We start from the raw sequence: 112,427 nt of genomic DNA, 5'->3' as shown, positions 1-112,427 counted from the left end.
ACATGTTGCGAGAGGTAGCTCTGTCGCGAAAGAGATAGTCATGTTACAAAGGAGATAGTTCTGATTTAAAGTTAATTCGACTCAATCGTCTTGGACGTATTAGGACAGTAGTTATATCCAGTTACGAGATACATTTCAGTTATATCTCTTATATTTCGACAACATCTTGCTATATATTTTCTTAGATTGATTTATTCATAATTTTGGACTTAGTGCCGTTTTCCTATAGTATTTCAGTTATTTAACCAAACCAGCGTTCCTGGATTCTGTACCAGCACTAACTTGTTCTCCGCCAGTAATTGCCAGCTAAAACATGAATCATTGTATGAGATGAAGTACGACTGATTTTAGACACAATGTCAAATTGTCATGTAGAACATACGCCTCGCCAGGGGATTAAACTCAGCACGGCCCACACACAGCTCCTTATTGAGTTAAGCGGGCGGGTTATATTTTCTTAGAATCTACATGTGCTACTGTTCCTCTTTAATGAAGAATTTAAACGAGAAATGAATAACGCGAAATTAGCTTGTTGAAAACTAGACAAGTTTACAGGATGCTGGTTAGTCCCTGCGCTTCTAAACCTGAGAAACTCTTTTTTTTCCCTGTCCCCCAGAGCCAAAACGGGTTTGCTGCAGAAATTGAACCAACACCATCGACCTATAACTTAAAGTTTCGTAGCAGTGGCTCTGAATTTTGTTTACATTGCGAATTATACTTGTAAAATCAAATTTAGACCATAATTACTTTTCGTGGAGGACATTGCATGTAAATATATGTATTTTTTTCTATTAACAGACGTTGCGATTTTATCATTTTACGTGAACGTTTAAATGCTCATGTAAATCTAAGATCTGTAGTTTTAAACATTAAGATTTTTCTTTAACGATCGACTAGATAAAATTTATTGCAGTTCTATTGTGTTAACAATATACGCATTCAAATAGCAACCCTTGAATTTACACTTACCATAGCCTTTTTTAAATCATGTAAAATCTAACTTTTAAATAATCATATTTAAACAATTAACAACCATGAATAAACGAAAAGCAACGTTATTTGATGTTTTTTTTTACTACTAACTTAGGAAAACTTAAGAATGCGTCCTTTCATTTCTTAAATAACATCATCAAACTTTATATATTAAATATTAAAAACTGCAATGTTGTCCACACAGTGCCAAATCAGCTTTCATTTTTGTTGTTTAAATATATCGTCATAGATGTCTTTTAACTTGCCCTTTATGTCACAGATCCCGCGAAGGGGTTATAAGAAAGAGAGTTATTTACCATAGACGTTCTTTTTGTCTTAATGGATTAGAACAGTTTATTAGTTTATTATCAGCAGACGAGTCTATAAACTGAACTCTCAAACGTCAAAATCAAACTATACAATACACATCATAATAAAAGTGCATTGCGGATCAAATCTGTGTTACAGGAGACAACATATTTAAAATCAACTCTTAGTCCATACCGGTGCCCGAAACGTTTTTAATAAGTGGTTAATTCACTCTCACAATGGACTATTTGGACCATTTATATTGCCCCGAACATGCTTAGAATGTGCTACTAACACATTAAGGTTTTTCATACAATGCAAACTTCCAGAAGGTGGAAAATAACAGACCTGCCTTATCCAAATACCATTACTTAGTGACCATACTAATTCATAGGGATGCAACCTCGTCAGTTTTGTATTTTGCAGATTGGTGATCATCCACAACGAGAGACAGAACATCTGTCTGCACCATATTCGATATCACTCCAATCAAGAAAGTTCTCTGCACAATTATATATTCAAATGTAAATATTACCCACTTGGCTACAATTGAAAATGAGAAAAGATAACATGTTTTTGCTGTCAGTTTAGCAATATCATTTTTGAGAGAACAAAGTTTAATTTTTCAACATCAGTAAGGTTTACAAAGTCTGGCTTTATCTCAGTTGCTTTCTCTAACAAGGAAAAGGGCTTCCTTAGTCGAGTGAATAAGATCCCTGACTTCAAATCACTTCCTCTCACCGATTTGGGTTCGAGTCCCACTCGGGGCGTTGAATTCTTCATATGAAGAAGCCATTCAGCTGACTTACAGAAGGTCGATGGTTCTACCCAGGTACCCGCCCATGATGAAATACTGTACGGAGGGGCACCTAGGGTCTTCCTCACCATCAAAGCTGGAAAGTCGCCATATTACATAAATTGTGTCGGTGCGACGTTAAACCCAACAAATCAAACAAAACAAAATTCTCTAACAAGAGTAATCGTATCTGTTTTATATACATTGCAAGATAATAAAACATGTTTTCCATATTCCACTGCATTTTTACATTTGGGACAAATTCGGTTGTTAACATCAGTATTTTCATATCTAAATTTGGCAAAAGCAGATTTATGTTTTCGTGGCAAAAATACTTTACAATAATATTATGTTTCTCAGTCCTGTTTTAATAATTTATAGATTCTCAATTTATTCTCACCATTTCCATTACGGCTACCACTTCTATCTAACAGCCCTTTCAGCTCATTTCATACAAACACATATATTTTTGTACAACTTTTTTCACAAAATGACTTAGATGACATTGTTACACAATGCCTTGCACACTCCACTAAATCAATCTTTTCCATATATTTGTTAGTCAAATTGCCAGTTCTTGCACCTAGTACCGCTCTTATTTACACAAGCTGATGATTCCTTTAACATTCATTCCAGTAAATTAATGTTACTGTTGACACTTAGATTTCCATTGTTTTACCTGTGTGGATGTCATATCAATTCGCCATTATAAAGCCGTTGTAAGTGTATACCTCCCTACTCCAAAGTAGAAAAGCGTTGCTCTGTTCTGCATAGAATTTATGCATGAGAAAGACTTGCTACCCCAAATTGCAACGCAATATTTTATTATAGGCCAAACCATTGAATCGTATAGCTCAACAAAGATATTATAAGGCATCGACCCCAACGCTTTCGATTTATCAATAAGCAGCCTAAGCGCCTGGCTCGCACTCTGAGCTACACACTTAGCTGTCTTGTTATACTCCAGAACCTCATCAAGTAAGACATTGACCCACAATATTAAGACTGTGCTCCCCAAATATACATATATTCTTTGAAACCACTTGATAGAAGTTGATGAAACTTTGCCTGGACATTTCTTTGAAGTGTTAAAAATATATACGTACTATAACGATATCCCATACTAAACAGCTGTTCCGATTTTAAGAATATTTTAAAGGAATGTTGTATGGATACTGCTTTGTCAAGGTTATTTAAACATATTGTGATTCATGGAAAAATGTATCCACCACAAGGTGCCAGAAACTACTTGAACGATTTTGAAATAATTGTTCACAAATGCTCCTTGTGTGACACTCTCCTAAAATGCTTCAATATATTGAGAAAACATGTTACTTTGGTGACCCTCTACCTTGTCTATTCATGTTAATCTGAATTGTTAAAATTCTTGCTGCAAGAGCTACAAATAGAAAAAATTCAAACGACATCATTTCTTAATTTTTATATTATTTCACAGAAATGTTTCCCCAAGAGCTGTTCTAATGTTTGTCCGATACGTCAGAAACATGGCAGTCAGGGGGTAAAATCACTTTTCCATTATTTATACTCGATGAAGTAGAAACGTTAGCGAAACATTATCGAGAAATTTTTTGAAGTGACTACACATAAATACATGTATCCCTTATGTAACTCTACCAAAATTGTTCAAATTATTGTGAATCATCAAAAAAGACATGTCCATAAGTACATACTGAACGTATTTGGAAGAAATGTTTCTTTGATGTACTTTTACTATCGTTACCTGTTACAGCTGTAAAAGTCAGGTGAGTGACTTAGTGTCATCATTCCTCTCTTGTTTTCATCTCTTTTTGTGAACATACTTGAGAAAGGACTTTTTTGTTGATAGATGCACCATATAACCATTCGAACGTACCTAACGTAGCATAGATATTACATCTTATCGACTACTTTCAGAGTTATAAAGTGTTTTGTTTTTCAATTTATTTCATATCTCCTCCATAATTACTTCGGGCAGATGAAATGTTTCAATTAGACATGACTAATTGTATTTATCTAAGGGCTAACTGAAAATCAATTACGACATTTAATTGACATATCCTGTAATACTTTAATCTATTATACAGATAATCTATAATCTCCAAGTTACAGGAACGTCTACTCTACCCCCACCGCCATTTAACGTATATTCCCCTAATGATGCAATAAAATACAAGTGAAAGGGTTCATCGACAGTGTATTAAATTTATACAGTCAATGCCGCGACGCACAAGGACAGACATAGCTCTTGGCTGCAATGGTGCTTAAACTCTTGAACAAGAAATTGGTAAATGAAAACCGTTATTGTTTGGTTAAAAGAGTAATATCAGATGCACGTAAACGAGTGAAAGAATTATGTATTGTCCATTTCATATGGTATTTTAATAAACCTAGCAAAATCATTGGTTATATTCCGGATACATATCGCATACTTGGAAAATACAGTCTAAGGCAACATTAACATATGATTTCATCGCGTTGCTAAATGAAAATCAATTGTTAAAAAAATTGTATTATTAGTTTAAGTTAATTTTGGTCCTTGATGAAATAAGAGCATCCACTATTTAATATATGGCGCTTTGGTCAACTTGATAGGGACTATTTCTTGTAGGAGTGTGGTCGAATGTTTACCACAACGTATATTGTATATTGTCCTAAATGTTAGTTGGAAACCGAATCAGTCATTTTATTTTGTCGAACAAGTGATCGTGTAAAACAAAATATGAAGCGCATTTTACACAAATTTCCTGAGTGGGATTAACTTCAACAGTCTATGATATATGCTTTACTTTGATCAGGCTATTGAAATGTTATCATGATTTATCTTGCTGACTATGATGGATAATATAAAGCGGATCAAATATTTCAAGATAATACTGAGATATGTAAATCATCTAGCAAAAATATTGAATTATCAGTTGTAAATATTGATAAATATTTACTCCACATTAGTACTATGTCAACTCCTACGGATTCTGTATTACTTTTGCCACTGCGACAGAGTTTTTTTTTGTACTGGAATAATTGCTAGGGCTATCCGGAACTTATCAGGCCGATCTCGATATAGATTGTCTTTGTAGGGTCATCTATTTAGGCAGAATGGTCAAACTGATGTAATATCAATATTTAAATAGTTTTAACATTGATATATCTAAATATAAAAATAAATCAATAAGGGAAAAAAATAAGCTTTTCTTATGCATCTTATTTACGCCCAAATGTAACAACATATTCAGAAGTTTTCGTTAAAGCCAGTCGATTTCTTATGTTTGCTTATCAAATTTTTTTTAGGACTCACGCAGTCTATTTCCACTGTCTGTTATGTAAAGTTTTTTTCCCCAGTTATATCTGAAAAGGACCATTTTCAATATTATCTGTCTGTCTGCCTGTCTGTCTGTCTGTCTGTCCGTATTTGATTTGTTTATTGTATGCGAACTGTAACATAGACGTCAAAAGACGTGAACGCACTTAAAAACAAAAGACGTCATAAACACGTCACAAAAAGACGTCATAACAACCAGTTAGACGTCTTTTGTTTGCTGACTATACAAGGTTTCAGTGACTCTATTCATGAGTGGTAATGAAATGTGCAACATTCCCCATGACAGGTCTTGCACAGGCCTAAGCGGATCTCTGTACGAGGCAACAAACTAACCGCCGCTACGCGACAATTAAAGACTGCTGATGTGATAGCAAATAAAATCTATAGGAAGGTCCTTTGGAAACACAGAAAGCAACCAGTCAATGTAATAGAGCATTTGCTTTCATTGATTCTGTTCATTAGGCGTAATGAATTGTGCAACACTCTCGCGACCTCTAGCATCGACACAAGTGGAACTACAGATGCATTATCTTCTCAGAAATGATAACAATACTTGAGTCGAAGTACGCTCCCTATGATTTTAGATTAAGACATGTAAATAATTTGTCAAACAAAAATAGTTTATAATACTTGGAATAAGCAAATATCAGTGCTAATGTCATTAACTTTTGTTTTTGTTTTCTTGATGCTGCTGATTCTTGTGGGTACTAACGTCAACATTGCAGATTGTAGTATTAGCATTTTTAACGTATCGAGCAGTTGTCCATATCACAAACCACTTTAACCAGTTTGCCCAGCTGGTATCTAAGGTAGACACGTGGTCCGAGAGCTCACGGACTTTTATTGCAACAATTGAGGCCAAAAGAAGTTTATACATTTTTGGAAACAATATTTCATATCCTCCATGAAAACCTGTTTCTTAAGTGTCAAAGCCGTGCCTATCTATATTTTGTTCACTTATGTTTGTGATAGGGGAGGTAAAACTCACTTGTTAAAATTTAGGGGGTAGGGTAAAGTTTACGTCTGTTCAATTAAAGTAGCTATATGATTGTCAGTAAATGTATATATGTCAACCAATGTCAACAAAAAGAAATTCATCAAAAAGGAATGAAGGGCAAACTTGATATTTAAGGTCAAAGGTCAAATTTATGTACAAATCACAAAAATTGGCATATCTGAAATTTATTTTTATTCTTAAAAAATAGTTTGTTATCATAAGTAACTCAGCTTTATATATGTAATGTGTATATATCAGTCAAAGTCAGAAATGCAAATATTATTGCAAAACGTCAAGGTCAACCTTGATAATTAAAGGTCAAAGTTCATTTTCATGCAAAAATATGAAAAATGTTACATTTACTTTTTCTAACGTTTTTAATATGTATTCACATTGTTAGTCACTAAAGTTAAATCGTTTTAATGTCTGTTTGTCAGGCAAAGTCAGCAGTGCAAAGGTAACCCAAAAACTGCCAAGGGTAAAGCTTATATCAAAGGTCAAAGGTCAAATTTGTGTGAAAAATTGCATGAATAATTTCCTGTTTGAAATATAACAGCTATTCCTGATCATTATTTGTAATTGCTCGTGATTTATATTAATGTATATATGTCCCACAATGTCAGTAATAAAGATATCGTCTGAAATCAGACAAGTTCAAATGTGATATTAAGGGTCAAAGGTCATTTTCAAGTAAAAGAATGAAAAAAAAAATAGCTCTTTAACTTTTCTTCTTGGTAACGATATTTTGTCGATATTAATCAATAATATCAATTCATTTTAATTTATAAAAAGTAGGCAATGTTTGGTATGCACATATTATTTCAAAACATTCAAGGTCAAGCATAATTTCAAAGGTCAAAGGTCAAAACAGTGAGTAAAATGTTGCAATAATATCACCTGTCTGTAATAATTTTTATTGTTTAAAAGTATTTGTTTTGTCATTTTAGTAACTAATCGTTGTTCATTTTACTGTATATATGTCAAACGATGTCGTGGAACAGAAAATAAGTCAAGGTCGAATCTGGTATTAAAGGTCAGGGGTTATTTTTGTGTAAAAGATCAAATTGTAGCATACTTACTCATTACTTTGTTCAAAAATGATAGCGCTTGTTAGAATTTTCCGTTAGCAATTTATTTTAATGTATACATGTCAAGCAAGGCCAGGAATGTAGGTCTTATCCAAATAAGGCAAAGCCAAACCTATTATCAAAGGTTAAAGGTCAAATTTGCGTGAAAATTAGCCATGAAAGCAGTATTTTTGCAATGATTTTTCATTATTGTTTGAGGGTATTTCAAAACTATTAACTAATTATTTTTCATTTTAAAGTATATTTAACAGATGATATCATTCTTGAAATAATAATGAAAAATTAGTCAAGGTCAAATCTGACATTAAAGGTCAAAGGAGAGGTTCTTAAAAACTCGCCATTCTAAAAAGACTGGCTGGATTAAGTTGGGGAGCAAATGCAAAGATCCTCTGCAAGTCTACACAGGCAACCTACGGCCCATAGCAGAGTACGCATCAACCTCATTGGTACCTGCTTCCAAAATCAGTAAAGATAAACTGGACAAGGTTAAATTTCAGGTCTGAGGATAATCCTGGGGCAATGAAAACAACTCCAATATAATAAATGGAAAAGACAGCCAACCCTGAGCCATAAGAGACGAGAGTACAAAGCTTTTGTGCATGCAGAGAAGGCAAAGAGACTACCATCCCACCCACCCCACTCAAAACTCAAGAGCAGAACCAAGAACAGACTGAAAAGACAGAGTCTTAACCACATCGTCAAAGAACTGCAAAAAGGGAAAGCAGCAGCACTGGATACAGAGGCAGAGCCGCTCGAGGCCAATGAATGGGTTCCCAGACAATGTTCTCCCAAGATCAAATTGGAGGTGCCAGGAGTAGGAGAAAAGGGAAAGCAACATTAGGCTTACCAACAATCACTTACGCTTGAAATGATCAATAACTGCTATCCAACACACTCTTGGATCCAAGCTTATACCGATGGATCAGTGGAAAAGGCAGTTCAGAAAGCTGGGAGTGGTGCCTACATCAAATATTCAGACAGCTCCTTCTTCATACTCTCTCATCCAGTCAGCAAGAGATGCTCCAACTACAGATCCAGATGCAAGCCCTCACATCGACGACACTCAAACTATTTGAGCGAGGAGAAAAGGGACAATATATTCCTCACAGACCCCAAGTCAGCTCTTCAGGCTGTCTCAGCAGGTCCATCAGACAACTTAATCAGACAGCTGTTGGAAAACATCAATCTCCTGCCTGAGAGCAACAATTTAGCATTTCGATGGATTCCTGCACATATGGGCATAGCTGGAAATGAAGCTGCGCACAAACTTGCAAAGACAGCAACCAGGCAAATAAAGCCCCAACCTCCAACTTCATACAGAGAAGTTCAGACTCTGTGGAAGAACAGCTTTGCGTCAGACTGGAAGAACATAAATGAAGGTTACCTGCCAAATCAGGACTGTCTACACAAGCTAAACAGCCAATTAACTGTCTTCCGTCTGCGCACTGGTGACTGTGGCCTGAGAAAACATATGAAGAAGCTGGGAGTTGCAGAGAAAGCTAAATGTCAGTGCGGATCAGAGGAACAAACACCGTTTCACATTCTACAGAGCTGTTCCTATCGGGAAGCACGCCAGAAAGTTTGACCAACAGACTTCCCATTTGAGACCAAGCCGTGGAGAGATGCCAGCGACCTGCAGTATACGGTGCAGTTCATTGCCGCATCTAATCATAAGATATAAAACGGCCATAAGAAGATGGAAGGCAGTAAGGAAGTAAATAAGTAAAGGCTAACTTTAAAATGAATTAACATCAAGTTATAACAAGTTACGTTTAAATAAAGAAATAAAATAAGAGTGCTATCTTTTGAATTTATTACCCGAAAATGAATTTAAAACTTTAATATCAGGGCTGATCTAGAGTCTTATGATATCTTCATTGTTGAGATTGACCCATATATATACATGTATGAAACTTCAAGGAATAACCATAAGATATTAATAATGAAAGAATACCTTAAAACAATGAAAATTATTGCAAAAATGGTTTTTTTTTTCGATCTTTCACTCAAATTTCAACTTTTACCTTTGATATAAGCTTTACCAATCACTGTTTTTGAAATTAGATCTGTATTGCTGACATTGATTTACAAATAAACATAAGACAAAATTATTTTAATGAACAAAATGACAAGATAATTTGTAACGAAGAAGAAATTAAAAATGCTGTATTTGAATTTTTATATGAAAATGACCTTTGAGGATGTGAGGTTTGACCTTGACTTATGACTTATTTTTCATTATTATTTCAACAGTAATACTGTCAGTTGTATATACTTTAAAATGAATATTGATCAGTTTTTACTAGTAGTGACAAAAAAAAAATCCTACACAATAAAGAAAAATCATTGCAAAATTCTAGTTATTTTGCGAATTCTTACAAACATTTGACCTTTGACCTTTGATAATAGGTTTGCATTTGACTTATAAGAAAAAGACCTACATTGCTGACCTTGCTTGACATGTATACATTAAAGTAAATTGCTAACAGTAAATTATAACAACAAGTTATTTTTGATCAAAGTAATGAGTAAGTATGGTAAATTTTGTGATTTTTTTATACAAAAGTGACCCCTGACCTCCAATACCAGGTTTGACCTTGACTTATTTTCTCTTCCATGACATCGTCTGACATATATACAGTAAAATGAACAACGATTAGTTACTAAAATGACAAAACAAATACTTTTAAACAATAAAACATATTACAAATAGGTGATATTACTGCAATATTTTACTCACTTTCTTGACCTTTGACCTTTGATATTATGGTTGACCTTGAATGTTTTGAAATTATATGTGCATACTAGACATCGCCTAACATTTATACATTAAAATGAACTGATATCGTTGGCTAATATCGACGAAATATTATCATCAAGAAGAAAAGTTAAAGAACCATTTTTCCATTCTTTTACATGAAAATGACCTTTGACCCTTAATATCACATTTGAACTTGTCTGATTTCAGACGATATCTTTATTACTGACATTGTGGGACATATATACATTAAAATAAATCACGAGCAATTACTACTAATAATTAGAAATAGCATTTATATTTCAAACAGGAAGCTATTCATGCAATTTTTGACACAAATTTGACCTTTGACCTTTGATATAAGCTTTACCCTTGGCAGTTTTGGGGTTACATCTGCACTGCTGACTTTGCCTGGCATACAGACATTAAAACAAATTAACGTCAGTGACTAATAATGTGAATAAAATCTTAAAAGTAGATCCATATTAACAGATTAAAAAAGTAAAGGTAACATTTTTCACATTTTTGCATGAAAATGAACTTTGACCTTCAATTATCAGGGTTGACTTTGGCGTTTTGCAAAAAGGTTTGCATTTCTGACTTTGGCTGATATATACACATTACATATATAAAGCTGAGTGACTTATGATAACAAACTAATTTTTAAGAATAAAAATTAATTTCAAATATGCCAATTTTTGTGATTTGTACATAAATTTGACCTTTGACCTTAAATATCAAGTTTGCCCTTCATTCCTTTTTGATGAATTTCTTTTTGCTGACATTGGTTGACATATATACATTTACTGACAATAAGATAGTTACAGTAATTAAACAGTAAAAAACTGGTAGTCGTAAACTTTACCCTAACCCCTAAATTTTAACAAGTGAGTTTTACCTCCCCTATTACAAACATAAGTGAACAAAATATAGATAGGCACGGCTTTGGCATTTAAGAAATGGGTTTTCATAGAAGATATGTAATATTGTTTACAAAAATGTATAAACTTCTTTTGGCCTCAATTGTTGCAAAAAAAGTCCATGAGCTCTCGGACCAATGGTGTGCACCAACCTTATCTGTTAGTTAATCACGTGATCATATCCAATCCTTTTAAAAGTGTGTTCCGGGGATACCTGCAGAGGCATGATAGAGTTTAAATTCATTTAGTATTGTTAAATTTAACATTAAATTAGGTGAATCTTGATATTTATTTTTTCGTAAATTGCTTGTTGTTGAATTTTTCTCCGGATCTTTGATAAAAATATTATGTATAATTTTCAGAGAATGTGTAAAGTGGTAGTGTTTCTTGTCATCGGATTAGTCAGCCAATTTTCTGAGGCGTCAGGTAATAACCAACATGCTATTGTAGCATATCTATTAATTATTGTGTTATTGTGCACATTTGCAACTAAAATCTGCTTTTACTGAATTCGCTGTTTTAAATGCTTAAGGATGTAGGATCGTTCTTTTAAGATTTTTTTCATACTCTGCGAGCTTGAAGAACATTAGTTTATAAGACAAATAAGAGAAGAAAAAGCACAGTGTCACAGACCTCGTTTTAATTTTATAGCGCATTTTCTTCACCCACTGTCTTAGTATTTCTGAAACTTTGTAAAACTGAAAAAAAAATGTTGGTACTTTATAAAACATATGATATCCCACTAAATGTTATAGGGATTTCAGGTCGTACCGATTACTATGAAAACAAGATGATATCAGTATTTCATAAGCATAAATGCCACTAACAAATCTCTTTCATCTTTACATGCTGACATAATTATCCCACCCATTTTATTTTCAATGGAATAAATGTACTTAAAGCTACAAAAAATCTGACGTTAAGGTTTTAAAAATATTTTGCAGCTTTAATGACACCCAAAAATGCTTCAAAATGAAAAGAAAAAAGTTAGGGTCACCGTGCATCTAAGAGATTTATTTAGAAAAAAAAAATGTAAAAAAAACTGGTGAATTTTCATATTTTTAGTTCTTTTGTTTAAATCATATTTTCTGGAAAATATAAAGTGCTATGTTGAAAACTTTTATTTCAGGTGTAGTTTATCACTATCAGTCAGAAAAATATCAGAACCAAATCTGATCTATTAATTTAGGCAAATGCCAGCCACTATAAAGGGTGAACTTTTTTATTTCGCAACAAGTAGAATCTGTTTTAAAATAAGTAAAATGGTACATTATTAGCCATATTTTGATTATTTAGCACTAATTTTTGGAAAACCAATTTGTTAGAAAGAAATATTCGAAGAAACATTCTTCAAAATGGCGGATATCCTAAAAAAACACGCTCGTACATCCTCAGTATCAATTACTTAGACCGTTTAAAACATCATATACTCCTTTTTTGTGTAATAGCTGCTTATTTCGTAAGTTAATTGTTAAAAAAATGCTGACAGTATTTATTATCTACAGAACAAAACATGTTCATTCAATATGATTACAATACATTCTTTTAACGGCAATGGCGGACTTAAAGTGGTTATTAGCACAACTTAACCTATATTTGCGTGACGACATAGACAGTATAGGCTTTGGAGTGCTAATAAACATGAAAGAACGCCAATGCAGTTTAATGAACTATTTTTTATATTCATAAACACAATAACAATTGATCGGTTATTTAAATCTTGTAGGTGCAGATGTACATATCTGGCTCGAGGATATCTGTGTAGGCAGTAACGAGACTCTGCTACACGGGGACCGGATATTCCCATTTGCACATACAAATAGTGATATAATTGTTTTCTTGCAAACCATATTCAACAAATAATAGTCAAAATAAAATCAAACAAATGCCTTTCGTATTATATAACACTTTTGAAATGAATGATAAGGAGAAAAGAGGAACTATCAAGATATTTTATCTTTATCTGGTAAAATTAATTATATCATATGTCACATATCTCTGACGATTAACTAAACGGTTTTTGTGCCCGCCTGGGTTACGTTCTGACCTGTGCAATTTTGTCACTACTTATTGTAAGGTATATAGTAATTATTTTCATATCCGCGATGAAGTAAAATATTTCCCACATCTATACTACATTTATATACATTTTGCAAGTCATATTTACAATCAATTACGAAAGACCTGATTTTTTTTTCAGCATCGGTCTCACAGACTGCTTGTACTAATAATGGAACTAAATGTAGTTCTATAGAACACTCTACTTGTGTCTCGGTTAAATGCAGATGTAATGCAGGCTTCAAAGAAACCGGAAATACTTGCATTAAAGGTTTGTATCTGAGAGACCAAACAGCAATTGATTTCTTTACGCAACCTGGAATTCGCATCTCCGTACGCGATTGTAAGACTGAGTTCAAGTAAATGGTATCGTAAATTTTACAGAGAATTGTCTTTCTATTACATTTCATGTTTCCACTGTACGTGCTTACGTGCTTGCGTGCGTGCGTGTGTACGTGTGTGTGTGCGTGTGCGCCCAACTTTATAGTTCTATTCTCTGTTTTCATGATATTTTTTAGTTCATGAAAACTAACAGTTAAGGGGTGTCAATTTTATGCCACTATAAATTTATTTCTTTCATTCATAGTACTTGGAGGAGGATGTAAAGCAAATGGCAATTGTACAACAACGCTAAACAACTCTGTGTGTGCAAACTCAAAATGTGCATGTGCTGCTGGTTACAAGGAGTCAAAAGATGTATGCGCAAAAAGTAAGTGTCATCCTTAGATTTATGTAAAAGGAAGATGTTTGATTTTTAACCGCTTTTACGTAATATTAACAATTATACTACACAATGTAGTTCGTTATATGCCACAAGTGTCATCTTTCACACTAGAGTGATAACAGATTTTATTGCGACTACAAATGTAAAATGACGTCACATATCTCTGGCGGTCCAATATTCGGTTATTTGCCTGGGTTAAATGTCGTGTGCAATTTTTGTTAGGCTACTATTTATTGTTTGTTATATAGTAACTACTTTTATTTTATATTGTAGAAAATGGATATTCTAATTAAGGAAGTAAAATGTTTCTTTTATAACCATGCTTTTTCTCATTGTACACTAATATTTAATTTGTTTCTTTCATTCATAGTTCTTGGAGGAGCATGCAGTGCAAATGACAATTGTACAGCCAAGGTAAATAACTCTGTGTGTGCAAACTCAAAAACATGTGCATGTGCTACTGGTTACATGGAGTCAGATAATGTCTGCGCAAGAAGTAAGTGTGGTCATAGGATTTATATAAAGGCATATGAGTTTTGTGAAACATAATTTAAGAACTCCCAAAATAAGAAGTAAAATGAATTAATGTGATTTCTAGTTATGATTAATTCACCGATAAAACGATCATTTTGTTAAATGATGTCAAATATTACTAGAAGTTATATAGTTATCACTGAATCTCAATACTGTGAGCCTCCAATGTTAAAAACACTTTAGGTTTCAGAAGATTTTGAAATATCTTGATTTTCATAAACTCAAAATATTACTTAAAAAACTGTAAATTTCAAATAATAATGTATGAAACTATTAGTGGACTAAATATTTCAAAGCGGTCTTTTCTATGAAAACTACATGTTTGGCTAGATGCTTTTTTAATCAATACGTTTTTTTACCACTCGTGGAGAACGTAAGAATGATGTTGTCTTACTTGTGCTGTCTGTAAGTGCCGCTGGGCGACTGTAAAGAAGTCTCCATATACTTGGACACATTGTTGTTATATTTTCTTGTTCTTTGGAATCAAGTACGTTCAATTTATATGTGTAAAAAATTCCGCTAAAGCCGGTGCTAGGATGCAAAAGAAGTGTAGCGCATTTCATTACCTCTCATAAACAGACTCCATCAAACCGAGTCTGCTATTATTTTGCTTGGTTTCAATTATGTGCTTCCAAGCGTTTTTCCTGTAGAGTATATTATATTTCATTTAAGGATGTAGGAGCGAATTTTTTCTAATGTTAAGAATTTTTTCATACTCTGTGAGCTTGAAGAACATTAGTTTCTAAGACAAACAAGAGAAGAAAAAACACAGGTCATCGAACTCGTTTTATTTTTATAGGGCATTTTCTTCACCCATTGTTTAAGCATTTCTGAAATTTTGTAAAATTGAGAAAATGGTGGTACTTTATAAAACATACAATATCCCATTTAATATTAGAGGGATTTCATGTCTTACTGGTTAATATGAATACAAGCTGATGTCAGTATTATATAAGCATTAATGTCACACACAAATCTCTTTCATTTTTACATGTTGACATAATTACCCCACCCACTTTATTTTCAATGGAAAAATGTATTTAGATCTACAAAAAAAATCTGACGGTAAGATTTTCAAAATATTTTGCAGCTTTAATGACACTCAAAGATGCTTTAAAACGGAAAGAAAAAAGGTTGGGGTCACCGTGCATCTAAGAGATTTATTAAGAAAAAACTGTTAAAAACTGGTGAATTTTGATATTTTTTGTTCTTTTTGTTTTAATCTATATTTTCTAGCTAAAATAAAGTGTTATCTTGGAAACGTTTATTTCAATTATAGCTGATCGTTATATGTATCAGTCAGAAAAATTTCAAAACCAAAAGTGGTCTACTTTCATAGATATTTGAAATTACCTACCCCTACCCCATTGTAAATCTTACGTCAATTGTAGGCAAATGCCAACCAAAAATAAAGGTGAAATTTTTTTTTTTTTACAAAAAGTAGAATATATTTGATTAAATGGTACATTATTAGTCATATTTTGATTATTTAGCGTTAATTTTGGCAAAACTTTTGTTAGAAAGCAATATTCGAAGAAACATTTTTCAAAATGGCAGATATCCTGAAAAAGGCGCTCGTACATCCTTAATAGGTTTTACATTTGTTGATGTCTTTGGTATAATTTTGATACAACTGGTCAGACTTACTTGTTCAGTGACGTTAATATTTGAAGCTATGTCTTTATGGTAGAACAGGTTTGCAGAGCAAATTCTGCTTAATGGACATAATGCTTACTAGGCTCAAATTGTCCTATGATGGCTTTTAAATGGCAACGTAAGGACTAAGTATACACAGTTTATTGAACTTTATTATATTATTATCGGAAATGAATTAAACAGTTGTAACAAGTCCTTGTCGAAAACATTAAAAAAATTAAAGCTCTCTTAATGTATTTCGACATCGCATACATTTAAAGGACAATTGTTTCGTTTTTACCATAGCTGTCTCAGGCACACCGTGTACAGCAACTGGAAAAGAATGCAAGTCGATCATCCATTCTGCCTGTGATGTAACAAACAAAAAATGCAAATGTGATGCCGGCTTCAAAGAAATAGTAAACAAATGCAGAGCCGGTTAGTTTCATATAATTTATACATTCCGTCAAACTTAATGACACGAATGTTTGCTCTGAGACTTACTTTAAATTCTGAGAAATTAGTTATTAATCTGACATATGTTACCACTTATTTGTTAGATGAAGACTGTTCAAACCATTATACATGGGCTTTTAATCCTGCATAACAGGGCCATAAAATTACGAGGAAAAAAGAAAATGTACAGAGTTGAAAAATAGTTTTTTCATAACTACTGCTTTGATAAAAGATATTTGTGAATTAAAAAGTGCACATACTTTTATTAATGACTATGATTGCGCTTAATGATATTACATATGAACAGCACATTTTTAGAAGACAATTATTCCTATCGGTTTAAGCAAACACATTTACACGTTATCACCATTTTTTTCTATTTTCTAAATGTCACGTTTTTAGACGAAAGTAGTGAAATGTTAAAGAAATTTATTGATTATTAGATATGCTGGTAACGTGATTCATATTGTATATATGAAATAAACTTTGTTTTATCCAATTTTACAGAATCGAATGCCTCCTCAGTATCTCCTACAATAACTACCGTGTTGGCAGCTGCGTTGCTTCTATGGTTTCGTTTTTAAACATTCTTTAGGCAGGTAAGATGAAGACGATGTAGCATAAAACAATTTTCAAATTGAGGCTTTTATTACCTAATTTCTAGTGTTTTCTTGGAGGAAGTTTTAATTTGTAAATGGTTATAACATTTTGTTGTGAGAAGTATATATAATAGATACAGAGGCTTCGTATTTTCTTTTATATCTTTCACTGAGCCTTCGGCACAGCATCTGTACAATAATAAGAGCTTAGGTTAACGTAGAAGTGGTGACATTGGAGAGGTAAAACTATATGTCATAATTATTATACCGCTCTTGGTAAGATGTACTTACGTTGAGTGTCTGCGGTTCTTGTATACAGAAAATGTATATATACTGACGTTGTTCATATTATCGTTATTTTTTTATATATATTTATTGAACTTGAGGACTTCGGTTTACTACTGCTTATATTTCTTTTATTTGTAAGCAATTATATACATAGTGAACACCGTATGCAATTATTTTTTTCAGACATTGTGATGACGACAAGGAAACCAATGTGTAACTAAAGACATCTTTCGCATACATTCTGATGATTTGTACTGGCACTAATTGTACAGACATTTTGTTTTTATTATTAGTGTATGGTTTAGGCGTGTTATAAAATAATGAAAATATGTACAAATTCTATGGTGAATGATTTATATACGCACTACTTTCAAACTGACACTTTATTCAGTCTATCCACAAAAAATTGTTATGAAGAAACAGCTTGCTTCTAATTTCAAGTTCACATCAATTCCTTTACAATTATCATTTATATGACTTCTTATATAGATTGTCGGTCAATAGTCTGTGCTATTGACTGGTCTGTAGTTCAATACTTAATTCTGCTGGACTAAGTATTATATTAAAGAAAAAAAAAGAACTTTTACATCTGAGGTTATGAAACAAAACACTTCGAATCTCGAGTAATGGTTGTAACTATTGACTGACAAGCCATTTATTAACTGTATAATTTATAACACTTAACTTTGGCGGAACCAAGGTAGATGTATGGCACAGTTTTGAGTTTCTGTAAATTTAAAATTAAAAGTATTCAAAGAATCTTGCAAAAATGAACTTTCGAAGGCTATGTGTGATTAAAAAATAAATTGTAGTAACGTACAAGCAGTGTGTTGTCTGAAGTAGTGTTTGGTGTGTCAAAAAAGTAAGATTTTTTTTTGTGTTTCAATGTTTCAGAGAGGAAGACATTCAGTTTACTCTTTATTTTATTTTGCTAACCTCAAAACAACGCAGTTAATTTTCTGAAGCAGTGTTTTACGTGACAATTTACTAGCACTACATTCTAAAAATATGTCTTTGAATAGTTTCAGTTAATATAAAGAAATGCTTGCATAAACCATTACAAAGTTTGTATCTGCGTTTTTCTTTTTTCCCAATTTCTTTTCTAAACTATGACGGTTTTTATCCCCTACGAAATGCAGAAGGACAAAGCTTCTTATCAGCAACTACTTTTTAAAAGGTTAATCACATTGGGTTTATATTTGGAGCGAATGTTTGTATGTGCTTATAGCTGCTATCTTGTGTGTTTTGTAAAACTCTATTTAGTATTGCCAGAGTTATTTCTCCTCATTAGGTTAAAGTGATGAATTTTGCTGATATAATTTATTTATGTTATATGTAAATGTTTGTCTTAACCTATATATTATTATCAGTTTTATTGCCTTTAAGTTAATTGGAAATTTTGTCCACTCGATGCATTATCTTTGTATTGCAATTGAGCAGAGGCGTAGCTTCCTGTACGCAAAATACACAGATGCGTACACATGGTCCTCAAAAATTGGAAAAAGAAAAGTCTTAAAATGCAGTTCAAATAGGGATGTTGATACGATTTTCACATTATTTGTCGTTTTTTTGATACTGTGTTTGGTTGACCGTCTCCATACCGGCGAGCATTAAATGTGACTTTGAGTTAGTCGTTCATCGAATCTTATTGGCATAGACTCTGAGTAAATGCAAAGGTGTTAACTGGACAAGCCCGAAATGGCCGTATCTGTAGGAATATTTCCCTGTCTTCTACAACTTTGTACAACTACACTCTTCCTAACGTCAATTCAAAACTTGAAACTTCACCGCTCATAGCAGATGGTTTGCTAACGTTTAACAAAATGTAAGAATCTGTTAGTATTGTAAGGTATTGTATGGTAAAATCTATTTTCTTTTAGACAATAATGCCATTAACAATGAGTTTTGATTTGTTCTTCTAAAATTAAGCGGACTTGTGAAATAGGAGTGGTTGTCCCATGAAATAATAATTGACATAACTGAATTTTAAGTACATGGGTTATTCTTGCCTAACTTGCTCGGAATTTCTCTAACATGTGCATTTTCCTCTAGCAAATTTGCTGAATGCTGTAATGCCATTGCCACTGTAGATGTTATCAAAGTATTTCATTCATGAGTATTAAAGTAAAAATTCAAAATCATTAAAAAAGCACTCCGGGTAATATATGTATATTTATCTACATTCTAAGTTTATGGAAATGTTTTGTAATATAGCAATATTTATATAATCTGCATTAGAGATCTAAAAGAAAAAAGAATTACGCGTATTTGATTGTTCAAAATTTCTCAATTTTATTGAGGGGAATTCTTCTAGTTTACTCCACAGACGTTCAAGAAAACAAAAAGGTAATCCCGGGGGAGCTTGCCTATTGACCCCTCAAGATGAATTGCGTACACATATTCTCAAAGTCCTAGCTACGGGGCCCTGTTGGAAATCATATTGAGTCGATATTTGGTTTGAAAGGCTTCCTGGCAAATGCTGTGAAAATCAGCTTCCGCCGGAGAACACTTCAGAGCAAATGTTTTCTTACACGTACCAATAACATGACAGTTATTGTCCCTTAGTGAGATAAACAACAATACTTTTTAGATTAGATCAATTTACGTGGTGTCTCTTTACAGGCGATTATAAGTCATTAATTGAATTTGTTTGTGACATACACCTGAAATCTGACCCTTTCAGATATATCGTATACATATTTGCTTAGTTTATATCTAATCAATGGATTATATCTGTTTCTAAACATTTCTTAAACTCTTTGTACAGTAGGAAGTACATTTATTTTGTTTGTGTTACTATTTTCATGATATCAAAATTGTACCAACTGATTTATTTATCAATGAGCACCATTTATATTCACCATGCAATCATGTTTCTTTATAATTTAATAAAACTGAAGCTAGCTTGCATATACAGGTGAAATAGAGACTCAGCTGTGATTTAACTTTGTATAATTTATTGTTGTATTTCGAGTGCATTGTCTATTGAAATAGTTAGAAAAAGATGCGATGATAATGAAGTTAATATTTCATCGAATGCTTCATGAGCATTGACTGATGTAACGAAGTCCTTATTTAGTAATACTGTAACAATATCATTACTTATACTGACAAATCTAGATAAGATCTATTAAGGAAACTCTCGCAAACAAATTGCATTTTGCTACATTCTATACATGCGTTTACCACTTCAGTTTAAAGTATGACGTTAAATGTTATTGTTTTATCTGATATTTGAAACAAATATTTTACAAAATCAATGCACACAAATATGTTCAAAAAAATAAACAGTTGGTAAGACATTTCTTTGTGTTTTCTGTTTCTAAAAGTATTATTCAGGTATTATTTCATTTGATAAAGCCACGGTTGCCCTCTGTCCGCGAAATCCGTATCCTGCATTAACTTGAAAAGTATAAATAAGGTATATTAATGACACCTAGTATTGTGAAGAAAAACCATAAGAATATCTTACATGCCCTTCTAAGCTGAAGGAATGCCAAACATTGAATTTGTTTCCTTGAAAGACATAGTCCAGCAAGGCAACTTTGATATGGCTCAATTAAATATATAAAAATGAATTAAACCTGCCGTTTCATTTAACGATGCCATTGAAACAAAGTGAGTGACATTTTGATCAAATGTTGAATTGTTCATAACTTTATTTTCAATTATAATTTTATTGAATCATACCAAAGAATTACCTATTGTAACTGCTAAACAATATTTGTACGGTACGGTCGTAAGTTTCAAGTGAAATTAAATCAATATAGTAGACTACAATTACATTGCTTATGAGGGTTTATCAAAATACCCAAACCCTTAAATATCAGTTTGAACATTACTACTTTTAACTGCATGTGAACAATTCTGATTGTGCTTTAGGTGTATGGGAATTTCTGTTCGTTTTTAATTGTAAATGTAAGTGTTATTTAAAACTCTGCAATTTTAAATATGTCGAGACTGACTGAAGTCCAAATTATTTATTCTAAGATTATTTTACATGCCCGCTTTTACAATCTAATCATTTTCTCGATATTTTTTTATCGACCAATATTTTACAGACATTCCGCCCCATATTGTAGAGCAATAATCTAAATACGGTTACTCATGAAGACAATCTTTAATTCTGCATAATAACAAACATGGAAAGATAACTCTAAAGTGATCACTCTGTAAATAAAAGGACTTTGTTCTGGTATTACATTTTTTTCATATAAAACTGTTATTTCAACGTTTTCTAGAAAGCGCCGTCTTTATTGCGCAGTAATCGATTTAACTTTGGTTTATTTCGGCCCGTCTCGACCGGTCGGTATTACGATCGGATTTTTCTTTAAAAAAAACAACGAAAAAGCCCGAAGCTTTCGAATCCCATGGAAATGGTTTTACCTTGTTTTCTCTACGAGTAATTGCAAATGCATTGGCAAGCTAGGAACCTGTGCAATATATAAACCCAAAGAGACTCCTTTTAAACGAAAGTTGTTTAGTAAATGTACTTTGCAGATAATTCAGTCTCAGTTATGTTGAACATTAACATAATTAAAGGGCACTGACTGGTTTTATACAACCTTGAATAGTATAAATTCGCATGCTATTTATGTACACGAACAACGCAGAACTAAGGTTATCTGCATATAAAATACTTTTGTCACTTTGCATACTACAAAATGTTGTGTTATAAGCATAAATATATGTGGACAATACTACAAAACTGTTCGTGTAAGAGTTAGAGTAAGACATAAAGAAGTCATGGACATGTTTTTCAATAATGGAGTGAGCAAAATAGATATTGGACTATAGTTATTTACATGATCTTAAACACCTGCTTTATGTAAAACTTGCGTTGGCTCTATCGGAGCACCGTACTTCTTCAAAAGTGCCCGACTTTTCCAAAATGTAGCTTTCGTTTATCGTTATAAACTTTTATTATAAAGTAAGCATGTCTAAAAAATCCTTTCTTGATAAGTAATAACACAACAAGATAAAATACCATTTAGTTATTTCAGCACGGAAGAGTCACCATATGCTTAAATGTTGTCACGACTTGTACAACAGCAGTCGGCAGTTTGAATTCATTAATATAATAATTGCTTCCTTCTTGCAGGATAAAGAAACGACCTTTTTCTTGTCTACCACGCGGATAAAGACCAAAATAAAGATTCAGAAGATAATTTTCAAAATATTTATATAGGGAGAACTAAACCAGCCCTAAAACTGCATATATTTGAGATGGCTTTAACAATTTAGGTAGAATGACTTTCAGGGAACAGGAACATACCAATGCAATTATTTCAAATTCAGACCAGTAGTTTTAGAGGAAATAGCGTTTTAAGAGTTGACAAATAATAATAATAATAATAATAATAAACAGAATAAAATAATAATGATAATAATAATAATAGATCCCTATAAGCCAAAGATTTTCTGCAATATAAAGTACTAGATTTTGGTTCTTAATTAAGTAGCTTTTGCTCCATGATCTGTTTTCAGTATAAGTAAAAAGTTTTTACATATAATCAGGGAGTAGGTTGTTGATGGATAATTGGACTAAAATGGATCTTTTGTTATTGATTCATCCAGTGTATTTGTAAAATTAAGCCGTGAGTTGGCATATCGAAATCTTTATCTAGAATGTCTTGAGCTGATTGTTTTTGAACTTTTACATGTTATTAAGAAGTTCAGTTTCCACAAACAGTAAAGCATTAATTTTTGTCCGCTTGAGGAAGACTGTATGCTTTGAAAAACATTTTGCTTTTATGTAAATTTAAAAGCTGTTTTATTCTCATAAGTAAGTAAAGCAAGCATTTATTAAGAATCATTTGTACTTGAGTTTTCAAGTTAAGTGTATGGTCAAACATGAATGCCTTAGAGCTTTCCTGTCCTTAAATCTGTATATTTTTATCATGGAGATAAATCATTAAGTTTTCAGAATTGACGATACTTTTATATGTATTATATGTAGGAGAGAAGAACATAAAATGTATTTTTTGGGCATTGTCAGAATAAGTTTTATATCTGATATATTGGTAACGTAACACATAAGCACAGATAGTGCTTGACTCAATTTTCATGGTGCCATTGCTATAAGTATTGTTGAATTGCTGTTAACAATATGATTTGGGTCATTTGTGGCTGATTTGGGTTCATTATGTTGATAGCTGGATCCCAGCATCACACATTATGTCATATACAATAGTTAAAGGGAACCAGATATTTGTTAGAGCAAGTACCCGCTGTGAAATACTATGTACAGATTTGGACCAATCAGAAACAAGTTCTATAAATAGCACCAATCAAAGCTCACCTCTGCTAGGGTATAAATAGGTTGATGAATGACAGAGAGATCATTCTGTATCCAGCAATAGAAGAAGACACATCGAGGATTCAACTAATAACTTATCCCAGTACCTTGATAAGGAAGTTATTGCAACTACCCTGTCAGGGCGGATTATTAAAAAGAAGACGTTTGAGGTTCATTGACTAAAGAAAAGTTGCAGAATTTCAACAAGGTTTCGAGCTGAAGGGCCATGTCATAGGAGTTTTACCTTAACGGTAGTTGAAGCAAATAGGCTGAGCATCGGAAAGCTGAGATAGAGGCCCAGAGTTTGGTAATCTGCTGAGATAGTAGAAGACTTCCAGCTTATAGACGGTTCAGCGTTATTGGCGCACTACAGCCAAGGCATCGGGGATATACCTACTTAGCCGCTGAATACTACATATAATAGCATATAGGCGCTGAGCATCAATGAGTCAGGACAATCATATTGCGTTGCAACTTCAATTGAGGACAGAGGCCGAGCATCTGTGCGATAGGACTCGTATGTTGTTGATTCAAAGACATTGTCTGACGGGAAATTCAACAAAAAGACCAGTCAAGTATAGAATCTCCGGCCTATAGGAGTTTGAGCTAATTATTATTAATTGAAAATTGTTAATTTGAAGTATTTAGTGATTTGCCTGATCCCTGAAATTATATAGCTCATAATGTACGAATCATTGGTATACGAATCATTTACACAAGGTAGCCGGAGGAAAATTTATGTATGAGATATTTGGTCTCACCAGCTATACGTTTTAACAAAGGACATTCTATATCATTTGTCAGCTAGTCTAAGACATAGTCACCTAAGCGATTGGACCCATTTCATTGTTCAAGATACTAAAGGCGTAGGAACTTCCCTTGGTCATATAACTCGTATAATTGAATTTCTGTCACTCCAGTTTTACCTTGATTCACGATTAAATTGTAAATTGTGACAGATGCAATCCACTTTTCTACCAGAATAGTGATAGTGGTGTCAACAGCATGTCTGATGTAAAATTTGTAAAAAGTGTAAAAAAGATCATTGATATAAATGATACATTTCAAAAACGGAACAGAGGTTTCAAATGAGATGTGAAGAAGTTTCAGAATCTAATGAGATTAAGCTGTAGTTCAAAGTATTTTTTAGTCTTGCCTAACTATTGCCCAAACCAAGGAAACGATTTGATTATGAATCGTGATATAATTTACGTAAAAGTACATTTCACATTCTAAATCTGGCTAAGAAAAAAAAACAACCAAGCTCCAAGTGCTGGTGCACTAACATTATAATCAAGAAAACCCATAAAAACATTACACAGTCCTTGATATTAAATGTATATTACACTGGCCTTGAATTACATACGAGGGTTGTCCCAATAAATATGCTCGGAATAAATCATTCTTATTGACATCAGATTATTGCAATTATATGTATACACATGTTTGTCGATTTCCAATAATTTATAAATGATTTTTAATCAAAAAGTGATTTGCAAAAAAAAAGAAAATAAAAAGAGTTTTTATTTATGTCCGACACATGAGAGCTGCGCGACACGTAAGGTACAACATCGTATACTGTCAGCATGTAAGCTTAATGTTCATATATACGTTGCCAAATTCAAGTATTTGACATTATTAGTTGTTTTTAAACACATTTAGTTCCATGCATACAAGTATGTAAAAATAGCGACGCTCGAAGATGTTGCGGCGCACTGGAAAGTCGCCCCATTTTCTGTTGAATACGGAATTACTCCTCGATAGAACTGTTGTAATGTGTTGAAAGGTGTCAGAATGAATACATATTATGCCCGCCGTTCAAAAAGTGTGAACGGACGGATGGGACACGACGGGCGGTTTGTGTTCAAATTGCACATCCGGGCAATTTGTGCTCACACGAGTTAAGAAAACCTTCTTTAAAAGCAAGCAAAATTAGCAAATAAAATCACTGACTGATTTCATATACACTAACACGATTTTTCTGACATTTGTTGAAGCATTCATTATTCAGAACTCAGTTTTATATATTTGTTACAATGTAGACAATTTGCTTAAAGAAATTACAATTTTGTTTGCTTTCTCATTGATTGTTTCCGAACAAACATGCAATATAGCAAAACATATTTGTGATTATTTTGAGTGTCTTTAAAGTAGCAATTATTATCTGTCACTACACCCGACTGAAAAAATCGATCTGCAGCAACAAAACATAACAATGACAGATTTCCTTTATTTCTAATAACGCATCCAACATACCCAACTATTATTACAAAACAAGAAAAATGTTATCTTTACACTTGCCATTGACATATGCCATTTACACTTGAGTCGATATAGTGGACTATAATGCATAACTGTTAATTATAGCTATCATTTGACCTTGAAAACCATATTGCATTTCAGACAATTAAATATGCACACGCATGAAACACACTTGTCGATATTTTAGCTAGTGTCCTCGAGGAATACAGAAGTTTTGGTTAAAGCAAAAGTAAGTCATTTCTTTTAAACTTGTAGTTAAAAATAAATGCATGTAAAATCTATAAAGTTAAACACATGATACTGTAATGATACTGTACAATAGCGACATTACAGGCATAGTATTTTTGTGTGTATTAACTTCTGCAGTCAGAGGGATGTTTGTGACCAACACCGAACGTGAAATGTCTCTATTCCTAAACAGAATAATGAACTTTGGTGAACGGTGTCTAAATTTAAAAAAAATAGATTAGTTTTAACTATTTTGCAATTACAAGGAACAAAACTTAAAAATTATTATGTCAAAACATTATATCTAGAAGACATGTTAAGAGTTATATAATATGACGATTCCAAGAATAATGTATAGAAATCCAAAATAAGAAATATCAGAGATTGAGAATGTCGGAAATACATACTCTAAAGAAGGGCAGGACTCGGCTAATAAGTATAGCTAGTTACGTATGATGATCTTCGATCAGTATAATATTTATTTAATACACGTTTATATGCTATTTCAAAATGAGATACATTCATTTTCGAAAGCTAACTGCATTTATCACTTTACCGTGTTATATTCAGTTTTACTCGCCTGTTAAAGCGAGAGGGGTTTAATCATCCAATTATTAGCAAAATGGAATAAACAACTAATATTTATGCAACGATCCACAACGTTATTGAGACCGAACCTACACGATTTATGTAAGAACAGCAAACAAAAAGTGAATTGGGAAAGGTCTCTCCTTTAAGATGATTTTTTAACTGGACCAAACATGAACCCCTTACGAATAATTATTCTTGCAACAACATGGCAAACTCGCTACAGATATTGTGAGAGAAAAAGACACTTGCTTTAAAATTTGAAATGTTTCTTAAAAACATGGCAACACATTTTTGCCATTTTACACCGGGAAACACACTTTTACGTCTAAACCGCTTATACATACCCTTCAAGTCCTACACTTTGACATGGTTAATAAATTATAAAAAAGGTAGATGTATTTTCTTTACGCATATACCGTTTTGTTAATGCTATGGTATAAAGGTATAGGTATACAATTTGCGGTTATCATTATCATGCAAATAATTTTAGCATCCACTGCACAGTTTATGCATTTAAGTAGTATATACTAAATATACAATTAAGTTTGTCCCATCTTTGAAAATACATATATTGCATGTGCAATTTTTTTATGCAAGAATAGCGAAATTCACATTTATTTTGAGCATTGACTTCTGTCGGAAATAAACTAGGTTGATGAGATGATAGATAATGTCAATATTACAAACAACGTATTTGCTTTTACGTGAAGTATCTTTATTTTTCACTATATGAGCCGTGCCATGACAAAACCAACATAGTGGGTCTGCGACCAGCATGGATCCAGACCAGCCTGCGCATCCGCGCAGTCTGGTCAGGCTCCATGCTGTTCGCTTTTAAAGCCTATTGGAATTGGAGAAACTGTTAGCGAACAGCATGGATCCTGACCAGACTGCGCGGATGCGCAGGCTGGTCTGGATCCATGCTGGTCGCAAAGCCACTATGTTGGTTTTCCCATGGCACGGCTCATATATTCTATCTATTCTTATGACTGTAAGTCGGTCTAAAAGAAAGCAGTTACGGCACAAAAGAAATGTACTTGTCTAAGATACAAATATCCACTGCAAACAAAGTGTTATTTTTTAAGTACCAATATGCCAGTAAAGGCATTATAAAAACATGATTTATAAGTACATTAAATACAAAAAATGTATATAGAACAAATGTAGATAGCCTTTAAAACGAAGAATGTAATGTTTTAAAGCAAAACATATATACAAGCATGAACAAATTTTTGGTTAACATAAAAGTAAGGCATTTTAAAGTTGTAGCTTTATTTTGTTTCAAGATTAAAAATGTAACTCTTTAAGTCTAGCTATCTTATATTTTCAATGATGCAAATTCATTATATTTCGGAATGATACTTAGCATCTAGAGATGATACGATGGAAACTGGGAGACAGTTGTTTCTTTGAGAAGACCAGTAACATTTTCACTTGAAACGAATAGAACATAATTTAACGTATTTGAATAGCTTTTCAACTTTTGTAAGATCCACAAATAATACACCTGTGTATATAGGTCTAAAGTCCCTGCTTTGCATCAGTATTGACCGAAGCGCGAAAATGACAAACACTAAATATGCAAGCACACGGGCAATCAAGAACTCGGCAGTTTGCAAACAGTATTTCATTTTAGCTTTCTTTTGCTCATTTTGAAGTTCATTCTGCTTGAAACAATGTTTTATAATGTCTTAGATATCGATGCAAACGTTTTTAAATTTACGCATTTTCAAAGATCAGAATAAAATAAATTGCATTTTAGTGCGTATCCTTGATGGCGTTGATATCGATCGCATTTTTTATACCTTATCAAGATATTAATGTTAATCTATGAGAGTCCTTAAAGAGATATGTCACACTTAAACTGACCTTTTAACTTTATTATCTAAAAGATACAACGTGGACCGATACTTTGATTTTCACTTAAGATTAAAATGAAATTGACATGAATACATTATGGTCATTTATAAAATCTGCGTGATCCAAGTAATGTAAGATCAACTGTTTTCAGAGCGGCCATTAATGACTCTGTTAATGAACAGTTCCCCGTTTGTCCATGATAATCCTATCAATGTTTTTTTTTCAATGCGATGGAAAAGTAATTTATCTATGTTGCCTGCAATACAGGATAACACAGCCATGCATCTACCAGTCCTCAAATGTTTCTCATATTTCTAGATGTTTGTCACACACACACACACGCACGCACGCACTCACGCACGCACGCATCCACGCATATACAGCAAAGAATATTTTCTTTCCATCAGTAGCTTTATCAATATATTTCACCTTGTGACATTCTGCTGGTTTGTTGATAAATTTCACTACAGAAAATGTCACAATAAAAAGAGAAAAATGCATAGCTTGCAGGAAATGAAAAGTAACTATTCACCTAAGCCTATAAAAAGGTTTTAGCGGGGTTGACTACATATTTTCTAAATATTTATCCAGGACCATTTTAGTCGGCTCAAATAGAGCCAACACTTTTTCAGAAAATGATTCTTCATTGTGAACTTTTATGCATATAACTACACATATACCTAAAATACGTTGGCCTGCTTGAAGTTTGTATTTTTAGATCCATTGCCTAGATTTTGTTATTGTTGCTGTGGGTCCAGAAAGGTTATCACTTCCCCCCTTAGGGCGCTCATATTTAATAACCGATACCAATGCGCTGCACAATACATGCACAGTATAGTTTAAATATTTGCTGTTACTTTATTACTAATGTCAAGCATTTCCATATGTACCAAGTCCTAAAACCATGACCATTTATTTTGCAAATTGGATGCAAGATCTTGCAATTAATATAAATACACCATTTCTTCTGTTATATAGATTTAATGACTAAGGTTTATTTTATCACATGTTTGTAAATTAATGTTGAGGTAGTAGCACGGAATACATTACGTTACCTGAATTTTCGGAGAAAGCCATGTTTTCCTAAAATGATACCATTAATCAAATGTCAATCTTTAATAGGAATCTTTTGTTTAATTCCACAGGCGTCTTTAATGATTTTCAAAAGGAAATAGAAACTTGTAGTGAATATGATATTAAAAAAATATCAGCGCGGTCACATGATCTGACAGTCACATTCGCTTGGTCACGTGTCAAAAAGGTTGAAAATGTTTTTGATAGTCAAAATATCTCTTTCTCGGGTAATGGGATTTTATCATTGTAAACAAAAGAGAGGTTTCATTCTGGATTAAAATTTGAATGCCAATATGATTCTAAAAAAGCACATAGTAAGTTTCACGACATCCCCACCCTTTTATGCTGACCGAAAGATGGGCCAATGCAGTGCGATAGAAAACGACATGATAATTCTATGTGTCCTGTATATCAATACTTGCTTACATATGATCGGTAACTTTACTGCGTATACAAAATGTATGAGTTTTATCTAATCCGGGACAAAACAGGAAGTATCTAGCTTAACCTGATAAGAGAAAGGGTTTAAAAAGATATAATAAGGAAGTAATATGTTTATTATTTTGCATTATACACTGGACATTCTGTATACATGCAATGTGATCATTTTTACATGATTTGAACTTGTACTTTCATCGGATCAAATAGATTTTTATACCATCGACATGTTGCAAATGTAATGACGTCATATGCAGTGTTCATCTTACCGAGCAAACAGCAACCTTTTTTGTATGTTGCTTCTTATTTCAGTGTATAGCTTCGTGGTTTTTCGTTGAAGGTTAAATAGTTATAAAAGGATGCTTCTTTTTAGAAGCGTTGATTCAAACCAAACGAGTAAGCCTTGTTTTCATATATTGCAAACGCGACGTCCATGTCACGACTATTGCAACACCCCGGTCATAAATGCAATATGTAAATATGTATCACTTGTTAACGAATTTTGACAATATGTTCAGGTCTTGTGTAATTTTTTTATTGCTGGTATACAGCTGTACATGATGGATAGGTTTTATAGCCTAAAATAAGACCTTCATAGAAACTTTCTTACCTCCCTTGTAAAAGAAAATTTAATATGAAATTATTCCAATGTCTGAAAATTTAAGCAATTTGATTTGTTTAGCCGAGACGTTCACATATTGATGAAACCTTTGTTTATCATTTTAACTAGCAGCATAATCCGAAAAAAAACCAGGCGAAAACTTTCTTATTTCTAAGCGAATCACATGTGTGAGCACAAATTTTGTATACATGTATTTTGTATGTTAGTCAATATCCAGTCCGATGGCCATGGTATCGATTCAAAATTTGATAAAAAAGTTATTTTCAAAATTTTTAATGCGGAGAGAAAAAACATTAAAAAATGAAAAATCGATGCGGAAACTTAGAATTATAAGGATTCTGGTGTTCATGCATGCGCAAGTCATTCGGGGCTTTCTTCAATGTATGTGTTATCCGAAAGGTTTTACACATGTTTGAACACCAAAAGAAAATTTAATCCTATAATTGTTTAGAAACACAAAATGTATTTGTCGACTATACAACATATGTTGTAGAAGAAATTAGGTTTAGGTTGTCCTCGAACTATATAGTTTTATTTCTGATAATGATAGCAGCAGTAATAGTAAAAGTAATATTTATAAAGATTGTTTCATTTGAAATTAAGCAGCGATGTATTAAATTGCTTAGAAGTTTTAATAATTTTTTTTTGTACACAAAGGTGACATTCTACCCTCGGGTTGACAATATCAATATCACACACGCTGCCATATGTTATTTATATAATATGATATTAAATACATAGTATTTAACACTAAACTAAATTGAGTGGCCTTGTTAGTTGCTGCATTTATATATACAGTACATTTACATGTAAGATAACAGCAAAAATGTATTTCATTAGGATTGAAACAAAAAATAAAAAAAATAAAAATAAAAACGAACTCACTCCTGCTTGAGACACAAAACTAAGCCATCATATTACAAACAGTTCATGTTATTTTGAAATATGTCCCGATTGTACAATTAGTAAAAGATAAAACAGTTTTTAACCTTTAGCTTTTACACTTTTATTTCAGCTGCAATTATGTCTGACAATATTTATGACAAGGAAACACGAAATTGGGTAAAGGGAATACTTGCTCTAAACGAAACAAGGACGGCATTATGTGGGTGTATAGATGATAAACTCGAACAATTCATAAGCGAGGTTCCAAACCAGCAGAAGAACCACTTGGAACAATTTTTCCTATGTTTAGAGAAGCACAATATTCAACAACTGAAACAGCTTAAGCTGCCAAACCAATCGAGAATAAAGAAGAAAAAGAAGAATTTCAGTTGTGAACACGAACTCTGTAGCATTCTGATGAAGCGTTTCATCAAAATACATGACGATAATCAGATATTATGTGATTCTTATCAGTGGATAACTGTTCCCTCACAGACTGGTTCGACTACTATAGAAAGGCCAATCAGAGATAAATCGAAAAAAGAAGAAACAAAAGAAAGAATATGGAAAATAACATCTTTGTATATGGTTATCGACAAGGGTGACAATATACAACAATATCAAGGTTTGGACGATCTTGATATATCGAAAGTTGTTAAAATCATGAAGAGCTGCACAATATTTGTTCCTGACAGATCGTTGAAGCTGTATGATGCAGTAAGTATGTAGTAACTGATCATCTCTCTATAATAATTTTCGACCCAGTTTCATACGGATATCATATTATGAAATGTTTATTTTTTCACAATTGTTTCTAACTATGATTTAATGCAAGTATAGGAAGAGATATCACAAATCGGCCCCCAATGATGTAAAACGTATAATTTAGTCTATGTAAATTATACAAAAATAATTTTCACAGTGTATTAAAAACCAGACAGGCATACAATCTCTTTTATTGTTTTGCTTGTCTAAATTAATGAAACCATAAACATTTTGCATAATTATTAACAGTTGAGTGATTTTATTTGCATTTGCATTGAAAATATGACTGACTTGTAAATATATCAAGAGTCTGACCAAGTTGATGAAAAATAAAAATAAATATAGCGGGTAGAAAACACCAAACTTTGGATTTTGTAAGCTAGATATAACACCGAAAAGGTAACCTCAACCCTTGCGTTTGAATATTTTTACCTACTCCACCCGTCTTGAATAAAAACGAACACAATTGTCTTTTGTGTTTCTTGCAAAACACTTCCATCAGATACACCAGCTTATTTCCGGTATTTCACCTCTGTTACATCTTTCTAGTATTTTCCCTAACAGGCATATCAAAGTTTGGTGAATTTGGAAAAAGAATCTATTATAGGTTACAATCATATACTTTGTACTTGAGACAAGTAAACCATAACGAGCACATATTCAATATTCTACCAATCAGAATTGAAACAATAACATATTCAACTCGCCATGAGAACATTGTACCGAAACTGTTTACTCTTGAAATGTTTGGAAAACAGATATTTTTTATAGATACAAAGTTATGTAATAAGGGCCAATGACTATTTAAAGGATGCATTCATACACTGATATATTCAGCGCTTTTTAACACGAACGTAGCAATAAACATTTGGCATTTATTTTTCGCATTTATTAATTGGCAATTACCGTTTGGTTGTCAATATTAGACATTTAGCATTTGGCAAATAGCAATTTACATTAACTATTTGTCATATATCATTTGGCAATTAGCATGGCGCCCCGGCCTCCCATAGCTATACATGTCTAGAGGAGGCTTATCCTTTATTTTAGCCGCTTCGGACTATATCATGGATAGACTGTCAGGTACCTGTGATACATGTTCAGAGGCTATTTGTTCAGCATGGTTGTATTTATTTCTTCTGTGTTTATTTAAAATAATTGCGATGGATATAATCGGTCTGTAGTGAGTATATTATCTTATCATGTCACCCTGCATTTACACGACAGGTGCTGACATACCATCTGTCTGCCTCTTACGCTACTTTAAATGTTAATCTATTTATATTACCGTTACACACACTCGTCATATCAGTAAAATGCCATCTCATCATCTGAATTGATGTTTGAACAAAGGTAAATGACAGTTTACACTTTTTCATGTTTACATTGATTTTAGAATTCATAGATACACGAGACTACAACTCCCAAGTTCGATCAGTCAGTTTCATCCACCGACAGCTAGCAAAGCTGGCCGAAGAGAATCGCAGGATTCTAGACAGGCCTATTTTGTAACTATAATTAGCATTTCTTCCCTTACAGTATACATTTCGCAGTATCAACGTCTTTAAATGTGATGAAAACAATCGACTAAGATTGCGATAAATTCGCATATGATTTATAAGACCTAAATTTACCGATTAAGTACCTCCCGTTTATCAAATGTTCAACAGCAATTGAATAAATCCTTCAACAATCAAAGTGTACTACTGATACTCCTTCAGCGTCATGTAATAGTTTGACATCACACAACTAGCTTAAATGTAGAATAGACATATACGTCTATATGAATATTTAGACTAGGCTTAAAATTTAGAATATAAACATTCTATATCAATATTCATTTAGATAACGACATTATATCTTTGGTGTTTCTTTATTATTTTGTAGGACTAAATCGCGACGTGTAAACTTATTTTAAAACCGAACGACGCAGAGTAGTACGCCGCATGTCAGTAGTTCAGTAATATGGGACACTTTGACCTCATTTTGACCCCTTACCCTTAACCTAAACTGACCAATGTTGACCCAGTACCCTTGATACTGTGCAAACCTTCGGTTTGACCAATTCAAAAAACCTTCGGTTTGATGGACGTGAGTCCCTGGGAAAGAAAACCTTTAGTTTGAACCAAATGAAAAACCATAAGTTTTAACAAAGTGAAGAAATTATAAATTCAAAAATAAATGTATAGTTTTAGTTCAAAATATTTAATTAAAAACCCGGAAGGAAACTTAACACTTAAGACTTGTCATCGATTTGTGACGCGCGATGTACATTAGTAAACAACCACAGTTAAACGTATAGCAGACGAATAATCCTATTGATTTTCGCTTCCGCATCTAGAACATTCGCGACGTGTTCAAACTATTATAAAAAGGAAAATCAGTTAGTAGTACAGTTAAACTTGCGTTTACATTCGCCTGTGCCTCAAGTGTTTTATACAAGGAAATAACATTATTACGGCTAACTTATTTGACGGAAAGAAGTTTGTTTGTTTGTTTGTTTTGGGTTTAACGCCATTTTTCAACAGTATTTCAGTTATGTAACCGCGGGCAGTTAACCTAACCAGTTTTTATGGATTCTGTACCAGTACAAACCTGTTCTCCGCAAGTAACTGCCAACTTCCCCACATGAATCAGAGGTGGAGGACTAATGATGTCAGACACAATGTCGTTTATCAAATAGTCACGGAGAACATACGCCCCGCCCGAGGATCGAACTCACGATCCCGCGATTCGTAGACCAACGCTCTTACCTACTGAGCTAAGCGGGCGGGCTGTACGGAAAGAAGTAGAATTAAAATGGATAACATTACAGCAACAGAACTTTTGGGAGATTTGATAAATTTGACCACCCATCTTGAGAATAATCACAAACAAGATGAAATGTGTGTAAAACGGGCTGAATTATTTTATACAAAATATTACATCAAACTAACGGATGCAACTCGACATCGACGTAAACAACATACAAGAAGTGATTTGAAGAAAGAATTAACAGAAGAAATTACACAATCATTTGGACAAGGAGAAGTTATAAAAATTTTGATGTGGACATTTCAAATATTGATAAAGGTGTTGAAAGTATTAAAAATTTAGATATGCAGAAATAACGAAATATTGTGTTATGTATATATAAACTTGGATTCAACTTGCCCAAAGCATTGTGCTATAGGACTTTATCTTCATAACAAAGGTATACCTTACACAGATTCATATTGTCGACACCTTGTTCTAGTTTATGATTTGATTGTAAAACATCAAAATTTACTAAACTGTAGTATAAATATTGGAACTTTAATAAAAAAAAAGGAAACTGATTGAGGAAATATGTAAAGAATTAAATTGGTAACTGTTTTAAGTACACCACTTTCGTGTACAATGTTCACGTGTATTTTTAGCATTAGTGGAATTTCTATGTATAACGTCACTTCCGTGTACAATGTTCACGTTTATTTCTAGCATTAGTGGAATTTATATGTATTACGTCACTTCCGTGTACAATTTTCACGTTTATTTTTAGATCACCTTTTGTATTGAGATGTGAAATAGGAAATAATTATTTGTTCATTTGCTCTTTGATTGTTAACTTTTAGTATTTTATACAATAAATCATAAATGATTATACCATCTTGTAACATTTTTATGAAAAATAAACAATGGTAACCACATAATACACTTGTTTTGTCTTGATATTGTATGTTGTTATACTTTACTCCAGGTATATATTTGATTACTTCTTTTGGTGGTGGTAAACCGAACGGGTCAATGTATATTTTATTTACATAACAAACCCAATGTGTTCCGGGTCCGATAGAATTATCTAAATTGATTATTCCGCATTCGACCTTTGGTCCTTTTGTTTTTGGTAGATTATTTCTACTAAATACACCCCTAATGTTTTTAATTTTCAATTGTTTTACCTATTGTTCAATTTCAAAGTTAGAAATTAGTTTGTTTATAATTTTTTTTACAATTTTACAATGGGAATTCGTCTGTAATGTCTTCTTTGAGAATCAATCTGTATACACTTTCCACTAAGAAGGGAGGTAATGAAAGGTATCCCGAGACTAGCAAGAACAGTACCAATAAAACCGCCATCTTGCTTTTGTTTTTGAGTTAGTTTTATTACACTAGTTTCCCGTAATTGTTTTCTTTGATTAAGTGTAAGATATGGTGATATCGTATTTCTTTTATCATTAGCTACCGAAATCATACCATTTCCAAGTATTTTACTAACACCAGTACAGGCAAGACCGGACAGGGCTCCGATGCCTAACGGTCCTAATATGTTTAGAACCATTTTTGCAGCTACCGGAATTACTGTTCGACCTTATAGACCAGCCAAGGCTCCTAAAAATCCGCCATTTTGACCTTGACTGACCATTTGTTTTTTTGAAATTGTAATTTCTAATCCCTTCTTATTCCTAATAGACTTTTCAATTTGATTAATCTGTGTTTTCGTTAAAAGTAAAGGAAAGTTTCCACGCAATTGTTTATATTTCAATCTAAAAGTATATGGGATTTTATTATTATAGGCTCTTGCTAAAAAGTTTTTCTGTCCATCTGTTAAATTTACTTTATACTCAATATAATTTGATGCCATTATATATTTTATATATGTTTTATTTAAACAATAACAATTTCATTTTTTATAGTATTTATTTCAACTGTTTCTTCATACAATACAATTGCGTAAACACGGATATTAGCTGCTGGCGGAATATTTAATTAAGTTGTTGCTAAGGATATTCTGCAATTCCTTCCTTTTTAAATTCTAAGTTAAAATGAACAAATCCAAACAAACTTTGACAATTTCATAAATTTAAAAGACTTCCAGTAGTTTTATTAATTTGTTTATAAGAATAATTAAGAACATCATCATAAATTCTTGCTATACTTGTATATTCCGTTTCGGGATAAAAAAATAAAACACCATTACCAACTTCAAGACGGCAAGATTCCAACGTGCAATTATTATTTGCTGCATTAACTTTAAATGTATCCAACAAATGTGTATTATGTTCTTGTTAATTACATTTATCAGGTCGTTGTAAATAAACAAACACATGTTCGGGTTTTGTTACACCAGCTGTTATTCTAAAAGTTATATTACTCTGTAAAATGTAAGATATCTTCTGTTCTATTCTGCTCTGACCTGTGTCTTTGATAGGTCAGTTAATGTTTTATGATATTGTATTTTTGTTTCATGTTTTGATCTGCCTACCTTCCAATTTAAAATGCTTGGTATCTTATTACCGTAATGTAATTTTAATTTCTTCTATAATAGTTCAATTCCCATTTTTTTATTGAACATTATATGAATGTTTTCATGTAAAGCACTTTTGAACGTATTTTTATATGAAAAGAGTGCTATATAAATGTGGTATATAATAATAATAATAATAATAATAATAATACTCTGTTGTGTTTCTGTTGACTGTGTTATCATTTCTCTGAGATATTTTCATCTTGCTTTGTATATCTTTCAGAAATTAAATTATGTTCAAATTCATTAAAAATTAAACGTTGAACCCACAAAATTAATTTAGTTACAATTACCCTACCTGCATTGGCAACATTAGCTCTGTAAATTAATTCGTCATCATTTGTTAATTGAAGCGTTATTTGAATTTGACTTGGGGGTAACATGTTTTGTTCCAAACCCTGAAAAAATTAATAATTATTTAATGGAATGTTAGCATTTACATTATTACCAACCTGGATTAATTCCTTTCTAACAGCAAAACCTTTATTATATCCGGCTTGGTCATCCCTGCTTTCAGCGCTAGTGGTATGATCTAAATAAATAAATTCATTTGTTCCAGTTGATTCTGCATAATCCTTAGATAGCTCAACTATTTTTTTTACATTTATTACCTTATATAAATTATTACAATCATAGACAATTTTTCCTTTTTATTTAACTATTAGCTGATCAATTATTGAAGCTGCATTATTAATAAAAGCAATTTGATCTCCGTCAGCATAATAATTACCATTAGCAAGTTTATTATTTTTTTTACTTTTTATAAATTAATCTGTTAATACGTTTACGCTGAGCTGAAGCTGCCGCAGACATCAGGGGACCAATGTCAACTCCAGATCCTAACAATAATTTATTTATTCTTATATCAATATCCTCTTCATTATTCGAATTTGTTTTTTGTAATTCCTTAGCAATTAAATTACCAAGAGGGGTTGCTTGCACAACAGGCGTTACAGGTTTTTTTATAACTTTTATTTTTTTCTGTAATTTTATTAGCAGTTAAATTCCCGACTTCCGTTCCAATCTTTTTTGTTCCACTTTCAATCGCAGTTTTTCCTGCAGTTTCCAGAGCTTTTTTCCCAGCACAACCAATTGAAGATGTAACAGAAAATGAAAACAATTTTGTTAAAGTGTCAAAGATACCTGAACCTTGTATAATTTCTTCTCCGGTCTGAGCATCAACATAAATAAATATTCCTTTATTTTTGTCATAAACGTTTTTGCACATTATATATTTATATTTCTTTTAAAATTAATGTGAAACTTGTTTCAACTCCATTAAAATTGATTACTCTACCAAATACATCTGTAATATATATTCTTATTGAATCTGTAACGTTTTTTATTAATTTCAGAATATCCGTCTCTTTTTGGCTCTTTTGTAAATGGATAAGCTCTTGTTAAATCTGCAGTACTTAAAGCATAGATAATATCACTAAAATTACCACCAACCAGCGAATTATCAATAAGATCAAAATAAATGTAAATTGTATCCACAGAGTTAGTCATATTTGGTGTCGTAGTTCCCTATTCGGCATTTCTCAAAGCTTTTTTCTCAAATCCAAATAATGTATGAAAACTTGACATTCTTAAATCCAACATAAAATTATCATGAATTGAAATTAGGATTTTAAACTACTTTAATCAAATTCCAAACTTATTTGGGCAATGTCAGATTTATCAAATTCAAAATCACCATTGCTTATTAGTGTTTACCTGATATAATTATTGATGTCCGTATAACTGTAAGAACCATTTGTAAATATGATATCTTTCCATTCTTTACCATTATTATAACAAATTCTTTAATTGTCATATTCATCACTAATATTATGCCAAGAGTAAGTCATAATGTTAATACTATCCAAAAACCAACAATATATGTTTTATTTTTTATCTAAAATTAATGAACGACTGAATCTGACTGTAAAATCACTTGGAGTATTTTTATTATCATTTTTAACTGCTTCAGAACTTAACACTATTCCATTTATATTTAAGAAAAATATTTTTTTATATAACATTTCATGTTGTTTTGGTAACAATTTATTCATTTTTTATAATTCATCAATTATGCTAATACCTTCATTTGTAGAAAGTATTGAATGTTTTTTTATTATTGTTATATCTTTTATTAATTAGATCAATTAAATCTACCTTAACGTTAATAACTTCTTTTCCAGTTTTTTTTATCCTTAGCAATCAATTTGTTTTGACCATAAAGTTTATTAAGAGCAATCAATAAATTACCATATTGTCCATTTGGTGAAACTTTATACGGATTATGATGTTTTATTACGTGTCCATATGTAGGAGCCATATCAAGAATACCCATCAACCGACCTTTGTACTTTATCAGTTCGACTTGTTCATGTTTTAATTATTTTGCTTCTTTTTGTTCATTTGGATCTTTCGATTTTGATTTGCTAGTTATTGGACCGTTTAGCTTTTTAACAACTTCATTAACGTCATCTATTGTACTCTGGACTGTGTTTTTATCTATTTTAGCAGGATTAGATTCATCTGCAGTAAAAAAGCCAAATATTTCGGAAGGTTTGTAATATTCACATTCTTTTAAAACAGTATTATTCAAATTAACATCTAAATTGACTCTACATTCTTTTGACCTTGCCCCCAATTCTCCTTCATAATCTTCCAGTGTTTTTTTCTCAATTTCTTCAGTAGGTTCTTTGCTTATTTCTGTAATTTTCCCTTCCTAGTATTTTCTAAATTCCCTAAACAGTTATTTGGTTTCTTCAGGAGACAATGTAATTGGTTGTTGTTCTTGGAATAGCTGTGGTAAGCCTTGATATGTTTGTATGTCTTTTATTTCATCACCGAGTGACTCTATTTGTTGTTTTATTGCAGGTAAAGCTTTTAACTGACTTGATAATTTTTCTTTTTGACTTTCTATTCCTTCTGTAATTGGTTTATAAATTTCACTATACATTTCTCGGCCAGTAGCTTTTCTTATTTTTTTCTCTAATTATTTCATTTTTAAAATCTCTTATCTTTTGCCCGACTTAGTGTTTTCTTATTCTTATTTCATCAAGTTTTGATTGCATTTATATAATAATGTAAGATAATGTAAGATAATGTAATATAATTATATAATGGAAATTCCTAATTATGATACAAAAAGTGATATATCTAATAACTTTAAGCAAATGAAGCAATATCCTTTTATGCCAGATTCATGTTTTAGAATGTTAATATGTGGATCTTCCGGATAAAGAAAAACAAACACATTAATGCATATGCTTCGAAAACCTCTTATATATTATGATAAATTATACCTGTATGCTAAAAACCTAGAACAATCTTAATATCAGGATTAAATTAACCACTAAAATGAAAGTGCGAAAAGAATTAAAGTAGAACCAAATGAAATACTCGAATACTCTAATAATGAAATTGAACCTTGTGAGAATCTTGAATCGGAAAAACAAAAAGTAGTATTATTTGATGATTTTATATGTGAAGAAAAAAATCTTCAAAATGAAGTAACAAAATATTTTATTCATGGACACCACAAAACTGTTCTGTTATTTATTTAAGTCAGTCTTACCATAAAACACCAAAAGATATTCGAATTAACTGTTCACATTATATTTTGTTTGAAAGCCTAGGTAAAAAGGAAAATGATATGACTTTTAATGAACAAAATATAAATCGTGATTCTTTTAATAATGCAACAAAACAAAAATATGATTTCTTATATGCTGACAATCCAAGGAAGTTTTTAAGAAAAAATCTTTACGGGAATGATATAGATGGGTGTTTTAATGATGTCAAACAAATAAGTGAACCCAACAGTATAAGTAAAGTTAAATTTGATATTGATGTAAGTGATTATGCTACTAAAAACAATTCAAAAAGCTTAAAAGGACATGGACTCGTCTCTTCATAAAAATAAGGAACTTGATAACACAATGAACAGACCATTAGATATGGGAGGTAATGGAATAATCAACCTAGGAAATCCAGATAAACCCGGTGATGCAGTTTTAAGACGGTTTGTGTTTAAAAAAAATTCAAAGTGTAATAGAAGAGTATAATCTTGAAGACATTAAAAGTATAAAACAGACACTAGAAGAAGAAGTAAAGAATATTGAAGAATTAGAAAAAGATTTTAAAAACAATAAAAAAGCAATAGTTGAGGTATAAGGTAAAATTGAAGAAGAAAAAAAGCTAAGGTTGATTCTATTAAAGAACTTGAAGAGAAATCTAATTTGACAGATAGTAAGATAAAAGATGTATTCAGAACCAATTTTGAAATGTTATACAATCAAATAGAAATGGAAATTCCACAGGTCGCTCAACACAACAAAAACGAAAATGTTGCAGGCTCGGTTTGATTGAACCTGTTCATAAACGGTAGTTAAAATGCATGCTACCGTCCACGCCCTCTAGCCTCGGGTTGAGCAGAACTCAATATCAACACATGCTGAAAGTACAAAAAACAATTTAGAGACATCCGCAGATGTGTTCATACGGCGGTGCACATGGAACCTTCAATGTTACACAGGCGTGTAATTCCATGAAAATCGGCGTATGGTCCCCAGTTAAAATAATGGGGGTGCCCTAAACGAGAAAACAATGAGCAGAACTAAACAAACTGGGGATCTGAGGTTATGAAGCCTGCATATCACAGGAACTGCCAAAAGACAAAATTAAAATGCAGGCACCATATCCAAGGGGTGATTAAACAATACCTAAAGCTATGAAAGTGGGAGTATTGGAACCACCCAGGCCGAAATGTTCATGCTGAGAAACTAAACACGACAGTAACACGACATAAAAGCCGTGCTGAACGATCTGAGAAGATCGAAATATAACAGCCCTGATTAAATGTTCGGGGAGACTTTTTACGGCCGCCACACGGCACAAAGTTCAGGAATTAAAAGATAGTATGATTAAACATGAAGAAGTAAAAGAGAAGAATATTGAAGCCGAAAAAAAGTTACAAAATATGTATCAGTTAGAAATCAGAACAGAAATAAACACAATTAATTCTGACTTTACAAAAAAGTATCAAGATTTGTTAGACAAATTTTCAAATAAATTTGCAGAATATATATCTGAACTTGAAAAGGCAGCTTCACAAACAGGTGATGATCAAGCATTAAATAACCTCAGAAAAGAGTTTAATTCTAACTTAAATTCAAACTCAGAAAATTTGAAGAAACAACTTCAGGACTTGATTAGTATTGTCGACACACGTCACAATGTAAAGTACGCGGACTTTATCAAACTTAAATATTTATTACAAAGAGATATAGCGCAGTTTAATGCTAAAATTGAAAAAAAAAAAAAAAAAAAAAAAGAAAAAAAATGAACTGGACTCTGTAGTTGAAAAATCAGTTAAACAAGGAGAATCAATTACCTCTAATGCTGAAGCAATTACCACTAATGCCGAAGAAATTACAGAAGTAAAATATGCTTTTTTTAAAACAAGAAACACGATTAGCTAGAACAAAAAATACTGTTGACAATTTGTTTGCTTCTGATGTTGCTACAACAAAACGAGTTAATGATTTAGCTGAAGTAATTCTTAAACTTAATGAAAATTATAAAGCAGTAGAAGAAGAAATAGAAAAAGTAAAACGTGAAGTGTTTATTTTTAATATTATAATAGCAGACAACTATTTGTAAAGAATTATTTTGGAGGAAGATTTGATTTTGAAGATAAACAGCTATCACAAAAAGTGACAAATACCAAAGATTTTTATGCATTTTTTGGAATACGAGCTAATAAGATAGCAGATTATAAAAGTTTTATTCAAGCAGAAGAGGGAATCCAACAAGATGGAGATTACATAATTGAAATGAATATTATCTTTGAATACTCTGGTGAAAGTTTTAATTTTCTTTTTAACTGGAATAGTGATCGCGCAAACGGACTTAAGTTAACACCGAGTTAAATCAACACTGGTTTTAAGAATAATTGAAATTAATTTAAGAAAAGAACAATATTTTACAATTGCCAATTAAACACACCGATTGGTATACTATAGAACCAGGAATTATGTTAGATTCATTGGTAATCTAGTACTTGATTTATTTCATGTTTTTTTGTATATACGACATCGATAATATAAATGAAAAGTAAGTAATAGAATACCGTCAAATAAAAAGAAACTCCTTGATTTTAACATCGCAACAGAACAACTGCTTCAGTATTATTTTAATGGAAATTTGTAATGCAGTCCTTTATGTCCAAATGGATAATGTAACAATAAACAAAATTATCATCTATAGATGCATTAAAAATACAACAAAGGAGTATCCAATTAAAAACAAAAAATAAATCACAAGTTACAATTAAAATAACAGAAAAAAAGATCAATTTCGATTAATTATGCTGATCAATTTAAAATGAATGATATAATTTATATAGATGGTTTAAATGTTAAGAATATTCAATTAACAATTTATGGTTCTGTGACCGAAGGCTAATGTATTTTTATCAAGAATATATCTTTTATTGTCATAACATGATAAAGATATTTTATTAATAACATAACTGGAAATATTGTGCTTTTCAGAACGAATAACTTTAAAGGTGTGGTTACTTTGGGTTGAATTAAAGAATATTCAATTAAGAATTTATGGTTCTGAGACCGTAGGCTAATGTATTTTACCATTATGAAGAATATATCTTTTATTGTCATAACATGATAAAGATATTTTATTAATAACATAACTGGAAAGATTATTTTTTTTAGAACGAATAACTTTAAAGGTGTGGTTACTATGGGTTGAATTATTCAAAGTATCTTTGTAATTTTTATGTACTATTTCTTTCTTAACAACATATTTTTTTTATTCCTTTATATTTTTTAATGTTAACTTCAGTTTTTAATAAATATGAATACATTTTACTTCCTAATCCAACAAATTCAATAATGGGAAAACCTGCAGCCTCATTTTTGAATTTTCCATTACTTTTTTGTTGAAATTAAAATAAAACTCTGAATCTGTACTGTAATCACTATTATCAAACTTTTCTGAATCTTTATAAAAATTCTTAAATGCATCTTCGGTTTTTATTTCATAACATAATGTATCAGTGTCAGTGAATAATAATTTACAAATCCCTTTATACTTTTCCTTAATATATTCATAACGAAAATCATACATCAAATATTTAGATAAATCTAGAATACACATTCCAACATAGCTAGGTCTGTTTAATAATAAACTTTCTTTTATTTTATGAATACCAAACAAATTCTTATTAAACATTGTTGAACTAACAAAAGAAGGTTTTGCTATATACTTCAATAAAAGATTTTCATCATATGTGTTAATATAATATTGATTCTTTAGCGTAGATTTTCCATAGTCTTACCGAATACACTGTTGTTCATGAGTTTAAAAAAGTTTTTTTTCAAAAGAATTCTTTGCTTTAGATCTTTTTTGAGTATTAAAATCAATATATCCTTTTAACCAAGAACTTTCGTCAAAAGTTAATAGTCTGTGTTTTTTGTTACTTTTTATCCTAATTGTTTATATAGTTCAAGATTTTTTATAATGAACAACATAATTTTGTTTTTTTCATTAAAGTTGGAATTAATTTTTTTACATTACTTTTTTCTATTTCAAATTCCTTTCTTAATATTTTTACTGTATTTTGAAAGCCATTGATCTTGAATGAGTATTTTTCAGGAGGGATAATCATTGTGAAGAACATGCAGTTTTTTTTGGATATTCCAAATCACACTCAGTTATAAAGTTAGTTTTATCTTTTGCAATTAACTTATTATATTGTTTTTGGGTGACCCATTTAAAATTTCCAGAGGGTTAAGGTTGAGACATTGCCCATTCGTAAAGATTATTGGCGTCGAGGTACATAATGTATTTACTGTCTAATTTTGAATTATAGTTTTTCATATATTTATTGTTTGCTTTGCTATAACGATTAGCTATGTAACTAATTCCTCCTCTAGGTCCTTTTTCAATAAAAAGATGCATATCAATGTCAGATATTAAATTCAGAGCTACTCCAGTCGTTTTTAACATTAATGATAAGGGTCAAGTTTATAATATTCTAAACACAGTTTCCTGAAATTTTCAAAAACATCAGCTAAAAGTAATACGTCAGTTTTTAAATATACATCATGGTTTTCTCCCATTGTTTTAATTTTAAATTTATTCCAAACATTTTTAGCATGCTCATATTCATTGTCACTGATTTCACTAGAATTTAAAATTGAATAAAATTCTTCTTTAGGAGGTTTTTTTTTTCTTTGAATAAATACCTTTTGTTTTTAATAATTGAGTTTTACCGCTGTCAAATTCTTGAGAAGTGTACATAAATTCTGGAATATTTTTTACTAAGTTATCTGATGATTGAGACATTAATTGAAAACTATTTATAAAATTCAAGTCACTTACCATAATTGCCATATATATTTCCATATTGTTAGGAATATCATTTATTTTCTTTTTAAATTTTCCTATTTGTTACATAAAAAATGACCACCATAACCGCTTAAATTATGAAAAATAACAGGAATTTTGTGTGTTAGTCTAAAATTAATATTACATTCTGAATGAGAATTCCTTTAAATTTTCCTGTTATATGACAATGGCATCTAAGAGGATTTTCATTTTTGTTATATTCTTTTCCACAAATATGACAAGAGGTTTGTTTTTTAAATAAAGCTTCATCTTTTTTAGACATTTTTAAATCTTTGTTAAAGTTTTTATTAAATATTTTCTTACAATATTCTTCTTCCTCAAACATTTTCTCAAGAAACTTATAAACTGCATCAGGACCTCTGTAAACATGTGTTGGTTTAGTATATTGAGGCCCGCCAGGCAAGAGCTTTAGTTCATCGTCATAACAACAAAAAACTTTATAACCGTAACCACAATCTATATGTTTTTGACATGCTTCAGTAAATGAAGATTCAGGTGATGGTAAAGCAGTTGATATTTTTCTAGTTATTGGTTCAAAGTCAGCATAAATTACAAAAGGTATCTTTAATTGTTTGTGATATTTTTAAAATATATTTTATCTCCATTTCCCCCCTTTTTTTGGCATTTTTACAGCTTGAACACCATTGATAGCTTAGCAATTTGGAATATGTTCATTTAATATTCTATCTTCAGGAAAACATTGTAAACATGATTAATTTTACAAAAATGCTTTTTATTTTTACATTTTGTTTTGCCAAACATTAATCTATTAAAGTCTTTTATCCAAACATAATGATGGATCAAGGTCCCTGGTGACTTACAGTCGCCATTTATCTTATCTTTACTGATTAACAACATGTCACATTGTTCATCATATTGATATTTTGAAATGTATAATGGATAAACATTATCATCTTCATAACCAAATATATTAAATGAAATATTATTCTGGGTTTCTAGTTTAGGTATTTGATTTAGTGTACACGAAATTTTATTCCTTTATAATTAAGTTTTTCTATATGCTTTTTGTAATTTGAAACTCTTTCGGAATGTTTTGTTACAGGAAATTTGTAAGCTAAATGACACCATCTAAAACATTCATTATCATTATCATTCTTTATATTTATTAATCCTTTCTTTGGATTCTGTAATGGTTCGGGTAATTTTAAATGTTTTGAAGCAGCCAGCGGTATATATTTATATCTATTTATATAATGAACATCAACTGACTCTATTCTCCAGCCGCTTCCTTCTGAAATCCAATTACCAATTCTATTTATTATTTCATCAAAGGCTTGGCGTAAAGTGTCTTTTATCTCGTCTGTATTAAAATTAATTAAAATCTTTAATTGAAAATAACCTGGTTTATATTTGTATCTGTATCTGGTTTACTCATTTTTGCGAAAGTTATTTTTAAAACAACATTTATTTTTATACCTTTTAAAGTCTCAAGTTCAGATTCAAGAATATCAATGGAATCTTCTATAGTTAAATATAATTGATTTTTTTTTGATCATTTCTATATTCAATTTCAATTTCAAATTTCTTAAAATATCGCTTTGAAGACCTTTCATTTTCTCTAACAGCCATCTATATGTTATATTTAGAAAATAAATCTTTAAGCAAAAATTTAGAAAAAAAATTTTAAGAAGAAATAAAATATTTAAATTGATACTTTCTCCCATTTGTTTTCGAATTTTCACTTTTTACTCAGTTCTTCCCCTCACAGCACATTTTTATTAACCTAGAATTAATATCATGGCCTTGAGATGCTGTGTAAATACTTTTATATGTTTTTTTTTCATTAGTGCCACAATCGGTTGCAATAACTCTTTTAGAATTGTTTCGATGATTATTTGGTCTGGGGCAATCACATAATCTTTTAAAACTAGAGGTGTAAGTACCCGAGGGTACATTACTTTCCTCTTCTGACGAAGTACTGACATTAAACAACCACAATCCCATTCAAATAAGTCTATATTCTTTTCAAAAAGATAAGGATCTATAACATTTTGTAATTTGTCAATAACATGTCTTTTATATTTATCGCTAACTATTTGATCAAGTTTTGATTTAATAACGTTTCTTCTTTTTAGTACCTTTTTATATGAATTTCTATCTTCATTTATTATTTCTCCTAAAGTGCTAGATAGTTTCGGCATAATCATTTTATCTACCTTTCTATTAACCATTTATATAATATACTTACAGAAAAAATCTTTAAAAAAACGCACTTAAAAAAATTCAGCAATCTAATTTTAATACAACCCTTCTTCTTTTTCATTTCTGTATCCGTTCAGTTTGAATTCCTTCATATGCATTTCAAGACGCATTGAATAGTTGTTTTCTTTCTGCATTTCTAACAGTATTGTAAAATATCCTGAATTAATTTTTTCTCAGCTTCTTTATTTACTTTTTCAATTCGTGCTTTTGTTATTAGTTGCTCTATTTTGTGATGATGTAATTTTAAAATAGCTTTTTGTCTTCACCTTTTAGTCTATTAATAAATATAGTAATTACTGATGGAACTGCGCCAGCAAATGCTACAAATATAGGAATAGCAGGAACAAGTGCTAATGCAGCCGAGCAACCAAAGATACCTGCTGTAATTTGTAATCCTGTATTTACTCTTCCGCAAAACATTTTCTGTAAGCAGCAGCAAGTTTAGTCAAGTGGATAAATAATTGATCTTTTGTTTTTATTCCATATTAAATTAGATTTTTATTACTCATTTATATAATTTATTATTTAGATTTAAATTTCTTCTAATTCATTAAATGGAGCCCAACTATTAAATTTTTCACTATAACGTTTCCACTTTACTAAAGCTTTTTTTTTGTTATAGTCTCGTCTTCTAACTTTTTCTATTCTAAAAACCTCTTGTTTAGTAGGTAAAAGTTCTTGCTCATAAAAAGAACCCTGAATTATTTCATTATTCAAATCTTTAATATAGTATGTTCTGGGATTTGTGTTATTTATTCCATAAATTATAAATATTTCCTCTGTCCAGTTTGGTGTATATCCTTTTTCAAAATGTCGTTTGCCTAAGCGAACTCGATCAACAATTTTAAATTTTGGTTTACTCTTTGGTATCTTTAAGTTACCATATAAATTAAAGTAAACAGTACATTTATTTAAGTTTTTACTCGCTTCAGTCGGTGTCATTTTTATACTAGAATGTTTTGTTTTGTTATATTTATCAACCATATCCTGTAATTTGTCTAAATAAGTGTAAGTATTATTTGCTGTAAAATATTTCCACATTATTTTTTTTTAACTTCTATTAAATCTTTCGATTACTACAGCTTTTCCTTCATTAAATCTGTGATACATGTTAATCTTATTTTTATTAAAAAATGATTCAAACATTTTATTATAAAATTCTTTTCCTTCATCTACCCATAAATTTTTAGGTGTTCTACCTTTAGACCGAGCATGAAGAGGAGCTAAAGCTCCGTCTGAAGCTGTCGCAGGCGTCAGGGGACCAAGGTCCACTCCAGAAACTATTTTATCAAATGCTTCAGTAACAGATTCTCCGGTTTTATTTTTTAATGGAATAACCCAAGCATATTTGATAAACACGTCAATAACGGTGATAAAGTACTTCATACCTTTATTATATTTTGAGAAAGCTTGCATATCAACTAAATCAGCAGACCAAGTATCATCAATATCACTAACTATCACTCTTCGTTTAAGAAACTTTCGTTTAATTGGTTTATGTAATTCTTCTGCTAATTCATCACTCCATGTTATTTCGGGGGACTTTTTGAGTATATACTCTACCCCCTTTTCCCGTTTTTGAAGACTTTTTTCCTAGTCCAAGTTTGTATTTCGTTTTAATTGCTGGTTTTACAACTACATGTTTTGCAATTTTCTCTCCAAATGTTTTTGATTGAGTGTTATTTAAGTTAGAAAGCATTTGCTTGTCACATATACCCTTTTTTACACCACTGCCGTAGCAAAAGTCATGGTCCATACATACTGCGTCCAGTCCATGAACAGGAGGTCCATTATCCAAAGGATTTCCTGGTCCACAACAGTTATATCCTGGAAGTGTTAAACCTTTCATAGGTAGTAAAGGTAACATTGCTTTATGAATATCAGTTGCTCCTCCGGCGAGCTTCGCTGCTCCCCCAGTACGTTTCACAAACTGTGTTTTTATATTACCGCAGGATGCACATTGGGCTCTTAACATAAGTCTACCGTTTTTAGTTGTAACATATATAGGATTTATACTATCAGTAAATTTCCTTTCTTTGACACAATATGTTTTTGACTCATTTATATTATATGTATTTAAAACGTTTTGTTTTTTCATCGAGTAAACCAAAGGTTTTCTTTCCCAGGGACTCACGTCCATCAAACCGAATCTTTTTTGAATTGGTCAAACCGAAGTTTTTCACAGTATCAAGGGTACTTGGTCATAATTGGTCAGTTTAAGTTAAGGGTAAGGGGTCAAAATGAGGTCAAAGTGTCCCAGAACCCTTATATTGCTATACTACTCGTGTCAGTTTTAGGAGCTTGATAAATGATACTTTTTATAGAATGGCAGATTACAACATTTCGAAAGTCTCGTACCTTTTTGGCTTTAACATTTTTTTTGTTTAAATTTTGACCCAGAAGAGCATATAAAAACCGTTCATTACCAGCGCCCACTTCGTTCTGTTTGTGAACTCCCCCAAACCGACAGTAAACAACAAAACAAACAAACAAAGTTATTCGAGAAAACTGAACAAACTACTTTTTTATTAACTGTAAATATGAATTGATATGACTTCAGATTATAAGTCTAAGAAATGATCTGATGCATTCGCCACATAACCACATGGAAGATGGTAACGTTAAGAAGGTGATAAAGTCTTCGAAACAGCTTTTAGACTGCCTACAAATCTCTGAAGCTCCATACTGCAAGGTTTCTATGCAGGAACTACGAAAAGTAAGATAGTTATAATGTGCAGGTATATTAAATAGATTTTAAGGACGTACGAGCGTTTTTTTTTTCAGGATATCCGCCATTTTGAAAAATGTTTCTTCGAATATTGCTTTCTAACAAAAGTTTTGCCAAAACTTAATGCTAAATAATTAAAATATGGCTAATAATGTACCATTTACCAATAATATATCCTACTTTTGCAGAAAAAAAATTCACGCTAATTTTTGGTTGGCATTTGCCTAAAATTGACGTAAGATTTACAATGGGGTATGGGTAGGTAATTTCAAATATCTATTAAAGTAGACCAGGTTTGGTTCTGAAATTTTTGCGACTGATACATATAATGATAAACTATAATTGAAATAAAAGTTTTCAAGATAACACTTTATATTATCTAGAAAATGTAAATTAAAACAAAAAGAACAAAAAATATCAAAATTCACCAGTTTTTAACAGTTGTTTCCTTAATAAATCTCTTAGATGCATGGCGACCCCAACTTTTCTCTTTCCATTTTGAAGCATTTTTGTGTGTTATTAAAACTGCAAAATATTTTGAAAATCTTAACGTCAGAATTTTTTTGTAGATCTAAATACGTTTTTTTTTCATTGAAAATAAAGTGGATGGGGTAATTATGTCAACATGTAAAACTGAAAGAGATTTGTTAGTGACATTTATACTTTTACAATACTGATATCACCTTGTATTCATATTAATCTGTAAGATCTGAAATCCCTATAACATTAAGTGGGATATTATTTGTTTTATAAAGTTTCACCATTTTTTCAGTTTTACAAAATTTCAGAAATGCTTAAACAGCGGGTGAAGAAAATGCCCTATAAAATTAAAACGAGCTCTTGTTTGTCTTGGAAACAAATGTTCTTCAGGCTCACAGAGTATGAAAAAAATCCTAACGTTGGAAAAAATTCGTTCCTACATCCTTAAAGCTAATACACTTCCAGGAAAGAAACTGTAAAGCTATAGACAGATGAAAAAAAAAAACAGAATGATTGCCAATAGACCGGTATCTGAGAAATGAACAAAACATTTGTGCTTGCTTGAGTCATCGTATGATTAAGCTGTGTGGGTAAGCTGATGGTTATACCAAGGTGTTTTACCTCGAAATTAAAATTTTAATTAACATTATCATTTCCGTAACCGTTACGCAAGTAGCCTGTCTATTCATAAGTTGTAACAATTCAATATTTTTTTATCATAATGGTAGACTATTTCTGCCAGTCACGTATCCACTTTTAATCTTTTAAACCTTCACGTATTCAGATACTAGTATATAATCTGGCAATATTATCCACATAACTATTTCTACGGGACAAACTTGCCTATTTGTGGCTGTGATAGCATGTTTAATTGTATATTATATGTATATTATGATGTACTATGTACAAGTCAAAATAAAACGTACGTTCTGTTCTGTTCCATATTCATAACATATTTTTATTTCCTTTAGTCAGATATGATATGAGGATAATAAGAATTAATTTCAGCCAACACTGTCACACATATTAGGTATGTGAGTTTGTCTTTGACTCCCCCCACTCCCTCCTCAAATCAATATAATTTTAGCTAATTGGCTGTCAGCAAAATACGGAATTCCGTTAGGGCCATCACCTTTGAATGTGTCCAACTAAAACGCGATACTCGATAGTACCAGGATGAAAACGCGAAATCACGAAACTACGATAACGAAAACGCGACAACACGATGATGATAACGCGATACTACGATAACAAAATACGCGATGATACGATAGTTCGATGATGATAATGCGATATACTATCGCGTTTTCACCATCGTACTGTCGCGTTTTCGTTATCGTAGTATCGTGATTTCGCGTTATCATCATCGTACTATCGCAATATCACCATCGTACTGTAGCATTATCACCATCGTACTGTCGCGTTATCATCATCGTACTATCGCAATATCGTCATCGTACTGTCCCGTTGTCACCATCGTACCGTCGCGTTATCATTATCGCACCATCGCCTTCCGGTGAGCATGTGCATGCTCAAAATTAAAAGATTAGAAGTTATGCTTTTAGAACTACAGCTCCCGCTCTCACGATAGGGCGATATGCAGATTCGAACGCGGGTCCTCGTGTGTGAAAATCATGATTTTTATTGATGATCTTCCAATAGCTACAGCTGCCAGTTAGCCAAAAGCAACATAATTAACTATTCATTTTGTATCGGCAACTTAAGAGACATTTACAGAGAAAGAATTTAAGGAGGCGAAGCGTGTGGGATGTTTAACAAGTTCTAAAGGCTGTGAAAATATAATTTGACTGCATTTCTCATTCATGTAAAATCATAAATAAAATTTCTGATTAAAGGGGTGTTATTTCTGTCACTTTTGGATGTAAACCGCATTACTTTTATTTTGACATGTGAAAATTGAAAATGAAATGCTATATATTTTTGCGAAATCACGATACTACGATAACGAAAACGCGATAATACGATATTACGATGGTGAAAACGCGACTGTACGATGTGAAAACGCGATAGTACATCGCAGTTATCATCATCGTCTTATCGCATTATGGCGTTTTCGTTATCGTAGTATCGCGTTATCGTCATCGTGTTGTTGCGTTTTCGTTATCGTAGTTTCGTGATTTCGCGTTTTCATCATCGTACTATCGAGTATCGCGTTTCAGATGAACACATTCAAAGGCGATGGCCTTAACGGAATTCCGTAGTAAAACATTTTTAGAAACATTTATGTACAGAAATAAGTAGATATAAGGTTGGCAGAAATGTGTTACCATAACTTTTATCAAAGCACTGGTCACGACTGATTTAGGAGAACTGGATTATGCAACTTTTTTTTTATTCACATGAAGTTATTGTCCTCCATTTAGAATACCCTTTGTCTCTTTTAACAATCTATACAATGTCTTCAAAAGCGTATAATTCATGGAAGGTTACCCAATGTATAAGCAAATATGTTTAGGAATGTTACATGCAACTGAACATATTGCCGGTCTCCACTTTATTCGAGCAGTTGCAAACCATGGTTCTTGGAACAAAGCATATTCATAATCCGAAAAACATTTTTTATATTCTTTTTCCCAAAATGTTTCACTAAAAGTTCATTTTAATAACAATTTGATTTGGTTTAAAACACATTTGGTACTATTCAATACTCGTAAAGTATGTTTTGAATACAATATTTCTTTTAGTTTTATCTCATAATGTTCAGGTAAATCTAGTTATATGTCAGTACTTGTACATATATAATATAGTCCTGCAGTGATTTTATGTTTTCAAAACGATAACTGTATCTTTTTCTTAACCCTTTCCACCAGAACGTTAAATATTTAGTAGTTTTAACATAGCTAGATCTTATTCTTGACAGCCTGATACAATAAATATGTGTTTATATACATATGCTGATTCAAACATATTTTCAGATAGTATGCTTTATATCTCATAAAAGTGACTACATACTCATGGAAGGTCGTTAGTTATACCCATGTGTACGCTATTGTCTGAAACAATGCTTGGAGGGGCGCCTGCACGCCTGGTAAACTATAGAGCTACCTCTTTAAGAGGTATACGGTAAACTGCTCTGTCGCAACTTCCGAGGTAGTGCACGTCGCGATAAAAGAACATCAACAAAGGTGAGTGTCTTCATATTATTTGCATTTTTGCAAGCAGTGTATCGAATACAAAAATCGGGGAATGGTAGGCGATGTAGATATGATTTAACTTTACAGAGAACTTTGAAGTTTGCTAATTCATTCTTAATATGTTGTCGTGGTGATGTTTACCAACAAGCTGATTTTGTAGTAAATTTGGCCATTTCGTCATGAAAGCACTTTCATTGTCAAATATTTACATTATAACTAATATTAAGAAGCAAACCGAGTAGGCGTGAGATAGCTGTAAAATATACAATGCATTTGGAAATAAAATATGTACCGAAAACGGTTCGGGAGTAAAATTATTCACTTTTTATTGAGAGAGACAGCTCTGTCGTGAAGGAGATAGTCGTGTCGCTAAGGAGATAGCTCTGTGTTGCATTAACAGTTTTGAGCTATGTTGAATGTATCCGGATGTCCACTTACGAGATACAATTCAATTATCTCATTTTTATATTTATACATCATTTGTATAATACACATTGCTTATATTTTCTTATAATTATTTTGCTTGTTTTGTATTTAGTGCCGTTTTAACAAGTACTTCTGGATTCAGCACCAGTAAGTCCTCATACAGACACATTGCAAAATAGTCAGGGGGTTCAAACTCAAAGCCCATGATCAATAGACCTTCACTTTCACTATTGATCTAAGCGAGCGGGCTATATTTCCTTAGAATCGGCATGTGCTATTTTTCTATAAAAAGATAAATTCAGTTAGAGAATAATTAGTGCGTGAAATTATCGTGTGAAAAGCAAGGGTTGCCTGTAACTTTAGTGGAAGTGACTCTGATACTTGTTTACACTACCTGTTACATTATATTACACTCAGACATGATTTTATAAGGCTTGTAAAATCATATCTTGCTTTTCGTTGAGGACACAACCAGTTTGTTTGTAAGGGTCAAAATCAGCTTGTTGGTAAACATCACCACGACCACATATTAAGAATGAATTAGCAAACTTAAAGTTCTCTGTAAAGTTAAATCATATCTACATCGCCTACCATTCCCCGATTTTTGATATTCGATACAATTTTTGTAAAAATGCAAAAAAATATGAAGACACTCGCATTTGTTGATGTTTTTTTTATCGCGACGTGCCCTACCTCGGAAGTTGCGACAGAGCAGTTTACCGTATACCTCTTAAAGAGGTAGCTCTATAGTTTACCAGACGTGACCTGGGGTCTATTCCTCTATCAAATGCTGGAAAAGTCGCATACGATCTAAATTGTGTCGGTGTGACTCTCAATCATAAATACGTCTTACATAATCACCAATTTACTGATTACAATCTATGTTTTTTTTTATTTTACTCTACCTTGAACAAAAGTGTAATGGTAACGTTATAAAATTGCCTTTACAGTCAACAAACTAATCTGCAAACTTGCAACATCTTAATCCTTAATCTATCAGTTGTATAAACTTCATAGAAATTCATGAAGCAGACCAAGGAAATGAAAACGATAAACTTATGGTTATTTTTTCACACTGAATTTCTTTTTAGCTTGAAGAAAATAAGATCTATGTTGGATACAGATCGATAGAGACCAAAGACATTTTGGTAAAAGTTGGCGCTGCAAAGGAAATTGCTGCTAAATTAGACGAAGCTATTGACGTTTTGAACAAGGATTGCAAAAGTAAAAGCAAAGAGTTACACGACCTTTTAGAAAAGATTTGCCAGACGGGGTACGTATCTCTCTTGTTTAATTTTATAAATTCTACATAACATTGCTTCTGATGTTCAAACAGTAATCATAATGACGTACTCAAATTCAACTTGTGTATTTTAAACTAAATAATTCACATATCTGAATCAATTAACATAATACAAAAAGTACATTAAGTTTTGTAACAATACATTGTCATTTTACAAATGATACTGTGATTTCAATTTAAAAAAAATCTGTGCAAGCTGTAGAAGTTATAATAGTTGAACGGAAATTGATATTGATTTTCAAGATTCATTCTGCAGTTAATTGTCTTTTGTATAATAATGGGTAGTTTTAATTAAAATATGCAAAAGCAGAGAGAATACTAAAGCTACAATCGATTTTAAAGAGACAGGTTTGTCGATTCTGGCCTTAACATTTCAGTGATTATGTGGGGGTCATACATCTAACTATAGAGTTTATCAGAGTATTACAAATTTATCTCTATGTTTTATTGTATGCTGTCTACGCAAAACAAATTAATTCGCAAATGAAACATTTTTTATTAAAGGAAATTTCAACATTTTTCACTGGAGAGAAAAAATGTCGATACTTTTGCACTGACGTTTTCTCTAGACAATTCTGTTAGTAAATTACTTGTATGCCAGACAGTATTTTCCTATGTCTTTGCCGGTGCTTAAAATATCGTCAAAATCCCTGAAATGACTCTTGTGTGTAATTTTTGAATAAATGCGTACATTCATACGCTAATGTATCAAAATATTGCTATAAAGAGAAAAAAAACGTTTTATTTTATTTCTTCTATAAGATGAGGAATACGCTATGAAAGAAAAAGAATCTATCAATAATTGAAGGTGCGGATAAATATATCTGGTTCTCCCTTAACTGTTTTCGGTAACTTGGAAAAGCCTCGTTACCGCCTTAACAGATACCCTGGAGGCAGATTTTTCCATTCGCATTATCAGCCAGCGAAAAAGTCTTATAGTGTTCAGAATAACGTTTATTTTTATGCCCCCCGAAGGGAGGCATATAGTTTTTGAACCGTCTGTCCGTCTGTCGGTCTGTCAGCAATTTTCGTGTCCGGTCCATATCTTTGTCATCGATGGATGGATTTTCAAATAACTTGGCATGAATGTGTACCACAGTAAGACGACGTGTCGCGCGCAAGACCCAGGCCCGTAGCTCAAAGGTCAAGGTCACACTTAGACATTAAAGGATAGTGCATTGATGGGCGTGTCCGGTCCATATCTTTGTCATCCATGAATGGATTTTCAAATAACTTGGCAAGAATGTATACCACAGTAAGACGATGTGTCGCGCGCAAGACCCAGGTCCGTAGCTCAAAGGTCAAGGTCACACTTAGACGTTAAAGGTCATATTTCATGATAGTGCATTGATGGGCGTGTCCGGTCCATATCTTTGTCATTCATGCATGGATTTTAAAATTATTGGGCATGAATGTGTACCACAGTAAGACGACGTGTCATGCGCAAGACCCAGGTCCGTAGGTCAAAGGTCCTAAACTCTAACATCGGCCATAACTATTCATTCAAAGTGTCATCGGGGGCATGTGTCATCCTATGGAGACAGCTCTTGTTTCAGCTAGTACGTATAAACATTCGACCTATGATAGTGTATAAACTAAATAACATAATAGTTTATTTAACAAATAATCAAGGCCTTCGAGTGGTTTATCGTCTAGTTTACCACGGTTCAGAGTTCAGATGCGTAGGAATTGAACCACGAGGGCGTTAGCCCGAGTGGTTAAATACTGAAGCATCTGAACGATGAACCGTGTTAAATTAGACGATAAATCATAAGAAGGCATTGATTGTTTTCATTCTGACATGCTCATTGACATATTTTAATAAATATTATGCTGGACTTCATTTACCCGAGGAGTAATGTATAGGACGTCATGCGGCAATTTGACGTCATAATTGACGTCATAATGCTCTCTTACCGGTCTGCGCGCGTCAACCGTTGTTTATCGCAGAATATACAGAGCTTGATTCCTTCTTTGTTTAACTGGAAATCAAGTCGAGTCATGTTAGAATATTTATTCTAATATGGCTAACAATGCTTTAATCATCACAACGATTTTATGTTGACGTCACGTCAACATGGTATTTAGCGCCATTTACGCATCAAGAAATAGCGCTTTTAAATTTTATGAAATATTTTATTTAATTCGCTTTGCTGAATAATTCGCAGTAATTTTCGCTCGAACTGAATTCTGCCGCAAGACCTATTACCGTTTCCGGTCCTGGTGTGTTTTAACAAATACCTACTATTGGCGCCATGCTTGAGCGAAGAAACAGTTCCATCATATTTGATATAAATTTTACAATAAAGAACATATTAGAATCGAAATAATTTATAGCAAAACAGTGCTTTATCACTATTTATACACTCGGGCGGTTATACGTCGTCCGAAATACGTCGTCGCCCTCGTGAAATTATTACGCCCGACGTATAACCGCCCATCGTGTATAAAAAGTGATAAAACACTGTTTTGCTATAAATTATTTCTTAATTATACCCTTTTTAGATCATGATGCAAGTGTGTAATGAATTAACAGATGACAGGCCCATTGGCCGGGTTTTCTACAGAATGATCATATATTGTAAAATGTATGTAGTGTGTGTGTTCGGGTTTAACGTCTTTTTCAACAATTTTTCAATCATATAAACGACGGTGTCTACGGGTAGCAGTGAGCACAATGCCCAACTTTATAGTGCTGCCTCACTGGAATATCACGCCGTAGACACGTGGCATGATACCCCACCCTGTCACATTATAATGACACCGGGCTGACCAGTCCTAGCACTATCCTCGTAATGCTGAGCGCCAAGCGAGGAAGCTACTATAACTATTTTTTACGTCTTTGGTATGACGCAGTCGGGGATCGAACCCACGACCTCCCGCACTCGAAGCGGACGCTCTACCACTAGGCTACCGAGGCGGTATGTAATATGTATGTATATCTATTGTATATATAACACATGTTACGTCAACAATTTACTTATGTAAGACGTTTAAATGATTTTGTATCTTCCAGATGCAGCCAATGTTATCACCAAGACAATACAAAATCATAGTTGAAGAATGCATGGAAAAACAAGTTAAAGCAATAGACTGTGATATAGCATCATGTAATGAAGGGAGCCGGACATACAGGGACTTAAAGCGAATACGTCAATCAATAGAGCAAAAGAGGAAGGTTGTAGTTCAAAAGATTTATTTTACGGTGCTGTAAGCAATAACTTACAAATGAAATAAGAAACGACTGAAGATTTCAACTAATAGAATTTAATTGTGAGGCATAATCTTACAACTAGTGATCTGCTCTGTTTGAACTGCGGTTTAAATAAATGGCAGCCCCTAGAATACGAATGCAGATAGAAACCAGTAATGCTAGCAACCATTAATGTTATCTGAATGATGGTCAGCAACCATTTAGCAACAAATATCATGTAACAACAATTACCTACCGGCTCCTTTGTTTGGAAGAGGTCTATAAATAATCTATAGACCGCTTAAGGAGGTAGGTTACCTTTATATTTGTATGTGCGCATGTCCAACCGGAAGCTAGCGTGACGATTTACGACGACGTTTACGACAAACTAAATGTGTTTGTATATTCATTCTTCTGAAAACAAATCATAGACCTGTCTTCGATCTGACGCTTTATGGTTTAATAATGCAGAAATAATGAATAAATTGCCGCAGAAACGCTTCAAAACAATGTTGCCTTAAAATGACGTCATTGACGTCATGACGTTACGTGTCAGTTACCGCGCAAAATTAATAGCTTTTATCTTGAAAGTAAGTAATTCTGTGCATTTTCTTTATTCAAACTATTTTCAAATAACCATTATTTGCTGAAATATTTTTTACGAGTCTTTTGCTCTGAATAATAATCAATATTTTGCTTCTTTTATGTAGTTATATTGAAACGTTATGCGGAATGTAAGAAAATGGATGATGGTAACCAATGTTATTTGGAATATAGTTGGGTGAAAGGTTACTTGTTACGGCCATTTTCAAATAAAAAATCTAGCAGTTTGATTTGTAATACCTATTTTACAGGTTCCGTTGATAATTTGTTACTTATATACTAAAACGAAGATCTAAAATTGTTCAAATTTCAGTAGAAAATTGTGGTTTCTTGAATTGAATTGATGTTTCCATGGAAACGAAGCCCGTGACCTATGTATCTAAATGTAAAATTCAAAAGCGTTGACACTAGTCTATTTAAGAAACACAGCTTCGGCTTTTTATTTTCATTTCAACAATATCCATGAAAATAAAAGTAGCATGCTGAACGATTTTTCCATGAAAAATGCCAGACGAGGGGTACTGCTGTAAGTATTCTAAGCTTAGAAATTTGTTTGAATAAATGCAGACAACACGAAAATATAACTTACGTTAGAAATAATATGTTTTAAAGCTACATCAACTAGAAAGATAATCTTATTCAATATTATTTTATAAGAAATTACGACAAAAAGCAAGATATAAACCATTTTAAACATCTCTGTTGCCATGGTTACTTTAAACTTTAAGAAAAATAGGGTACCATGTATAGTGCTTGGCATTTTGCTAATAATATTACCCAAATATTCCATGTTAGTCATTAACAGAACGGCACTGAAGCCGTCGAAAACCCACATTTTTATACATAGTTGTTTGAAACTGAGAGAAAATGCGTTACCATGGAAACACGAGCCCCGCGACATATACATTTTAAGCTTATATTAGAAAGCTAACGTGCATACTAGTGAAATTATAGATTATGCTGACCTCTACGGATATCAATGAAACTAAAATACTCTGAAAAGTGTTAAATATCCGTATTTTCCTTCTTCTTTCAATATGAAATACCTTCGGAGGGTCATGTTCTTCAAACCTGGATAAAAATTGAACTTGAAGGGACAGAGACAAAGAAACTGAGATTTTAACTGTTAAAACTTCATATTACACGAAATACAAAAGATGCTGCGGTTCAACTAATTTGAATTTACCCTTGTAACAAGGTAACCTACCTCCTTAAGAGGTCTGTTATAATTACCAGACCTGTCCTGCTTCTATTGTTTAAAAATAATACAATAGAAGCATGAGAAATTCCTATATCACATTTAAAAGACAAACCTAATATAAATGTGCGCGCGTGAGTGACTGGGTAAATAAGACTATCACCTGTTTCAAAAAAAAGTCTTTTAGATATAATATTCGATCAGTTTTACATAAAAATATATTGAAATTGTTCTAATTACTGATTTTGCAGTAAAATTTTACCATTTAAATTATTTTTTACAAAATATGCTGGGATTTATCTGAATGTTAAAACGGGACTATTCAGTATAATTTTCATGAGGTATCTTCGAATGCTTCATGAAACTGGACCATTTATTTTACAGAAATAATATTGACAAATGATAAAATCGCAAAACTTCAGTTGAGTAACGATTTTCCGTAAAATTTACATGGAACGTAAATTTCCATCATGTATTTTAGGAAGTATCGAACTTTATTAATCCGGATATATTTTATAACGTTACCGGGAAGTTTTTAAGTAGTTGAAATGGGTGGGATATTTAAGAACATATATTTCCATTTTTCACAATCCCAAATGTTTTTTTCAAGATATGATCCATGATGCAACATTAAGAAAAGCGCATTGACGAGTTTCAAAGGGTATTGAATATAGCAAAACACTCATTCAGTTTATACAATGAACAGAAAACTATACATAATGATCTTTGCAGATATAAAGCCCTCTATAAATGCCAAATATTTAAGCTATTGCATTGTCTTAGAGATTCCTGGGTTGATCAATTCAAAAGGGAGATATAACCAAAATTTCCTTGGAAAAGCTAATTTCAGTGACACATTTAATAACAGGGGCCTATTTTAAATGGGATTGTAACACAATTACATAAATATAGAATATTTGAGTGAAAGAGCCTTTCTTATGTGATAAAATGTGCCATCATAGTGAGCTTAAAATATGAACCCATGCTTTTCAAAAAGATATTGTTCTTTTCTAATGTTACTGCTAATCTCGATCAAGTTACAAACCCTATCCAGCTGAATTTACATGGCCAAGACGTGTGACTACTAGAATACAGAATGGGCACATCTCCCGATCGTGGTATATTACATCGATCGAATTATTTTACCCCGATCGGAGTAATCAGTAAGGGTAACTTCCCGTTCTCGAAGTCATCCACTGGGGTTTTCCATACTCCCTGAACAGGAAACGTGATATCAACTTTTGATAGAAACAATCCGAAAAATGATGATACTGCTTCCCGAAGGGGAAACAAATTAGTAAATACTATATTTAGTAACAAGTTTCCATAAATGGATTCCCCGAAAGGGGAAATTCCCCTACTGGTATACAATGTGCAACTACAACAGGATAAATAAAAGTTTAAGAATCTCTAAAAAAGTATTAATACCATTTATATTTTATGTAGCTAATATTTTTGATACATCATCATATAGGCAGTGGAACTAAAAATACAAATTTCAAGTAGGAAGTGCCTATTTTAAATATATATTTAGTTAACTATATCAAAGTAAAGTCTGAAAAAAATAACATAGTAGTATCATTTTCTGAAAAGGAGCTATTTGAGCTAAAACATATGATCCTGGGTAAAATATTTGGAAAAAAGGAGTCAACTCCGCTAATACTTTATTGTAGGGTTATGTGATTATTGACATAGTATCTCGAGAAAACCATGCATCTTTTACCTCTAGGTAAGAAAACAATTATGCGTAATTAATACAAGGATTAGCCGTCTGAAAAGAAATTTATGTAAAGGTTAAATCAGTTTAATGCCTTGGAGAAAGTGTGACATTTTTTGTGGTGAAATTTATCAACAAAAGACGATTATTTTGAAAAAGTCAAAACCCACGAAAAAACTGTTGCTGGAAAGAGAACAGTCTCTGCTTCCAATATATATCTGCGTCAAAGTATGGGAAAATATCTAGAAATACAAGAAATTCAAAGACATCGATTTCAGGACTGTTAGATGCATGACTGCGTTATTATGCATAGCATTTAACATAGACAGCTTACTTTTTCATTGCACTGATATCCATAGACCGGATTAGGATTGACAAATGGTGTTCACTCAATAATTTCACTCTATAAACTGATTGTTACCCTTGTGATAAAAGGGCTTAGCGTAAATCCCTAGATCATCATCAGCACAAACAGTGATATATTTCTCCTCTTACCCAAATCGGTGTATACTCATCCATTGGCTTAAGAGCGATCGCAGTGTTGGGGGCCAATAAGGGACCGGTCGGCTAAACCTATCCAAATTTTCTTTGAACATTTTTGACAGCCAAGACAGCCAAAAGAAATTGACAATACACTTCACATCAAATTCTTATCAGTACTAAACGCTGTCTCAGGTGGCTACTTCCCCATTTATCTACTGTTATTTCTGACAAAAATATCAGTTATTTGGGTCAAAAGTTGAGGGGGAGGGGCAAAGCGCAAGTTGGCCATCACTCTAAAAAATAGGGGATCCCCAGGATCCCGTTGTACATACGCCTATGTCATACGTGTATATAAGATACCCTGATTCAAATGATATACCTGAGGGAGTTGTGTCAATCCTGCTTCAATTATCCTACCTTAAAATAGCCCTGTCTCTTTCTGGCTTACATTAATGACCTACCAGATTCTATTAGAAGTAAGGCAAGACTGTTTGCAGATGATACCATAGTATACCTTACAGTCAAGTCCTCATCTGATGCCAAACACTACAAAAGATTTGTACGCCTTGAAAAGTGGAACAGGAATGGTCAAGGAATTCAATCCAGACAAGTGTGAGGTGCTGAAATTACTCGCAACGAAACCCAGTCATGTTCCTTACACCTGCATGACAAGGAACTGAAATCCGATACCGCTAAATACTAGGTGTTACACTTACTAAAGACCTTAAACTGGTCTGAACATATTAACTACTATTTCTCTAAAGCAAACAACTCTCCTTAATTCATCAAAAGAAATATAAAAGGTCAAGGAAAGCTATAACACCTATGGCCGTCCACAACTCGAGTATTGTCATCCATCTGCACCCCTGGCAAAAGTCCCTCATACAAAGTCGAAAAAGTGCAAAGATCAGCTGCACGTTTACTTTAACGACTATAACTATACAAGCAGTGTAACCCAGATATTAACACCCTAAATGGCAAACTTAGAACAACGGCGCATACAAATCTTCTCTCATCTATTTTACAAAATCGAACAAATCATGTATGCGTCGACCATAACCATCTAACTCCGACAGAACTGAAACTACCTAATTCCACAGTCCCGTACTCATACCACATGAAATTCCTTCTTCCCCGTAACAATCAACTATGATGCCTTCCATATGTACAGTCCAGCCCAGCCTCAACATTTGCTGAGCGGCTGGCCACTGATACATCTGCAGTAACTTCCTTCACTAGTTTTTTAACTTAGCACCTGTAGTAATTTTATTCTTTGCACCTAATGAGTTTTCTCATTTTAAACACGGGCCAGACAAGCGCCTTCCAGTCATAATCGTTAATGATTGTTGGAAGTATCATGTAGATGTAGATGTAGATGTAGATGTAGAATATACAAGACAGTTGCGCGATTTATATGTCACGTCATGGACACGTGCTGTCCGGATAGACAGCTTACTGGATTACGGATGTCAAGCATTTCATATAGTAATACATGTATAATGATAAATCTATAAAAATACATGTATACGTTAGCGTTATATGAGTAGCAAACAAAGTAAATTTACAGTTTCTTGAAAGGTTTCCGAAACCTGATAAAATACACAGCTGATACAATCCATGTCAAATCCATGGCATGAATGAACGTTTTCACTATTGACAAGACACACATTGCTGACTTCAGAAAGAGACTATAATTTTCTCAACAAAGTTCAAATGTGCACGGATTTTTCATGCAATACAAAATGTTATGTCCTAATTGCTGACAAGCATATTAACAGGTGAACAGTAAGTTGGGCATTTTGCTATATTAATAGTACCCGAAAATTTAAGCATATGGTGTTGTATATTCTTTTATTTATTTGTTTATTAATCATACATACATAACGTTTTACAAACCCGAAACCAAACTTTATTGTTTAAAACAAAGGAGCATGTAAGTAAGTCGGTTATCATTCTCGAAATAGGACTGCATGATATTTATAGACCAGTGAGGATATTTGAAAACCTCGCTCGCTTCGCTCGCTCGGTTCACAAATCCCTCACAGGTCTATAAACACAATGCGGGCCTATTCCTCGAACAATAAATATAACATATTTGCAACAAAAATATTTCGTATTTATTTTGGAAGCAAATAGAAATTCTGCAAAAACTACTTGCAACCAGCAATAATCGTTTAATTTTCAACAATTATACTGGTTTATTCAAAGATTAGATCTGTAGATTATTAAGTGGGTAAGTAGGTGAATGAACAATGGTAAGGACGGTAAAACTGCTTCCTAATTCTAAAACAACCAGCAATCGTATAGCAACGAAGCAATTCCACCGGAAATGCAACCAAACAAATTCATTATTAATTTAACAAGCAAATTCGATGAATTGGTATCCCCCGCCGAATGGGTATGTGGTGAGGAATGGCAAAGAAATATACCCGGCAAAAAGTTTAAGATGTTACTAAGAAGCAAATAATGTCATGACATTTGAACTTTAAAGAACAGATTCTTTAAAAGAGCACAATCAAGTAAGCAAGATGTTACTAAGAAGCAAATAATTGCATGACATTTGAACTTTAAAGAACAGATGTCTTTAAAAGAGCACAATCAAGTAAGCAATCTGGAACGTAGGTGGTGACCGGGAAGTGTTGATAACTATTCATGGAGGGTTTAAAAATTTAGAAAATAAGAATGATTTTTGTGGGGGTGGGGGTTGATGGTACAAAACTTCACATGTTGTTAAATATTGGTGGAAAATAAAAAATAAAAAAAAGAGTTGTGTGTGTGGGGGGAGTGGGGGTGTACGGTCGGGGTAGTGGGGTGACTGGATGAAGGAGCGAGATGGGGATAGGGTACAACTGTGCATGTTGATAAATATTCATGGAAAAAATGTGTGTGGTGGGGATTGGGGGAGGGGGAAAGGGTGACCAGGGAGATATGGGTAACCGGCTGTGGCACAACTCCACATGTTGATAACAAATGTTCATAGAAAAAAATGAAAGAAGTTTAATTAAATTCAACCAATTGACGAGTTTGTTATGTACAGATATGTGGATTTTTAAACAATTATAAAAAATATTATTTACAATTTTCATAAAAGTATGTTTGCCATGCAGGAATTGATAAGTGAAAGTGTAAATGACGAACAGGCGGCATTCCAGAGGTCAATGGAGGAAACAACAGAACAACCCAAGGAAGAAAGTGAGACTACAGACACGAAAGCAAGTACTTTATCTTTAGTCTCGAACAACCCTAATGAAAAAATTAAAACGCTTGTTAATTTTAAGTCTGAATTCGACAGGTGTGTAGTCAGTACAAAACAACAACAAACAGTCATAGCAAACGTTAACGAAGGCAAATAATCCATGGTATATGCAATACAAACAGAAACATGTATACAGGGTATAGCACTTTGTCACAACATTCCTTTCTCTAAAAGCAAGAATCGGTCAGTTTGTCAATGACAAACTTTGTTTTTGTAAAAGAACTCGAGGTATTTACATACATTTTTCACAACAAAATATAAACCAGGTTCAGGAGTAAAGTTAAATAAAGAAAATTGAACGACCGGAATTTTTTCAGACAGTCGGAAAGGCGGATGAACGGACAACGCAAAACCTAAATCACTCCGCCTTCTGCGGGGGATATAACAATATTTCTAGAAGCAAGTTTATTCGAGTCACCAAGATGTTAGCAATACTTTAAGGAGTTAAAAAGACATGACGGACATATAAGAGTTTTTGCCTCTGTAGTTTTGTCTTTTCGAGTGCATAACACTTGATTAGTTTTCTTTGATAAAAACTGATTAAGTTATTAAAACTTCGTTTCGCATATTTTTCAAAATATTATTTTATAAATGCAATTATTCAAAAAGTAAATAATTTATGTTTTTCATGAAAGTACGTTTGCCATGCAGGAATTATTAAGTGAAAGTGAAAATGACGAACGGGCGGCATTCCAGAGGTCAATGGAGGAAACAACAGAACAGCCCTAAGAAGAAAGTGAGAATACAGAAACGAAAGCAAGTAATTTATCTTTAGTCTTTAATTTCTCTATTAAAAGATTTAAAATACTTGTTAATTTTAAGTCTGAATCCGACAGTAATGTATTAATGTTGAAAAGTTATCTAGTATAATCCGAAATCGGTTAGAAAATAGAATCAAGAGATATTCCAGAAAGATTTATCAACATACTAGAAGGCTTTTGTTACGGTAAAAGACTTTAATATTAAACGGGGAGAAAGTGTTGAGGCGGCCGGGCAGCTCAGTCGCTATAACATCGGAACGGTATTCCAAGGCCCCGGATTCGAGTCTGGCTGCACATCTTTCTCAACCTGTGAAATTTGGCACGCAACTTGGGGCCGTGACGGCATTACACTGGCTAGTCTACAACGCCTGTTATTGCTTATATATCAAATACCCGCTGATATTGGAGGACGCATTTCAAAATTGGAGGACGAATTTCAAAATTGGTGGGGAAATATGTCACGATATAGGACTTGAATATTAAACGGGGAGAAAGTATCTAGGCAGCCGGGTAGCTCAGTCGGTAGAGCATCAGAACGGTAGTCTGGCTGCACATTTTTCTCAATGTTTATTATTCAAGTCCTATACCGTTACACTTTCAGAAGATAATAAAAATAATCCTCTAGTACATTAAAAAATCTGTAACGATTACTGAATGCATAAAGGGAAGTAATTCCATTAATATGCAAATTTGTAAACCTGTCAATTGTCATTGGAGTAAAATGACAGTATATAGGCGCAATAAATCACCTTTGGTGATGAGCTAGCTTTTCACCGACGGGATTTGTGTGTGGATGCCAGTACATGGCACTAAAACGTTACAAATCTATTTGTTTTGTCTTTTTTTCTGAGCTTAACAATTGATTGATTTTCTTTGATGAAAACCTATTATTTTACTTAAGTTCGTCCCGAATATTTTTCAACATAATATTTTGTAAATATAAATAGTGAACAATTTACGTTATTCACGACAGTATCTTTCCAATGCAGGAATTATTATATGAAAGTAAAACTGACGAACGGGCGGCATTTCAGGAGTCATTGGAGAAAACAGGACAACTCAAGAGAGAAAATAAGATTACAGAAACTGAAGTAAGTACTTTACCTTAAGTCTCGACTATCTCTGATTGAAAAAATCAAAATATAATGCTTTTACGACCGAATTATTATAAGGTAAAATTATAAAGACAGTAGTAAGTGGACCAAATCTTTGTTAAAACAACCAGCCACGGATACAGCATTGAAGATGGTGCAAAGTATTAAGTTTGAAAAGTTATATAGTATCTTAATTCGGCTACGAAAAAGAATCAAATAATATCCCAGAAAGATGTATTAGCTACTAGAAGGTTTTACAAAAATAAAAAAAAAAATCTGTTACATAAAATACCAGTGATACGCAATATCGCCAACAATCATTTTTAGGAAAATTAAAAAGTGAGATAACATCTTTAAAAATTCGGGCTATGTTATTCTCCACATAAATACTATCGTAGTTGAAACAAAATAGCATATCTGGAATAAAATGCCACACAACTTAAATAAATATGTTTGTATGAAAATTATACGTATCTTTCTTTCCAGTATATATTCTGTGCTAAATCATTTTCTATGATACTTTTGTGAACAATACTTTCTTTACTTATAAGGGGAGACTACAAAATCTAATATAGAAATCGACTGTATTCCTTGGGTTTATACTCGAGTAAGAGGTTTTAAATATGTGACTAACAACAGAAACTTTGAAAATACTGTCTTAACCTTTACTGGTTTGCTAGGGAATTTTTAATGTAAAATCATTATCTTAGAATCTTTATAACGAAATAACGGGGTCACCTAATTTTGAGTGCAAAGGAAAAATAATAGAAACGTGCTTCACTTTTCTATACCAAGTAAGACATTTACTAATTTTTATTATTTTCAAAAGTGTTAATGTTAACTCTCGTACACACTTATGTTAATATAATTCTTAGTAATTAGTACGACTTTTTGATACTCAAATTCAGTCGTCAAAAGCAGTTGGTCTATATTTGCAGTTGTCCGGAATGGTTAGTAGTTTCAAATGTATTAACTTAAAGTCACCATTCTGAAAATAAAACTATATTTTAATTAGATATATTTCAACCCCGACTAACCAAATGCATCAAACATAATTATAAACTTGAATACATGCACGGAGGGGCACCTGGGGTCTTCCTCCACCATCAAAACTGGTAAGCCGCCGTATGACCTATAACTTTGTCTGTGTGAGGTTAAACTAAACCAAATCAAAAACAAATAACAGAAAAAAAACCTTTGAAAACCACTTAAAATCTTTTTGCGAAAACAAATAATATTTATGTAATACCTGCCTAAGACACAAAATCAAGGTATTAAACATGTCAAAACATACTAGTATAATGTATGTTTTCCAAACTTGCCCAGTGACAACATGTAACAGTAATGAATAATGGAATGAAGGCTATTCGTTCTGGATATATGATTTTGTTCTTGTTGTAGTTTTGTTACTTTAAGGACGTAATAAGCTCTTCTTTTTTAACTTCAGTTGCAAATCGTTAAGAGTGGAGAAAATCATGAAAAAGATATCGCAAGGTGTTACTGTTGTCGCCGGATACGTTTTCCTTAAAATGACGCTGATTTGTGATTATGCGCGTTGTCTGATAATTATGTTATACGTTAAGAACAATTGATCACGATTCAAAACAAACATGCCATGAACAAAAAAACTATTTATTTAATAATAAATGATTGTAATTTTCCTTATAAAAATACACAAACAGACAAGGCATACACGAAACATAGCGTATATATTTAATATTCTTTCTTTGTTTTTGTGTGGATAATAAGAGACGTGATGAATCAGGTGCTTCAGGGGAAGAAAAAGGGACAGTTGAAACAATTGGTGAGTTTTTGTATTGATTTAATTAATTTTAAATTCTTTGATCTGCAATGATTCGATACTGATTAGCGGAGATAAAATCTCCATGCTCTTTTTCTTTAAGTCACATATGTTCTGTTACATGTTCTTGTATGTTGCGAGTAAAGCTGTGTGCACTTACGAATCTAAAATATTTGCTCCCATGAGAAGTCAGCTAACCTATAATAGAAACTGTAAAAAAGTCACTGTCATTTAAAAAACTATATCCTGACGCTAACAACTGATTGTAATAAGCTGAATTGTATTTGAATCCTGTTGTCCACATTTTATGGAAAAATATCATTCTTAGCACACTTATTTTCTGATAGGAAGATGGCAAACGGTGACAGTTATTTGAAACTAGTCGAGAGGTAGTGAATATTTCATGTGATTTTAACTGTTTTTAAGATTTTAAATATTAAAAATAAAACCTTTTTGAATGTACTAAAGTGTCACAAATTCTTGAATGACCCTCAGAACAGCCAATTGCAAAGTTAACTTACATATGGAGAAGAAATGTCAGAGTTTCCACTAAATATAACTAAAAGCTTGGACATATTATGAGCATTCGAGTATGAGTTTTTGTTTAAAAACTATCTTAAAAACGCCAAACCAAGAAACAAAAGATGCCCGTGTCGGGAATCGAACCCGGGTCGCATTGGCAATAAAATCTTTCCCACTGTCTGTACCAATACACAGTATTGTGTATTTATCGATTGTTAAATCTGGATATTTATAATTATGACAATTTACCTCGAGTAAAGCTTTACAAACTCTTTTCAGATTTTAACGTAAACATTCTCATGCGTTTCCATAACATATAGTCTGTTAGTAATTAAGTTTCAAAGCCTCCTGGAATATAGCATTGATTTCCTGATACCTAAATATTTCTCTTTTTTGTTGTCGAACGACCTGACGACTAAGTAGATAATAGGAATAAATATCGTTCAGTACTTCTGTATACCTGCGGCACAGTTACTTTTACAAACGTGTGAATTAGAAAGGCAATCTGTAATACATCAAAGCTTTTGCTATACTGTTTCTATATTCTGTGTGAATACAGACAAAAACTGCAGTTCTGGTAAATCATGTTATGGGAACATGTGTTTGTAACAAAGATGTTTTCTTTCTTTATGCAAATCGGCGAGAAACAAAAGCATTGCAGAGATAGCATTCATTTAGGGTTGTGTAAATCCTCCATCATACTGTAAGCTTCAGAGAGACAAATTATGATCTTTTCAGATGCTGTCATTAGCCTCAATAACATCAAGTACTCGTTGCTTTTCCTGAGTATTTTTGTAATTCATGGTGATATAATGCTGTTTATTTTTTATTTAGGTAATCTTAAGATCATTTCTTCCAATGATAGTGACTCCACTGAAGAAAACTTCGATGACGTAAAACTGCCGGGGAGTGATAACCAGGAAGATTTTGTAAGATAATATGCTTAAAGTACTTAAAAAGGACTTTTTTTAGATTTAAATAATTACTGCTATATATTTTACAAGAAGAGTTATGATTTATAGGAAAATACTTTACTTCTTGAAAAGCTAAGGATATGCAGACAGTCTTTTTAAAGAGGCTGAACTCAGTTTGATAATTACGTTTGGTCCAATAGGATCATGGAAATCATAGAATGTAACTATGTCAAAGATGAGAAATGTTGCGTATTTTCCTCAGTCAATGCAAGTAGGCAGTTATTTTGCTTTGCTGCTATTTGTATTTCTGAAGTATCTTCTGTAAAATATGATAAATAATTAATCTGTATTGGAATTAGCATACATAAAGCATTATTATGCCACCCTTCCCTTCGAAGAAGAGATATATATTTTTATCTCCTCCCGTCGGTAAACCATTTGGTTTCCGATCAACAACTTGAGAATGCTAAGCTACACAATGGTAAAACTTCAAAGGATGCTTATATGTGGCCAGTAGATGATTTAGAATTTACAAGTAGGTCAAAGGTCAGAGTTACCGTGACCTTACCACTTGAAACGGTTTCCGCCCAAAAACATAATAACGCTTTTGCTTACAGTCGCCATACGTCACAGGATGAATGTCTGTGGCAAGTAGAAATGATCCCTGTTTTTTCGTTATTTATTAACAATATAGATATTGTTTATCATTTTCCGGAATATCAGAAATGCCACACAACCCGAAAAAAATCTGAGCGAAAACCATGTATAAAGTTCTTTTACAAATTATATGCTAAATATATTTTTATGGAAAAAGGAAGATAACAGAATCTAATATAAAAATAGATAGCGTACATTCCTTGGGTTTACGTTCCAGTAACAAGTATTTAAATCAGAGTGACAGTAGTAATTTTGCAAACTGCTGTCTTAACTTGCACTGTGGTTTGATAAGGACTTATTAATGTATGTTCACGGGATTAGAATCTTAATAACGAAAGAAACGGCGTCACCTCATTTTGAGCGCATCAAAAAAGGCAAAAGAATAGAACAAATTATCACACTATGTGACTAGAGAGCAGAAGAATTGTAATAAACGTCTTGCATTTTTCTAAATTAAGTCCACTGTGCGACATTTACTGATTATCGTTTAGTCCAAAAATATTAATGTTGCCTTTCTGACACACTTATGTTAGTATAATTTATGGTAATAAGTAAGTCTATGTGATTCTCACAATCAGTCTTTAACAGGAGTCAGTCTGTTTTCAAACGTATTGCATTAAAGTCACCATTCTGAAAACAACAACAACAAAAAACAACAAAACAAGGCATTAAACAAGTCAGAAAATACTATAACACGCTTATTTTTTTAAACGTGCTCAATGAAAAGACAACAATAACAAGATATGGAATGAAGGCTCTTCGTACTGTATTTAGTCTTGCTTTGTAGTAGTTTTGTTACTTTAAGGACGTAGTAACTTTTCGTCTTATTTTAATGGTGAATTTCTTTTCAGGAGATACAATTAGGAGAGACGGAATTGCAAAAGCACAAACACCAAAGCAGCAAAACTGTAAATGAAAAAGCTATAACGTCTAGCAAATCTGCTGTGAAGGAAGTGAATGTACGGGTTTCTCTTTTCTCTTCTTTTAAATAATTTAAGTTCAGTTTCAAAGAGGCAAGAGCGTATCAAATACAAGGTGTTATGGGCCGTCGCCGGATAAGTATTTCTTAAAATGACGCTTATGTGTGTTTATGCTTTGTCCCATAATTAGGGATGAACGTTAAGAACAATTTATCACAGTTCAAAACAAACATGTACTACACAAAAATGTCTTTTCAATAATTGATAGCAGCCCGCCCGCTTAGCTCATTAGGGAGAGCGCAGATCTACGGATCGCGGGGTCGCGAGTTCGATTCCTGGGCGAGGCGTATGTTCTCCGTGACGATTTGATAAAAGACATTGTGTCTTTAATCATTTGTTTTCTACCGCTGATTTATGTGGAGAAGTTGGCAGTTACTTGCAGAGAACAGGTTTGTACTGGTACAGAATCCAGGAACACTGGTTAGGTTAACTGCCCGCCGTTACATAACGGAAATACTTTTGAAAAACGGCGTTAAACCCGAAACAAACAAACAAAATTACAATAGAGACTGTCTTAGTGACCCCCTGTTTTCAGCGACCATCTGTCTACAGTGACCGTTTTAATTTCCTCCCAAAGAAATTCGCATTAAAATTGGCTTGTTTGTAGCGCCTCCTTGTCTGATGTGTATAGTGGCCATGATTTTCTCCCCCAAAACGGTATTTTGGACCTTAATAATGATCTTTTACCGAAGGACAACCAGCAAGCATACATGGTCTTTTGTTGTATTTTGTGGCCGTTGCTGTGCAAACTGTCATCATTTCAGTTGCAAACAATATTGTCATTGTGCAAACTAACCTTTTAAAATTTGCATTTAATATCCTAATTACACAACTGTAGAAAATGGATGCATAGAAATTATTATGATCCAATCAAAGTATTTGTTAGTAACTTACAAATGTTTGGATTGATTGGATTCTATGCTACTTTCAACAGTATTTTAGTATCACAGTGGCCAGTACATCTTTCCTGGGTATGCATAGCCCAGCCTACCTTTTTGTCTATGGATCAGTGTACATATATGTGAAATTAGGGATAATAATGTGCTATTAGATTTTTCCACCAGAGCATGTCCGACATTACGACCTTTGACAGCTAGATTGTACATAGTGACTCCCTGTCTCTAGTGACCTTTTTGAAATTCTCCGAAGATTGGTCACTGTAGACAGTCTTTACTGTAATTAATATCGTGAAATTTTAAATATTCTTTCTTTGTTTTGTGTGGTTCAAAAAGAGACGTGACGAATCAGGAGCTTCAGAGGAAAAAAACAAGCACGTCGAAAAGATTGGTGAGTCTTTGTATTGTTTTAATAATTTAAAATTGACTGTCAGTTGATATTTGATCTGCCATGTTTCGATGTAAACACTTGATAAGCAGAGACAAAAGCTTCATGCGCTTTTGATTTTAGTAATATATGTTGATATTACATGTTCTTGTATGTTGTATGTACGAGGGTCATGTACGATTTATGACAATTGTGCAATATCTAAGAAAGTAATAAGTGACATAAAACTATGGCTTTTTTCCTTCTTGTGGGCAAGGCTCTGTACATTCACGGATCTAAAATATTTGCTCTTATGAGAGGACAGCCTGTAATAGAAACTGTAGAAAAGAAATGTCATTAAAATGCTATATCCTGACGCTCACAATTAGTTATTAACAAACTTAATTGTATAAGAATTCTGTTGTCCATATTTGTACGGAGAAAACATCTTGGTGGACGTATTTCCTGATTCGGAAATGGCAATCGGAATAGTTATTCAGATTAACTCCTTGTTTCAAAGGATGTGTGTAATCATAGCTTAATTAAGTTTCTTCCGTAAAACAACATTTGCAATAAAGTAAATTTACATACGACGTAGGCTCAATGGTACAAAGTAATACTGTATTAAATTGATTCTGTGACAAACTTAAATGTAAGAGGATCACAACTCACAGAGAACGTAATTACGCGCAAACGCGAGGATTGGCACATTTCATTATAATTGATAAAACAAACTTACAATTTTGGCAAAAATGTATAAAAAGAACATTATCCGTCGAAGTTTCGGATTTACAGTGCAAACACTCTGTTGAACATGAATGATGATGGTTAATGCCTTACTTTAAAGATATTGTGTCATTGGTTCGAAATGTTTAGGTTTTACTAAGCTGCATAAATGATGAACGCCGCATGTTTTATAAATTGGTGAAAAACAAAATAAATGCAAAACATATGTGTAAGAGGTAGCATTCCATAGCTGAATAGGGAGGTGTACACAATCCATTTTACTGTAGACGTTACAGAAATAAATTTTCATGTTAACTACTGCTGCCTTAAGCTTTAATAGCATTAAAATAGTTTCTTCACAACCGCCTCGGTAGCCTAGTGGTAGAGCGCCCGCTTCGAGTGCGGGAGGTCGTGGATTCGATTCCCGGTCGCGTCATTTCAAACACGTAAAAATGGTACTAGTAACTTCCTCGCTTGGCGCTCAGCATTAAAGACGCTCGCTACAGTTTCGTATTTTTTTTTCTCAATAATAGATTTTGATGAAATGTTTTGTATTAAAAGATCATGTTAAGATGTATTGAAAAATGAAATAAAAATACTAGGTCACCAGCTTTGTTTCAATTTAATTTTCCCCTAGATATGGTGCTATTTTAAACATTTTTCAAAATTTCTGTAATCCTAAAATATCTTTCAGTAAAGTACAATAATCAGCATAAATTTGATTATCTAAGCATTTTTATAACGGAAAACAAAATATCTATTAGAAACATGCTCAGAGAAATCAAAAGAACATGATTTTGTAAAGAAAGGAATACTTGTTTGCAGACCCAATGGCTATTTTTGCATATTTTGTCAGTTTTAAGTTGGTACTTTGCTATTTTATCGAGTTTCACATAATAGAATTTAATCAAACTCTGCACATACCTTTGGTTATGTCTACCTAATCTAAAACAAAAAGAAAATTGATAGGTCACCATATTAGATTTCGCTTAAATCAAATTACAACGAGGTGGGGTGTGGCGGGCATTTATACAACGCAGGTTGGTACGAAATACTCTTTCAGTGTTTGAGCAAATGACTTAGAAATATATATATGAAATTATCAAACGGCAGATTTCTTAATAAGCGGATTTTAAGTTGTTTCTGAAGCATTTTGATGGCATAGAACGATGAAAGTTTCCGCCTTTTTTTTAACAAAACCTGTAGTTTACGAATGTACGGTACAGGTACGGTACGGGATTAGAAACAGCTGTGACTCAATGCAGAGTTTGAACGCTGGTAATAAATAACAGACTCCAGTATATGTCGGATTGAAGCAATTTGAACTAAAAGTACTTTAAATGTATATATTTTGTAATCATGGTGATACTTACCCTAACCTTTTGTCAATATATTTAACATTTTGTACATTAAATGCATGCGAACATACAATAATTTGCCGTACGCGACATTAGATAATCACTTCCGGGCATGCGCAGAAGACCGCACCAAGTCTGCAGTGAGCTACATCGAAACCAAATTGGCACGGTGTTGGGGTAAATATCGACCCGTCTGGAAAAACTGTAGCGAGTGCCTTTAAGAGGATAGCGCTAGGACTGGTCAGCCCTGTCAGTATATTGTGACTGGGTGGGGTATCATGTCACGTGTCTACGGCGGGATATTCCAGTGAGGCAGCTCTATAAAATGGGCACTGTACCCACCCAAGTAGACACCGTCGTTTATATGACTGAAAAGTTGTTGAATAAGACGTTAAACCCGAACACACACACACACGCACGCACGCACGCACGCATATAGTTGCTTCACATTTTGTAATTCCTTGTGATATGATAATTATTATTTTTGTTCAGGTAATCTTCAGACCATTTCTTTCAAAGATTCTGACTCCTCTATAGAAAACATCGATGACGTTGAACCGCAGAGTGATAACCAGGAAGATTCTGTAAGACAACATGCTTGAAGTACTTTCAAAATGATTTTTTTTAGATTCAGATAATATTATTATTTTTTTATTATTATTAGATTATGCTTCAAAGAAGGAAAATACTTTACTTCATGGAAAGATCGATATTATTTGAAATTGAACTCAAGTATGCTGTCATTTTGCTTGGTTGTTGAAGTATCTTCTGTAGAATTTGATGAATGATAAATTAGTATTGGAATAAACCATACATTAAACATTATGCAAACATCCCTCTCCCTTCGAAGTTTGGCTCATTGTCTGTCAGACGGTCGGTCGGTCCGCCCTTCCGTCAGTAAACCATTTGGATTACGATCAACCACTAGAAAGAGCTTAGTTGCACAATGATGAAATTTCAAAGGATGATTAAATGTGGTCAGTAGATAATTTAGATTGTTCAATAGTTAGTAGGTCAAAGGTAAAAATCGCATTGGCTTTGACACTGGAAACGGTTTCCGCCCTATAACATAAAACGCATTTGTTTATAGTCGACAAATTATACATAGTGATATATATTTACCCATACATATTGTAAATATGTATTTTATAATGTCATTGTAACGTTGTACATGCATATATTTGTACTTTTTGTAAATAGCATGCTCTTCTTATTAGAAGAAATAAAGAATATCTATCGACATTTTGTATCTATCTACCTGTAAGGTATTACAAGACTTGTTAAAAAATGTGACATTTTAATAATATAATTCTTTTAGCATAACGTAATATTTATCACTATTTCATTTTCTTTACAATTTTATCAAGATGAAACAATCTTATTACCTATTTATTGCATATATTTCTTTAATCACGTTGTTATCGTACACTTAGGACACACAATAAAGCTAATTTGATCAGTTTTGGTCACAACAGTCACTAAACGTTAACAGTCAAACATCATATACGTTACAAGGTGAATTGGTCAGTACACCAAACATACGATTCCCTGATACGGGAGATAATCGAAGGTATACAGAGGAAAGAAATGAGCGCAGCTCTCAGGAAATGTATTCGGAACTAAAAGGTAGATCATCGTATGGAATGTCGTTAAATAGGCACGCCTTTTCTTCTGATGAGGAATATAATGAAAATGGGGAATTTAACAAGAAACAAGCGCATGCGAAAACGTACAACGCCTCATCGCGAGAAGGCGATCAAGAAAGTTCGGGGAATTGGCAAAGCAGAGCCTATGTAGAAAACTTCGATGGAGATGATGAAATCGAAGACGAGTTTCCTGAAGATGTTTCGTCTCAAAAACGAGATCACAAAATAGCATGCGAAACATTTGTGTACTTCAGTAAGAGCAGTGACATTTATAGTCAATGGTATGCATCTAAATTTACAATTGATGATCAGGAATTCAACTGCGGTCAGCAGTTTATGACGTACAGGAAAGCAGGTATGGCTTTTTTGAAATATATCTTTATATCTACGTACTTTTCCATATCTGAAAGAACATATTCTGATAAAGTTTGTGTTTAAAAAGGTTTAAACGATTAATATGCAAATATTAACATTGCTATATGACATTCCAAAAAACGATATTTGTTTTTTTTGCACTGTTCAGTTCTCTTCGAAGATTTAGAAATTGCGGGCGAGGTACTAAAATGTACAGATCCAGGAAGGATCAGAGAGATTGGAAAGAAAGTAAAAGGATTTGACCTAAACACATGGAAGCAAAATTGTATACAAATTGCTAAAGAAGGAAACAGAGCAAAGGTATAATACTATAGAAAAACATAATTTCAAATATATTGGTTACGTCTTTATATTCATTTGGTGTTTGGATAAATAAGTATGTGAATCTATGATTCAGAGATGTTTTATTTGAAAAGACTTTCTTAAGTTGAAAAGTTTTAGTTGCTATAAATGAACCGACCTCTTTTCTAAATGTAATTAATGAATCGTTTAATAAAACAATCTACGAGTATAACCTAAAGCTTTAAACAGAGATGATATTTTCAAACCTGGGGGAAATGGTATTAATAATGAACTTTTAAAATGTGAGAGACGCGGACACATTGCAGATTCTAGACTACATTACATGTTGTCGGTATCACGTATCTTCTCATTAAAGTGTATACATGTAAATAAGTGAACAATTAAGTCTTTTTACGCTTCTTGATCTGCTTTTTTATTTTCATTTCAGTTTTCCCAAAATAAGAAAATACTGGAAGAGCTAATCGCCACACATCCCAAAATTTTGGTTGAAGCGAGCCCTTCTAACAAAACATGGGGTATAGGACTGAAAGAAACCTCGCCTCGTGCATGGGACGAATCTACCTGGAAGGGAAAAAACTACTTAGGATATGTTTTGACGGAGGTCAGAGATGACATTTTGGTTGAACGTGGCACAATTGACGGAAGAGGTAGAAAAGTAAGTAGTATAAGTAAGACATCAGGCGAATTGGAATGAAATAAAGACAAAAATGTTCAGTTATGATCATTTTACATGAAAGCGAGTGTATGAAAGACCAATCACAGCCAACAGACTACTTTAAGGCCTGTGTTTCGGTACACCATCAACGTAAACTACCTAATATATCAATTTTGTTAACAATGTACATGCATAAGTAAACACTACTCGCATCAAAAGACGTCCATAGAATGCCTTTGAATTGAAATTTAAACCAAGCTACATTACCAAATCTAGAAATCCTGTCACGTACATACTTTCATTTCTACACGTAGAAGGTATACCGTTAAAGGGCAAGGAACGCCAGACAATAAGTTAGTTTTATATTAAAGCCATCTTCAAGCCTTTCATAATTCTGAAAGAATTTTCAAAACTCGGACCACATTTGAAAAATATATGGCAGTTTGAATTTTCAGAAAATAGAAGCAGCCACTTAGTGTGTTAATGACGTCATTTACAAACTATTGAAGTTTTTATTTGACAAATACCTTTTTATATAGTTGAACTTCCAATGTTTCTTGAGGGTAAGATGTAAAACATTGTAATTTCTTCCATTGAAGCTGGAAAAAGTAGAGACATTTTATTTCAGAAATAAGTAAATACAATTCAAATATATACTAGAAATTTAATAAATCTGCCATGTTGTTTAACATTGTCATTGAAAACATATGGCCACCACTTCGATCAAATATTGAAATATCAATAACTTTCTCATTTTTACCCCGATATTAAAACTTCTTTCACTTCTTTAAATAATATAAAATGATCTAGCAGATGGAATTAACATACGAACATCGTTGCCTTTGCCTTTACTACCATAAGGAAGCGAAGTTATTCCGTCTGTGATGATACTTTAAGGAACAGTTCTGTGCATTTATTTTGATATATTTATTTCAATGTACGCATTTTCTTTAAAGATCAGTTAAATAAATTTTATACAGATGTATACTGATAAGCTGTCGAAAGATGCTGCCAATCCAAATACGAGAGAGAGAAGGGGCACAAGAGGTCATAAATACGACAGTAACAAACATGAAAACTACTTATATTTTGAGAGTGGAATTTACTCTATGAGCCGTAGGTCCGACTTCTGGTCTGATGGTCAAATATTTCGGAGTGTGCAACAGTATCTGATGTTCAAGAAAGCAGGTATGACAATAAACTGGCGAAATATGTGCTTGTGTAAGGATGATAATACATTGTAACTACATATACTGTATATGTTTTTAATTCAAGTTGTCTAAATATTTTATAAACTATGATTACATTTTGAATGAGAGTCCGGTCCGAGCAAAAATGAATGACAAAACATTCCATCCTTTTATATTTATAGACATAAAATGTTGTGGCTGCTACAGCAATTACTTAAATGTTTTAAAGCAAAGATCACTTTTTCTTCAACGTCTTATGATATGTTCGAATGTTCACTCAAATTTCAGACAACTTATGCTGTTGAATACACTATCTTAGGATAGTTTCATAGGAAAACATAATCACTAATTCCAGAATTGTTCAAAGACTTTGAGAAAGCGGAGGAGATTTTAACAAGTGTAGATCCTAAGTTTTTACAACAAAAGGGAAGAGAAGTAAAAGGATTCAAAGAGGACGTATGGAAAAGTCACCGCCTCCAGATTGCAAAAGATGGAAATATGGCTAAGGTTATCTTCCTGTTATAATTGCACTTAGATTTAGGAATGTACAAACATGCACTGGTGTGTTTTAAGTATAAATGGCATTTGTTAAATTGAAATATAACTTCAGTGGCCGGGTGATTTAGGCGTGTGACTTCTTATTACTTGCCACTCACTCACAACTATGGCTAATTGTTACTTTCAACGCATCGCTCGGAAATTTTTTAGATGTCAGTAACCATAAGTTTTATTACGTTTTCACTAATTCAACATTTAGAAATATGATAATGAAGAAATAATAACCTGTACGAAAATAGGACCTGATTTACAGCTGTAAAACGTCTGTAAAAGACCTGTATTTTGAAACTACAGCCGTAAAAGACCTGTAAGTGAATAAATAACAGAAATACAGTTGAAATGTAAAACATGCAGGTCTCAAAAATACAGCTGTAAAAATTAGATGGAAGTTACAGCTGTAAAATGGTCATGTCTCAAAATAAGTTTAAAAGTCATAATGACAAGATTGTCATGTGTTTTCATGACAAAGAAAGTTTTAAAAACAAGATCTGATGCATAGTTTCTACCTTGTTTCATACTCTTGAATTTTGCAATTGCTATACTGTAAACAGAATAAATTTTGTTCTTTACTTACTATGTTATTTATTTTGCCATTTTTTGTAATAATTGCTACCCTTTATAGAGAATTTATAGAATATATATATTATATATAGAATTTATTTGCTTTATGAGAACACAATACTACATAAATTATAAAAATCGGCAGGTTCAAAGTAAAAATATAATCATTTTAGTGAGGTGTACTCAGGTATACTGGACCATAATTATAATTTAGGTTTGTCCTGGGCATCCAGAGTCTAGAAAAATAGAATTACTTGTAAAATCACAAAATTCTATCATTTTTCTACGAGGTACAGCAATTTATGATGCGTTTGCGTTTGTTTTAAACTATTTATTGCATTTTTAATTTTACAACACAACTAAACATCTAAACTCGAGGTTGATTTCATCTGGAATGGGTGTTGAGAGCGATTAATCAAAGTTGTAAGAACTACTCTCGCAATCGAGAATTAAGATACTAGTATCAGCTTAAAATACAAGAATTTTTTAAACGATGATTATCGCGCCTGACAAAATTGCAGAGGCTTATTGCACTCACCTTATCATTTTTCGAGTAAAAATATACACACTCAATTTAAAACTGTTATAAACTTTTTTAGTTTAGTTTTCATATGTTTTTGTGAATATCATGATTTGTTTTATCTGTAAAAACTGAAAATTGAACTATAGTTCTAGTTGTTGAAGAGTAGAATCAAGGAACTGCACATTACAATCTCAGTATTTTGGACATAAAGTTGTCCAGTATACCCGAGTACACATCACTCAAATGATTATATTTTTACTTTGAATTTACCAATCTTTATAATTTATATAACATTGTGTTGCCAATAAATTGTTCTATAATGTGCTGAAAACCGCATCTAAAAACTAGAAGATCCTTTTGCAAAAAGGCGCATGTCTCCCCCAATGCAAAGTGGTATAGGCAAGAAGTCAGTAGGGGTCAGGAGCAAAAGTCAAAGAGACACTGATGGTTGGCTGCAATAGGGATCATCTACTTGGCATGTCCAGTCATCCTGCTAAGTTTCAACACTCTTGGCCTAGTGGTTCTCAAGTCACTGTTCAGGCTCCTGTGACCTTGACCTTTATCAAGTGACCCCAAAATAAATAGGGGTCATCTACTCTGCATGTCCAATCATCCTATTAAGTTTCAACATTCTAGGTCAAGTGGTTCTCAAGTTATTTTCCGGAAATTATTTCACATGACCAGGCACCTGTGACCTTGAACTTTAATAGACTGACCCAAAAATCAATAGGGGTCATCTACTCTGCCTGTTCAATTATCCTATGAAGTTTCAACATTCTGGATCAAGAGGTTCTCAAGTTACTGATCGGAAATGGTTATCAATGTTCAGGCCCCTGTGACCTTGACCTTTAATGGAGTGACCCCAAAATCGATAGGGGTCATCTACTCTGCATGAGCAATCATCCTATGAAGTTTCAACATTCTGGGTTGAGTGGTTCTCAAGTTACTGACCGGAAATTGTTTTCCATGTTCAGGCCCCTGTGACCTTGACCTTTAATAGAGTGACCCCAAAATTAATTAGGGTCATTTACTCTGCATGTCCAATTATCCTATAAAGTTTTAACATTCTGGGTCAAGAGGTTCTCAAGTTATTGATAGGAAACTGTTTTCCATGTTCAGGCCCCTGTGACCTTGACCTTTGATAGAGTGATCCCAAAATTGATAGGGGTCATCTACTCTGCATGACCAATCATCCTATGAAGTTTCAACATTCTGGGTCATGTTGTTCTCAAGTTATTGACCGGAAATGTTTTTCAATGTTCAGGCCCCTGTGACCTTGACCTTTAATGGAGTGACCCCAAAAACAATAGGGTCCATCTACCCTACATGACCAATCATTCTATGAAGTTTCAACATTTTGAGTCAAGTGGTTCTCTCGTTATTGATCGGAAATGGTTTTCAATGTTCAGGCCCCTGTGACCTTGACATTTGAGGAGTGACACCAAAAAACAATAGGGGTCATCTATTCTTCATGACCAATAATCCTATGAAGTTTCAACTTTCTGGGTCAAGTGGTTCTCTAGTTATTGATCAGAAATGGTTTTCAATGTTCAGGCCCCTTTGACCTTGACTTTTGACCAAGTGACCCCAAAATCAATAGGGGTCATTTACTCTTCATGACCAATCATCCTATGAAGTTTCAACTTTCTGGGTCAAGTTGTTCTCTAGTTACTGATCTGAAATGGTTTTCAATGTTCAGGCCCCTGTGTCCTTAACCGTTGATGGAGTGACCCCAAAATCAATAGGGGTCATTTACTCTTCATGACCAATCATCCTATTAAGTTTCAACATTCTGGGTCAAGTGGTTCTCTAGTTATTGATCGGAAATGGTTTTCAATGTTCAGACCCCTGTGACCTTGACCTTTGACAGAGTGACCCCAAAAACAATAGGGATCGTCTACTCCAGCAGCCCTACAATCCTATCAAGTTTGAAGGTTCTAGGTCAAATGATTCTCCAGTTATTGCTCGGAAATGAAGTGTGACGTACGGACGGACGGAAGGACGAACGGACAGGGCAAAAACAATTTGTTTCCCCCAGAAGGGGGGAGACATAATAACAAGCGGTTACGGAACTACATATCGAGTAACATTACATATTGAACGTCCCTCGTAATATCAGTCTCGCTTTGATCGAAGCCATCTAGAGCTCTACAAACTATCAACACCTTATTAAAAAGTGTATATTATCTTTTTAGTTTTCACAGAATGAAGACTTGCGAAGCCAGATTATCTTAACACATCCAAAGAAGTTTGTGATGGCAAGTCCCATCGGTAAGATATGGGGAATAGGGCTTGCGGAGCAAGACCCAAAGTCTAGAGACAAAAATGTATGGAACGGAAAAAATGACTTAGGAAATGTTTTGACAGAAGTGCGAAATACACTTAGTAGTGAATATGCCCAGGCAGACCAGAGGTATGTACATTTATGAAGGATCCATTAACAAAAGATTTATAGATATGTGATAGTGTTTGATTATCCAATGCTACTAGAATGCCCCGAGGGCAATTCTTTTCTCATCGTAGGTGTACTCAAAATAGTCTAGGTTGCATATATCAAATTATTCAGTTATTTACTAAACATACATACCATTAGATTGCGACTAAAATGTAATACTTTAAATAGTAATGAAGTATATACATTTACTTAGTGTTTTTGGACAAAGTGTAATTTCTAAATGGTTCTTTGGGATCATGGAGTCGATTAATACATTTGTGTAAACTTGTAATAGAATTCCGCTTCAACCGGAAATAAGTGGTGACAGGAGTGTCGTACATTTTAGTTCTCTCTTACACAGTAGAACCAGGTCTGATATTATTTAGCATTGTAATTTCCTGTGATACTTGTTTAAGTCTACTAAAAATGGCACGTATCGATATTTCTATATAACGAAATAAACGAATATAACGCACCGGAAGTGACCGTTGTGGTATATAATTGTAATGTGTATTTGTGTGTTTACAGAGAAAGACGGACAAACGAAGGGGATACATCAGACTAAACCAGTTCCTTTTTTGGAAGAATTTTGTACATACTGTAACCATATATGACGCCTCGGATAGTGCTTTACACATGTCATTAATAGTAAGGGTGAATGATCACCGGATGTGGCTGTGTAATGTTTGAATATTTCTAGGATGATATAAGTCAGTACCACTGTAAAAATTATTAAATCAAAACGGATGACCAGCAATAAGTGTAACAGATCTGCAACCCAGGGTACATTTTACAAAACTGGGATTACATACTTGCTTCAAAATTGCAGCATCTGAAGAGTGCTTTCAGAGTTCAATTCGAAACTGATGCAAATGCAGGTTCGTAGACTGATCTCAAAACTAGTTTTCATGAAAATTATAACAATGACTCCTAAGATTTGGCACAATCATACATCATGTCACATCATGAAAAAAGTACACAGTAAAGATTTTTTTTGTACTGTTCATGTACAGAAGGACAATATATTTTTCTTTCAAAACGCTACAATTTTTGCACAACTTCGCTATGAACTTTTTAAATATTTTTTGAAAACATCATATGTAAACTATTCAACATGTTTAACGCGTACCTGTACGTGTTATGAGAAACTAAGGCATTGCATCCATTTTCGGCAGTATTAAGGCTACTAGAACTACCCGTCTCAAAAGTTTACTACGTAGCGATTTGTCTCATTTTTGTGCCCCCCATGAGTGGTGGGGGGATATAGATTTGGTCTTGTCCGTGCGTCCGTCCGAAGTTCGTGACGCGCCTAGCTCAAAAAGTATTTGATATAAATTAATGAAACCTTGCACGAGTCTTTATCATGATATAAACTTGCGCACCTCCTACTTTCCGTCTGGCTCCGCCCCCTATTTCCAGAGTTATAGTAAAAAATGAACATTTTCACCTGGTGACACGCCTAGCTCAAAAAGTATTTGATATAGATTCATGAAACTTTGCATGAGTCTTAATCATGATATGATCTTGCGCACCTCCTATTTTTTGTCTGGCTCCGTCCCCTATTTTCTGAGTTATGGCCCCTGAAATAGTCAGAAATGCACATTTTCACCTTGTGGCGCACCTAGCTCAAAAAGTATTAGATATAGATTAATGAAACCTTACATGAGTCTTTATCATGATATGAACTTGCGCACTTCCTATTTTTCGTCTGTCTCCGCCCCTATTTTCTGAGTTATGGCCCCTGAAATAGTAAAAAATGCACATTTTAACCTTGTGATGCGCCTAGCTCAAAAAGTATTTGACATAAATTGATGAAACCTTGAAGTTATGGCCCCTGAAATAGTAAAAATGCAAAATTTTACCTAATTATGTGCCTAGCTTAAAAAGTATTTAATGTAAATTTATGAAACCTTGCTTGGATCTTTATCATGATATGAACTTGCGCACTTCCTATTTTTCGTCTGTCTCCGCCCCTATTTTCTGAGTAATGGCCCCTGAAATAGTCAAAAATGCACATTTTAACCTTGTGACGCGCCTAGCTCAAATGTATTTGACATAAATTGATGAAACCTTGCATGACTCTGTATCATGATATGAACTTGAGCACTTCCTATTTTTCGTCTGGCTCCTCCCCCTATTTTCAGAGTTATGGCCCCTGAAAAAATGCACATTTTCATCCTGTGACACGCCTAGATCAAAAAGTGTTTGATATAGATTCATGAAACCTTGCATGAGTCTTAATCATGATATGAACTTGCGCATCTCCTATTTTTCATCGTGGTCAGCCCCCTATATCCAGAGTTATGGCCCCTGAAATAGTCAATAGTCAAAAATGCACATTTTCACCTTGTGACACGTCTAACTCAAAAAGTATTTAATATAAATGATTGAAAACTTGCATAAGTCTTTATCATGATATAAACCTGCACACCTTTTATATTTTGGCTGGCTCCACCCCCTATTTTTGAAGTTATGGCCCCTGAAATAGTAAAAATGCACATTTTTACCTAATTATGTGCCTAGCTCAAAAAGTATTTGATGTAAATTTACGAAACCTTGCTTGGGTCTTTATCATGATGTGTTCTTTCACACTTGGCATTCTCCCTGAGAATCTTGGCATTTATTACAAAGTTATGGCCCTTGAAATAGCCAAAATAGTGGATTTTTTGTTTGTGATGCTCATAGCTCAAAAAGTATATGGCCTAGAATAATGAATCCTTTTCATAAAATGTTTGTTTAGGCTATACCCCATTAAGACTGCAAACATTTGAATTATTTCCCCTTATTTGTGACAAATGTACCAGTGGGGGCACACCCTGTGTCCTACAGACACATTCTAGTTAAATTATGTTCACAAAGAAGAGCATATACTATCTTTGCAAAGGAAGATTGATTTTGCTCTATGTATTCTTTAGATAAGCTTAAGCGATACATCATTCAGAAAGTTAATATTTAACATAATTTATTTGTCCTTAATTCTACCCAAGATGCGTAAAAATGTTAAACAGCATCAAACATAAAACAACTCGTTTTGCTTGTAACTGATGCACCATAATATAAACCAAGTGTATTAATCAATGGATAAAGTCATATCAAGTAGGTAAAGCTTGTCTTGATCTTCAAAATTCCATAAATAAATAATAAAATTCGCGCAAAGAAATGTTTGAATTCTTCAGCTTTTTGAAGCATTTGAGTATATATTTTTAGCTCACCTGTCACATAGTGACAAGGTGAGCTTTTGTGATCGCGCAGCGTCCGTCGTCCGTGCGTCAGTCCGTGCGTGCGTGCGTGCGTGCGTAAACTTTTGCTTGTGACCACTCTAGAGGTCACATTTTTCATGGGATCTTTATGAAAATTGGTCAGAATGTTCACCTTGATGATATCTAGGTCAAGTTCGAAATTGGGTTATGTGCGGTCAAAAACTAGGTCAGTAGGTCTAAAAATAGAAAAACCTTGTGACCTCTCTAGAGGCCATATTTTTCAATGGATCTTCATGAAAATTAGTGAGAATGTTCACCTTGATGATATCTAGGTCAAGTTTGAAACTGGGTCAACTGTTGTTAAAAACTAGGTCAGTAGGTCTAAACATAGAAAATCCTTGTGACCTCTCTAGAGGTCATATTTTTCATGGGATCTGCATGAAAATTGGTGAAAATGTTCATCTTAATGATATCTAGGTCAAGTTTTAAAGTGGGTCACGTCCGTTTCAAAACTAGGTCAGTAGGTCAAATAATACAAAAAACATTGTGACCTCTGTAGAGGCCGTATTTTTCATGGGATCTGCATGAGAATTAATCAGAATGTTCATCTTGATGATATCTAGGACAAGTTAGAAACTGGGTCACGTCCGTTTCAAAACTAGGTCAGTAGGTCAAATAATAGAAAAACCTTTTGACCTCTCTAGAGGTCATATTTTTCATGGGATCTGCATGAAAATTGGTCAGAATGTTCATCTTGATAATATCTAGGTCAAGTTTGAAACTGGGTCACATGCGATCAAAAACTAGGTCAGTAGGTCAAATAATAGAAAAACCTTTTGACCACTTTAGAGGCCATATTGGTGAGAATGTTCATCTTAATGATATATAGGTCAAATTCGAAAGTGGGTCACGTCCGTTTCAAAACTAGGTCAGTAGGTCAAATAATAGAAAAAACCTTGTGACCTCTGTAGAGGCCGTATTTTTTATGGGATCTGCATGACAATTGATCAGAGTGTTCATCTTGATGATATCTAGGTCAAGTTAGAAACTGGGTCACGTCCGTTTCAAAACTAGGTCAGTAGGTCAAATAATAGAAAAACCTTTTGACCTCTCTAGAGGTCATATTTTTCATGGGATCTGCATGAAAATTGGTCAGAATGTTTATCTTGATAATATCTAGGTCAAGTTTGAAACTGGGTCACATGCGATCAAAAACTAGGTCAGTAGGTCAAATAATAGAAAAACCTTTTGACCACTCTAGAGGCCATATTTTTCATGGGATCTGTATGAAAGTTGGTCTGAAAATTCATCTTGATGATATCTAGGTCAGGTTTGAAACCGGGTCAACTGCGGTCAAAAACTAGGTCACTAGGTCTAAACATAGAAAAACCTTTTGACCTATCTAGAGGCCATATTTTTCAATGGATCTTCATAAAAATTGGTCAGAATTTTTATCTTGATGATATCTAGGTCAAGTTTAGAACTAGGTCACATGAGCTCAAAACTAGGTCACTATGTGAAATAATAGAAAAAACGACGTCACACTCAGTTCATGTGGGAACAGGTGAGCGATTCAGGACCATCATGGTCCTCTTGTTTTCAGTCACACAGTATTTATGTCACATTTTGGATTCAAACTATTTCGGAGTTTATTTCGTGTGAAAGGGTTTTCTTTAATGAGATGCTATATGCTTTAACTTTCATAACAGGAATAGTCTGAGGTAGTACAAAATTTTGATCAGATATTTTCCCGACAAAAAAACATGATCTGTCTTTAATATGATATTTTTCTCAGCTTGGATCAGGTGCGCATCAGCCACATACAAAAAGGGTTATATTATGCTTCCCGCTATTTAATTTTTTATATTTATTATATAAGAATTAAGGATCAATAAACCCTATCAAATGTTCGCGATTTACATGTACATATGCTGTAAGATTTAAACTCATCTAGTACAATCTCTAAAGCAAAATATCCGGTTTCTTTTGCAATAATAATATATACGTTTAGGGTTATACGAAGAATTATGAGACAAATTCGCTTTGCAGTTAAATATTTAGATGGACCTGTACATATGTATAGCACATATATATCATTGTCTTCTATGCTTCCAAAGGTCTTCTTACAGGTTATATGAACTATCACAATATTAGTTTATAAGTGCCGTCCATGGACTAAGTGTTATTATATTTTCTTGTTCTATGATATCATGGATTCCATTCAATTTTAATATGATATAGTTCTGCTTAAGCAGGTTCTGTGGGATGGGATGTGAGAAGTGTTGCATATTTCATTACCTATCATAAATAGACAGAGTCTGCTGTTATTTTGCTTTGTTGCGTTCTTGCTTCCAATTTATATCTTAATGTATTGTACTGGTTTAAACAGAAATCAAAACTTATAGAATGCAATGGTAAGATGCCATTCGTTACTTCAAATTTTGCGGTTTGGATAGTGTTATTTGGACATGGTGTCGCCTAAAGTTTGACAGAAGTCAGCCTAGTTAGGTCTGTCATAACAAAATCCTATCATATCCAAAACGATCATTTGGTGTTAAGTGAGAAATGAATTATACAATTTGCATTTTCAGAATTCATTTTTTTATGAAACTTATAATTGAATGTTTCTGTTGTATACAAAACAATATCAAACTTAATTCGAAAATGCTAATATTTTATCCTTTTTGATTGGTTATTTGTCTAAGATGATATTCGTAGTTATATATATATTAAAATCATTCGCATTTACTTTTTGTTTGTATTTTTGCCTGCGTATCTTCACATCTGGCAATTCAAATTTCTTCCCGTACTTGAATTTAGTGTTGTTAAATTTTCCGGACCTTTGGAATCATGTAGTCCATTTAATACCTGTGTAACGGAGTGCCGTAACTAAGGGGTAAAAGTGTTGTTGTACATTTCATTACCTGTCATGAACAGACTCAAACCAAGCCTGCTATAACGTTGCTTGGTTGCATTCTATGCTTGCAAAGGATCTTTCTATACATTTTATTCATTATTATTTATATTTATGAACATGTTCAAATTAATTTTTCTTCTATATATTGCATGTAAATGTTATATTAATAGGTGTACGAGCTGAGGTATGTTTATATACACTTTTCATTAGACTTTGACCATGTCCTGAAATTTTTCGAGGTTTTTGAAAATCTTCATTACAGTTGGGTTTAACTTAAAGTTTGCCTAACACGTTTCTTTCTTTATTTCTCTTAAATTATAAGACACTACGTTCATATTATAATGGTTTATTATTGAAATAAACCAGAAGAAGCACTGGGGATATAATGATAAAGCAGTGCGTGGCGTCTGCATATTTCTACTACAAGATTAATGAACATTATGTATACCCTTGGACCTGGTACCAGTCCCTCGGGTAAACTGTATTTCATCAGCATAGGCGCTTACCACTTATGTAGACCGTCTGACAGCGAGCGTTCAGTTTCACGCAATGATGCGTTACGTCTGTAACTCCGCACGCAGACACTTTGGGTCAGGACACTCTATTCCGCCCATGGTTACGTTTAGCGTATATGTTTTAACATGTATTGAGCATATGTGACGATCATAAAACGCATTTTGTAACAATTTCAGCGTGTTTTAAAACTGCATTTTTACCATTGGCAATTACAGTACAGATGGAGGTGTTTAACGTATAACGATTTCATTTCCAGCTCTTGACGTTCATACCTGGTTACAACACTTGCGAAGTTTATTATTTCAGCAACATTCAATATCAACGAAAACTACAGAGGGTATTTGTTTGTTTTAAGTATGATATCGAAATATTTCATCACCAATAAGGGAGACAATTCAATGTTGGAGCCAGAGTGAAAATATTGGAATAGTCTCCCTTATCGGTGACACTCGCAAATTTTCTTTTTATTTTATGTTAATTTGTAAAGATCAACAACTTTTTCTCTTTATTACATGCTTACAGATTCAAATAAGGCCGGTACATCGTGACTAAATTCGGATTTGTTTAGCCTACCATGTAACACATAATGTATCAGCTAAATAACCGAAAGGCCTAGGTGAATCAACCTGCATACTTAAATATAATCATAGATTCAATAGAAATAGCTAGGAAATGTTGATCTAGGAGCTGCTTAGTGTAACAAATTATGTTGGCTCAACTAAAACAAGTTAAAGCATAGCAAATGTTCCTTCTAGGGCACATGTATATAAATATATAATCATCATCTTGTAAAATTTTGGTTGCAATGTCTGTTTTAAATATTGGTCATCAGTATGTAGAACCCCAGGATTGGACGTTTGCGCCTTTACCTATAAGGTCTCTGACCATTTTTAACTAAAATATTTAGATATAGATGATTACTCCCCCAATCGATTCCAGACCAGAGTTATACCCAAACCAACTCTAGCTGACTCAAGTTTACTAGTTAAATACTAAATTTATAAAACGCTTATTACAATGTCGTCAAATTACGTTTGAAAAACATTTGAAACCTCACGCTAATAATATTACAAAAATACAACTTTCAAAATAACTAACAACTTTCAAGAAAAATGAGAAATGAAACAGGGTTTCGAACCCAGATCGCAATGTTGGTAGTCCAATGCCTTAACCACTCGGCTTCTAAATTTCAGTTGCGCTAAAATATATATAAACACTAAATGCCCAGACGGTATCGTAGGTATTTCCCCGTCAATTTTTGGTTACCATTTGTAATCGATAATTTAAGCAGGAGTTCGATTTTTTTCTGACTTTCACCGTTTTATTGTATTACTGAGAGGATATTTTTTACCATATCGTCTGCAAATGGGAGCAGCAATTGACTGGGGGCCTCAATTTTTGCGCACGCGCACTGTATATCTAACTGGAATTCCCCGGCACAAAGAAAAATATCTTAACCGGGACAATGAGAGGGTCTCAATCGGGTTTGTTTTCACACATTGACCATGCATCCGAAGATAACGACGTATGTTAACCGTTGTGACAAATAAGATGTTTGACATGTTTCAACAACGCTATTTTTCAATCCTCGGGTTTAGTAATATGTAATCCGCGGAGCGCGCTCAACCAGAGAGTCGCCTTAATTTGGAAAGAATAATTTTAACGTAAGAGGTTATTTCTAAGGTCACGGAGTTTGATTGGACAGTTTGTAATGTCAACAGTTTTTGCGATCATATGCTCAGTCATGTGTGTCTTACAAATTCTAAGTGTTTTTTCTCAAGAAAAGGAACAACAAACCTGGTCCTGGCTGGGAAACAAGACGAAGTTAGACACAGTTAGCGAGACAGAGAAATGTGTCACTGATGATTTTCGGTATCTTACCAGTTAGCATAAAATAAACTCACTTTACTTTATTCTTTATACAGTGATAACCCAAGATCCGTTGTGTTGTACGTAAAGCGTAGAAGTATCTGAAGCAAATCGTTTTGTCAGGTAAACACTTGTGCTAAAAATATTCAATTTCTGAAAAATATACTCCCTTTTGTAGAGGGTTTGATTTATGCGGAAATATGTATGACAATGTTGTAAACTGATTTATTACATACTCAATTATAAACCCCGTTAATGTATAGTAGAACATGAAATGTCAATGTATTTCTTATGGTTGCATATTTCTGCCAACCACATATCTACTTATTTATGAACAGTTTTCTCTAAAAATGTCACATATCCAGTTATTATCTGGCAAGTGGCAAAATTGCGTGTTATCCAGATAATTATGTTAACTGGACAAAACTGCCTGTTAGTGCCCTTTCCTGCCATCCACATATTCACATAAATAAGTGGTTATTGTGAACGTTTTCTTGATATCCAGTTAATATTCATACCCAATTTGGCGATTAGACTTTTCCTATACGGAATTGTCATGGCATAGAACTTGAATATTGAAACAGGGAGAAAATGTATCTAGGCGGCCGCGTAGCTCAGTCGGTACAACATTGGAACGGTATTCCGAGGCCCCGGGTTCGAGTTCCGGTCTAGCAGCACATTTTTCTCAAAAAATGTGACATTTGGCGCCCAACGTGGGGCCATGACGGTATTATACTGGCTAGTCTCCGACGCCTGTTATTGCTTGATTTATAAAGTACCCACTGAAATTCGAGGACGAATTTCAAAATGGTGGGTAAATATGTCGCGGTATAGAACTTGAATATTGATACGGGGAGAAAATGTGTAGGCGGTCGGGTAGCTCAGTCCGTAGAATATCAAAACGGTATTCCGAGGCCCCGGGTTCGAGTCACAGTCTGGCTTCACAGTTGTCTCACCCTGTGACAGAATGAATGAGTGTATATCCACCTCAACCCCTACCACCCCCCCACCTAATGATTTGTGCCCCTAGATAGGATTTGGAATGATAAATTTGCATAATTGTAATGCCCCTTTATGTATTTTCATTTATTCCGTAATGATAGGGGACGCGATTACGGGATATTGCCAATCATAACTGACTAACTGACAAAATCAAGATACCTAGTTAACGTAAGTGAATATGTGGATGGCAGTAGTGGGCACTAACAAGCAGTTTTGTCCTGTTAAAGTACTTAAGTGGATAACAAGCAGCTCAGTGGTTTGCACACTGGCCTTGCAATCCTGAGGTCGGGGGTTCGATCCCCGGCAGCTACTCGGGAATTTTCAGAAACGCTTTTCAGTGTTTCCCACCTAACTAGAGGTGTACTGGTCAGGAACCCAGGCAATCCTTGCGTGTATCAGTGCTATACACTGGGCACGTTAAAGAACCAGGCTGTCTATTTGCAACGAGCTAGGCTAAGTTAGCCGGACAAGCCTGTATCTGATTTCTAATCTCTCTGTCGTGGGGGCTTTGTCTCACTCTGTCCCTCTGGTCAGATCGCTCTGTGTCTGTACTAGTAGAGGATGAATTATGCGCCCTGTGTGGCTGCATTTGAACTATGTAAAGCGCCTTTGAACGTGAAATTGATCATGAAAAGGGCGCTATATAAATCTGGTATAATAATAATATAGTTTTGTCACTTGCCAGATAATAACTGAATTAGTGACATTTTTACGAAAAATTTCGAGATAAGTGGATATGTGGTTGGCAGAAATATGCCACCATAATTTCCATATTGACGGTCTCATTTCATTTCGGGTGCGGGACGGCATTTGTGACGTCATTTTCATGCGTGTCAGCGATTTTAGAAGTTATTTAACGACGATATTTTCAACTTATCTCAGACTTAATAACTTTATTCATTTATAAAAGTGTATCAGTGTAATATGTATATGTGATAAAAAGAGTATCAGATTTGTATCGAAAAATATGCACCAGTTCTTTCGCGAAGTAATATCTCGCAATATTTCCGCTGCAGAACTCGTGCAAATTTCACGATGCAAATCTAAAACCTATAAATATTCCATTAAATTAATATATTTTAATAATAATTTCTCCAATTGACCTCACGCTTTAAAGTTTTTTATTTTGAGAATATTTCAAGGGTTTCAATGCATTTAGATATGACAAGTTAGTTATAGGACCGATTATATAAAACAGTATGGAGAAATACTGTGGAAATTTAAATTATAAAAATCTATTAACAAACGCAAATATAAACTGTAGAATAAAAGTCCATGCATTATCATGTCCTATCAATGAAGTAGAGACAAACAAGATAATATGCCTTTGTTCAGTACCAATAATATGAAGAATAAAAAACATTCTGTTTGCATTAGATAAAACTTGAAATATCTGAGGAAAAAACTCGTCAAAGGATGCACTCAGAACACAGTTTTGATCTTTTTTGTGCCTTTTTATCACAGCTAGAAAGACTTGTTTTACTGAAATTTGTCATATTGAGACATGTCTTACTGTTTTGGGTTTTAAGATGAAGTTTTTTATCAAGTCAATATTTAATCGCTATTAATGTATTTCATGACATCATGCTTAGATTTTCAGTCAAACTGACAAATCTTACAGTTTTAAACAAAGGCTAGGGACCGTGGGGTTGTTGCACATTTCATTACCTCACCAAAATACTCAATCACACCAAGTTTGATATATTTTTATTGGTTTCGTTCTACGATTCAAAAGTATTTTAGTTTTTTATTAATCTCGCGTGGTTTACTTAGGGCGTGCAAAATTATTTTCCGCATTCCAGTGTTATGACATGTCTGTTGTTTAACAAAGTTACCGTGAGTGGTGAAATTACATCCCTCACCTGACTGCGACTTCTGGATCAGATGTCTGTCATCAAACAGAATTTACCTTTTATTGATAGTGCAGTATCATAAACTCACATGCTATGTTATATAAAAGTATAAATATGTATGCGTATTGTTTTTTGTCGCCTTTATTTTGGCTATATTGGCGATCGACAACGAAATCTTAAATTTAAATATGATGTAGACAGCGTATGCATATTTTATGAAGCTTGTACTCGTAATGAAATCTATGTTATATATGATGAAAAGACAATCCATGACAGTTACCATTATTTGAGATCTGAAATTTAACCTGATATTTCCTGAATGGAATACTGTTTCCCTTTCGCAAATGGAGTAGTCACAGACGTTAGGGATGCAATATTGCGTTTAAAATCGTCTTTTACATTAGATAAGAATTTTTCCAATTGACCACATGCTTTAATGATTTTTATTTTGAGAATATAACAAGGGTGTGAATGCATTTAAATATTAACAAGAGCTCGTCGAACACGAAATGCCCCCCTTGATGCATTCAGTAATTGCACAAGGAACAGAAATTATAAACTCACAGTAAACAAAAGTTCTACTGTTCTGATCCAATCTGACCTTGACTTTTAACCTATTAACCTAACAAGAGATCACAGAGTGACCTTGGTTTCTGACCACTGAGCCATTTTTTAATGTTCCAAATTTTAAGACTAGCTCAAGATCAAAATCAAGGTTAAATTTCATTTCGGTACAAAACACTGTACATGTGGTCCAAATTTGAAAACTGTGGCTTGAGAAGTGTGAAATAGGTCATTAGATAATTTTCAAGGTCAAAGTTCATTTCGGTAGACAGAACTATGCATGTGCTTCAAATTTGGAGGCTGTAGTTTGAGAAATGTGAAAGTAGATACTAGGTAAAAATCAATGTCAAATTTCAAAAATATGCACGCAGTCCACAGTTGAAGCCTGTAGCTTCAGAAATGTCAAAGTAGGTCAGTAGGTCAATCTCAAGATCAAAAATCATTTCGGTACACAAAGCTATGCATGTGGTCCGAATTTGAAGGCTGTAGCTTGAGAAATGTGAAAGTAGGTCACTAGGTCAAAATTAAGGTCAAATATCTTATTTCGAAACACAAAACTATGCATGTGGTCCAAATTTGAAGCCTGTACCTTCAAAAATGAGAAAGTAGGTCACTAAGTCAACAACAAGGTCAAAGTTTGTTTCGGTACACAAAGCTATGCATGTGGTCCAAATTTGAAGGCTGTAGCTTGAGAAATGTGAAAGTAGGTCACTAGGTCAAAATCAAGGTCAAATTTTATTTCGGAACACAAAACTATGCATGTGGTCCAAATTTGAAGGATGTAGCTACAGAAATGTGAAAGTAGGTCACTAGGTCAAAATCAAGATCAACTCACATCAAGGTTCATCTTGCCACTTAAAACAATACATGTGATCCAAATTTGAATAATGTAAGTTGTAGACATGAAGATTCTAAGTTTTCCCCTGTATAAGTCTATATGAACCATGTGACCCCCGAGGTTGAGCCATATTTGACCCTAGAAGGATAATTTGAACAAACTTGGTAGAGAACCACTAGATGATGCTACATTACAAATATCAAAGCCCTAGTCTTTGTGGTTTGGACAAGAAGATTTTCAAAGTTTTTCCCTATATAAGTCTATGTAAACCATGTGACCACCAGGGCGGGGCCATATTTAACCCTAGGGGAATAATTTGGACAAACTAAGTAGAGGACCACTAGATGATGTCATATACAAAATATCAAAGCCCTAGGCTCTGTGGTTTTGGACAAGAGGTTTTTCAAAGTTTTTTCCTACAAGTCTATAAACACAATGTGACCCCCGGGGTGGGGCCATATTTGACCCCAGGGAAATAATCTGAACAATCTTGGTAGAGGACCACTAGATTTTGCTACATACCAAATATCAAAGCCCTAGGCCCTGTTGTTTTGACAAGATGATCAGAAACCGGTTAACTGTTCCTGGCAAATGTGACCTTGACCTTTGACCTAATGACCTCAAAATCAATAGGAGCCATCTACTGGTCATGACCAATCTCGCTATCAATTTTCTTGACAATAGGCGTAAGCGTTCTTGAGTTATTGCCTGGAAACCATTTTATTGTTCCTGGTCACTGTGACCTTGAACTTTGACACACTGACCTCAAAATCAATAGAGGTCATCTGCTGATCATGACCAATCTTCCTATCAACATTCATGATCCTAGACCCACGCGTTCTTGAGTAATATTATCCGGAAACCGTTTTACTGTTCAGGGTCACTGTGACCTTGACCTTTGACATACTGACCTCAAAATCAATAGTAGTCATTTGCTGATCATGACCAACCTCTCTATCAACTTTCATGATCCTAGGCCCAAGCGTTCTTGTGTTATCATCCGGAAACCGTTTTACTAATCAGGATCACTGTGACCTTGACCTTTGACATACAGATCTCAAAATCAATAGGGGTCATCTGCTGGTGATGTCCAACCTTCCTATCAACTTTCATGATTCTAGGCCCAAGCGTTCTTGAGTTATCATCCGGAAACGGATTGGTCTACATACAAACCGACCGACCGACCGACCGACCGACCGACATACAGACCGACAGACTGACCGACATCTGCAAAACAATATACCCCTCCTTCTTCGAAGGGGGCATAATAAGGTGGTTAAAGAGCTGACTATATAAAAATAAATTCTTTGAAAATCTAAATGATCAAAATCTACTAACAAACGCAAAAAAGCAGAATAAAAGTCCATACATGATCATGTCCTATCAAGGAAGAAGAGACAATCAAGATAATATGCCTTAGTCATTGATAGACGAAACAAAACATGTTTGCATTAGATAAAACTTGAAAGATCTGGAGAAGGAAACCTCGCTGAAGGATCCACTCAAAACACAGATTTGATATTTTGTGTTCCTTTTTATCACACCAGGGGCAATTTGTTATGCTTAAATCTTTCACTGAGATAAATATGTGTTCAAATGGAAACACGTCTTACTTTTTTAGTTTTAAAAGATGTGTTGTATATGACGAAAATACAATTCATGATAATTACCATTATTTGTGATCTGAAGTTTATCATGATATTTCCTGAACGGATTTTAAAATAACTTAGATAAATGTTAGCCATAATAAGACAATGCGGAAAACGCCAGCAACCTTTAGTGGCATAAGATGAGCCGTGTCAAGCATTTTCGTTTTAAACGTTGTGCCTGTAACAGCAGCAAAAATATGATGTAACTCGATTTTCCAGTTTGCACGTTTCAATTGAACAACGAGATAAGACCTAATAATGTCCTATATCTTCCTAATGCAGATAGCCGCTGTTTTACTTCTCTTTTGGCTTATCATATCATATTGCTTTTGTTTCCGTAGTAACCAAGTAAATATTTGTTTCAACTTTTCATAAAGATAAAATTGAGCAAATAACCCGCAGTTTTGTGCTTAGTTTTCAAATACGGATTAAAACTGACACATGGATCAATACCATGCAAGACAACGTAGAGTTTACGTTGTCTGTTTTACAGGGTTAGTGTTGCATTTGTGCATAACAAATAATCTGCTTATTTTTTATGAACTCCTTTAAACTTTTTTTAATTTATTAAGGTCGGGACGATAACAATATCTTTGCATTCATTCGTGTTAGAAAGTTATGTAGTGGGTTTCCTTTGCATTTGTTTAAAAAAAAAGCGCATGAACTTCGTTTCTTTGGATTTTGGGATATATATTTTGCCATTGCAATCTTGGTCAGTAATGGGACAACATAAAATATCACCGAATTTATCACACCCGCCTATCCCCATTTTAGCAGATATTGTATATAAACTTTATCATGAATCAGAACTCTTTGCTGTTTTCAGGCTCCTGTATAGTAACTTATGCTAATTTATTTTAGGTCCATTGTGACTTATATCAATCACCCTCGGGGCCTCATTCCTGATGGAATCCATTGCCACAAGGGTATAAGAGAAGAGAAGCCAGTGTCCCATGTAATGCTGAGCTCCAAGAAAGGGAGCTACTGGCACCATATTTTAGGTCTATGTTATGATGCGACCGGGGATCAAACCCTCGGCCTCCCGCACTGGAATAGTGCCCTCTGCTACTTGGCTATTGAGGCGGATGCTCTTGTACGGTAGATCTGTTTAAGACCACAGCATACCGTATTAGGGAACAGTACAGTAGCAGAATGTTTTCCTACCAACAATATACAAGGCTATAAAATAACTTCTCAATTATTTTTTGCGTCTTAAATTATATATTTATTCTTAGGAAGCATGAATGTAAAATGCAACTAGTCATATTAATAGCATGTTTTTTTTTAAATTAATGTGAATATAAACTAGGTAGTCTAAGAAATGAAATGAAATGCTTACAGGCACAAACATGCTACGTGTAAAATCTGTTAGGAAATGTTGTGTTACATTGCCAGAAACTCAAACTGGAAGGTAAAAGACATAAACAAGAGGGCCAAGATGGCCCTAGGTCGCTCACCTGAGAAACACACCATAACACACCATAACAGTGTAAACATAGTTGACCTAGTGATTTCATGGAAAAAAATATTCTGACCAATTATCATTAAAATTGGAGCAAAAATCTTGAGTATAAATAAGTATTTTCTTTGATTTGACGTAGTGACCTACTTTTTGACCCAGATGACCCATATTGGAATATTTAGATTTCATCAAGGCAATCATTCTGACCAAATTTCATGAAGATCAATTGAAAAATACAGCCTCATTGCATACAGAAGGTTTTTCTTTGATTTGACCTAGTGACCTACTTTTTGATTCTAGATGACCCATATTCAAATTTGACCTAGATGTCATCAAAGCAATTATTCTGACTTAATTTCAAGAAGATCAATTGGAAAATATAGCCTCTATTGCATACACAATGTTTTTCTTTGATTTGACCTAGTGACCTTATTTTTGACCCCAGATAACCCATTTTCAAACTCGGGCTAGATTTGATTTAGATTATCATTTTGACTTAATTTCAGGAAGATCAATTGAAAAATACAGCCTCTATCGCATATACAAGCTTTTCCTTTGATTTAACCTATGACCTACTTTCTGATCCCAGATGACCCATATTAAAACTTGACCTAGATTTTATTAAGGCAATCATTCTGACCAAAATTCATGAAGATTAGTGGAAAAATACAGCCTCTATCGCATACACAAGGGTTTTCTTTGATTTGACCTAGTGTCCTAGTTTTTGACCCCAGATAACCCATTTTCATACTCATTCTAGATTTCAACAAGGTAATCATTCTGACCAAACTTCCTGAAGAATAATTGAAAAATACAGTCTATATCGCATACACAAGGTTTTTCTTTGATTTGACCTAGTGACTTAGTTTTTGACCCCAGATGACCCGTTTTCAAATTCGGCCTAGATTTCATCAAGGTTATCATTCTGACCAAATTTCATGCAGATCAGTTGAAAAATACAGCCTCTATCGCATACACAAGCTAAATGTTGACAGACTTTTCCCCTTGAAACTTGTCCCTATCATCCCCGCTGTTAGGGCATTTATTTGAATTGGATCATGGTTACCGGGAATATATGAGGTTTGTAATGTTATAATTAGAATAAGAAGTTTAATATTGATACATGCTGATAACAAAAATTTAGACTACATTCAACTGAAAAAGACATCACATGTCCATATTGTCAATTACTAAGTGCTAATTGTTTATATAGGACTTTTAAAATGATTAATTACGTTATTTACAATATATATTTTGCACAAAAGCCTAGTTTTGTATATCAACGTAAAAATGCAAATAACATTTATATGCCACTAAAAGATTTTCCCACACAGTCGTTTGGTGGATATGGAACGACGTCACTGTCTTGCCTAAACCGTATTATTTCATGATAAACTTAATTTGGTGCAGTACACCATTTCATCAATTCTTTTCTTTAAATTCTGGTGAGAATAAGTTATTTGGTGCTTTATCGTCTGAAATATTGCTGTACAAGCTTCTTTCCTATTGATTTCATCAATGGTCAAGCGGGATGCAATGTCTTAATATTTGGTACATAAGAAACTGTTATGAAGTTAAGATGTATTTATTCCATTGATATGGATAATCATACTTTACCTATTTTTCTCTTTCGATCAGCGCTACGAATTCTTAAAACGTGACTGTCCAATATAGTATGGATGCACAACATACCATACTGGACGATGCTTTAACTTTGGTTAGATATTCCATATTAACTAAACTTAAAAAAAGTCTTCATTGATAAAAGTATCCGGATGAAAGTAAGAAGATATTTTAATGTCCATAACTCTACATCATGGGATTTTATTGATTCTGAAAATATTGAGCCATTATCTTAGAATTATTTTAATGCGCATATTCGAATTTTGTTTGATCCTAATAACATCTTTTCTATTTCATTGATATTTCACATCCATATTTTTCTAAAACAATTTTCTAGGTAATCTATTATTTTGCTTTCAAGGTAGCTCGGACCTATGTACATTAAGAATGCATGTATCACTACAGAACTGAACAAAATTAATACCATGTAAAAACTGAAATTTTCCTCTTGCATGTTCGTAGTACGAATCAAATGTCCATTGGCAGTGAAAGAAATCATAGATATCAATATCTCGAACTTCATGAAATTCATCATGATAATTTATATTTTAAATCTATGGAGACGGTAAGAAATAAACATGTTACACATTTTTACAGATGCTTTTTCAACACTGTGCTTACGCTATCCTCAGGAACAGATCGACTGTCATTTTTATTTTGAATTTTACACTGGTTTCTAAACCAGGACAACATACTCAAAAAGAATTTCGTTTTGGACTTCAACCAGTAATTAAGATATCAATTAAGCAAACCAACATTTACTTCCAGACATAGAGGACATACTTACCAACAAGAAAAAGAAATAATAAATATTGAAAAGATTTGTGGTATACTTAACAGTGAAAACATTATATTTCACAAGAAGCAGGGTCTTATCTGACATTTATAGTTATAATGTACTAACATTTACACGGCTACTAAACGCTAGCGCCACCACCAAATTGTGGTGATAAGGAAAAGAGCTATTGACATTTCCGTGGTGCAGCTATCGCCCGTTTCTACTTGTAAACACGTGAGTAAAATTTATATTTTATCTTATATTTTTATTGATAAAACTTTTTTCGAAAATCGGAGAATGTAGTTCCGTGTAACAACACTTTTACTAGAGGTTGGCTGTAATTTCATTAAAATATTATGCAAATTGTGGTGCCAGGAGCTTTTCTCCCGAATTTGACAGCGGCATATTTTCATATCGGCTAGTTTGTGAACACCATTCCGATGATAAGACACACTGTAAAAATATACCTGCGCATGCAAATCGTGTAGAACTGAATAACACGTATTCCCATACACCAAAGAATTACGAAAAATACAGTAAAAAGTAACAACACGACTATTTTTGAAAATGATGGCGCTATCACCCAAGTGGTGGCGCTATACAGTAGTGGTGGCGCTGTTGTATATGATTAGTGGCTGATATATTCAATTTAAAAATATGAACATTTCTACAATAATTGATGTTATCAACCTATCCCACACTACACCCAAATTACGTTACTCAACAAAATATATGTAGTAACCTGTACATGATCGCAAAATAATCTACATGTATATGGATTCAGATTGTGCATCTAAGCTGTATTGATTAATCATATTTAATCGACTGGAATTGAAAATGTACTGTACTTTTTTCAGAAAGAATTGTGAAAGTAGGGTCTTTTGTTTACAATGCATGCAAACGACGTAAAAATACAAAGGCAAGTAACTTTCTGAATCTTGATATAACAAATAAATTCTACACACATCTTTGTTTGAAATAAAAGTATTGCTACTATTTTTCATGACCTGAATTTAAAGTACACTTACGTTTGTATTTAGGTAGAATATTTAAAGGTTAGAAATAATACTACATTAACATTTTAAACAAAGGAAATTTACTTTGACTACAAGAGTCCCAAGGGTCTGTGAGTATTTTGTTCTTTTTTTCTTGGGTAGAGAATGTTTCATAAAGGTAAATAAACTATGGTCGTGTTTTTCTTTCTTTAATTACATGATTCCTTGCAGGAATATTATCGGTTAGAGAATGTTGTTGTTAGTTTTGTTCCGGATGCGTCAGCAGTTCGTATTACTGAATGCCGTAACAGCGCCACCACTACTGTATAGCGCCATCACTAGAGTTATAGCGCCACCACTTTTAAAAATCCTGGAATATTTCTTCTAACCCGAGATTCTATTATTCATGGTGTGTGCCTATATAGTTATTTATCATTTCTACACCATTTGCATGCGCAGGTATGTTCTTACAGTGTGTCCATTAGTCGGAATGGTGTTCGAATACTGGCCGATATGAAAATGTGCCACTGTCAGACTCGGGAGAAAAGCTCCTGACACCACAATTTGCATATGATTTTAATGAAATTACAGCCAACTGCTAGTTAAAGTGTTGTTACACGGAACTACATTCTCCGATTTTTGAAAAAAAGTTCTATCAATAAAAATATAAGATAAAATATAAATCTTACTCACGTGTTTACATTTTCAAACGGGCGATAGCTGCACCACGGAAATGTCGATAGCTCTTTTCCTTATCACCACAATTTGGTGGTGGCGCTAGCGTTTAGTAGCCGTGATTTAGGGAAAGGAAAATACGTTAAATATGCACAAAAGATAGATTCAATATTAATGACACTTGGATTAATTATCAGTTTTCACTAAAATTAGCAATATGTTATACATGCTAAATGTAACGTAATTCTCTTCAGTGACTAATTCAAGGATTTAGAAACGCTCAATTGTTCACAGGAATTAACCATTTATTTAACAAAGGTGCATACCTTTACCTCATGCTGTATCTAAAATTGTAAGATATTTGCTTTGATATATGTGTCTCTAATACTCCCGATAGGGATTGTATATTTGCAATGCCTCCTACAGTCCGGACAAAGATGGGTATAAGATATTGACATAAAGTGATTATAAGTCTTAAGAACAACATCGACAGAAAGAGTTATCGTGCGCATTTATATTCTGTCGCTGGGATATTTTTAGTTGCTCTATGCTAAATGTGTTTATTTAGGGATCATTGTAAAAAGATAGATACTTTAACATATTTAATTATATATAGTTTGCACAACAGTTCATTTGTTTTTCAACAGTAAACCGGGCAGAAAAAATACTGTAATTTCGTTCAATAATTGCATAACGACAAGCTGTCCGGAACTATGTTAATCAAAACTTACAGGTTGGAAAAGTGACCGGTTCGTTCGAAACTTTAACATGTGATCACTTACATTTTTTGTTTGTGTTCACTGAACAAATAACAGAACAAAAGAACAGAACAAAGAATTCCAGATTAAAGCATTACAGCTTAATATATATATATATATCATAAATAAAATAAATAGCATGCACATAAGTGGCTGAAATGAGTATTATCAAAATCACGAAAGGGTAAAAACAATAGTTAGATCTTCACAGATGGTGCTACTAAAAATGATTGTCCTATTTCAGATGGAGATTATATAGCAACATACTTTAAAGAAAAACACGACATATGACCCAAGTTCACGATTTACATATTACATTGTTTTAGCACGTGGAAAAAGGTAAAAATATACAAAATCATATAAATAAAATTTGGAATTAAACAATGAAATACGAATTAGTAAAATATTATGTTTGTGCAGGTCGTCAGTCAGTAGACATCAAACAATAATCTACATTTTATCTACATTTATCTAAAAGAACAACATAACATAATGTGAATAGCAATTTAGAAACAAAAATGGACGATAAAAGAGATGATTTCAATTTAGATATTTTCAGTTTTCTACACCTGGACGGAAAACATCATACGATGTATCTATGTCACAGTTTGTTTTGCAAGACCTTGATAAAAAATTTCATCATGTAAGAAATGTTCAAAAAGCCATAACAACAGGGTTACAGATATCATAGTTCTAAGGCTTTTACTGAATTTACCACAGCTCGTATAAACTATGGAACAGATCCTTATTTTAATGAAACATCAATGTTGTAAAATGTGTTAGCAAGCTGATCAAAGGAGAATACAATGCGAAAATCAATCATAAAGCAAAAGTGTATGTTTGGTGATTCACTTGCTGCGATTTCCTAATTAATTTTGAGATGACTAATTAAGTGTAAAAATCCGTGATGTTTTTCCTAAAACCTATGAAAACTGACGAAGTGAGTGGAATTTGGTTTTACATCTTGTCTTACACTTGAATATTAGGCTCTTGGTACATATGAGTTGTTGTACCTCAGACTAACCTAAATTATATATTCTGCTATTTTGTTGCTATGTTAGAGCTTTTTCTCAACGGTGGTTATTCTATTTACACTGCCTTGTCTTACTTGTTGAGAAAAGGGTATTAGCGAGGATGGCATTCCCTAAAGCGTTTAAACCCCTAATTTCTTTTATACAAGTTAATGTTTGTTATTAAAATTATAATATCAGATTTATATAGCGCCCTTTTCACGTTCAAAGGTGCTTTACATATAGCAAACGCAGCCACACAGGGCGCGAAATTCATCTAGCTTCTACTAGCACAGACAAAGAGCGATCTGACCAGAGGGACAGAGTGAGATAAAGCCCCTAGAACAGATAGAGGGACATCCTTTTTAGTTAAGACTTGTCCGGTTAACTTAGCCTAGCTTTTTGCGAACAGACAGTCGGGTTCTTTAACGTGTCCGGTGTATGGCACCGATACACGCGAAACCGTCTTTCCTGGGAGAACGAGTACATGCCTCTAAATTAGGTGGCAGACACTCAATAGGATTTCAGAAATATTCAGTGCTTAGACCGGGATTCGAACCCCGGACCTCTGGAATGACAGTCAAGCGTGTTACAACTAGACCACCGGCCCACTTTTTTCACGATTGTGCCCTTATTTTCGACTGCTTTTTATCTGTTTCATGTAAATTATGTTAATATGTATAATTATTGTATTGTGTTTTGGTGATGTTGCTTCTCCATCCCCTACTTTTATGCCCCCTCTCTTTTAACTATAAGTAAGGTTGTATTCTTTCATGTTTACACTATTGTGATTTGCCCACGTGGAAAGATACTGCGAGAAAGTATACGAAAACTCTGGTAAACACTTATTTTGGTCGATTAAAAATTCTGGCGAAATCCTGGATAAGTTTAAAATTAATAATTACAAGGTATCTACAGTCAGTACATACGATATTTCTACTTTGTATACCACTTTACCACATAACTTAATAAATGACAAACTAACTGCCCTAATTCAAACGACTTTTGCCAGAGAGAATGCTACAGTTCTCGCTTGCAATTTTGATAAAGCTTCTTTTACTAGCAATATTATTAAACATTATACTATGTGGACCTGTGTCGAAGTTTGTAAAGCCCTTTCCTTTTTATTGAACAACATTTACATCAGGTTTGGGAATGCAGTTTTTAGACAAGTAGTTGGTATTCCCATGGGAACAAATTGTGCACCCCTTGTCGCAGATTTGTTTTTATATTGTTATGAAAGAGACTTTATGTTGAGCCTTTCTCCTGATACGCAGGCAGATATTATAACTGCATTTAATAATACATCACGCTATCTGGATGATATTCTTAATATGGATAATCCGTTTTTTAAATCGGTGTTATTGTTTGTTTGCTTAGAGCCATAACTTGGGTCCCGTGCGATTGGAAAAAGATTAATGAAGATATATAGGAGATTGTTCCGTAATGTCTGAAGTTTATTCTAAACCATGTCACCTGTCTGATTTCTGCGAGTGGACCGTGGTATGAGGTCATAAAAAAGGCAGTCATTTTTTAAATTAAATATATCCTCTTTTTCAAAGGATTGATCGGAATTGTTTGTTTTTGATGCTAATTTGTTTTTGTTTGTAGTTTAAATCGTAGACATGCATAATTATCTTGCATTATGTTATTTTGAATAAAAAGAACGTCATTTATACAATAATAAATATATATTATGCCCACATTTCATATTTGAATATACGAACAATCACCGCATATTATACATATAATGGAATAATAAACAAATAAGCATGTGTTGAGTATGAACAGTAGTGTGTAAGGTTTATTACTACATGCTAAACAAAGTGAAAGATAAAACAGCATGAATACGTTACGCCACTACAAATCTGAAAGTTTGGTCGGAATAAGTGGTTATTTCTATATAGACACGTAAGTGTGATTGCAGCATTAAGATACACAAAGATATTTTTACAAACATGACCGCCATTTTGATGACGTCATAGATCTGTCCGAGTGGAACTCGGGCTGGCGACATCTCTTTTTGTGACCTTCAGATATTGTTGAACAATTTCGTAATTGTCGCCATTAATCTTTCTTTTTCGATCGCACATGGTTCCCGGTCTGCAAACACTATTACTTTGGGATCTAAGATTCATACTCCCGTGTGATAATATATAAAACTATCTCGTTACTATTCTTATAAAGACAAATGTCACTATAAATATGTTTGCGTTCGAAATAATACCAAATAATGTCAACTTTAATCATAGCCAAATTTCTACAAAGATGTGCACACGAGCATACTCTCTGTAATTGATCATTTGATAGAAAAAAAAATCTTGCAAGACCCTATATTTTCGTTTGCTGAACCTTCTTTACACTTCTAAAAATCAGTGTTAAATCAGATTCTGCATTTCAAAAAACGTTCTGCTTGAACGTGCAGATATACATTTACTCCTTAAATTAAGGTTCACAATAGGCGTAATATTAAGATGAATAAATGAAACAGCTTCAAATTTGCTATATTGTACCTCACAATTTCAAGGTCCCGATAAAATGTGCAGATCAATGCATACAGGCCGTAATGACAAACATGAACCGCTGCTAGCGAGCGGAGACATCACGTGACTGATAAGATATCAGGAGTCCATACAACAGAAAACATGGTAAGATCTATTTTCGATAATTTTATTTTACAGGAAAGGTAGAACAAAATCTGTTAGTAACAGTTCAACTTAAATTTTTTAAATCAATACAAATGTCTGAAGAATGATAATAGCCTTTTTCTAAAAAATGTTAATGCGTCATCAAATAGCAAAAGAGTTTATCAACAAGCAAGTGCGAAGGCTTTCCATTGCATTGCAAATGAAATAAGACCAGTAAATATCTAAAGTTCCTACTGCTTTTAACAAATAAGACGGCAATAGAAACGAGAAATTGAACGGTTAAAAGTTAAAACTGTTAGATTTACTAAGGCCATAACAATGCAACAATTGAAATTAATTGGTATTTCTTTCATCATTTTATGATCATGTCATAAATGTAATCATGACTGAGGATAGAACTTTTGTAAGTGGAAATACACGGCAATTGAATGGAGGTCTTAAGGAAGTCTTACAGAAAAAGCTCCAGTGCATACCAACATTAATGAGTAGAGATTAATCCTCAACACACTTAAATAATTTTTATTCTATTTTTAAATAAGTTCATTATTGATGTTATGTTTACGTTTCAACAATATATCAGTATTTTTATATTCTGAAAACTAAAGCTTAATTACGGTTGAAACAATGCATGTGCTATGATTATGAGAAAAGTATTCACGATAAAAGAATTTGCAACACATGGAAGAATTTCAAACCCTATTACCTTTATGTGATATTTATTTGTTCACGCGCCACATATCACTTATGCAAATACAATGTATTGATAAAAATGCAAAATAAACCTAGCTAATGACTGAAGTTTCTAGCTTTTATTGTGGACTGAAATTACAGCATACAGAACCTGTTGTATAATGTGTTAAGAGTGTGCGCAAATGATTCAATTAATACAAAGGAAACGAGTTGTTTAATATCCAAAACATTCTAAATTCAAATTTTAGTTTCGACGCAAATTCAAACTTGTAGGAAATATTTCACATAATAAAGTATAAAAGACGTACAAAGATTGTACACTTTGACTGAATATGTATATAAATTGACTATATTTATACAGATTTTGAATTTCTTTGTCAAGCAGGTTTCTTTTCGTGGTCTAAACTGAATTATTCTGATAAGATGTGCTTATGTTGCTATATCCATCAACAAAGAAGAAGTCTTGTGCTGTTCTGCGTTTGATTACTTTGTCATTTTATTCTTATCTACAAATAAATGCATGATGCTGTGTATTTAACAGGACTTTGCAAGAGTTTGTGTGCTGGTATTTGCACTATGTAACACTGTTCACGTTCTGAGAGCGGCAACACAGACTGCTACAAGCGGTATATCTAAAGTTTACTGTTATCTTTATCATAAAATGATAAGGAATATGTTGCTTTAAATATATCTTAATTTCAAATTTTAATTTCTGTATAAAAGGCCACAAAGGTTAAAATCAACACCTCAAAATTAAATCAAAGTTAAATTAAAAAAATTCTACTTTGTTTTATTATGCTGCCAATCCAATAATTGGGCCATACAGGGCAGATAATTCCTGTTCACAAGTGGTCTTCCAGATGTAAAAGATCTTAAAACTATTTGTTAAAGTTTTGTCACGACCAAATTTGTATAGAATGATCATTGGGTTTGTTTTTGGTATCCTTTTAAAATCAAATGCCAAGTAGATTTTTTCTGTTTCATGATTGGCAATAATCCATTTTAAAACTGCACAAATTCTTACTAGATTTAACGATCTTTTAATTTAATTGACAGCAAGTCTTTATAACTCTATTCATATTTTACCTTCAGGGGTCGGTAAATACTGCAACGCAACAATGGATTGTTCCAGTGTAGCTAATGCTACATGCTCTAATAACAAATGTGATTGTTCACCAGCCTTCAAAGTTAACGGCATAAAATGCTCTCCTAAAGGTAAATGAAAATATTTTAGCTTGAATGATCAAATTATTTGACAAAGGGAAAAATGAAAAGATACACAAAAACAAAAAAAGGTTAGAAATAGGTAATCAGTTGTAAATGATATGCTAATCTTACACTCTGTCAGCGGATGGATATGGTTGTGGCATTGTCAGTCCGTCAATCCGTCTTTCTAACTGTCAATCTATCCGAAACCATATGTATGGCATGGTATGGAGGTAGTAGAAATGTTAACTGCTGTAAGGAAATGCCATCCTTCAAGTTTTGGTCAGATCACATGAGAAAGATTCATGTCTCTTTGTACATGTTATATACATAGTGTTTTATTTCATTCTCTGTCTGTCTGGCGAAAAAATAAATAAGTGGAAAGAGACCCGGCAATTACGGAATGAATCTTATTGGAGACCCAGTTAGTTGTTGAAAAGAAATATATATGTATATATGTACATGTCTCCGATATGGTTTGAAAAACGTCGCAATAATGCTAATTGTAGTTGAGAAATGTGGCTTTGCAAGATGCAGGAGTGCGTGAGTTATGGTCCTTGTTACTTATAAAATGCTTTGTTTGCATGAAGGAAAAGGTTTTAAATGTATTTTAGGGTTGTCTAAGTCAAGGTCAATACCATTTTTATTAAAAGTAGAAAAGTGGTTTTCTCAGGATAACTTCAGTTAGGAAGTAGACCAAACCTTGTAAATAGGTAACTTTTATTGCCACCATTGTTTTTGTTACTGTTTAAGTTTGTTTGTTTGTTTGTTTTGGGTTTAACGCCGTTTTTCAACAGTATTTCAGTTATGTAACGGCGGACAGTTAACCTAACCAGTGTTCCTGGATTCTGTACCAGTACAAACCTGTTCTCCGCAAGTAACTGCCAACTTCCCCACATGAATCAGAGGTGGAGGACTA

The 112,427-nt window shown here is 33.3% G+C and overlaps 5 protein-coding genes across 5 annotated transcripts in view; all 5 read left to right on the top strand.

The window, feature by feature from the left end:
- The first annotated feature begins 26,109 nt into the window (after window positions 1-26,109).
- On the top strand, window positions 26,110-58,996 carry LOC128550021 (uncharacterized). The gene is made up of 5 exons (XM_053527860.1): window positions 26,110-26,242; window positions 31,842-32,428; window positions 50,953-51,108; window positions 56,273-56,454; window positions 58,990-58,996. The coding sequence occupies exons 2-5, from the start codon at window positions 31,850-31,852 to the stop codon at window positions 58,994-58,996; spliced, it is 924 nt and encodes a 307-aa protein (XP_053383835.1). The 5' UTR covers window positions 26,110-26,242; window positions 31,842-31,849.
- Window positions 58,997-59,499: 503 nt separating this feature from the next.
- Window positions 59,500-67,342, top strand: LOC128550106 (uncharacterized). Its single transcript, XM_053528266.1, has 2 exons — window positions 59,500-59,662; window positions 66,786-67,342. The coding sequence occupies exons 1-2, from the start codon at window positions 59,501-59,503 to the stop codon at window positions 67,029-67,031; spliced, it is 408 nt and encodes a 135-aa protein (XP_053384241.1). The 5' UTR covers window position 59,500; the 3' UTR covers window positions 67,032-67,342.
- Window positions 67,343-67,607: 265 nt separating this feature from the next.
- Window positions 67,608-77,635, top strand: LOC128546077 (uncharacterized). The gene is made up of 7 exons (XM_053527859.1): window positions 67,608-67,690; window positions 68,669-68,786; window positions 70,539-70,593; window positions 71,947-72,041; window positions 73,535-73,642; window positions 74,896-74,950; window positions 77,503-77,635. Exons 1-7 carry the CDS (start codon window positions 67,608-67,610, stop codon window positions 77,610-77,612), a joined length of 624 nt encoding a protein of 207 aa, XP_053383834.1. The 3' UTR covers window positions 77,613-77,635.
- Window positions 77,636-78,508: 873 nt separating this feature from the next.
- LOC123537288 (uncharacterized) lies at window positions 78,509-86,006 on the top strand. The gene is made up of 7 exons (XM_045320960.2): window positions 78,509-79,011; window positions 79,180-79,331; window positions 79,762-79,989; window positions 80,970-81,177; window positions 81,535-81,686; window positions 85,017-85,234; window positions 85,784-86,006. The coding sequence occupies exons 1-7, from the start codon at window positions 78,618-78,620 to the stop codon at window positions 85,818-85,820; spliced, it is 1,389 nt and encodes a 462-aa protein (XP_045176895.2). The 5' UTR covers window positions 78,509-78,617; the 3' UTR covers window positions 85,821-86,006.
- Window positions 86,007-110,841: 24,835 nt separating this feature from the next.
- Window positions 110,842-112,427, top strand: part of LOC128550259 (prion-like-(Q/N-rich) domain-bearing protein 25) — a 12,007-nt gene continuing 10,421 nt past the window's right edge. Inside the window, exons 1-2 of the mRNA XM_053528929.1 lie at window positions 110,842-110,928; window positions 111,395-111,517. Coding sequence (XP_053384904.1) covers window positions 111,421-111,517 — 97 coding nt within the window. The 5' untranslated portion in view covers window positions 110,842-110,928; window positions 111,395-111,420. The remainder of the gene's footprint in view (window positions 110,929-111,394; window positions 111,518-112,427) is intronic.

The sequence above is a fragment of the Mercenaria mercenaria genome, chromosome 17 (genome assembly GCF_021730395.1).
Source record: "Mercenaria mercenaria strain notata chromosome 17, MADL_Memer_1, whole genome shotgun sequence".
Classification (NCBI taxonomy): Eukaryota; Metazoa; Mollusca; class Bivalvia; order Venerida; family Veneridae; genus Mercenaria; species Mercenaria mercenaria.
This window is presented reverse-complemented; position numbering and strand designations above follow the sequence as displayed.

Coding starts and splice junctions, on each gene's coding strand:
- LOC128550021 (XM_053527860.1), top strand. CDS start 31,850: ATGTCTGACAATATTTATGACAAGGAAACACGAAATTGGGTAAAGGGA. Junction 32,429..50,952: donor CGTTGAAGCTGTATGATGCA/GTAAGTATGTAG, acceptor ATATGACTTCAG/ATTATAAGTCTAAGAAATGA. Junction 51,109..56,272: donor CTATGCAGGAACTACGAAAA/GTAAGATAGTTA, acceptor ATTTCTTTTTAG/CTTGAAGAAAATAAGATCTA.
- LOC128546077 (XM_053527859.1), top strand. CDS start 67,608: ATGACGAACGGGCGGCATTCCAGAGGTCAATGGAGGAAACAACAGAAC. Junction 70,594..71,946: donor AGGGACAGTTGAAACAATTG/GTGAGTTTTTGT, acceptor TTTTTTATTTAG/GTAATCTTAAGATCATTTCT. Junction 74,951..77,502: donor CAAGCACGTCGAAAAGATTG/GTGAGTCTTTGT, acceptor ATTTTTGTTCAG/GTAATCTTCAGACCATTTCT.
- LOC123537288 (XM_045320960.2), top strand. CDS start 78,618: ATGTATTCGGAACTAAAAGGTAGATCATCGTATGGAATGTCGTTAAAT. Junction 81,178..81,534: donor TCTGATGTTCAAGAAAGCAG/GTATGACAATAA, acceptor CACTAATTCCAG/AATTGTTCAAAGACTTTGAG. Junction 81,687..85,016: donor AAGATGGAAATATGGCTAAG/GTTATCTTCCTG, acceptor TTATCTTTTTAG/TTTTCACAGAATGAAGACTT.
- LOC128550106 (XM_053528266.1), top strand. CDS start 59,501: ATGCAGCCAATGTTATCACCAAGACAATACAAAATCATAGTTGAAGAA. Junction 59,663..66,785: donor CAATAGAGCAAAAGAGGAAG/GTTGTAGTTCAA, acceptor TTTGCCATGCAG/GAATTGATAAGTGAAAGTGT.